The 144,179-nt window shown below is 33.5% G+C and overlaps 11 protein-coding genes, 2 long non-coding RNA genes and 1 pseudogene across 26 annotated transcripts in view; 10 read left to right on the forward strand and 4 right to left on the reverse strand.

Moving 5' to 3' along the window:
* Nucleotides 1-274: 274 nt before the first annotated feature.
* LOC137000940 (uncharacterized) lies at nt 275-4,020 on the reverse strand. Its single transcript, XR_010891082.1, has 3 exons — nt 3,883-4,020; nt 3,540-3,632; nt 275-2,746 (listed from the first exon to the last, which is right to left on the reverse strand). It is a non-coding gene; the product is annotated as an uncharacterized lncRNA (long non-coding RNA).
* A 425-nt stretch (nt 4,021-4,445) lies between these two features.
* On the forward strand, nt 4,446-8,110 carry Prdm13 (PR/SET domain 13). Of its 2 annotated transcripts, none has more exons than XM_067358514.1 (3): nt 4,446-4,688; nt 4,977-5,238; nt 6,028-8,110. In XM_067358514.1, the coding sequence occupies exons 1-3, from the start codon at nt 4,446-4,448 to the stop codon at nt 6,909-6,911; spliced, it is 1,389 nt and encodes a 462-aa protein (XP_067214615.1). In that variant the 3' UTR covers nt 6,912-8,110. The 2 variants fall into 2 exon arrangements, with proteins under 2 accessions (XP_067214615.1, XP_012230970.2); XM_012375547.2 differs by having other exon boundaries at nt 4,446-4,673.
* Nucleotides 8,111-16,621: 8,511 nt separating this feature from the next.
* Nucleotides 16,622-17,924, forward strand: LOC137001304 (histone-lysine N-methyltransferase SETMAR-like; annotated as a pseudogene).
* An 8,915-nt stretch (nt 17,925-26,839) lies between these two features.
* Nucleotides 26,840-32,860, forward strand: LOC137001302 (uncharacterized). The gene is made up of 2 exons (XM_067359959.1): nt 26,840-27,980; nt 30,735-32,860. Exon 2 carries the CDS (start codon nt 30,755-30,757, stop codon nt 32,858-32,860), a length of 2,106 nt encoding a protein of 701 aa, XP_067216060.1. The 5' UTR covers nt 26,840-27,980; nt 30,735-30,754.
* Nucleotides 32,861-32,944: 84 nt separating this feature from the next.
* On the forward strand, nt 32,945-36,580 carry LOC137001303 (uncharacterized). Of its 2 annotated transcripts, XM_067359960.1 has the most exons (9): nt 32,945-33,085; nt 33,255-33,522; nt 33,602-33,682; nt 33,928-34,011; nt 34,188-34,313; nt 34,625-34,714; nt 34,957-35,183; nt 35,398-35,557; nt 35,724-36,580. In XM_067359960.1, the coding sequence occupies exons 1-9, from the start codon at nt 33,074-33,076 to the stop codon at nt 35,837-35,839; spliced, it is 1,164 nt and encodes a 387-aa protein (XP_067216061.1). In that variant the 5' UTR covers nt 32,945-33,073; the 3' UTR covers nt 35,840-36,580. The 2 variants fall into 2 exon arrangements, with proteins under 2 accessions (XP_067216061.1, XP_067216062.1); XM_067359961.1 differs by lacking the exon at nt 35,398-35,557 and having other exon boundaries at nt 35,724-35,834.
* A 13,196-nt stretch (nt 36,581-49,776) lies between these two features.
* Nucleotides 49,777-52,947, forward strand: LOC137001254 (uncharacterized). Its single transcript, XR_010891335.1, has 3 exons — nt 49,777-52,336; nt 52,417-52,665; nt 52,773-52,947. It is a non-coding gene; the product is annotated as an uncharacterized lncRNA (long non-coding RNA).
* An 856-nt stretch (nt 52,948-53,803) lies between these two features.
* On the reverse strand, nt 53,804-55,874 carry LOC137001253 (putative nuclease HARBI1). The gene is made up of 4 exons (XM_067359808.1): nt 55,744-55,874; nt 55,505-55,651; nt 55,137-55,404; nt 53,804-54,905 (listed from the first exon to the last, which is right to left on the reverse strand). The coding sequence occupies exons 3-4, from the start codon at nt 55,272-55,274 to the stop codon at nt 54,375-54,377; spliced, it is 669 nt and encodes a 222-aa protein (XP_067215909.1). The 5' UTR covers nt 55,275-55,404; nt 55,505-55,651; nt 55,744-55,874; the 3' UTR covers nt 53,804-54,374.
* A 772-nt stretch (nt 55,875-56,646) lies between these two features.
* LOC137001063 (uncharacterized) lies at nt 56,647-60,366 on the forward strand. Its single transcript, XM_067359048.1, has one exon. It carries the CDS (start codon nt 56,647-56,649, stop codon nt 60,364-60,366), a length of 3,720 nt encoding a protein of 1,239 aa, XP_067215149.1.
* Nucleotides 60,367-60,381: 15 nt separating this feature from the next.
* Nucleotides 60,382-61,806, forward strand: LOC137001064 (uncharacterized). Its single transcript, XM_067359049.1, has one exon. It carries the CDS (start codon nt 60,382-60,384, stop codon nt 61,804-61,806), a length of 1,425 nt encoding a protein of 474 aa, XP_067215150.1.
* Nucleotides 61,807-76,453: 14,647 nt separating this feature from the next.
* Nucleotides 76,454-78,875, reverse strand: LOC105674214 (uncharacterized). Its single transcript, XM_067359807.1, has 2 exons — nt 78,267-78,875; nt 76,454-78,183 (listed from the first exon to the last, which is right to left on the reverse strand). Exon 2 carries the CDS (start codon nt 77,753-77,755, stop codon nt 76,577-76,579), a length of 1,179 nt encoding a protein of 392 aa, XP_067215908.1. The 5' UTR covers nt 77,756-78,183; nt 78,267-78,875; the 3' UTR covers nt 76,454-76,576.
* An 8,115-nt stretch (nt 78,876-86,990) lies between these two features.
* ATPsyndelta (ATP synthase, delta subunit) lies at nt 86,991-88,118 on the forward strand. The gene is made up of 4 exons (XM_012370393.2): nt 86,991-87,140; nt 87,350-87,478; nt 87,568-87,765; nt 87,834-88,118. Exons 1-4 carry the CDS (start codon nt 87,036-87,038, stop codon nt 87,999-88,001), a joined length of 600 nt encoding a protein of 199 aa, XP_012225816.2. The 5' UTR covers nt 86,991-87,035; the 3' UTR covers nt 88,002-88,118.
* A 90-nt stretch (nt 88,119-88,208) lies between these two features.
* On the reverse strand, nt 88,209-94,643 carry LOC105674215 (Metal response element-binding Transcription Factor-1). Its single transcript, XM_012370392.2, has 5 exons — nt 94,021-94,643; nt 92,355-92,581; nt 91,398-91,680; nt 91,033-91,216; nt 88,209-90,920 (listed from the first exon to the last, which is right to left on the reverse strand). The coding sequence occupies exons 1-5, from the start codon at nt 94,248-94,250 to the stop codon at nt 89,355-89,357; spliced, it is 2,490 nt and encodes an 829-aa protein (XP_012225815.1). The 5' UTR covers nt 94,251-94,643; the 3' UTR covers nt 88,209-89,354.
* A 20,847-nt stretch (nt 94,644-115,490) lies between these two features.
* LOC105674212 (uncharacterized) lies at nt 115,491-122,071 on the forward strand. Its single transcript, XM_012370390.2, has 5 exons — nt 115,491-116,886; nt 117,686-117,834; nt 119,912-120,198; nt 120,278-120,346; nt 121,233-122,071. The coding sequence occupies exons 1-5, from the start codon at nt 116,453-116,455 to the stop codon at nt 121,371-121,373; spliced, it is 1,080 nt and encodes a 359-aa protein (XP_012225813.2). The 5' UTR covers nt 115,491-116,452; the 3' UTR covers nt 121,374-122,071.
* A 9,083-nt stretch (nt 122,072-131,154) lies between these two features.
* LOC105674217 (RYamide receptor-like) overlaps nt 131,155-144,179 on the forward strand; it is a 59,832-nt gene continuing 46,807 nt past the window's right edge. Inside the window, exons 1-5 of one of the 12 annotated variants that reach the window (XM_012370396.2) lie at nt 131,155-131,365; nt 131,459-131,566; nt 133,411-134,048; nt 141,032-141,174; nt 143,821-143,993. In XM_012370396.2, coding sequence (XP_012225819.1) covers nt 133,771-134,048; nt 141,032-141,174; nt 143,821-143,993 — 594 coding nt within the window. In that variant the 5' untranslated portion in view covers nt 131,155-131,365; nt 131,459-131,566; nt 133,411-133,770. Of the gene's footprint in view, nt 134,049-141,031; nt 141,175-143,820; nt 143,994-144,179 lie in introns of all 12 variants that reach the window. The other 11 variants (XM_067359828.1, XM_067359831.1, XM_067359833.1 and 8 more) reach the window with 11 other exon arrangements.

Below are 144,179 nucleotides of genomic sequence, written 5' to 3' on the forward strand. Positions count from 1 at the left end.
ACTCACCCCGACGATGAGGGAGCGGGGTGAGAGAAGGGAACATATTGTATTGGATTAAATTAAGCAGGGGGCTACGTTCTCATACCGAGGATTATATGCACAAAACTTGTGTGCCAAGTGAATCGTGTTTTTTGAGAAGGGAGGGGGTAATCTACCGCACGGAGGGGGCCGAGGAAGTAAAAGATGTCCAATGCACCAGGACCGGTATGCTGCGAGGGATTTGACATTATTTTGTCATGCGAGCCGTGTCACCTGCATCTCTGCGTGATTTTTTTCTCGCTGCGAATATGACACGTGCAACTTTTAGAACTTTCTCTGCAAAAATATCAAATCAAATCGATGTTCTTTCAAATAAAATATACTTTTTTTCTCTTAATCTAATTTTATGACTTTTAAATAAATATTTGCATGATTGTTGCATAATTTTATATTTCACAGAGAATAAATACATATGTTGTATGCTAATAAAAATGTTATATGCTAGAAAAAAATTTGTGCTTTTTTGTGACTTAAATGAAAATAAGAGAATATTATATTTTATTATTTACCCGCAGACAGTTGTGGATTGAATTGACTCTTAAAATCAAGTAAACATTTCCTAATGGTTAAATACTGCATTAAACGTGGGGTTTGTGATCGGGGATGAAGAATATCTATAAAGCGTTCGGCGGTCACGTGTCGTGTTACATAGCACTCATTTCTGTGGGACACGGACAATATGTCAATGTGGCACGTGAACTGCGGAAGTGCATTTTGACTTCTCTGACATGACTTGCAAAGTAGAGATATTTGCAATTTTTTAGAATTACATTGCAACTACATTAGCATACAAAGTAAGTTCAATTAATGAATAAAATCGTAATACAAGTTTTTGTCTAAACAATTCCTGTATTAAAAATTATACAAAATTAATTATTATTAATAAATATTATATATTCTATATATATATAAAAGAATAATAATAATATTATAAGTATTGTTCCAATATTTTTTATGTAGTAAATATGAGTATAAGCTCAAAAAAAAGAAAATAATAAATAATAATACAAAATCGTATAAAAAAAATCCTAAAAAATAATTGTTGGTAAAATTGTTAGATCAACAATAAATTGCCAGTCAATTGGCAGATGGGAGCAATTTGCAAACGAATATTAATAATACATAAGCCACCGTCTCGTCGAGGCAACATTAAGCTTTTGACACTTGCAGAACCGAGACGAATTACTTTTATGGCCACCTCCCCGCAAATGCGACCTAACTCAGAATTTTGATAAAGGGGCGCATAAATTGGTTATGTTTTTCCGCGATAAAAAGGTCCAAGTCCATGCCATCTACGACTACCAATGCCAAACTCGATATACATATACCGTGACTATGCACTTTTAACAAAAAGTATGCAAAATACTCTTCTCGATTAACTTATTAATGATATTATTATTTAATTAATTATTAATAACGATATAATCTAGAAAGTAGTGAGGGGAAAAAGTGTACGATTATATCGATTAAACACCTACATTAAGCAGTAAATAACATTCCCAGCAAACACTAATCAACAGAAATATAACATCAATGTTATAATTTCTCACTCAACAAAATAATAGTTACGTACAAAACACGTTATATTGCAGTAACGTTGTTGAGTGAAAAATTATAACATTGATGTTATGTTATTGTTTAGTGTTTACTACATTCTTTAAAATATCTTTGTATATTTAAATATTTATCAAGAAAAACATATACAAAAATATATACATATTACTGATTGTGAGTAATCTTTATATAAAATTTAATATTTTATTGATAACATTAATTAATAGTAATATATACTATAAAGAATTTAGATTGCATAAAATTTAATTATATTTATGGTAACTAATGATTACAACGTAACAAGAATAATATTTGAAGATGGAAAAGAATTTGCCAATTAGGTTTAGTGCGCATTTTGCGATGCGAGATCGAGATGCACTTGCGCCACTTGGTATATCGTCACACCCGATGCTTGGTGTACGGCTTGATACGTGAATACAAGATCGCGGAGGGTGCTTCCGCGTAGGCTTATTTTGAGCATCCTATCCATGAGGGTGCGGCAATAATACGTAGATGATAATCGCGATATTAATATCGCATTGGGAAGTGCACACATGCGTGCAAGGGGTCCATTGGTCACGGCGGAACACTTGCTCGCTTGCTGGCTCCGCGGTTGTCTGAATTGCGCGCTGATTTTAGAAAGAGACGACCGGAGGGTGCAATCCCCTCCGACGCGATGCGGACCACAGGCGAAATTTATTATCAAACGTGCAAGAAAGGCAGGTAGAAAAACAGCAGGCAGATATATAACATCGCTAACATTCTATTAAGAAAAGAAATTGCTCATCAAATTAATTATAATTATTGTATAATCTTTAAATTATTATCGTTAAAATACTGATCTTAATAAATTGATAAATATCATATCAATATTGGAAAATTTAATAAATTTTCTTTTTTCACGTTTTACTGTTTGTGAAAAGATTCCCGAATCTTCCTTCTGTTTATTACTCATGAACCGTGCAAGGGGCTGGAACACTTGCCGCGTACATTTTGGAATACGATAGAACGGCGAAACACTTGTGCTTGAGTTTCCAGCGACCAGAGAGGGGTTGGTGCAAAGAATGGTGCGGGTTGTGAACACTCGTGTCATTCCCTGCTTCGACATCATACACACGGATGAATCACGTCACCCATGGACGAAGTCTGCGGCCTGAAAAGATCATACCCTCTTTTGGTTTCTGGATCAGCAAACTACATCTTTGAAAGCTTAACAGTTTACGCAAACATAATTTACAAAATATTTTAATAAAATTAATATTATAAATAAATATAAATTTATTTTTGTTTTCTCTCTCTCTCTCTCTCTCTAACAAAACTCATAAATTTTTTAATTCAATCATAAAATTCGAAGTATATGCAATTCGAATATATTCATATATTCGATCGTTTAACTGCGATATATATGTAAAAAAAAAGAGAAGATACGCATTGACAGGATAAACGCTTGATTGTACGCCGAGTGCATCGAGATCGACGGACAATTAAGTAAATCCGAACGATATCGCACCTATGTGATCAATGCACGGACCGCAGAGAAGAATAAGCCACTTAATTTTCTAAACAACCGTTGATTCAGATGCACCTTTCGGCCAGCCCCTCGCACTCGTAGTGCAAAGACGCGTAGTGGATCGCAGCTGAGCCAAACAATGTCCTTTCACATGAGGCTTTTATAGCCCCATCGAATGTACTAAAGATCCGCTCTTGTCAGTGCGCGAATTACCCTCGCATCTTCATCAAAATCGCAGAAACTACGCCTTGCGTGCCAGATGCAGTATACATTCCATTGAAATGAATTACAATATTGTAGGAACAAAATGTTGTAATATATATACATAATTATTGCTTGTAAGTCGGACGGTTGGATCGAGCGAGACTTCGGCGTATTCAAAACATTAACTCTCAGGTCAGTTTGACACGAAGATATGCTAAATGATCGTACTTACAGTCCGAGACAATTGTAAAGCAAATATTATTCCCAGAGAGAACGCAAGAGACACGGAGAGAATTCTCGTTCGTCAGTCGGCGGGCCATTAACTCTGAAAATTGTTATTAAATTTTATTAAGTAACAAAAGATATTTATATAATTTTCTACGAAACCCCAAAAGTGCTATCACTCAAGTATTCTAACAATATTAATAACAGACTTAAAGTGTTTACTGCTGGTTTTTCGTAGTAATGTATAGTGTGTTCAAAATTGCTAATAAATTATAAATTTATCATTTATCAGCAATGTACAGTACCAACAATCCGATAAAGCATATTGCAATGCAACGAGAAAGTGGTACCTGTTGTAAAAAGTGAAAAATCCCCAGCTGCTAAACTACGACTAACTAACTCCTCCTACTCCGCACGGATGCACCAACGACATGACTCACAACATCCGAAGGGTCCTGTCGGCTCTTAAATACAATCATGTACGTGTGGACATATACATGTCTAATGTAGAAAAGAGTAGGGCGGAGACCTCATAGTGGCTACAGACTAAAATGAAGCTCCACCTCCAGTAGATTTATGAAGCATGTACGAAATACGCGACGAAGTTAGTTGATATTTTAGCTTCATCCTGTAACTATCCTGATGACTAACGTTCATTAATGTTGTCTACTAATAAGATTTTTTGCTTATAACGTAATACTTTTCAAACCTTGTAAAAGTATGCAGTGTAACTTTGGTACTATCAATGATAAAAAAAAAATATTATTAACTATCTTAACTAACGATCTACTTAAAGTTTTTAAGTGACCGAAAAGAAATCAGAGATTGTGAAAGAGATTTTAAAGTGAATCACGCAGAAAAATTACTTCATACATAAATTTTCGATGTGAATGCACAAGTGACCATTCCAATAATGTATTCTGCAGTGCTAGCAACTCAAGCTTCGAATGATAGACTCGACAGGATAAGTCCATTGCAAGGATGCTCAGTCCAAGAACATAATAATTTATCCACAACAGAAAGGCCCAACTTTACCATGAGCATACCTCTTGTTCGAGCTGCTGGGTATCTTCGTGTAAACTCTATAACGGACGTTATTGATGTTAATAAGTTGTTGCAAAGAAACACATTCACTCAATCCGTATGTAATCAAGAGGTATTTTTCTGTATAAAAAAATTGTTTTGCATAAATCAATTGTTAATAAATATTTTTCATAAATCAATTCAAGATTAAATTTTAATTTCTATGTATTTTACTTATCAAAATTGTATTTCAAAGGATAAAATTTTTGTTTGAATTTTTGCTTTCGTAAACTCTTAATTCTAATATTTACGCGTTTAAAATATTTGTAATAAAATAGTTTCAACAAGCATTTAAAAATGTGCACTATTTTCTAATAATTTATTTTTCTACTTTTAACTAAAAACTTAATTAATCGTCTAGAGTGCTATTGATGTTGTTGAGACTGCTGGTCGACTTTATTGCGCCAACGAACCGGAAAATACATTCTATTGGCTGAAAATCATCACTTTGGCGAGAGACAGTCAAAGTTACAATGTTCTACTTACGATTAGTAATGGCGGAGTCATGTTAAGGACGACAAGAAACATAGTACCAGGGGAACCATTATTGATGTGGTTTTCGGATTGCATTCTCCACGGATTAAACATACCTTTTATTACACCGCTGAATTGCAACTTTCAAGGTAAGAATCTGATTTATTAAACTTTTCTCGAAAAGTTTTTCTCATGATCGCAACGATAAAAACTTATCACTTATAATTTTTTACATATTTTTTGCAGTTAGCAAATATTAGTTTATGTTATTTTTTAACAATTTTATAACTACTAATAATTTTTTATTATTCAAAACTGTGTTCGGTCTTTTGTTCGATCTTTGTATATAAACGTAAATCCTTTATTTAGAAATTTGAATAACAAGCGATTCGATGATTCAAGAAAAATTTGATAGAAAAGGAACGAACAAGTGATTTCTAAAGCGGATAATTGGACCGCATAATCGAATTGAAAAATTATCATGTATTTTTTATAATTTAATAATAAGCCCATTTCCTACAATGGCGTGTCTTAAATACGTATAAGAATATAAATACATCTTATTAAAAATAAATATATATTTTATTTTTAAATAATGCATTTATTACTTTATAATATTATAATTATTATGTTATAATTATTATATTAGTATCAGAGCTTATTTGGTTACAAATATTTTAATTAAGTAATGATTACCAATAGACTTCACATCTTAATTAAAAAACATTTTCAACAAATGTAAATCAATACGTAATAATACGTACGTATAATTTTAATAAACTCTAATTTTAGTACACGCATAATTATAAATTTCATTAAGTAATGTGCATTATGATAAAGTAAAAGTTGTATTATGATAAAGTAAAATAATAAATGCATTATTAAAGAATTAAATATTTATCAATAGCCTAAAACCAAATTTTTTATATTGATTATAGGATCGGTCTATACTTGTCACATTTGCAATAGTCGCTTCGAGTATCCAAATCCTTTGAAGCTGCATTTAGCCTTAGACTGCAGCCGAATAGACAACAGTTGTATTTGGACGCTGTTGGCGAGTAAGATCGTCATTCTTCCGAGTGAAGAAATGAACCTGTCTTTTGGTCACTACCTGGAAAGAAACTTGGAGTTTAACTTGAATCCTCTATCTATTTCTAGACGCATAACATTCCCAATCGGTATTACTCCGTCTTATCTATCACATAATCTAGACACTAATCGGATATTGAGGAATGATTCGTCATCTTCAAATCAAGTATCCTCTCGATCCTTGAATAATTTCTCCTCAATCTCGTCGCATTCTTTACCAAGAATCTTATCGAGTTCGTCGGCTTGTGACCCGCCAGTCGAAAATCATTTAATAAACCGTTCGATGTCAAGAATCTACAAGAGCCACAGGAATCACATGATGCCCAACGATATGCATCCGAAGCGAAACTTGGAAATAGACTCGGAGGAAATGAATCTCGCGCAACTAGAGAGAATCGCCAGCGATATAGGCAAATGTAGTGCGGGTTACAAATGCATTTTTTGTAACAAGATCTATTCGAGAAAGTATGGTCTGCGCATTCACATTAGAACTCACAACGGATACAAGCCTCTGTATTGCAAAATTTGCGGACGCAGATTTGGGGATCCCAGCAATCTTAACAAGCATTCTAGATTACACGCAACAGATAATAGCCCTTACAAGTGCGATGTATGCAACAAAGTTTTAGTGAGGAGAAGAGATTTAGAGAGACACATAAGTTCCTGGCATTCGGAAAAAGGCGAGAATAACATTCTTGGCCCATCAAGCAGCGAGTCGGATGACACGGATTAGAATAACCAGTTTCACAAACTATCTGTCACAATCTCTAGTCAGTGATAATATACAAAAAAAACAGTTACGTAATTAATATAATTTTTATAAACATTTTTAAAAACATTATTTTTTTTTAGAAAAAATTGTTATATGTTATATAAAAATCTATTTCCTACAAAAAATATGATATCAGAAAATGGCGCCAAGTAAGAATAAATATTAATATTAACTATAGTAAAGCACAATACAGTTATTTATTATCATACTTATTTATATATTAAACGTACAATACTATCTCTAATAAAGTGCAACATAATTGTGCATTTTATTGCTATATAGGGTGTTCCACGAAATTGATCCGGGTTTTAGCACTTTGTAAGATAGAAAAAAATGGTAGAGGCAAAAGTTAAACTGCATAACATGAAAAATTCATCTATTGATCTCATTTTTTTAGTAAGTGCAATGATATACTAAAAAAGTGCAGTTGCTTTTTTTTTAATGGAATTATATATTTTTTGCATAAATGGATTTTTCTGAATAATCTATATTATAAAAGTATTAGGGTAAAGTGCTTGAAAAATAAATATTTTATGAGATATTTGACATTGTTGAGTGAAGTATATGCTTTATTCTAGATTCTAGATGATTATTTAAATATTTCACTGTGATGACATAACAAACATTTTGTGACGTTTCTTTATACTCTTTATCACAGCAGCAAGATGTTCGTTATTTACGTTTAAACAATTTAATCTAAGCTGATTTTTTAAGTGATTAATGGAAAGGAACGGATGCGAATCAAGCGACCTAATAGCATTGCGACACTACACTCAAGTACACTAAAAAAAAAAATTAGTTAAAACAACTCGAATCGAATTACATGAGCTCAATTTTGCATATAAATATGAAAGATTTGAATATGTAATGTCAAGAGCTTTCTAATAGTTGGTCACATCAGACTCTTTTCTATTATCAGGCCATAGTTTCAATGTATTTCGCTAACTAAGGAAAACGCCACTATCTGTTTCCGTCAAGATTTTACAAAAGTAAACACTTCTTTCTCATTTTGGACGATGTGATTTACCATTAGCAAGCTCTTGACATGCACTTTTCGAATCTTTTTTTCATAATTTAATTATCTCAATTAGTGCCGAAGCTATACTGCATTTTATGAAACTCAAAATTTGACAAAACCCTCTATAAATAAAAAATTCGAGGAAATTTGAACAAAATGACAAAAGTAAAAAAAGTCTTATTTTTTGCGTAGAATTTGAATCCTAAGTTAAAACACCCTTTATCCTTTCTATTTGAAAATACTGTGATAGGAGTAGCACCCCCCCCCCCCCAAATAAAACCTTCCCTAAAAAAAGGACAATTTTTGGAGGTTGAAAATAGTTTTATCTACATAGTAGTTTTATCTAAATAGTAATCTACAGTATCGATGTAGTATAATTTTTTGTCTCGAAGCAAAATAATGCGTCTTTCCCAAAATATTCAATGAGTACGCTTATGCGATTCATCCTGTGTATTAATAAAAAACCCATTTTGAAAGAAAATTCCGGATAAATTACTTAGGTAGTTTTCGAGCAAGGAACACAAACGACACAAAGTCACACTGTGTTCGATACAACCCACACGGAACAAAAACCTCTAATGGATATCCACTAGATGTCCATCATGGAGATTCGAAACCTCTATTAGATGTCTATGTAATCTCCTATAGATGTCTACTAGACATCCACAGTTCCGCATTACATACTTCCATTCGACATCCATTAAATATATTCATAGATATCATATGGAGCAATCATAGATGTTCCATAGATATTTTATAGAGCTTTGATGGATTGTAGTTTCAATTCGTCATTAATAAAATTATTTGGAAGTAAAGTTACAAATATGATTGCGAGATAGTCTTGTTTATGTAGGTGTTAACAGAATGTCACGACTGTGAGACAGTCGAGAACTGTGAGACAGTCGAGAACATGCCTACATAGCACAAAATATCCTACATATCCTTAGGACATCTTGGGGAGATCTCGATATCCTCAGAACATCCTTGGGACACCGAAATATCCTCGATGTCCTGAGGATATCCTGAGGATGTTTTGTGCTGTATGGGTGGTGACATTCTGTTAACACCTACATAAACAAGACTATCTCGCAATCACATTTGTGACTTTACTTCCAAATAATTTTATTAATGACAAATTGAAATTACAATCTTTCTACTAAACAGATTTGTAATGTTAGCACTGAAGATGGCTAAATGATCAGCCGAAACGTTTGACATCGACGATGCACTAACGATATTCGTTACTATGGATACTGATACTTCTATCAAACATCGATAACAGATGTCTAATAGACATTTATGATGGATTTATATCGTCATTTATCATAGAAATAATATGGATTTCTAATAGAAACCTATCTAATATCCATTGTAGAGATAGATGTAGTATGGAGTTATGGAGATTATATGGACGTCCATTGGATATTATGTTCCGTGTGGGAATGCTTTCTTACAACGACACAATTTGACACAAGTATACACAGCTAAAAAAATGAGTCAACAGATTTGTGTTCGATTCACGGCTGTCAATTATTTGACAAACATGGGGAAATTTCAAGTTGTAAAAGTTAAAACACTGCATGTATGTAGATAAAGACAACAAGATATATGTAATTCAAATTGTACACAGCATTATTTGACGCAATTATGCATGGGTTTTTGGTAGATATTTCGATGCAAAAGAAATGAGATTTTTTCTGCAATTGCGAAAAACATTCAACGAATACTTGCTTGAATCTTCTTTATCGCATTAAGCTCCTCGTACAAGTCCGAGAGACAAGGGCGCGCCAAGGATATTCGCTGCCCGGGTGCAAACTCTATACTGCTGCCACCTCTCAAAAAAATTCACATTAAATGTTAAAAATATAAATTACCTTATTTATTGTGCGTCACATCAGAATTACCGAATAAAAACAAACACAAGACTTTTCACTATATATTTGTCATATTAATCGATGTCAAATTAATAAGTGAATACAATGTAATTTGTGAAAGTTATAGGTAAATCATATATAAAACAAGAGAAAAAAAATTCGAAATATAAATGTTATGGTAATATTTTCATTTATCTAGATAAGTATTAAAATAACTTCTAGATTTTCTTATAATTCTTACAGATTGCACAGAATTCTATCATAAAGCTATATGTATATGCAGAGCCGCGTCAACCCGAGAATGCAAGGGGTAACACTCGAGTGGTACAATAAAGGGGGCGGTAAATTTATAAATAAAGAAATAAATTGCCAAATTAAAAACAAATTAAATCAATATAATTTAGTTTATTTTATTTATGAATCCTAGATTGAAAATGCTTACAATCGTGATATTCTTGTCTATTGCCGACTATCGGCATAAATATGTATAGTACCCACATCAATAGAAATCATCGCTGTTACTGGCGCCATGCCGCCATGCGCTCAACTTCTTAGATACAGCAATAAGCAAAATATGAGCGTTTTGAACTTTGGAATGACTTTAGAATGAGATAATAATACTTTTCAGTTTTTGAAAGATATTTGTCAATTAAAATCAATGAGTAAAGAGAAATTAAAATATTTTACAGACTTTCAGATTAAATTATCAGATAATTCACGAAAAGAAGCCGATATACATAGATCTTAAATACGGCAATAAGTAATATTAATAATATTAATCTAAGATTCTTAGATACGGCAAAAAGCAAAATAAATGAGCGTTTTGAACTTTTAATGACCTTTTAGTTAACATATAGTCTATATAAACTTAACTTTACGTGCTTTTTTGTTGCAAATTTATTTACTATCCCAGATAATACGTATGTCTTAAAGACATTTTCTATGAAATAATTTCGGGAGACATTTAACCTATAATTTTATTCGGTTAACTGTGTGTTTGAATGTGCAATTGAAAGTATAGTTGAATAAAATATAAAACAAAGGGCTTCAAGAGATCCAAGTTGATGAGACAATGGACTGTCGGGTAATAATGATAATAAGGTAATTTGAAACTATAATTTATATTCTGTAATAGTAATAATTTTCTACTACGTTTCGAGCTTTATCAATGCAGGCTTCACATAAAGATTTATTTTTCATAGATGATCACCGGTGAGTCTTTTATTGAGTTACTTTGCAATGTAACATATATGCGTATATATATTACAAGCGCTTTTACAATATTGAAAATAAATTATTTTTACTTTTTTCAGCCACAACTGGAATTTTAATCACAACATCCAATTTGACATCCGTTGCGAGATGATCAACCATAACCAGCTGTGAGTTTTTTATATATAATTTTTGTACATTTATAATTATATGTATGATTATTATTTTTTAATGTAATTTTTTCAGTCTTATGAAGATCATGCATAACATATGACAAAGTATGCTGAACGTTGCATCACATATTTCACCACCAGTTGAGCCATTTTAATCCATAATACCTGTGAAGATGATTGAATCTGAGAAACCTAAAACATCTATTTTCCAGCAGCATGTATATTTAAAACCGAAATTAAATAAATGAAAAAATCTGTACTATAAAAAACCCGGGAAGTACTTGATTCTTAATACATATCTGTGGCTTGGTGCAAGAAGTGTCAATGCCAATATTCATTAACTTGAAATATGTACAGTTAAAAATTTTGTTAAAAATTTGTGATAAAATAACTTTTGATACATAAGTATAAGTGGAAGCCGTTACTTTCTATTTAGATTTTGACATTACCATTTCTTAGGCCCTGCGCACAACAGAGAAAATATTAGGAATAAGAATAAATATTAAATATTAGAAAGAGTAATTTGGAATTATTTTATTTCAAACAAGGGAACGGAATGGATTAATTATTTTTAATTCTTATTTCCTACTTCATGATACGTTAATCCATTTCATTTTCTTGTTTTGAAATAAAATAACATCAATTTCCTACTTCTAATATTTAATATTTATTCTTATTCCTAATATTTTCTCTATTGTGCGCAAGGCTTTACACACAATATACAAGTTTTTAAACACATTTCTAGTCTTGGCTCATTTAAGCAAAAATTTGACATTTGCTCTTCTTGCATCATACCACAGATATGTATTATACACGTAATAATATTAATAGTATTAAATACTGTACATCTATTTAATAAATGACATTTATATTTTTATTATTTTTCCAGCAAATCAAAAGGAAGACATGTCAAAGAAAGAAGTACTACAAGCACTCAAAAAAATAATCTTGCAATAATAGCTAAAATTTTCTAGGTGTAAAAAATTAACTAAAACAGATAAATGATTAGCAACTGTTGTGATATTGCATATGTAATTACTTAATCAGTTTAGATGACAGAAACAGAATATATATCTGTATTGTTTGTGAACTTTAAAAAGAAAGTTTCTCTAAAGCGCCTATCTATATAAGATCAATCACGTGTTAGATCATGCAATGAATAACATTTAGCAATGGTACCTAAATTTTTCAGAAGCTATTGCTAGAACATTACTGCTATAAATTCTATATGTGACAAACAATGTTTTCACAGATACGAAAAATAGCGATACATTCTTGTTGCGATATCTAGAAATCTAACTACATCAGCGAAATATTTTTTTGAGTGAGAAGCTCTGCTGCAATATCAGGATCAGATTTTAGTCAAACAGATACTTGGGATTAAAATTTTATTTGTAAGTTGCTCTTCAATTAAACGTATATTTTGCAAGATTTATACATTAAATACTTTGTTTGCTAATTAATGAAATTTCACAATTTCAAAAAAAATTCTGCGAAAAAAACAAAATAAATATCTGAAACATTTAATGTCATAAATTTTTAATGTCATAAAATATATCAATAATTTGTCATAACAACATATTAAATAGCTGAAAAGATGGAAAATGAGACTACTTATGTCTCTATCTTGAAAAAAAGAAAGTTGGAAATGCTTAATCAGCTACCCAGTCAGCAAAGTCTGTTCGAACAGATATTGCCAAACGTCTACACATTTTTGTCAGCAGAAAGACTGCAGATTGTATACAAAACCTGTTACATCGGATGATGATAGCAGAATGTCAGCAGAAATGTTACAAGATCTGCTGACATAATTTGACAGCAGATCAGTAGCAAAAACCGAGCAGGATTGCTCGGAATTATTACAGCAGATTGGCGGCAAAAACCGAGCAGGACCATCAAACGCAACGCAGTTTGATGTCAGATTAGCGGCAGAAATTGAGCAAAATCTGCGCAGTGCAATTTGATGTTATTTGCGGCTATGCGGCGTATTTCTTCATATATAAACTCGTACTAAAGATTCATCTACAGTGCATATAAAGGTGGCCAGTGGCTTAATTAAGCTTATCAGTTTAATACAATAATCTGATACAATCCTCATAGGAGATTCAGAATATTAAATTAAGGCACTATAAACGTGAATATTCTCACGTCTGCGCCATTTTTGCTCCATTTCCCCACTCCTTGCCCTCTCGCCCTTTTAGCTTCTTAGCTCGCCCTCGCTGAGCTAAGAAGTTTATGGTGATTAGGCGAGAGGGCAAGGAGTGGGGGAATGGAGCGAAAATGGCGCAGACGTGAGAATACCTACATCTTTAGTGCTCTAATTAAACTGATTTTAGAAATTGAAAATCCGCCGCGAGTTGACCCGATATTGCAGTGATTTCGGGATTTGGCCTAATAAATTTATTAAAACATAAGTATTTTTTTGTCCCAATAAAGCAAATATATATTACATACTTTGCATACCTCATTTACTACTTTTAATAAGCAAAACGAGAAATGTAAAATTGTAATGAAGCATTTAAATGCCGCTATTCCATTTAAATTATGACGGCAGGTTCTGCTTGATTTTTGCCGACAATCTGATATCAAATTACACTGCACAGATCCTGCTTGTTTTTTGTCGCCAATCTGCTGTTAACCTATGTTAACAGGTTCTGCCGGCAGAACACGAGCACAGATGGCACCGTATCTACTGCCAAGTTCTGAGCGAATCTGCTCGCAAACTGTCGGCAGGCTGTTAACATTTTGTTGACCTACTATAGTAGGAAGCTTGCGAAAAAGAACTATAGAAAGACCTCTTTTTCATGATAAATTGAACGATTTTAGCGATAATAGTAATTTATATTTTTTATTACTTTTATTTCTTTAGTGTAAGTTTATAAAAATGATACATAAGTGCAACGATATGAATGTAATTTAAGGCAGGCTGTAAAATGGATACGCGCCGCTAGTGTACGGCCTAAAAAAAGTGTCGTACAAAAAACGACAACGTGGCCCCTCTCAGGGTGATGTCCCATGGCATGTATTTTTCGCGGAACGCGTATCGCGTAACCAATCAGAAGCTTCGTATAAGCATAATGAAACATCATTTCATTTATACTACGCTATTGCTTGGTTACGTGATACGCGTTCCGCGAAAAATACATGCCATGGGACGTCACCCTCAGGCTTCTCTCTGGTATGTACATACATATAACACATTAGAACAGAAATTTTATAACAGAAGACAGAAGTTATATAACTAACTTTATTTTAATGAATTTTAAAACGTAAAGAATTGTTTACACTCATTTATTGATTTATCAACATTATATCTAATAAAATCAGAAAAATCTTAGAAAACACAAACTATTCTATTCTGAACAAATGATAAAATGTAATAAATATTCAAACTTGTGTTTCTAATATTATAATAAATTATCAAAATTATGTTATAATAAACTGTAAATTATTTAATTATCTTTCTTGGGCGGTGTAAAGTATTGCATTTCATAACAGAATTGCTCGATTTCTGTTTCAGTGACAGTTTTTGTAGTTTCAGGTATTATCAATTGATCATTTTTCTGCACCTTTGAAGTTACATGAAACAGTAATTAATTTGTGTTGCTTCTGAAAATAAAACACCAATTTAACGGACAAATTTACAATTGAGGGTGCGGATCAAAGAACTCGCTCTGCGCACGAAATCGTGTAAAAGCATTGTCCAAACGTCTCAGAGCATCAAAATTTTGAAAGTCGCAAAATTAATTTTTTTTTAAATATAGGCTTGTAGAGAATGACGAGACGGAACTTTTTTCTATTTGTAGTTTTTTTGTTTGATGCTTATTTTTAATAATAAAAATAAAAAACTGAAAAATTTTTATTCCCAAATTTAATAAGATTTTAAGATATAAATCATCGTAATTTGGCCAAAATTTTTTTGAAATTAAATTGTTTGAAATTTGGTATACGCATGCAGTATAATCTAGCGATGCCTACAAACAATAAAGAAGCTGAAAATCACCTATTGTTTAATAATAATTAATTGCAAATTGAGGCCAATCGGTAACCACGTTTTTTTAGTTTTGCCGACAAAAAGTATCGAGGAAAATAAAAATTTGAAACAACTTCCAGTGAGACATTTGTTCCTCACTACTGCAGGAAGATTTCTGGAAATTTTCAGATCGATTCATTGAAAATTTGCGGAAATATGCATTTTATAAGAAAACATGCGACGCCGTCAATGATAGCTCTGTGAGCGCTGAGCACTATCAGGCGGCGTACTCGTCGTTCGGTTTTCCAGGACTCGATTTTATAATGATTTTTTAACACGTACATTTGAACAATCGCTCACTCCCCACGAAATATCGAAATGACGAACTATTATTTATACGATTCCTTAATTAAATACTTTTATTATTATTATTTCGAAATATTTTACATACATTCAGAGAGGCGGTCTCTAGGACGATAGTAATTTAACAAATAACAATAGTTAAAGTTAAAAAATCATTATAAAATCGAGTCCTGGAAAGCCGAACGGCGAGTACGCTGCCTGATGGTGCTCAGCGCTCACGGAGTTATCATTGGCGGCAACGCATGTTTTCTTATAAAATGCATATTTCCGCAAATTTTCCATGAATCGATCTGAAAATTTCCAGAAATTTTCCTTCAATAGTGAGGAACAAATGTCTCACTGGAAGTTGTTTCAAATTTCAAGTTTCCTTGATACTTTTTGTCGACAAAACTAAAAAAACGTGGTTACCGACTGGCCTCAATTTGCAATTAATTATTATTAAACAATAGGTGATTTTCAGCTTCTTTATTGTTTTGTAGGCATCGCTAGACTATACTACATGCGTATACCAAATTTCAAACAATTTCAAGAAAATTTGGCCAAATTACGACGATTTATATCTTAAAATCTTATTGAATTTGGGGATAAAAATTTTTCAGTTTTTTATTTTTATTATTAAAAATAAGCATCAAACAGAAAAAAAACTGCAAATAGAAAAAAGTTCCGTCTCGTCATTTTCTACAAGCCTATATTTAAAAAAAAATAAATTTTGCGATTTTCAAAATTTTCATGCTCTGAGACGTTTGGACAATACTTTTACACGATTTCGAGCGCAGAGCGAGTTCTTTGATCCGCGTCCTCAATTACTATTTATTGTAATATATTTCAAATAATATCTTAAATGTGAGGCATACCTTAAACTTTTATTATTCGATGCAAAAGTTGAAGTAATCTGTGGAATACTTGCTCTCACTGAATAATTGTGATTGCTAACAGGAGTTATAATTACAGATTGCGGTAAATTTTGTGGAATTACAGACATAGTTTTGTTGTCATCCACAGATTTTTTAAACCGTATTATTAGATTCTGATCTTTGTCGGTAAATGCACTTTTCTTTTTCTTTGATAATCTGCTTTGCAAATTTCTTATGCTACAATTTTCTTTGTTTTATTTATTTGCAACAAAAGATTAAATTAAATATAAAATACAATAATTATACATATGCAGATCATTTATGAATTAGTTTTACATGTTATAATTCTTATCAATTATTTTTTTCATATTTGAGATAAACTGTTTATCGTTATCTACTGTGTCCTTCACAAAAAAAACATTAGGCCTCTTGTTTTGTATTAAATTGTTTTGATGTATGTAATCTGAACTAATTTCTCCTACAAAAAGTTGATATTAATAATATGAATATAAAGTATTCCTATATATATACGAGGGTAGTTCGAAAAGTTCTCGACCTGACACAGAAATGACGTTAGAAGTATCAAACCGCTGTAATTTTTTGTAAGTTTTATCCTGCAGAGGGCTACTGTCAAAATTTCAGACAGATGCGTTCATTAGTTTCTTTATTTTGGTGTAAAGTAATCAACTTTTGGTTTTTTTTTTTAAATAAAGTCGAATGTCACGCAGTGATAAAATACTTTGTTTTAAAAAGTTTAACGCCCACAGAAATAAATAACGAGTTTGATTCAACTTTGGGAGAATCTTCACCATCGTTTTCAACTGTTAAGAAATGGGCTGCTGAATTTAAACGTGATCGTACGTCTATAAATGATGATAAACGTTCAGGTCGCTCAAAAACCGTTACGACTGACAAAATCATACAAAAAATCTATAATGCCGAGTTGAATGATCGACGAGCAAAAGTGCGTGAGCTTGCTAACATTGCAAATATCTCAAATGATCGCGTTTACAACATCTTACATGAGTATTTGCATATGAAAAAGCTTTCAGCGCGATGGGTGCCGCGTTTGCTAACAATCGATCAAAAGCGCATTCGAATGAACGTTTCTAAGGAGTGTTTGGACATGTTTAAATGCAATCCAACCGATTTTTTGCGGCGCTTTATCACTGTTGATGAAACATGGATTCACCATTACAGGCCAGAAACTAAACAATAGTCAAAGCAATGGGTAGAAGCGGGTGGAAGTGCTTCAAAGAAGGTGAAAACAGTTCCATCAGCTGGAAAGGTGATGGCAACTATTTTCTAAGATTTCCATAGTATTGTGCTCATTGACTACCTAGAAAAAGAAAAAATCATCAAAGGAGAATATTATGCAGCATTATTAGATCAATTGAACGATGCTATTAAGGCCAAACGTTCTCATTTAGCAAAAAAAAGTGCTTTTCCGTCATGATAATGCACCCGCTCACACTTTTTCAATTGCAGTCGCAAAATTGTATGAATTGCGCTTCGAATTGGTTCCGCACACGCCGTACCCTAATAGCACATGATATCGTACGAATATTCTATCCTGTAAGCTTTCTGGCCACCCGATACATCGTGCGGCTCCAGCTGAGAGCGCTACCTGCGCCGTCAGCGCCGTCGGAGCAACGCGTATCCGGAGCGACGCGCGCTCGCGGAAATAGATGTCTCGCGTTTAAGATGTAATGAAGAAGAGGAAATAAATGCGTACTCGCGAGACGACACTTGGTGTTCGGCTACCGAAAGTAATAGAGACCTTTCTCTGATCGCTCTTCGCGATTCGGTCCGATTACCGGTCATCTGTTTAGACACGCGGTTTTCGTGCGTTTGTCCGCTGTGCGGTATCCGATATTACTCGATAAACGCCGCGTGCCTTTTTGTACTAAAGAGATATTAAAGACTCTCATTTAATAATCACTGCTCTTAGACTATTCGCCCTGTGATCCCTCCTGACCACGTAAGCAACAAAGCACAGAAAGCTTACAGTTAAATATCAGAAGTGGGATTAGTGAATAAACAGAGAAGCTGAGAAAAGTTTCGTATGGTTATAGCCGCGTTAGTTATTATTTTTCTCCGTCTTTCTCTACCACGTGCCGTCTAGGAGTAGTTTCGGAGTTCTCGTCCGTTTGTGCCGTGTTGCAATAGACACAGTAGTTTGTGCCCGGTTCACTTACGCCGGAGTGATTTGTTAAAAACAATACCAAGCCGAATTTGTTTATTAAAGTGGTATTTGTCTCGTACGTGGGTTGCAGACATGGACAAAGCTACGTTAGAAGAACTGACTCTCATTCAACTAAAGGAACATGCCAGAAGGTATGAATTACCGGCCGTGAATGACCGGAGGAAGCTTATAGCCTCACTGCTCACGTACTTTGAGAATAATTCTCAGTCGCCGGAATTAACGGGCCAGGAGCCGACCGGAGGAGCCTCGCTAGACCTCCCGGCGGAACGATATTTTTCTCTAGAAACTATTGCTGATACCATGCACCAATGTATGCGACAGCAACAACAAATGAAGCAGATGAGTGAACCAACCGCGGTCGTTAATGAACGAGAAACTCGGCATGGACGTAGTGAAGATGAGCCGTCCACGGATTTTCCACCGCGTCGTGAAATTTTAAGAAACCTAAACAGTCCGATGAACCATCCAGCTGCATTATTAAGTGCATTTCCACCGGCGAATGCCGTCTCGCTTTTGGCCAGACAAATACCTGAGTTTGGAGGGCAGGAGGAAGAAAATGTAGCACTATGGGTACAGCGCGTAGAAAAAATAGCGCAAGTTCATGGTGTATTGGACGACGTCATTCTCCTCGCCGCTTCCAGCAAGCTAGTTAATGCTGCTCGTCGGTGGTACGATATTCAAACAGGTCTCGTCTTGGAATCGTGGGACGGGCTGAAACGGGAAATTACGAAAATGTTTGCCCGAAAGGTGCCGTTCTACATAGCTATGCAGCGTGTAGAGGCCAGAAAATGGAATTGTATGAAGGAATCGTTCGACGAATATGCGATAGATAAACTCGCCTTGGCTCATCATTTGAATCTACCTCCAGAGGATGTTATCAATCTCTTTGTCGGAGGAATAATGAAAAGTTCGCTTCGTGCCACGGCATTGACTCTTAGTGAAGTTTCAGTGGATCAATTCTTAGAGAAAATGCGCCAAATTACGCAAGGAATTGGTGATCTTGAAAAAAGAAACGCGTTTCCGCGCAAATCTGAAAAACCTTCCAACAACGTGCACAAATTTAACAATAGAAAAGGACACACAGCATGTGACAATAAAAACAGTGACCAGTTGTGCTTCTACTGCAAAAACGAGAGTCATCGCATAGCGGAGTGCCCAAAATTAAAGAAGAAAAAGGAGCTCTCCTCATTGCCGTCTTCTACGCCGCCGTCGGACCGAGCCTCCTCATCGAAGCAGTCCACCGTCGCTGCTGTCATGGAGCCACATCAGAATCTGTTACATTTGCGTGAGCCTTTAATTCAAATAATCTCTGTCGAGGGAAATAGATGCGATATTAAAGCTCTCATTGATACAGGGAGTCCTATTTCATTTATCTCGTTAAACAATTATTATCGTTTTATTAGTAGTTCTCTTTTGTCGTTACAATCGGAAACGAGAAAATTCAATGGTTTGTCTGATTTCCCCATTAATATTTTGGGAAAACGCAAAGTTTCTATTGGTTTAAATAATTTTTCAGGTCGAATTTTCAATATCACGCTAAATGTTGTAGCAAAGGAATTCAATGATATAGAGATAATCATCGGTCGCGATTTCATTGATGATGAACGAATTACATTGATTTATAATCCAAATTCAGGGGATACAGACAACCAAATGCATCTACTTCTGCCAACAGACGTTTGTTATACGGCCAGCTGCGTAGAATCAGCGATAGATGATTGCGAAATAGATTTCGACGCATCGGTTAAAAAGCGTTTAAAAGAGATAATTTTGAAATGCGAAAATGCTGACCTCACGGTTAATGATGATGACTACGCTGTTAAAGTTTTTCTGAAAGATGAGTCGACGTTCGCTTTCGCGCCTAGGAAATTCGCTTTTCAGGAACGCAAACAAATTAAAGAAATTACCGACGATTTGCTCGCACGCGAAATTATTAAACCTAGCGTATCGTCGTATTGCGCTAGAATTGTCCCGGTCCGAAAGAAAAATGGTAATATGCGTCTGTGCGTCGATCTTCGCCCGCTCAACGCTCGTGTTCAAAAACAAAAATATCCGTTCCCGTTAATCGAAGATTGCTTGGCTAGGTTGGGCGGCAAGAGCGTTTTTACGTTACTCGACTTAAAAGATGGTTTTCACCAAATTAAAGTCCATAAAGACTCCACGAAATATTTCTCGTTTGCAACCCCCGAAGGCCAGTTTGAATATACACGCCTCCCATTTGGTTATTCGGAATCTCCAGCAGAATTCCAGAAGCGTATCGTGCAAATTTTGCAACCATTCATTAAAGAAGATCAATTATTAGTCTACATTGATGACATACTGATTCCTACGGTTTCCGTCGAAACTAATTTACAAATTCTCGAACGCGTTCTGTACACTTTGAAAAGTTATGGCTTCGAACTGAATTATCATAAATGTAACTTTCTCCAGAGGAAAATTGAGTATTTAGGATATATTATAGGTAACAACGAGATTTCGTTAAGTCAACGGCATACACAGGCGATTCGTGATTTTCCGCCTCCGAAATCTGTCCACCAACTTCAGCAATTTTTAGGACTTGCAAATTATTTCCGCAAATTTATCAGAGATTATTCCATCAAAGCAAAGCCTCTTTATAACCTCTTGAAAAAAGTAGCAGAATTCGTTTTTGACACGCAATGTATCCAAGCTTTTGACTTGCTTAGAAAAGAGCTTTCATCTTATCCAGTTCTGAGATTTTACAATCCCAGGGAGAAACACAAGATCGGATATACGTCTATTAGATGTCGGAGCCATCTAGTCTAAAATAATGTCTAGAAATATCTAAATTAGATGCCATGTAATTTTGTGTCATTTATTTCCTTATACAAAATTAAAACTTAATATTTACACAATAGCGATGTATTGTTTATCAAACACTGTTTAGATTACAAATTATCTTTCGGCATCTAATAGATGTCTAATAGACTTCTAACAATAAGTAAATATATTAATGCAATATAGTCTCATCAGGATAAAAACACAAAAATTTTGTGGTTAAAAAAATAATCTCATAAAATGTATTTTCTAATATTAATATTTACTTTGTATTTGCGCGAATCAATTTCTGTCTGTCATGATTTTGGAGATTATAAAATTAATAATGATGTCTACATATATGGTCGATAGCTATACCTGCAAAGAGATAGAAAGAGATAGCATTATGTCTGTCCTCTTTTACCCGAGGCTGTCAGCAGCATATACAATTAAATAACCCCCTCTGTCCTGGTCAACTTTTATCTAAACCATTTTTTTGTAGATACCGTAATTTGGAAGATATTTGGATCCATAGATTAAAATGACTCACCCTGTATAATTATAATCGATTATAAATTGTTCTTTAATATTATATTATATTAATATTATATATATATATAATATTTTTACGGAAAAATTGTTTTAGTAATTTTGATTTTTGCGGGTGCTATATTGACCAATCAATATCGATCATTTATATGATTGGTTACGTTGCCTTTCATACCGCTCAGGCTCAACAAGTATTGCCGCGCGAATGCCGTAACCTATTCACGTGTTCACGTGCTGTGCTGTCTTGTGTCTCGTGTGTGCTGCTATAAAACAGTGAAAAATGAATAATGAAAAGAAACCGGTAAGTGCACGATTTTTTTCCCAAGGAAAAATTGATTGTGCTTTATCTTGTGATTTAATATCTTTGTGTACTTTAAAGTAAAATATTACGCTTTTAGGTTAGTTCGCATTTGCAAAAGTTCGCGTTGCATCGCATTGTACACTCTTTAGTTCTTTTTTCTCTCCAACGCCTGAATATAACGTTCTTCTCATTTTAAGTGCGAATTGTATACAAGTGTACAAAATAGCAACGCAACAATAACGAACCTTTTGTTTGTTTTACTTCTAATAATGTATAAACTCAATTTTTAGATTATACTTCTTTAAAGATTTTGTCAACTTTGTCTTATTAAAATTTTAGATCTAGAAAATATTAGATTATTTTTTATCTTAGAGTATTAGTAAAATTGAACTTAACAAATTTTATAATAAATATAATTAAATATTGTGTATGTATTCGCAAAGAAATTTGAATAATGTAGAAATGTATCGTATAATATATTCTACTGTAGTAATATAAGTACCTACTTTAGAAATCTTATAAATATTATTATATTATATATATTACAATTATGTACTGTGTTAAATGTATATTATGCAGTATTGTTTTAAGGCTCAGTGAAACATATACTAAGAAAAAATACAGCATTGTAGTGTATGCGTCAAATGATATTAAAGATATAAATGCGCAAGCATTCTACAATGCTGTATTTTTTCTCAGTATATGTTTCAGTGATCCTTAAAACAATATTGCATATTATAATAAAACAATGTACTTATGTACTACATATAAATAAATCTGACATTACATTACACGAGGCTATAATTTTGACAGTTCATTATTATATATTAACAATCCGTTGGGTTAAGCCCATATCAGACTACGTATTAAAGATTGAAGATTGGAATTTAATTAATCAGGACAGAAGACTAAAATTTCTTTGTTCTGTTTAGTCAAATTTCAATTTTAATTGTTAATGCATGGTTTGATACAAGCTTTATATAAGCTTTATATAAGGCGTCTAATCAACATTTATAAGACATCTACAAGACGTCTAATAGATGTGTCTAATAGAAACCATTTCGACGTCTACCGAGATGCAAAAATCAACTTATTTTAGATCTATCGAATAGACGTCAACTAGACATCTATTCGACTTTACGTTTCTCCCTGGGATCCCAAAGCAAATACTGAGCTCCATACAGACGCCAGCATTCATGGCTTAGGAGCGATCCTTTTGCAAAGACAAGGCAACAATGATTTAGCGCCAATCGCTTATTTTAGCCAAACGCTTAATAAATCGGAAATAAACTATCATAGCTTTGAACTAGAGATGCTCGCTATCGTTCGCGCGGTAGAACGTTTTCATATTTATTTATACGGGTTGGAATTTACAATAGTCATTGACTGTAATGCGTTAGTTTACGCAGTAAATAAAGCAAATCTAAATCCAAGAATTGCAAGATGGACACTCTTGTTACAAAATTACACCTTTAAAATTATTCACCGCCCAGGTAAAAACATGTCGCACGTCGACGCCTTAAGCAGACAGATTTTCTTTTTAGAGTCTCTTCCCCTTGAACGAGAGCTCGAATTTCGTCAGTTGCAAGACACTCGATTAAAAGACATCGCGCATAATTTAGAATTTCGTGAAAACGAGAAGTTCGAACTAATTGATGGATTAGTTTATAAAAAGGGATCCGATCGTGCCCGCTTCGCCGTGCCCGATGCTATGGTTAATACAATAATCAAAACCTACCACGACGAATTAGCGCATTGTGGTTTTGATAAGGTTCTTCAAGGTATACAGGAAGCCTACTGGTTTCTCTCCATGCGCAAGCGCATCCGAGATTATATTGAAAATTGCGTAACATGTCTTGTCGCAAATTCTTCGAATAATCGATTTGAGGGAGAATCGCAACTCGCAAATGCGTCATCTACCCCGTTTGAAATTCTTCATATCGACCATTTTGGTCCATTACAAAAAACTGATGATGGCTCTCAATATATTCTTGTAGTGGTTGATTCTTTTTCTCGGTATACATGGCTTTTCCCGGCCAGAACCACCAGTACCAAAGAGGTATGTCATAGTTTGCAACTGTTATTCAATATTATCGGTCTTCCCACCGAAATTGTATCCAATCGCGGAACAGCTTTCGCCTCCGCGGAGTTCGCTTCCTTTTTAAACAATTTAGAAGTTAAGTTAAGAAAAATCGCCGTCGCGTCGCCATGGGCGAATGGAATAGTTGAAAGATCGAATAGATTTATTAAAAACTCACTAGCTAAATTGATTCAGTCCCCAGAAGATTGGAAAAACCATTTACAACCAGTTCAATATGTAATAAATAATACGGTTAATTCGTCCATTAAAGCATCACCTTCCAGAATTCTCTTCGGTATCGATCAACGAAAGCATTCCGATAGAGATTTGAAGTTGTTGATAGAAGAACTCGCAAAAACTCATAACACTTTAATTGAACAAAGGGATATAGTTCGTGATGTAGCTATTCAAGCCAATGACAAGCTGCGGCAATATAATAAATTGTATTATGATAAACATCATAAGAAACCTACAGTGTATCACGAAGGTGATTATGTCTTAGTTCGTGATGCTCAAAAGAAAGTCGGTCAGAATAATAAACTAAAGCCAAATTACAAAGGCCCCTATGTTATTGCCAAATGCCTTGACAAGAATCGTTATGTCGTGAAAGACATCCCCGGTTTCAATATTACACAGAGACCGTACAACACGATCTTGTCGCCCGACAAGCTTAAACCATGGATTAAACCGCCAAGCGATGAAAAATATACGGATACTAATAACTAGTCACACATCGTGAGTTCAATCGTTCGGTTTGTTTATAAGCGTTAACCATAAGAGTTAGAATTAAGTTTTGTAACCAAGTTAGTTATTAATAATGTCAAAAAAAAAAAAAAAAAAAAAAAAAAAATTTATTTTGGAATTAGGTATAGTTTATACTTGTTTGTTGATAAGGCTTGTAAGATAAGTTCAAGCTGCGCTCATGCACCTGTCCCTGTTCCGCAAAGGGAAAAGTTATATTATAAGCAATGCGTTTATTTTCAGCTAGATATAAGATCGATTTATGGACTCAGAATTATACTTAAACAGTTACAATAAACATTGTTATTTTGTGTGATTAGGATCGGAATCTTTCCGATCATAACCATAATCGATAATACTGTATTAATTTTCAGTGTCCATTCGAGGACGAATGGAAAGTCAGTATGGCCGAGCTGTAAGCTTTCTGGCCACCCGATACATCGTGCGGCTCCAGCTGAGAGCGCTACCTGCGCCGTCAGCGCCGTCGGAGCAATGCGTATCCGGAGCGACGCGCGCTCGCGGAAATAGATGTCTCGCGTTTAAGATGTAATGAAGAAGAGGAAATAAATGCGTACTCGCGAGACCATGGTGGAAAGAAACAAGGTGAGTTATTCTCGTGGTTGCGCAGTAGTCTAAAGGTAGTGGGGAGCGGACAGCCAATCATAGGGGGCCCATTTCATGAAAATTCAGTATGGCTGATGGCTGATGACATGCTTTATTAACGTATATAAAGTGTATACAGTGTTCCTCTTAAAAAAATATATAGTGTTCTTGCAGAGAGTTTTCTTAAATTTGGAAAAGACCGATGTGACCGTCGTGTAAGTAATAAATGAATATATAATATGAAGATTTGTTTAGAGTTTGGTGTAATATGTAATATTATGTGACTTTATCTTTGTAGACAGTATGCCGACCTGTTGCATTAAAAATTGTAATAGTCGCAGTATTTATTTATTTACAATACTGTTTTGATTTTTTAATCAGCTGTGAACGTTTGAATTTTGCGCGCATAAAATGGGTCCCCTGTGATTGGTTGACAAGCAAGTCCCCCAACTCTTTGCCGCCATTATGCGCAATAACTCACCTTGTTTCTTTCCACCATGCGCGAGACGACACTTGGTGTTCGGCTACCGAAAGTAATAGAGACCTTTCTCTGATCGCTCTTCGCGATTCGGTCCGATTACCGGTCATCTGTTTAGACACGCGGTTTTCGTGCGTTTGTCCGCTGTGCGGTATCCGATATTGCTCGATAAACGCCGCGTGCCTTTTTGTACTAAAGAGATATTAAAGACTCTCATTTAATAATCACTGCTCTTAGACTATTCGCCCTGTGATCCCTCCTGACCACGTAAGCAACAAAGCACAGAAAGCTTACAATCCTCATATTGAATGTACTGTGATCATACCAAATATACTAAGAACATTCATATAACATTTCAGTAGAATATCATTTGTCGTATCTTCTCAAGATATACCTCGAATATAGCAACTAAACTACGGTACTTATACTAAATGTACAGAGATTATATCTAATATACTCAGAATGTCTTTAGAATATCCTTGCGGTAGATTTTATCGTACGTACATTCTTAGAACATACTCAGAATATATACTCAGAACATAGAAACCATAAGTTATATCAGCGCCATCTCTATACATGATTTCCGGCCACCATTTCTTTCCTATTGCTGCCTTTCAGAACATGCATCGTTCTATGCGCATATTACGGATTCAAGGTATTTTTTTTTTTTTTTTATTTAATAATACATTTCCTGTGATATACATGTATGGGAAATATTCCTATAAATAAATTTTATAATATTTTAATATATTTCTAATAATTTATCATTAAATTATATTATCTATAATTTTGAGGTTACGACCGCACCAGCCGAATCGTCACGCGACTTTAAGATTTTATTTTCTTTTTTTTTCTTTGATTAATTCATCGCAGAGTCATAATATCGTAACAATCGTATTGTTAGATGCTGCTTTACAACTCTATCGAACGATGATTTTAAAGTCGCGTATGTCGATCCGGCCGGAGAGGCCGTAACCTTAAAGTTGTAAATCCAGGTATCTGTCGATTCGCAGATACTTCGACTTATGAATTTTCGGATTTACAAACAACATATTATTGACTAAAAATTTATTAATAGATTATAATAGAGCTACCCAGATAGCACACATGTCCGAAATACATCTAAAGGATATCCAGAGGACGTCTTGTAGTCCCAAAAACATCCTCTGGACGGTTTTTGGATATGTTGTGCTGTCTGGGAAATTAATCACTCGTAAATTAGTGATCCAAATTAAATATTAATTTTATAATACTAAATATTATATTAAGAACTTATTTAAAATTAAAAAAAATTTTTGCTAACAAAAGTCTTTTTGCTTTCTATTTACTTATCAATTTTTCTCGAAACATCTTGTTATTCTAAAAAAAAACAGTTGCCAAAAATGAGTCTAAAGTCCGGTTGCATTAATGTAACTTAACTTTAAAATTGATTTAACTTATATGTTATCTTTTTCTAATTTTTAGATCTAGAAAAGGATAGAAAGTACGATAAACCAAGTTTAAAGTTAAGCTTACGTTGGTACAACCGGGTCTAAGAGATATTTTATACTTTCATGTTAAAAAGTATCAGAATGAAATAAAAATATCTTGTCAACTTTCATTCATTCGAACATAAAGTTTCTTCTGTTTCAAATTAATTTCATTTTCTTCTTTCTTCTAACAAAAATATTTTTGCGTTCTTATACAATTGAAAATTCTGGAGTATTATTTTTTATTGTACCATTGTTTGGTCCCCGGAGACATACACTTGCGACGAATTCTTCCATCATCATCATTCTGCTCTTGCAATCTAGTATTACTGGCTGGACGTTAGAAACAACTTTATAACAGGTACGCTTTACACAACTTATTCTGATTTCTATTTACTTAGTGAATTCCGTTTATCTATTGACGGTAATAAATAAATCAATTATAGACTCCTCTATATACATATGTGATTTGAAAAAATAATTACAAAGTGGTCAATTTTAATCATAAAGCAAAAGATGATGAAGTCTGAGTCACAATTGCATTATTTAGATTTTCTCATGATAACCGAGTGTTACTTGCGTTAAATTTCACACATATTCACATATTAAATTAAAACACATATTAAAACAAACTAAAACATATATTAAATTAATATTAATTGAAATACATAGTAATCAAATCCTGTTTTAAACATATATTTTAAACATATTTAAACAAAATTTTAAACACTACCTTTTAAATCTTATATCTTTTAATTTTAAACACTAATCTTAATTACATCTGATGTGTAACAATATGTGTTATATAAAAGTTCCATTTTATATGACACATTAATATTTCTCGAAAACTGAGGCTTTTAATAACAAATATTTCGTATAAAAGTTGTACAGACTAAAAAGGAACAAATAATAATAAAATTACTTTTGGAAAAAATTGATTTGTCAAGGTTATTTAGAAGTAATCACAATTTTTAAACAGAATTATGATTTCTGTACATGATATGATTTCTCTAGTTATTCTACATATTACAGTATTCAAATAGAGTTGTCAAAAAATCAATAACTTACAAGAAATGTTATACTTTATTTTGGTACATTAGCACATTATAAAGTCTAAATCTCGTATTTTTAGCAACTGTATCTTAATACTTTCAAACTAATAAATGAGGCAAGTAAATTAGTGTAAAAAAGGCATATAATTGCTTTAACAACATAATTATACTACCAGCAATAATGAGTTGTGTAATGTAATTCTTTTAAACTAAATTAAATTAAAATTAATGTGTGTGACCTATTATATCAATGCTATTGTAAAAGTTGCACAAACAAAAACTTATATATTTTTGAAAAAATCTGTCTTTTCTTTACATTTATTGATTCTTCTTATTTAATGTATTAAGATAAAATACTAAAGATACTATTATGATAAAATAGAAATTATGAAGACATTTTATATTTTGTGTCAAAATATGCCATTAAAATATTAAAGTACAAAGAAGTATAAAATATCAGATAAATTATATGATGTGACCGTAATACTTTTATAATACAGAATAACTAAAGGAATCATGTGAAAATAAATAACTTTATTCCATTTCTTTTTTAATTATGAAGACTACTTGAATTAATTTACTAATAAATTAATTTTTATTGAATTTATGAAAAACTGATTTTAAGGTGCAAATTCATGGGACGCTCGTTTCAGCGTTGCCCATAGTCACGTGACTTCGAGTTGACGCTAGCGTCAAGAAAAAAAAGCTGGATTTTTTTAGCTTTAGCGTCAAGTCGTGCGATCTGTGCGATGATCTGTCTGTGCGTGCTATTCGCTATTGGATTTGCATATGTCTCATGTGGTCTTTCAACCTTGTCAATAAAAATGGATGTTATTTAAGTAATAAAAAGTAATAATTGAATTTATTATCCAATACTACATATATATAAAGAAAATAAAAAGAATAAATAAGTAATGAATTAAAAATGATACTTTTTGAGGTTTGGAAGAATCAGCAGTATTGTATTTATTTGCAAAATATATTTTTATAATTATCTTTATATTATATATGTTTAATTATGTAAATTTAATATCAATGTTATGTAAATTTAATTCAATAAAAAGTTATTTTATTATAAATAAAAGCTTGAAATATAATATATACAAATATGCTGTGCATTTTTATTCTATACAATTAATTTTCTAACTTTGAAAAATGTTATTTTTAAGTATTACATTAGAAATTTTCTAATACTGAACAACTATTCTAATATCGTTTTTCCTACTCTACTTATCAAAGTTTGCAATAATATGAAACTTTGTTTAATTGAAAAGATATACATTTTGTATACTTATCAAAATAAATAATATGATATGAAGTAAATATTTTATGTTTGTAAACATATAATAAAAAATATTACATATGATAAAAAAATTATTAATAAACATTTTTTTAGCATTTTTGATAAAATAAGTAGAACTGGTAACCAAAGGTTTTTATCTTATTCCTACTTAATTACACTTTTTTTAATATTTAAAACAATAATTATTAATAAAGCGAGTGAAAAAATTAACTGAACAAAATCAGTGACAAAAACTTTTAGCAGTTTTGATATATACGAATATTGATAAATACCGACGCAGACCCTGACTGACGCTAAATTTTACGAGAAACTCTTTTCATGCATTTCTTACATCCAGCGTCAACTTTGTTCACGTGACATATTTGGACGCTAAAAATGAGCGTCGAGCGTCAGCGTGAAAAGGCACCTTTACTGTTACTTGTTTTCCATTGTATATCTGTGTGTTAAACATTCTATCCTAACATTATCCTAATATGAAATATTTTATCTTAATATTACAAAATTACACTTCATATTACAAAAATTTACAAATTTTAGATTACAAATAATCTAATGCTATTATCTAATGCTTAGTTTACACCGATCGTTTGGTACGTGTACCAAGTAATAAATCTGCTTCTTCAATTGGTTTAAATTGTTTAAGGTGAAATCTACACCAAACAAGGAATCATATTTAGTATTTGGTACGCGTACCAAATGATCGGTGTAAACGTAGTCATTTAGATTTTATATAATCGCAAAAATTATTATTACTGTGCAGATATAACACTGAAATTGAAAATGGATCGGAAACGTCAAAGAAAAGATATGTTATATATATCTAAACGACAATTTAGAAGATTAATTGCACAAGAGACAAACATTATTTGTAATAGTCTCTTATATGGAACATCGCATGATAATATGAATAATAAATGTGCAACAATCATTGATAATTGTCCAGTGAATTCTAAAATAATACATATCGAACATAATACGGAACATAATGAACATAACGACAAATATTTTCAAAATAAAAATGATACGGTCAGACAATCTGAAAACAAGTCGGATTCGCAAAAATGTCCTGCTACCACATCTTCTAATGAATCCAGTGATCTGGAATTTGAAAATAAAAATATAACAGACTTTGATTTTCAAGATGATCTAGTTCTGTGGGCTGTACAGCACCAAATCACACATAATGCTTTAACGGCACTGCTACACAGATTAAAGAAACATTCTTGTTTTTCAACATTACCATTGGATGCACGTTCGCTTTTAAAAACACCAAAACAACAAGAATTTCGTACGGTAGTACCGGGATCTTATTATCATTTCGGATTAATAGACCCTGTAAAGAAAATATTAATGTCCATAAAGGATAATGTTAATTGCATTCAAATAGCTGTAAATATAGATGGACTGCCATTATCTAAATCATCTCAGCAACAATTTTGGCCTATATTAGGCTCGGTTCTTCCGTATAATAACGTTTCGTATGATTCTGTTTTTATTATTGGAATTTATCACGGCAATGAAAAACCAGCAGATGCCAATAATTTTGTACGAGATTTTGTAAACGAGGCAAAAGAAATGTGCGCAAAGGGAATCGACGTCAATGGTCGAAACATTCAATGTAGAATTGGAGCATTAATTTGCGATACACCGGCCAAAGCATTTGTCTTATGTGTTAAAGGGCATTCCGGATATTCAAGCTGTACTAAATGTACAATAGAAGGAGAATATATTGCAAATCGAATTTGTTTTCCGCAGATAGATGCACCGCTTAGATCTGATGAAGATTTTGTACAACGGAAAGATGATGATTATCATAGGTCAGGTACAATATGCAGCTTGTTGAGTATATCTCATTTTAAACCTGTTACAAATGTTCCATTGGATTACATGCATGTGGTTTGTCTGGGAATTGTGCGAAAAAAATTGTACCTATTGCTTAATGGCGAGCTGCATTATCGGCTATCACACAGAGTAGTCGATGAAATTTCAACACGTCTAACCTATTTGAGGTGTTACATTCCTGTAGAATTTGCCAGAAAACCACGGAAATTAGATTGTGTCAAATTATGGAAGGCTACGGAATATAGATTATTATTACTGTACACCGGTCCCTTGACTTTTAAGTCTATATTGGAAAGAAATGTATACGTGAATTTCATTACATTACACGTAATTATAAGGATCTTGTCTTCAAAAGACCTACATGACTATTTAGCGTATGCACAAAAACTGACTTATTTCTATATTAAAACATTTATAAAACTGTATGGAATGGGACATGTATCACACAACATTCACAGTCTTATTCATCTTGTGAATGATGTCAAAAGATTTGGACCTCTCGACAACTTCAGTGCATTTAAGTTTGAAAACTACATGCAAACATTGAAGAAATATATAAGAAAAGCTGATAAACCTTTACAACAGGTTGTGCGAAGATACAGGGAACAAGAAACAAACCTATACTGTACATCAACGGTATCACATTCTATAGTGAAAGATCCAAAGTTGACGTCATTGCATTGGAATGGTCCACTTATAGTGAATTGTCACAATCCACAATATAACATTATTCAATACAATGGACTTACATTTAAAGCTGGAACACTTGCAGATAGTTGCTGCGGCTTAAGTTGTGGTGCAATTGTTAGCATTAAAAATATCGCGTTCCGTTCAAATAGTCCCGTCATTATTGGTCATGAGTTTTTGGAAAAAGAGGAACTGTATAATGTTCCTTGTCCGTCCTCATTGCTTGGGATTTACGTTGTACATTCATACTCAGATTTGAAAGTTTGGTCACTGAAAAACATTACTAGGAAATATGTACAATTGCCATATCGAAATGATAAATACGCTATTTTTCCTTTGATACATGGCAAAATATAAATGTTTGATCATTTTCACACAGAATGGTCCATCAACGATATATTATAGTCTTATTTGAAGATGGCCTTCAAGTAATTCCTAAAAATTGGATTAACCAAGAATCTAACACAGCCAAGTGGCCAAATTTTACAACTAACAAGCGATATGATCAAGCCGTAAGATTAATGGAAGAACCACAGCCTACGTGGACGGACCACTCTATTTTAAAAATATATGGGAGATATGGTAAGAATTGTATAATAAAGTATGATATTTCATTATTTATATTCCATTCTTATGTTACATTTTTTTGTGATATTTTTTGTGTTATTTCTTTTGCATTATTAATTTTCTACATGTAGCATATGTATTGCAAAGGAAAAGTAATAACTTTTTTTACAATGTTATTTTTCAGACAATTATGCAAGAAGCAAGAAAAAAGCTAAAAAAAGCTGAAGAATTATCAGAACTAGAATCTTGTCCTGAACAAGAAGAATTTTTGAAAAAATCTAGAAAACTTAGAACTGCTAAAATAATCAATAGTTCCAGCAGTAACGATAAAAATGAAGAGACAGAAATGGCAATATCTGTGGACCTTCCAAAAGTTCCAAATATTTTAAATCCTCCGTTTAAGAGTTGCAATACTGATTTATTAAAAACGAAATCATCTCAAGCACAAAAAGGTAAAAATACAAAAAATAATAATAAATATAGACAATAAAAAAGATAAAATACTTTAATAATAAAAAATATTAATTACAGATTTCAAATATGTTAGAAGTAAAGAAAAAAGGACCACGACAGACACACAAATTGGCCCCATTGCATATCAACAAAAAAAAGGTAATTTTTAGACTGAGTATAATTTTTATTAAATTACATTTATACAAAAACAATGCATGTATTTATAAAGTATTTTCTGTGCACTATACGCGCGTTTATATGTTTCGAAAAATGTGATACATTTAGTTTTTCAATTGTTTATAATTTAAAATTTTATTATTTATCATATTTATATATATTGATATATGTATATTTGTTAACATTATATTGGAATAATAATGATAACATTGCTTTATTACTTTCAGATATGCAAAACACTAAAGATTTCTTTAATGAATTACTCCAAAATAATAACATTTATGAGACTGTTGTGCCTGGAAATTGTGAAAGTTAGTATGCAAGTAAATTCTATTTTTCTATTGTTTTTATTGTTTATTATCTTTGAATTATGCGTAAATAGTTATCATTTTTGCCTAGTAACATGCAAAATAAATTGTGCAATTCTTTTGTTACTTATAAATGCTATATTAAAATAATAACAATAAAATTTATTTATTACTTTCAGATTTACAATCCACTGAAAATATTATCGCCGAACTTCTCATCGATGCGAATAATGAGAGCGTTACAGTTCCAATAACCGAAACACCAATAAAAGAAAACACGAATCGAACTTTGATGCTTGAACAAGGTCAGTATGCACGTAAATTGAATTATTTTTCATTACTTATATATTTTACAATTAATCATTTGTTCAAAAACAATTTTAATTTTCTTCTTTCTATATTTTTAATGTCATAAATTTTTCAAAATATATCTTATTTTAGTCTGGTTATATTTAGTTTTATCTTAGTCTGGTATAGATTACAAAATTTATATTGTACATTTTGAATTAAGTAACAATTATTTGAAATATCTTACAAAACATATTACAATATATATGTATAAATTTGACAATTTTATAGAAATAGTAATAATGTAACATTGTTCTCTTACTTTTAGATGCACCACGCGCCTTAGAGCATGACCCCGAAATGAGACAGAAGGGCGACCCTTCACAAATATTCAATGAAAATTATAATTTCATACAAGGTTAGTTGTAAATAATGTTTATTTTTATTAATTATTAATGATATTTATATGCAAAACTTTTATGTACAATATTTTATTCAGAATCTATTCTTAAACAATTTTGTTCGACAATTTTAATAATTTTTGTAACATTTTTTAGACATTAATATTTATAATATTTGTAAATATTTGTAAATATTTGTAAAAATTTAATATTTTTTGTATGTGTGTAATTATATAAATATTTTGATTATCTTTTTTAGATTCTAAAGAATTTCAAAGATTCGTTATTCGAAAACTTTTAAAAATTGAAATTAAAACGAATTGCATTGAGAGATGCATAAAACTTATTGCTAACACGCCAAACAATATGGCACAACCAGAACAGAATGTTATGGATGTATTTGAAGATCTTCCATTAAAGACTAAAAATGATCTTGATATAATGGAAGACAGATTGGGCAGAAATGCTATTTATCGCAGTGAAATGGTAAGTCCAATATTTATTAATATTACCAAGCATTTTTAAAAAAAGGGTTACATTTTGGAATGAAATAGAGAACTTATGTTTGGGGCGGGGGGGGGGGGGGGACAGAGAGAGAATTGCAATAAATTGTTTGTAAAAGATTTTTACGTTTTACTTTAAATAATAAATTTGAATGATAAATATTTGGAATATAATTAATATTTTAAAATAATTGTAGGTTAAACAATTAACTCGTTTAACTTGCAAAGATTTGAGATCTTCATGCTTGAGTGTTATCAAACAAACATTATCAAATGAAGTGGCAAATCATTATAGCTGGTACGGTGCTAAAAAGAAAGAAAATTTTTCCAAATTGCATCTATGTAAAGTAATTATGTGTAAGTAAAATATTGAAAAATTATCCTTTTTTATATTTTGATTACACATTACAATTGTTTACATATTTTATTTATTACACATTACGTATTCGTTAATAAATATTTCTCCTGATTTATAAGAAATAAATTAAAATGAAGTAATATAGGAAAAATGCTTTTTTTGCAGCTGTAATTCGAAAATCGTATCCCAATGCAACAGATGCAGAAATTTCTGCTCCATTGAAGGTATGGTTTGCCCACGCAAAGGAACGCCTAACAAGAGAAACAGAAAATAACGATTAAATATCACATCTATATTTTTTTTTTTTTGTAAAAATCCTGAAGCAAAGTGGAAATCGCCGATTAATTTTTTTTTTTATTTTATGATGCTGAAACAAAAAGGAATAATATTTTTTGTTTGATTTCATTTGATTCTCTCTTATTATCTGAAAGGATTATCTCTTTAATTATCTGAAGGATTTTAGAGCATGCAATTTACATATTGTAACCCTGACAGCACAGCATATCCAAAAGACGTCCAGAGGATATCTCGAAGACGTTTTTAGGACGACAGGACGTCCTCTGGGCATCCTTTGGATGTATTTTGGACATGTGTGCTGTCTGGGAAAGTAATCTCCTTAGAAATAATCTCCTTAAAAAGTTCTTATCGCGATCCTGGCATCCGAGATAAAGAATTATATATGTAACATATAAAAGCTTATATATGTAATATATAAAATTAAAATAAAATAAAAATTTATAAAATTTAAACAGCATAAGTTAACTTAACCTAACCTAACCTAACCTAAACCTAAATCTAAACCTAATCCTAATTAGTAAAATATACTACAGACATACTGTACATACATTGGAGGCATGCTATACATATACTATACATATAGTACAGATTTTCTTAGATATACTGTAGACATTCTGTGAATATACTGGGTAGTTACAAATAGTATGCCGTAGATGATTTCGGTATATTACTAGAAGCTTCCAGCGAAGCTCTATGGGATTTGATAACGCGGACATAGGAGCATTCTGAGTATATACTCAGTACATCTCCGACGTATCTCAAATATTCTAAGAATATACGCAATATACTTGTGCGATATCCTACAAATATTCTCAGAATCTACATGTGCTATTAGGGTATTCGCCAGATTTAGCCCCCAGTGACTTTTTTCTCTTTCCAAACATGAAGAAATGGCTCGCTGGAAAAAGATTTGGCTCACACAAATATCGAAGTAATCGATGAAACTAACGCTTATTTTGAAGGTTTAGAGAAATCATATTATGCAGACGGTATAAAAAAGTTAGAATATCGTTGGAATAAGTGTATTGAGTTGAAAGGGGTGTAAGAATCTCTTATGATAACACCGATGTCGGTAAACGATATCGAATCAATTAGTCCTCATATATATCATTGGGGGCACTAATCGACATTTCCAAAGATGTGCAAATCGCATCTGCGGCTCCGGAAACTAGAATATTCGAGAAAGCTCGAGAACAGTCGAAGACAGAAAGTATATAAACGAGTGCAAAGAGGTCACAAGGCTTTTTCGGCTCTTGTTAGTAGAGAGAAAAGTATTGAGATATAAGTGCGAGTGTTTCACAGCGTAAAGGACTTCGCTAAGGGAAAGCTCCGTTGATCTCAGAGGCAATAAAGGACTTTTGCCAATCAATTGTTAACTAATTGGTCAATTTTCCAAGAAGGACTTTGGAAAAGGGCTAGCCAGCTACGAGTTAAAAGAAATACATATATTTTTACAAAAGATAAGTTTAGTGGATAAGACATTTATCATATCTGTACGAAATTGGATTCATAACGGACATTCACATATTATTCATCATTAAATATATTAATTGTTAATTGTTAACTAATCATTTAATTGAATTTCCTGACAAACAATATAAGAACAATCTTACAGGGGACTATGTTAAAAAATTATAAAAAATTTTGCCGAAAATCATATGTTTTCTGTGTCAGGCCGAAAACTTTTCAAACTATCCTCGTATATATATATTAATAATAATTTACCTGTCATAGTGAGAAAAATATTTCTATAATTATAAAATATTATTATCATTATTCTTTGTTGCAACAGATTGAGGTATTTTGTAACCTGATTGATCATTCAATAGTTGTTCATTTATCTGCTGCCAAAAACATTGTTATCCATTGTTAGACAGAACTATCTACACAAAATTTAAATTATAATTAAAGTAATAATTTGTTCTTTGTTCGCATCCACTTCTTTTGTACCTAAAAAATTATTATTTTTCTATAATTATTTAAAGCTATAACAGGTAACGTTTTAAGAGTTTAACGTGAATATTGCAATTTTAGAGCTACCAATGTCATAAAAGTTGTGTGATTTATATCCGATATGTAGAGCGCAATGCATGCTCGTGCATTCTATTACAAGAAGGAAAGTTATATGAGAACCAATAATCACTCATCATACACATGCGTGCGCGCTACATTCTTGAATTCTTTCTGTTCAATGTCATAAAGCAAGCAGAAAATCGCTTCGATACCACTTGTTCATCTTGATAAAAATTAAACTTTTTATTTTTTTATTTTTTAGGAGATCGTGATAAATATTTGTATAATATAATTAAATATAAAACATAATAACAATTATTATCACATGCCATATGTATCTGTGTGAATATACAATCAACTTCAAATTAAATTTAAATAAATACATCAATTTTACATGTGTCATTTGCAAATATATGTGCAAACCTATGTGCGAAAATCTCAATTTATCACGCAAACAATAACATTAAATTCGTAACAAATTCGAGAAATTTTTAAAATAAGAGTAACATTAAAATAATAAAATAATACAATCTCCTACTCATAATATTTTAGATACAACATTAATTCCATAGTTGAGAAATTTGTAAATAAGAATAACATTAAAATGATAAAATGATACAATCTGCTACATGCTTGAATTATTTTAAAGATAACATTAAATTCGTAAACGAGAAATTTTTAAATAAGCTTAAAATTAAAATTACAAAATGATAAAATTTCTTACATGCATATAATACTTTAAGACAACATTATTCATGAGACCAAGGAATTTTTAAATATAATATAATATATATGATAAGTATAATATTAAAATAATAAAATGACACAATCTCCTACATGTTTGTAATACTTCAGAGTATTGATACATAATTGATACATTATTTACTAAAGATTCAAGTTTAAACAAAACATATGCACATATAATATATAATCTGTTAAAATAATTAACATATCTCCACGGTGGTATTCGTACTTTTCTCTTCTCTTCGTATTTAAAAATTTTTGTATGCTTTTTTCTACATGTTTACGAATATCAAAAAATTTAATGTAACAATATTTATTTTCACAAGACATACATTTGTTCAAATATTCGGTAATTTTATACAAAATTATCACAGTCGCTCTTTAGTTATGATCTTTAATAACATAGACATTACGTTTGTTTCTTGCGCATTTACCAATATATCCAAATTTTTATTTTTTACATGATTATTCAAAATCATTTCATTTTATAAAGTCATATAAAATGTAGACGTCCGAACTCTCCAAAAATTATTTACACAAGCATTGTAAAAAGGAACTAAAGGAATATACATTTCGTACATGGATTTGAAAATACTATCTTCTTATGCACAAAAAAGCAATACTTCTATGCCCAACTGCGAAATACGTAATCCTCCAATTCTTTCTTAATATGATCGTGTTAGTGATTTGCTAAGGATTTTGGTGTCTACCTTTTTCTTGAAAATACTGCACAAAAAAGTAATATTTTTGTCTAATTGCAAAATATACAATCAAACAGTTCCTTCTTCAAATATTGAGTGATGTAGACATTGTATCTGTTTTAAGCCACAGAATGCGATTCGATAAAATTTACATACACAATTGTAACAGATATTTAAAACAGGTATTGATTATCTAATTTTTATTATTCTTATTATATATGTACTAAATAATGTCAAAGATTCATTACTATAAAAAAAATTTGTTATATTCATGAAATCGATTTAGTTTGTATAAATGTACAAACACATACTTGATTTTAAGAAGCGTAATTTAAAGAATATTATGTTTCGAAATAATAACTATAATTTATAATTTTATAAATTTAAACTATTGTGTTAAATTATAAATTTATAAATATATATATATATTTACATTTACGAATTGTATACATTTGCATAATTGTATATATAAACACAAAACCGATATGCGACAAATAAATAAAAATACACTAATATTTTCATATATTTCAAATCATTTAGTTAAAGTCAAGATTGCCGTTATTGCTGAGTGATGAGACGCTGCTTAAAAATGTTGCCACCATCATTTCTAATTGTCAAATTCTATGTAAATAAATCTATATAAACATTTATAATATATCAGAAACAAATATTAAGTATTTGAATTTTGTTGTTTTTATCATGCAGTGAGTATTTACATCACTCAAAGAATAAACTGTAATGATAAATATAATATAATAACAATAATAATTAATAAAATATGATTAAAACTCACGTTTCTTTTTTAGCTTGCGTGGCTTGTCGACCGAGGGGGTAACCACTTAAGAGGATGCTGGAGTGACGGGCAAACTCCGACGCGAAAGCGCCATCATTTCGATGGTACTAAAAATGGAAATGACATTATCGGCGTAGCCAGTGATGCAAACTCGAGCCGGCCAGCACCAGGGCTCCGTGGTAGGGGAAGCATGCACACAAGCGAGAATCGTTACGTCACATGTACGTGTGCGCACGTCTTTAGCTCTCTCTTTTCTAAACTGTCAGCTGACGTTAGATCGCCTCTGACAATATTTATTAAAAATTGTTAGCTAACGTTAGATCGTCTCTGGCTTTTGTAATTCTAAATTGCCAGTCCATGAGAAAACCGCCTCTGGCTTGTCTTATTTTATATTGCCAGTCTACGAGAAAACCGCCTCTGGCTTGTCTTATTCTATATTGCCAGTCCACGAGAAAACCGCCTCTGGCTTGAAGAGAAGAATAAGAATTCTCTAATGCCAGTCCACGAGAAAACTGCCTCTGGCTTGTTTTATTTTATATTGCCAGTCCACGAGAAAACCGCCTCTGGCTTGTCTTATTCTGTATTGCCAGTTCACGAGAAAACCGCCTCTGGCTTGAAGAGAAAAATAAGAATTCTCTAATGTCAGTCTACGAGAAAACCGCCTCTGGCTTGTCTTATTCTTTATTGTAAGATATTTTTACGTCATATGCTTTATATATATATAATATATTGTTACGTTCCCGTAGAACGTAATGGATCGGCCGATCAATTTGAGAATAATGTTCACTCACTCGAAAGACTCACACACACGAAATAAAGAACACTTCTTAACGAATTGAGAACTTTAATAGAACTTATTTACAATCTTTGCAACCAAAACCGATAAATACAAGAGAACTGTCAATACGCGTCCGCACAATTTGACAGCTCCTCCGAAACTAAACTGACAAACGTTGTTTACAAACAAGCGTCTCCTTAGAAACGAATCTTCTACTCTTTCTATAAGACTGACAGACTAACGTTATTTACAAATAAGCGTCTCCCTGGAGACGAATCTTCTGCTCTCAATGAGACAAAATACAGGGACGCAACACTATCCCCCTCGTCTTCAGATTGTCGTCCCGACATTCTAATTCATTTTTTGGATCTTCAATTAAACTCCTAGCTCTCTTCTAGCTTGAGTTTAAATTTCTTGATCCATCGATGTCCAAGTCTTTAATAAGCTTCTCTGCCCTACCCTGAGCTGCTGCTACAGGTTACCAGGCAACTTATTTCCTCTGACTTAATCGATTTTTAAAATCTTTGTATGTTCTTCGTGAAGCTTTGGACAAGAGGGGGGTATTCACCGTGGTCCCATCGTCTTAAAAGACTCCTCAAGTCCCTGCCTCGGCATTTGCCCTGCGGCTCACGGGAAAACCACGGCTCAAAAACCGTGAGCGAGACAGTCTTCGTCAAATTCGTCGTCAACTTCTTATAGAATCACTTCAGTTTCCATTTTCATTTCATTCTTTCTAAAATAAATAAATAAGAACGATCAAAACAAGTAACTTATTCAATAAAAAGAAAACAATTACTATCAATACAGAATTTATCTTTTATAAAAAGGAGCTAATCTATCAGCATGGACAACTTTCTGTCTGTGTCTGTTAGATTTTTGAATTCTAAATACAACATCACTAAGTTTATTAATTACTTTATAAGGACCCTCCCAATGACTTTGTAATTTAGGTGTTTTTCCTTTAACTCTACGAGGATTATAAAACCACACATCTTGACCTTCTTCAAAATTAATTTGTCGAGCTTTCTGATCATAACGAGCTTTAGTACGAAGTGAACGAAAATTCAAACGTTGACGAGTTTCTCTATAAACTTCCTCTAATTTATCTTTTAATTTTTGAACATAATTTTCAACTAAAATCTCTTTTTCTTGAACTGGAAGACTTCCACGCAATAAATCTAATGGCAAACGTAAATCTTGAGCAAAATATAATTCAGAAGGAGAAAGACCAGTAGTTTCATGTTTTGAAGATCTATAAGCTAATAAATACATGGGAATCCACTTATCCCAATCTCTCTGATTTTCAGAAATAAATTTAGCTAAATAATTCAAGATAGTTTGATGATGACGTTCAACTTGACCATCAGATTGTGGATGTAAGGCAGTAGTCCTTGTTTTCTTAATTCCAAGTAATCGTGTCATTTCCTGAAAAATTTGCGATTCAAAACTTCTTCCTTGATCTGAATGTACTTCCAAAGGAACATCATGACGAGAAACAACCTCATTAACAAAAGTCTCTGCTATAGTTTTAGCTCTGATATTGCTTAATGGAAGAGCTTCAACCCATTTTGTAAAGCAATCAATAATAACCTGCGACGTGAACTAGCCTCGGAATCACGCCAGATCCGAGGGAGCACGCCCAATGGAAATCGGTACTCGAGGCATCGGCAATAACTGCTCGACTCGGTAACTTACGGTATCAGAAACAGATGCTTAATTCGGTAACTCGCGGTACTCCACGCTCGTCGGGAGCAAGGTAACTCGCGAAATCGGCAATAACTGCACGATTCGGTAACTCGCGGTACTCCACACAATTCGGGAGCAAGGTAACTCACGCGATAACGGTAACCGGAAATGGGCGCCAGGTGCGAATAATCGCACCGCGGTATCGGTAACTTTAATAGTTCTCAAAATTTGCTCGGCCGCTCCCCGCTCAGTATGGCAGAGGGGCGCAGTTCTTTTACTTAACGTAGATATCTGAAGTGAGAGGCGAACACAAGGACAACTCAATACTTAATAGTTAACAATAATGTATTTCCATAATTTGGCTTACAAGGGTAAAGATGTGCAGCGTTCGGCCTGAGCCGATACGGCGGAGACGGTTCAATGCGGTAGCAGGGCCATTCGCCCAATTACTCGATAACAAGAATAAAGTTAGACAAATACGCGAAATCACGGAGATGCGATCACGATAGTTCGCCGCTGATCCGACTCTATCCGGTAAACACGGGACTTATACTCTGATCATTCGATACGGCCGGTGAAGGCCAAATAAACAGACTTTAAGCGACGGGGGCCTAACGGCCAGGACTGAGATGTCGCGGAACGGCTATTTTTCGCGGGCTTTCCCGTTTCTCGCCGAGACGCGAACTTGGCGGTAACCGCAATCTCGCGGAGAACGTTCCCGGATCAAAATCCGCCCGCAGACATTCACGGTACTTCCGGTACGGTGATAACGCGGCAAACGGTAACGGAGCGGTATCGCAAGAAAACGGTAGCAATCGGTTTTTCTTTTCTTTTAAAAGACGGTAACGGCAGGACGGTACGGTAACTAAACGAACGGTAACGAAACGGCAACGAGAAAAGACTGTCGGCGCTGAATTCCCACAAGACAGAGAGACTGTTACGCGATATCCGGGGCCGGCTGGACATGCGGTAATTGAGCGTAATTGAGCGCTCACGATATCAAACACTACGGTTAATGTGAGAGACACTACATATTAAACGAACTCACGCTACCAGCCATCACCGGACGGAACTCTACGGCTACCCGAGAGGCGGCTTACAACGATTGGACGTCCTTGGCGTCTTCGGTGTCGTCGGGCTGAGTCCCTGATGTCGTCCTCGCGCACTTGTGTCACACCGAACAGTGACTCTTCTCGACTCTGCCTCTAGGTCCTTCCAGATTCGCGTCGCCTTCCTGCGCATCCTGCCGATTTTCCGAAAAGGGGGGCCCCTGAGAACCGCCCACAGTTCATCCAGGGCGCCCCCTTCCGCTCACTGTGGTTTCCTCAAGTCTTTCGGCTGATAACGTGTCGGTAAGTCGATGTTCCCGGAAGAGACTGGTTAGGCTGGCCGGGCCATACTCCGGTCCTTCCGGGTGCAGCATCTTCGGGGTCCTCGAAGCCGTCTGCAGCCGGGCGAGGTCCGCTGCTGCGTGTCTTTGTGTTGCTTTTGACTTTGTGGCTGAAACCAAAGCGGAGTTAGATAGGGCTTGGATGGCGGAGGCGACGGAATCGCGGTACCTGACCTTTTTCGTGGGGTCACTAACGCGTGGCCCCTGCGGATGATCCCCCGGTGTCCGGCTTCCCTGGCGATGCTGTCTTCGCCCTGAGGCACAAAACACGCAACGCCGCCCGCACGGGGTCTCGCCTTACAACTCAAAAACGGTATTACGGTACAAAAACAGGAATTACAATACAAACGACGCGCAAAAATTGTGGAGTCTCGCGGGTTGCTCTCTCCACGCGAGGAGCAACACCAGGGCTCCTTGCTCCCTCGGCCGGGCTATCGCCCTTGTGACGGCGCTCGAAAAGCGTCACGTCACAAACCAAAAGATATCTATTTCCTGACGTAGTAGAAGGAAGAGGACCAAGTATATCCATTTGAACCCTCTCAAAAGGAGAACTTGAATTATAAATTTGTAAAGGAGATCTCCCTTTTTCAGAAGGACCTTTTCTAGCCACACAAATCTTACAAGAACGACACCAATTTTCCACATCAGTTTTACAAGTAGCCCAATAAAAACGTTTCCGAATTCTCTCTAGAGTTTTGTTAACTCCAAAATGTCCACCATATTTAGAATCATGAGCCATTTCCAAAATTTGATTAACACTTTTTTTAGGAATTATAATTTGAAAAATGACAGATTTTGAATTTGGAGCTTCCCATTTTTTAAATAAAACTCCGTCTTTTAAAATTAAAGCATCCCAATAAGATAAATAAATTTTTGCTGAAACTTCTTGTAAAATTAATTCTTGACGAAAAGGACGTCTACCCAATTCTTTTCCTTGAATTAAACACGAAATAATTGAATCCTCTAACTGTTTCTTGCGCCAGTCTTCTAAATCATCTCCTAAAATTATTCGTGCAACAGAGTTTTCCTTTAACTCGACTTTTGTGCAATAAGTACATCCTGACTCGGCACAAGGTCGTCTTGATAAACCATCCGCATTTTGATGAAGCCTTCCTTTCCGATGAATAATTTCAAATTCATATTGTTGTAGTTTTTCTAACCAACGAGCAAGTTGTCCTTCTAATTCCTTAAAAGACATCAACCAACGTAGAGAAACATGATCTGTTCGATTCAAAAATTTTTTTCCATATAAATAATGACGAAAAGATTTTATTGAATCAACAATAGCTAATAACTCACGACGAGTTACACAATAATTCCTTTCCGTTTTACTTAATACTCGACTATAATAGGCTATAACTTTTTCACTTCCATCCTGAATTTGTGACAAAACAGCTCCTATTCCATGGTTTGAAGCATCAGTATCGAGAACAAATTGTCCTTTCTCCTTAGGAAAAGATAAAATAGGCGAAGCAATCATTTTTTCTTTCAATTCTTCAAAAGCTTTTTGACAAGAAAAAGTCCAGTCAAATCTAACTTGTTTTTCTGTAAGAAGAAATAAAGGTTTTGCTATTAAAGAAAATCCTTTAACAAACTTCCTATAATAAGAGCAAAACCCTAAGAAACTTCGCACTTGTTTCTTTGTTTGAGGAACAGGCCAATTCTTTACCGCAGAAATCTTTTCCGGATCTGTAGTGATTCCTTTTTTTGAAACTATATGCCCAAGATATTTAACTTGTCTGCCAAAAAGAACACACTTCTTTGGATTTATTTTAAGATTAGCCTCACGAAAACGAAGAAATACTATTCTTAAATTATTCAACATTTCCTCAAAAGTTCTACTAAATACAATGACATCATCTAAATACACTAAACAAATTTTGGATAAAATTTTTTTAAGAACCCTTTCCATCAAACGTTCAAAAGTTGCAGGAGCGTTACACAAACCAAATGGCATCACTGTAAATTGCCATAAACCCTTTCCTATAGAAAACGCAGTTTTCTCTTTATCTTGCGGGTTAATTTTTGTTTGCCAATATCCACTCTTTAAATCTAAAGTGGAAAACCAAGAATTTCCAGCTAACTGATCTAATATGTCTTCAATTCGTGGAAGAGGATAAGAATCTTTGATAGTTAAAGAATTCAATTTTCTATAATCAACACAAAATCTTAACGTTCCGTTTTTTTTTTTTTACTAAAACCACAGGAGAAATCCAAGGGCTTTGCGATTCTTCAATTACTCCTTGAGATTTCATTTCTTGAATTATTTTATCAACTTCTTGTCTAAGATGAATGGGAATTCGTCGAGGTGTTTGTTTAATAGATGTGTTTTCTTTTAAATTAATATTATGTTTTACAATATCACAATTTCCTGCAACTATCTCTTCAGAGAATAAATCTTCAAATTCTCCTAAAAATTCTGCAAAAACTTTTCTCTGGTTAAAATTTAAATTTTCGGAATTTTCCTCAAAAAGTTTCTCTAATTTTTCAGGTATCTTTCCAGAAGACTCAATTCGTGAACAAGAAAATTGTTCATTTTGAGAATCTTTCCCGAAAGCAAATTCAAAAATTCCTTCTAAATTAATTTTTTCAAGAAAATTAGCTCCTAAAATACAATCGTCTGAAATCTCAGCAACTAACATTGGAAAATTTAAAGAATATTTCCCTAATTCCACCTTTATGACAACTTTGGAATACACTTTCACTGTTTCCCCCGTCGGATATTTTAGAAAATAATTTTCTAAATTCATCTGCCGACAAATTTTTCCAACAAATCTTTTATTTACAATTGAAATATCAGAACCTGTATCTACCAAAAAATTACAAATTAATCCATTAATTTTCCCTTTATAATGGAAAAGATTTTTTTTAATTCTATTCATAGAAATTTTTTTAAAAATAATTTTCGAGGAATTCTTTCTTTCAGCCGAGTTTACCCCGTTTAACTCGACTATTCCTTGTTTCCCTCTTTAATTAAAGTAGGGCATTCTGATCGAAAATGCCCTTGTTCACCACATTGCCAGCATTCTCTCCTTGATTCGAAATCTTTCTTTTGAAATTTTTCACTAAATTAATTTTTTTTAACAAAATTACCTCTTCTATTTTCTATTTTCTTTTCAGAATTTTTATCATTTTCTACAAATTCAAATTTATCTTTTTCGAAATCCTTTTTCAAAAAATTATTTCTTTCATCTTTTCTTTTTGAGAAGCTATTTTCCTGAATAGCTTTAATAGCCATCGCTCTTTCCATAGCTATCTTTAACGATGTCACTCCTTCTAATTGAAGGGTACGTTTGATAAAACCGTCTGACAATGCGGTGATAAACTGAGCGCAAGCTATTTTATCCCTTATTTCTTTTGTACATTTGGGATAAGCCATACGCGATAATCGTTCTATATCCGCGCCTAATGTTGTTAAACTTTCAGAAAATTTTTGTTTACGATTAGTAAACTGAATATAAAAAGTTTGAGCCAAATGTCCTTCCCCGTAACATAATTCTAATTTTGATTTCAAGTCTTCGAATCGCAAATTTTCTAATTCAAAGACCCCATCCAAAATAGAACGCGCTTTGCCTCTTAAACTAGTCGCTAATGCAACCGTTTTAACTGACTCAGTCCAAGAATTTGCTTGAGCAATCAAATCAAATTGAATTAAAAATTCCTGCAAAGGAACACTTCCATCGTAATTGTCCGGTTTTAATTTATAACCTAAATCTGAATTTTCAATATTTAATCTATTTCGCGACGCGGAACTCTCTCTCTGATTCCTAATTTCGCTATTTCGTGACGCGGAACTCTCTCCCTGATTCCTAATTTCGCTATTTCGTGACACGGAACTCTCTCCTTGATTCCTAATTTCGCTATTATTAAAACGACTTAGCTGGACTATATCTTGTTCCAAACGATGCAGTTCTGTCCGTATCTGCTCCTGTTCAACTCGTCGTTCCTCTCGGAGTTGTCTCGGAGTGTCCTAGCTCCTCCAGGATTGTACGCAGCATTTCCGACTCAGCCGAAACCACTGCCGTTTCATTTGACACCGCCGCAGCTTGAGTACGCGTCCTCCTTGGTGAATGGACTGTGGACATGTCGTTCGCCGATCCCGGACGAGCCCCCAAAATGTTACGTTCCCGTAGAACGTAATGGATCGGCCGATCAATTTGAGAATAATGTTCACTCACTCGAAAGACTCACACACACGAAATAAAGAACACTTCTTAACGAATTGAGAACTTTAATAGAACTTATTTACAATCTTTGCAACCAAAACCGATAAATACAAGAGAACTGTCAATACGCGTCCGCACAATTTGACAGCTCCTCCGAAACTGAACTGACCAGTGATGCAAACTCGAGCCGGCCAGCACCAGGGCTCCGTGGTAGGGGAAGCATGCACACAAGCGAGAATCGCTTACGTCACACGTACGTGTGCGCACATATCATATCATATCTCGCTTGTGTGCATGCTTCCCCTACCACGGAGCCCTGGTGCTGGCCGGCTCGAGTTTGCATCACTGGAACTGACAAACGTTGTTTACAAACAAGCGTCTCCTTAGAAACGAATCTTCTACTCTTTCTATAAGACTGACAGACTAACGTTATTTACAAATAAGCGTCTCCCTGGAGACGAATCTTCTGCTCTCAATGAGACGAAATACAGGGACGCAACAATATATATATATATATATATATATATATATATAAATATATATATATATATATATATACATATATATATATATATACAGTATATATAACATAGTTATAACATTGGTTTAAAAAAAAAGTATGCAGTTGCATGTTGCAAATTACATATTTTTTCTTAAAAGCAACTATGTGTTTTCTTTATACCAATTGATTCGTCTCATTATTTTGTGCATAAAAGTATTAAGGTAAAATTTTTGAAAATTGAATGTTTTACAAGATATTTTGTATTTTATGTCAAAATGCTGTAACTTTCAAGCCTCATAACTCAAAAAGTACTTAATGAAAAATAACTTTATTATAGTGTTTTGAAAAGCTCTTGACACCAGCTATTAGATTTTGGAATCAAAAATAGAGGTTTCTATTTAAAAAATTTGATTTGACCTTGAAATGACCTTGAAGGTCACGGGCAAGGCCAAATCTAAGGTCACCATCGGATTGCTCGAGAAAAATCCTACAACTTTGTCGAGTTCATTTTCCTCTGTGATGCGTATTTTTCAAATTATTTAGCCGTCCCGGAACTTTTGACACACGCTGTATATATATAATGTATATTATGTGCTTTATATTATCTATATTCATATCAAAATATCTTTCTAAAAAATTGACATCATTTTATATATTTTTTTTACAATAAATGTATATGATATATGCCATATTTTTTATTTCTAAAGCATGAAATATAAAGATATTTTTAATTTCTTGTGTCTATCATTTGTAAAAAAATCTTGATAAAAGAAACAACATTAATTTTGCGACTTGCAATAATCTGTTTCAATATATGCTTCTTTTAAATACTTACAATTAGCCTTATTTTATGTGATTAACTTGATATTTAAAATACGTATTAAAATCGAAAATGTATTTTTATTACAGTAGAAAAGAAACATTCTTGTCTTACAACAGAGAGAAATGGCAAAATATAATATTGTCTAAAGTACAGTCCGATAAAAACTGTTAAAATTGAACATTTTATAAAACCACTGTGATTCATGAAAAATCAGAACTGTTATTTTAAAAATTTAGACATATTTCGACTGTGTGTTTTAAACTGCACTACACATTCAAAAATCACAGATTAATTTTATTTCTACAAAGTTGTGTATAATGTCAGTGGAAAAGTGATTTATTTTTTATTACATGATATTTAACCATTTCTCTCTAGTGTAAGACTACAATGTTTTTTTTTTTTACTGAATTAGAAATTAATTTTATATTTAATGTGTATTTTAGATACCAAGGTAAACGCATAAAATAAGGCTATTTGTAAGTATTTAAATAAAGTATATATTGAAACAGATTATTGCAAGTCACAAAATTAATGTTGTTTCTTTTATCAAGATTTTTTTACAAATAATACATATGTTACGTCCTAACCTGGAGGAAAAGGGGCGGAGTCAGGTATACGGACGGACGCAACAATAAAAGTATAAATTTGTGGTGTTTGCTCGCTGGTCGGTATGAGAGGAGGCGACCGCGCGAGCCGAACGATTTCCCTTGGCTGAGAACAGGTCAACGATTGTAAGGATCGATATTACGCTGTTAGAGGCCTTAACCATTCGTTCGTGGTTCCTTTTTCTGGTCGAAACTTAACTCCTTTTACCAAGGGCGGAACCTCGTGCGATTTTCAAAGGAGAAGAGGGAGGTCTATGACGGAGGTCCTACAACTATTAAGGATTTACACACTAGAATTAGGTTGTAACATGAGTTGACGTTACATTGACATATTTCCTAATTTGGTTTGATTTCTCAGTCGGGAGAAAGAGAGAGAGAGAGAGACAAGGAGTGACTATAAAATTTAGACTTACTACGTGGATGTCTTGAAATGTACTTAGATCTCCAATTCTAAAGTCCAGGTGTAGTCGGCCTTGAGGTGTACTTGATCCTCCTGGGGTCAGTTAGTAGTATCCGCACTGGGTCGATCGGAGACTGATTGCAGCTGAGGGGGATGAGAGTGAAGAGCTACGGCTGATGAGCGTTATATCCTTCGCGCCGGGAAAACTGATCGGAGGCGTTGCACAGATCCTCGTATTCGTAGTCAAAATAGTTTCTTTGAACACCGATGTATTCTGAATTGTCTTCCGTAACCGGTCTCGTGTACTGGAGAAGTAATTGGCGCGCACGGTATTTTACTCCCCCACGTTGCGTCTTAGATTTGGGCATGAAGGATAATGTTGTCAATCCGAAAATTTTATGCTAAAAGCGTGCGGTGGTCCGCACCACGATTAGCGGGGATACAGAAACCAAGTACAACGTGCGGTGGTCCGCACCGGAGCAAATAGTTCTGAGTGCTGATTCAGAGAGATAACTGGATGGTTGGGTGTTAGGTAGGGTGTAGGTTGTACACGAGAAAAGAGATCGAATAGTTTTAACAGACACTTTACTGTATCTATTTTGTTACAAACACTTACAGTCACTTAAAAATGTTGCGAATTATTTCTAAGTCCCAATATTCAAACTGTTCGGGTAATACTAAAAGTCTCTCTCTACTAACTGGCTGGCTCTCTAACTAAAACCTCCGCTGACTCTCTAACTAAAACTCCGCTGACTCTCGCTGGGTCCCTTCCTTTTATACTCAGATTTTTTGGTTTTGGAAGGGAGGTATTCCTTAAGATTTTGGATCCTTGAGAAAATCTTAGGGTAGAGGAAAGTAATAAAGATAGATTTCCAATAGGAAATCGAACTTAAAGATAGGCGGGAATAAGGCGAGGTGGTGGTATTTAGTGTAGACGCTATAAAATTTTATCGGTGCGGACGTGATCATCGCCGGAAACTCAAAGAACAATTTATCTTATCGGAAATTTCGATATGTGTCTGAAATAATCTTAGTGAGTTTTATGGTTTTATTTTTATTTGTAAAGGCCAAATTTTCATTAGGGATCTCTTTGAGTTTTACCGACTGATCGTGAGAAAGTTGCGCAAAGAAGAACCGTGTAGGATGTAGGATGTAACACATACAAGAAACTAAAAATATCTTTATATTTCATGCTTTATAAATAAGTTATATGACATATGTCATACGTCATATAACTAATATATAATATAAATTATATGACATATACATTTATTATAAAAATATATACAATATACAAAATGATATTAACTTTTTACATAGATACTTTGATGTGAATATGTATAATATGGAGCACATAATATACATAATATATATACATAATATACAGGGTTGGGAAGTAACTCGTTACTTGTAACGAAGTTACAGTTACAGTTATTTTTTTTCGGTAACTATAACTTAACTTCGTTCCTTTTTCTTCATCTATAACTGTAACTTAACTTAGTTACACATTTATGATAACTAGTAACTAATTTAACAGTTAATTTAATATTCTGGCTGCGTTCCATAAAGCATATATGCGCGCAGGATATCGTTTACGTATCGTACATATGCACGCATATGTGCATTTATATGCTTCACGGAACGCAGTCTGTGAACAAAAATGCGCGCATAACTGCTTCAAGTCTGGGTCAAGAGCAGCTAATGCGTACATTGGTGTACACTGGCATCCTCGCTAACAAAAGTAAGACTTTTCTTTTGTGACATTTTGGATAAAATAATTTTGGATAAAATGGATTTAGTGGATTTTGATGTATTTATAAATGAAGATTTAACAATAACGATACAAATCGATCGGAAATCGGCCGAAAGAGCTTTTACAGGTTAGTTTATATATATATACATATATCATATATATATTATTTATTTATTGCACAAATTTTTTTACATTTTTATTTTTTAGATAGTGCCTATTTACAAGAAATAACTAATCAAGAATTGAATAAATTAAATATAAAAACAGTAAATAGAATAATAGATTTGCCACAAAGTAAATCAAAGGACAAAAATAAAAATAAAAATTATTCTGTTCAACAAAATAAAAATAATTCTATTAAACAAAATAAAAATAATTCTGTAGAACAAAATGAAAAAAATTCTGTTGAACAAAATGAAAATGATTCTGTTGAACAATCACAATGTGCAAATGAAGGTATCGTAATATTTAAAATATTTATAAAAAAGATCTCTCTATTATTACCGCTTATAACTCTAAATTAACGCGCTTTACATTTTATAAAAAACTTTTTTATTTTTTAGAAAGAAGTATTTCGTTATGGGCGCAGAACGACACACATCTTATTACATTATACAAAGAAAAGGAAGATGATTTAAAAAATGGACGATTAAGACAAGGGAAATTTTGGGAAATTATTGCCAAAGAAATAAGCAGAATCAACCCCAAGATTAAATAAACTGCGATTCAGTGCAGTAATAAAATGTCTTGTTTAAAACGTACTTATAAGAACATCAAAGACCACAATAATAAATCTGGAAACGATAGAAAAACTTGGTCATTTTACGAGGTATTTAAAAAAAATTTATTTGTTTTATTTGTAAGCCGAAAATAATATTATACTTAAAAGTTTTATGAGAAAATTTTTTTTAATAGGAGATGGATGAAATTTTTGGTAATCGAGCATGGGTCAACCCAAAAAGTCTGGCTTCAGAAGCTGGTCCAAGCCGACTTTCATCATCTAGTTCAACATCATCATCACCAACTTTTACAAAATCATGTAAGAGAAAAAGGGAGAATTTTTTAGAAGAATTAATAAACCAAAGTAAAATACAGCAAAAAGAAAAAAATACACGAGAAGAGAAAAAACTTGAAATGTTTGATAAATTTAGAGAAGAAAGACTTAAGATGCACAAAGAAAAAATAAGCATGCAACAAAAGTTATTGGACGTAATGACAAAATTATGTTCAGCAAATAAAAACAATTAATTTTAAGTTATTTTAAGTATTCATCAGTTTTATTATATATATATATATTTTTTTTTTTTTCTCAGATTTACAATATATATTTTCTTTGAAAAAATTTGATTTAATTTTTAGATTTCATTAAAAAACAATATTGATTTATTTTTAATTAAAGCAATGTAATTGCATTTATTTTCAATATTATGTTGTGTTAATATCTGAAAGTATCTACTTATCAATATAATTGAAAGATAAAAAAAATCTTTTTGTTTAAGTAGTCTGAGATTAGACTGAGTTTAAACTGCAAGACTGTGATTAATGTGATGATGTGCAAAATATTTTTAATTTGTTATTTTAACTTTGCAGTTTATTATTTGTTAAAACTATAATTAACTATAATGCTATAAAATAAATATGTACGCCAAAACTGTATAGCAATTTCATGAAAATGCATAATCTGCTTAAAATATTTTTATATTAAAAATTATAAAAAATTTTAAAATATTTCTATGTAAGTTGCAAAAAATAAGTTATTCTAATAAAATGACATATACAAAATTTATTTATTTATTTTAATTAATGCTACAATATTGATATTATAATATTATAATTTATTTAATATAATTTATATTTTTAAATATATAAAAAAAATTTCAAATTTTTTTTTACGCAAAATGTAAGTACAAATGTCAATACAAAATTCTTAATGATAAAGATATTTTATTAAATATTTTTTAATATTACAGTAAAGTCGTTAAATAAAATTAAAAAATTTTAATCTTATATTGAATTTTTTATTACTTCGTTGTATAAAGATCCTAATATTGTCAGTTTCTTGTATCGATATAATTCGTGGCTTTTTTGAATTTTCAGAACTTTTACAGTTTTCCTAATCCATATTTTCACATTTACCAGTATTAGTGAACTTACATGTAATTAAATTAAAATCGCATTTCTAAATTATTCATTATTGCGTTACGTTTTGCTTTAGCAGCCTCAATATTTGCATTTTGCACATTTTGTACTCGTGCAGGGCAAGGTTGATTATTTATATTTTCTATTTCATTCATTAAATCATTATGTAAAATGCAAATATTGTGCAATACACAAGTAGCAATTATATACTCAGGAATTCTTTTTACGTCTACCAGAGATAATCTATCAAATATTCTTCTCCATCTTGTTTTTAATACTCCAAACGCTCTTTCAATTGCTATGCGAGCTGCCGACTGACAATAATTAAAATGTACTTGTTTTCTTGTAAGATAACCATTGTTTTTAAATGGTACCATTAAATTTAAATGAATAGGATATGCAGCGTCTCCCACAAGATAACTTTCATTAGGAAAGTAGATATCTGGTTGTTCCATGTAATCACTTATTTGTGAATTACGCAATACCCTAGCATCATGTACACTCCCAGCATGGCCTACTAATACACTTGTAAATAATAATTTGTGAGTGCAAACTCCCTGCAAAATAAGTTAATTATTAAAAATTATACAATATATACAATATATATATATATATATATATATATATATATATATATATATATATATATATATATATATATATATATATATATAATTATCAATATGTAATACATAAATTTATATAAAGAAATGTATAAACTATGAAATTGTGGATGTGTGTGCATGTGTGCTGTGTGTGGATTTGTATGTAAAAAATAACTAATTTACCTGAAGATTAATAGCGGAATATCCTTTGCGGCATATGTAATCATCACCATTTTCTATGGGCTTATTGATTTCAATAAGGGTTTCGTCAATAGCTCCAATAACACCACGTAATCCACTTACATTATAAAATTCATCCATTACTTCAACAGCTTTTTGTCCTGTTGGCCATTTAATGAATTGATGTGCAATTGTGAAAAGAGCAGATATCACTCTCCTCAATGCTCGAAAACAAGTTGCTTTGCCAACCCCAAATCTATCACTCACTGATCTGAAAGCAAAAATGAATCTTTATATCCATTAAGCAATGTAAGTAACCAATTTTTATAGTTAATATAAATAAATGTCAATGAATTATTAAAGAAATGTACCAAAAACTTTCAGGTGTAGCCATAAACCATAGTGACATTAATAATTGTTTTTTGGCTGGAATACATTTGTTTCCCATATTACAGTTTTTTTGTTCCAGTATTGGGCCGATTAAAAATAAAATTCTTTCAAATGATGCTGGATATAATCTGTAAACAAAATTTCATTACATTTTTATATTTTTATTATTCAATCTTATATTTATATTTACAAATTATTTACAAATTTTTTAATTACATACCGAAAATGTCTTTTAAAATCTTCAGCATTTAGATGGTTGACTATATTTTCTACGTAGTTCTGAACTTTAGGAATTTTATTTAAATCAGATCTATCGTCTTTAGTTATTGCACTTAGCTTTAACACCAAATCTTGTTCATCATCACTTGAGTCAGAAAAGAAAAATTCCACAATTTCTGTCTAATATTATTTGAGATCCGTACGACTAGATGGCACTATCGACACGAATGGTGGTGGGAGTGAGTGTGTCGGTCGTAATGATACGCATAACAAGACGTATAATAAAGCAATCAGTTTAATTCAAAGGAAGGTTTCTTTTATTTGTATTGTTCAATCCGTAGTGAGCAAATTTCAGGCACCAGCTTGAAGCAGAAAGAGAAAAACGCAAAGAAATACGCACGGACGCATTTCTCATAAAACAGTGGTCCTTCGAGCCGGATCTCACGTGAGGTGAGGTTAGCACGTACCACGTTGCAAGGCTTTCGCGAATTTCTGTGGTGACTGAATTCGAAGGTTTAACGTGGATCGAGAAAAGAGGATATTTATTCGCATTACTGGACTTAAGAACTTTTATCAGTTAAGTTGCAATAAAGTAAGAAGGATCTCACGTAAGGTGAGAGAGACAGCTACAGCTAGCTACGCGGACTATACTAACGAGTGAAAGAGAAACAGGACAGACAAAGATCGGGGAGGCACGAGCTCAAGTGGACAATAACAACCACACTCACGGACACATTCTGAAAACAACAATCGCATATTATTCAAGGCATATATGTACATTCAGAGGACTTCTATGATCAAGGATTATTGACGCAACAAAGAGACACGGAATCTTAATATTTATTCCATAAGGGTGAGTTGTTTGTACCAGTACTGTAATCACATAGTATTCGCATCGTTTAACATGGCAGTATCTATGAAACAATTGACACAAGCACGCGGGCAAATTAAGGCTCATATCACGCGATTTAGAACATTTTTAGACGGTTTTAGTCCGGAACACAGCATTGTCGCATTAGAAACTCGTTTAGAAAAAATCGAGCCATTTTATGAGCGATATGATGAAGTACAGTCGCAAATAGAAACCGCGGCACAAACGGAGGAAGAAGTAGAGACAGCGCGAAATGAACGTGATCAATTCGAGACGTCGTATTTCAAACTAGTGACACGAGCGAAAACTATCTTGAGACCGGAAAGGGTTCCGGCCAGAAATGATCGGGCGATTATCCAAGACGAAGTAAATGTACATAATGTTCCGCAGATAGGCGTAAAATTGCCGGTTATCAAACTGCCAGTATTCGACGGTTCGCATGATCGTTGGATAAAATTTAGAGACACATTCCAGTTGATGATTGATGATAATCCAACATTAACAGACATTCAAAAGTTCCATTATTTAGACTCAGCAATTACAGGCGACGCAGAGCGCGCGATCGAAGCTCTAGGAATTTCAGCGGCAAATTATCAGACGGCATGGAAGACGTTGAAGGAGCGATTTGAAGACCATAAGGCGTTATCGCACTACCATGTGCGAGGTTTATTCGAACTTTCCGCAATGACAAGGGATTCGCTCACTTCATTGAGACAACTTATCGACCAAACAACCAATCATCTTCTAGCTCTAAAGAATTTGGGTGAAGCAGTCGACAGTTGGGATAGCATGATTGTATACTTACTTTCTACGAAGCTAGACGCTTACACTAAACGAGAATGGGACAAGAGGGCTTTACAGCTGAACGAGAAACCGACATTCAAAGAGATTATTGAATTCTTAAATTCGCATTGCAAGTATTTGGAACGTCAGGAGGTCAATAAACAAGACCCCACAATTAAAGGTAAAGGCAACCCTTCTGCGATAAAGACATCAAAGTTTAAAACGAACAATATATCATCGCATGTTACACAACGTGTTAGCTGTCCAATCTGTAAAAACGCTCATAATATATATCATTGCGAAGAATTTGTGAAACTTCCGATTCCATCAAGAATCAGTGAAGTGCAGAAGCATAAGTTATGTTTTAACTGTTTGAGATCGGATCATCAAAACAAGGATTGTACTTCCGGCCACTGTCGCAAATGTTCAAGGAAACATAACACGCTATTACATCGAGATGAAGCGTCCCAAGAGACCGATCCCAAAATCCAAGTAAATAAGAACACTGCTTCAGACAGTAAGGAAGATGTTAAAGGAGTTGCATGCCATCACACCCAACGAAGGGATATACCAGTAATGTTGGCTACTGCTATCATCAGTGTACAGGACTCACAAGGAAATCTCCAGGACTGCCGAGTTCTATTAGACGGAGGATCTCAATCGCATTTTATAACACAAAAATTTTGTGAACGATTAAACTTGAATTTGGTGCCAATTAATCAGCCAGTGTCCGGGCTTGGCAGCCAGCAAATTAACTTAAGTAAAAAAACAGAAATTATATTTAAATCAAAATATAATGCTTACGGTGCAAGGATAACTTGCCTAGTTATACAAAATATTACAGAAGACATGCCGAACGTATCTGTGGACGCATTCACATTGAAGATTCCGAAGAACTTAACTCTAGCAGATCCATTATTCCATCAATCACGTCCAATTGACTTGCTTATTGGAGCTGAACATTTCTGGGATCTTTTATGCATTGGTCAGATACCATTGGGACCTTTCCTACCTATTATGCAGAAGACAAAGTTTGGCTGGATAATAGGAGGTCCTATGGCCTCTTCACTAAAGAAGGATCGAGCAAGAAAATGTTGTCACGTCGTAACTACTCAACAACTGCATGATCAAATCGCAAGATTTTGGCAACTCGAAGAATGTAATCCTTCTATTAAAGGAAGTGTCGAAGATACTATCTGTGAAGATTATTTCTGTTCTACAACTACTCGCAATGAGGAAGGAAGATTTGTAGTCAGTATTCCATTCCGAGAGAATCTACAGGCTCTTGGTCAATCAAAGGAAAGAGCTTTTCGACGATTGCTTGCGATTGAGAGAAAATTAAAGGGAGATATTTCCTTGTCATTTGAATATCGAAGCTTTATGAGTGACTATGAAACATCGGGACATATGTCACAAGTTCCTATGATACAGTTCAATGAGAAGATTGCATACTATCTTCCCCATCATGCAGTGCGGAAAGAAGATAGCACAACCACTAAGGTTCGAGTCGTATTTGATGGTTCCGCAAAAACAACTTCGGGTTTGTCCATCAATGATGTACAATATGTGGGGCCTGTCGTGCAAGATGATCTATTCTCAATCTTGTTGAGATTTCGTAAGCACAAATTCGTAATATCAGCCGATATTAAACAAATGTACAGACAGGTACTAGTTCGATCAGATCAACGTAACTATCAGCAAATTCTTTGGAGAAAGGACGATTCAACAGAAGTCCAAGAATACCAGCTAAATACGATCACATATGGAATGGCATCCGCTCCGTTTCTGGCAACTAGATGCCTACAACAAATAGCCCAAGAGCATGCAAAGGATTATCCAATAGCTAGTAGAATAATTGCGCGAGATTTCTACATGGATGATCTGCTGTCAGGAGCCGAGTCTATACAAGAAGCACAAGAACTTAAACAAGTTTTATCCGAATTACTGATTGACTATGGATTCGAGCTGAGAAAATGGGCAAGCAATAATAAACATATCGTGCAATCGAAGCCAGAAGAATCTTTTTCGATTTTTCTTCATGAAGGGAAGATTCCTAAGATCCTTGGGTTATCGTGGAACTCAGAGAAGGACATATTGAATTTCTCATTAAATACTTCTAGACCAGATCGTATCACGAAACGAACGATTCTGTCAATCATTGCATGCATCTTTGATCCTCTGGGATTAATTGTTCCTATTGTCGTCACGGCAAAATTGATATTGCAGCAATTGTGGCAACTCCAGTTGGACTGGGACGAAGCCTTACCTCAAGATATGTACACGACTTGGGATCGTTTTCATCGACAATTGGAATTGTTACATCAGATCAAGGTACCTAGAAGAGTCTATCGGAAGGCAACAGATATGATACAACTTCACGGATTTTCAGATGCATCAGAGAAAGCCTATGGTGCCAGCATTTACGTACGAGTACCAAACACCGAAGGAAGCTTTGAAGTTTCATTGCTATGTGCAAAATCGCGTGTTGCTCCTCTTAAACCCATAACATTACCTCGACTAGAACTATGTGGCGCTTTACTACTAGCAAGACTTATGCAACGCGTCTCCGCTGCACTTAACATTGACAAGAAACATCATTACTTCTGGTGTGACTCAACGATTGTATTGTGCTACATTGCTGCGGAGCCCAAAAGATGGACAACCTTCGTAGCAAATAGAACTGCAGAGATTCAAGAAATAACTAATAAAAATTGGCGTCACGTGCCTACCACTCAAAATCCAGCTGATTTGACTTCCCGAGGCATGGACACCTCTGCCTTATCTACTTCCACTCTTTGGTGGCATGGACCATCTTGGTTGAGTAAGAGCGAGTCTGCTTGGCCTGATCCAGTTAAATTGGTCACTACCAATATACCGGATACAAGATCAAAATTAGTCATCAGTCTGGCACTCACCAATATTGCTGAAGAATTTGGTCATCGATTCTCTTCATTTTCTCATATGATCTGAGTACTTGCCTATGCAATGCGGTTTATAAAGAATACAAGTAAGGATAAGTCTCAACGCAAATATGGACACTTATCCATAAAGGAACTTCAAGAGAGTGAACTTCGATTGATAAAACTGGCACAACATCAGGACTTCGCACTGGAAATCAATCATCTACGAGAAACAAACAATCTACCCAAGAAAACTCCGATAAACAATCTTCATCCCTTTCTAGATGATAAAGATTGCCTCAGGGTGGGCGGTAGGATCCACAATGCGCCGATCCCATTCGAACAAAGGCATCCGCTGCTGATTTCACACAAAAACCTTATTGCTCAGCGAATAGTGGAGCAAGAGCATCTTCGACTGCTACATGCTGGTCCTCAACTGGTGCTAGCATCTTTACGAACAAAATATTGGATTACTTCTGGAAGGAGCTTCATCAAAGGGGTACTGCGAAAATGCGTGAAATGTTTTCGCGCAAACCCAAAGCCACAAACTTATCAGATGGGTGATCTCCCAGAATCTCGAATCACTCCTTCACGACCCTTTTATGTCACAGGTGTAGATTACGCCGGCCCATTTTTTATTCGAGAAAAAACTCGTAGCAAAACCATAATCAAATCCTATCTTTGCGTATTCGTCTGTTTTGCTACAAAGGCTGTACACTTTGAATTAGCCACTGATATGAGCACTAATGCTTTTTTAAATTGTTTACGTAGATTTATTGCCCGACGCGGAAGGTGTGGAGCTATCCACAGCGATAATGGAACAAATTTTATCGGTGCTGCAAACGAGTTGAACGAACTAGGGATCTTACTAAAGAGTAAGGTTCACAATAATAAGATACGCCAATTTTTAGATCAGGATCAGATCGAATGGTACAATATTCCGCCACACGCCCCAAATTTTGGAGGTCTGTGGGAAAGTGTCGTGAGATCTGCTAAATATCATTTAAAACGTATCTTATCCAATTTACCGTTAACTTATGAAGAATTATATACAGTACTGATACAAATCGAAGCTATCCTCAATTCCCGACCATTATCTCCTTTATCTGACGATCCTAAAGATCTCATTCCTTTGACACCAGCCCATTTTTTGATTGGGGACTCTTTAACTGCATTGCCACAAAGAAATTTTCAGGACATCAACTGCAACCGGCTAAATAAATATGAAAGACTCCAACAACTCGTTCAACATTTCTGGAAAAGATGGAACGTGGAGTACTTGCATCAACTACAGATGCGATATAAATGGAAAACGCAACCACGAACCAAAATTGAGCCTGGAATGATGGTCGTCCTAGTGGATGATCATACTGCACCTATGCATTGGCAACTTGGACGAATTGAAGCAGTTCATCCTGGCAAGGATCAAATCGTTCGGGTGGTCACTGTAAGAACCACTACTGGAAATTATCAAAGAGCGCTATCAAGGGTTTGCCTTCTACCAGTTTAGGGCTCCAACACTAGCGCCATCGACATCTAATTGATATTCAATATTATCTTCTTTATTTATATTCAGTCAATTTAGTATTAATGAGTCTATGTATTGGAAAACTAGCAATTATAATGTAATATTAGTTTAATTTAAGTTCTATTACGCCTGATCCGCGCGTTTATTTCATTATTTGTTTTATCTCACTATTTCTCCAAATTATGATTGTAAACTGACTAAAGGATGTAATTTTAGTTTCAAGCTATTTCAAATGTTAATAAGGATAAGTAGTATTTGAAAGCCCTCCAAGTTTTTCGAACTTTCAAGGTGGGCGGCCTGTCTAATATTATTTGAGATCCGTACGACTAGATGGCACTATCGACACGAATGGTGGTGGGAGTGAGTGTGTCGGTCGTAATGATACGCATAACAAGACGTATAATAAAGCAATCAGTTTAATTCAAAGGAAGGTTTCTTTTATTTGTATTGTTCAATCCGTAGTGAGCAAATTTCAGGCACCAGCTTGAAGCAGAAAGAGAAAAACGCAAAGAAATACGCACGGACGCATTTCTCATAAAACAATTTCACTATCATTGTCACTGTCGTTTTCAAAAATATTAAATATTAATTGATTCATTTAGATCGTGACGAAAATAAAAATACCACTATGTTGCTGCTTCATAAACTTCAAATAAATATTTTAACTGCTTCATGTTATAAATTATTATTATAGGTTAGTTGCGCATAATGCGTTTTACGGAACGTTCGCGCCACTGCTCGCAGGAATGATGCGCATGATGCAGATTGCGGAACGCAGCCTCTATATACAGTTGTATTAATTGTAAGAATTAGGGCCTATCCAGACAAACTTGCATAGTCGCATAAATATAATGCATAAGGAAAAGAACAAAATTGTCATAGAATTTGTCATATTAAGTGTAGATTCGATATTTGTTAAATAAATAGACGGATAAACGTATAAATATTAATTATGAAATTCAACAGAAATAAACAAATTCTCATTTAAAGAATGCACTGCCATCCAGTAATAAATTATCTTTAAGGATGATTATCATATAAGCATAAAGTTGAGACTTTAAGAAGAACTGAAACATTAGTCTACGATTTTTCGGAAAGTTACGACTGTTGTGTGAAATTTGTGAATTTTTAAACTGAAAAATTTTAATCCTATAATTTTTATTCTAAGTGTATAATAATTTATTTTAAATTATTAATTAATTTAATATTTTAAATGTATTTTTATTTTAAGTTTAAAACAATTGTGATTTATTACATATAAAATAATATAACACAAAATTAAGTATGTAGTATATAATAAGTTAATAAATCTTGAAATGTGTAAGATTCTTATATTTAAAATAGTAGTGCACATTTATTGCAAAAAAATAACTGAAAAGTAACGACTCGTTACTTTTTAAGTAACTATAACTGTAACGTGTTACTTTTTAGAGTCGGTAACTTGTAACTGTAACTAGTTGTTTTTTCAGTGAAAAAGATACTTTTACAAAATAACTTTCCCAACCTTGATAATATATACACATATATAGGAGTAAGATTTGAATCGCCCTCTAGCTACCGAAAAATCTTGCTCCCTACTTCTTGTCTCACCGTGAGAGACCGGCGATACCGAGAATTCGGACGATTCCAAGCAGTCGAAATCGAGACATTGTACGGATAAGAAATCGAAATAAAGAATTGATCGAAGCACGGTATAATTTCTTGACGCCTGTCCAAAAAGGGAAATAGAGAATTGATATATCGAAGAAGCCCCATCGTAATAGGCAACCTGACAGATCGTGAATCGGAATCGACTCGCGACAATTGAATATTAGTAGAAGACGCTCTACAGTTTTCCTTAGAAGTGGGATTCGAAGCTCGCGGAGTTGATAACGAACAATTGATTTTACATCGCGGTTGTGTTTCGCGTTATTGATTGGGACGCGTTGCGCGAATTGCGATTACGGCGTGCGGATCGTTACCTGCAATTGAAGGGCGGGATCGACGCTGTGTGTTTTGCATAAATTGACCGTTATCGAGATGTCGAAAGAGCCGTCGGATATATCGTTGTGCAACTACACCGTTGTGCAATTAAAAGAGAAGCTCAAATCGATGAAGCTTAGTACGACAGGCACTAAGGATGAACTAATATTACGATTATCAAAGGCCGATCCGAGAATATGGGAAAATATGACGACAATGGAGACAGAGGACGTGGAGAGTGATGAGGACACACCGGGCTCCCCATCGGAAGCTCGGAATATGCAAAATGCATCCGTCATTGAGGCAATCCCCGAGCATGTAAGGCGAGAGCTTGAATTACTCCGCCGAGAAAAAGCGGTGCTGGAAAGAGAGTTGCAGCTGGCGAATCGAAAGGCCGGTGAGGCGCGATCAAACTTGCGAACGTCTGTTGAGTCTGTTGACAGCGGGCAGAGTTCACGAACAAATATCAATATTAATAATATCGGCGGACTCATTGGCGAATTTCAAGGTTCCAACGACTCATTTCAAACGTGGGAAAAACAAATCGAGCTGCTTCGAAGAACATATGCCTTAAACGATGATATGACAAAAGTACTAATCGGCTCTAAATTGAGAGGAAAGGCGTTACGATGGTTTCATTCGAGGCCGGATCATTTAGAAATGACCGTAAATGAATTGTTAAGGGAGATGAGAGCGATCTTCGATCATAGACCGAGCAGGCAGATGCTACGCAAAAAATTTGAACAGCGGATCTGGCGGGGTAGTGAATCGTTTGCCGATTATTACCATGATAAAATTGTTTTAGCGAATCGCGTACCGATTGATGGGAGCGAAAAAATATTTTTTATTATTGTGAGGCCGCCACGGCCCCCTCTACCGCCACGGCCTCCTCTGCCGCCACGGCCTCCTCTGCTGCTACGGGCGCATCGTCCTCCGGTACCGCCACGGTCTCCTCTACTGCTGGCAAAGCCTCCTCACTGGCGGTACCAGCGGGCCCTAGAGCGGCCGGCTCCTCTTCTTTTTCTTTCTAAAAAATTAATAAAAGTATTTACAATTAGATTTACGATTGTATACTCGTATATTGATTAATAATTGTATTGTATGAAGTAAATAACTTACTAGTTTTATTTTTTGGTTGCTGCTGTTGCGGCTGTTCCTGTTGTTGCTGCAGCTGCTGCAGCTGATACAGCTGTTGCTGTGTTTCCAGCTGCCGTTGTTGTTGTGCTTGTTGCTGCTGCAGTATTTGCTGCAGCAGCTGATGCAAGGATGCACCTTTTTCTTGCGTAGTATGTTCTGTTAAAATAAAAAAGAAATATATATTTTATCAATTAGTAACATAAACATACAAAACAAATTATGACGTAGTTTTTTTTAAACATTTTTACGTCCGTTTTATAACAAAAATAAATAATAATAATTTTATTTATTACTTACGAGACAAATTGCCTTCCATTGTAAACGTTTTGCACTTTTGTCAGCAGGACACGGGTGCGGCTGACATGCAACAATAGTGAACCGTTGCGCGGGGCCGCGTCTGTTGTTCTATTGTTTGTTAAGGAGCACGGTTTATTTTTACTTCTATACTCTATATGTCGTTAATTTTTTTGACGTTTATTAGCCTGTGTAGTACTCTTGTTGGCTTATAATTGCGAGTAAACGTATTTCTTACACGTTTTATTAAATCGCAACGTTGATGAGAAAACTGAGACAGTCTCGACTGTAAGTTTTTCAATATATTTCCATATATTTCCTTGTTTTTTCTTTTTTTAATTTTCGTCTAATTTAATTCTTCGTCTTTGTTTCTTTTTTCTTCTATATTAAAATGTGCAATTCTGTACAAAAAAAATCTAAGCAAAGCTTTTTTGAAGCTTGGCTTAGCAATGATCGGTATAAATCTTGGATACGAAAAGTAAAGTTAAATGACAGTTTTTTTCATTGCACTATTTGTAATAAAGATTTTTCTTGTAACACGCACATTTCTAGATATGCGGATTCTATGTGTCACAAAAATAATATTAAAAAAAACACATCTGTTTTGTTAAATAATAATGATGTAAGTTTTGAAAAAAGTACTTCTAATATACTTAAATTTCAAAAAGAATGGTTAGAAATGGAGCATTTTCAATCATGGTTACGTGAAGCATCACATGACGAAAAATTATTTTTTTGCTCCTTTTGTGAAAAATACATGTCTGCTAAATTGTCGCATATTTATGATCATGCAGAATCCGTAGCACACACTACAATAGCTAAGAAAAAGAATTTAGAAAAAAAGAAAACAGACGAAGATGTTAATATGACAGAATCATTTTTATTATTTGATGAGCGAAAGAAAGCAGCAGAAATTCGATATGCTGCTTTCATCGCCGAAAAAAACATTTCGCATCAAACTGCAACAGACATTCTAACATTTTTCCAACAAATAGGAAAAGATTCTGACGTATTACAAAATATGAAAATAAGTCGGACTAAATGTCAAAAGATTATTTCGAACGTGTTGTGTCCGGTTGAAACGGATCGTGTAGTCGATAATATATTCAAAATACTAAATTTACTATTTTTATTGATGAAACGTCTGACATTTCTAATCAAAAATGGATGACGTTTCTTGTTCGGTATGTTGATCCTGCAACATTAGACATTCGCTCACAATTAGTAAAATTAATAGATATTGATGCAAAAAATAGCAGTGCAGATAAATTGTTTGATGCTTTTAAAAATGAAATGTATAGACATCAAATTCCATTTTTAAATATTATTGCTTTGTCAAGCGATAATGCGCCCGTCATAACGGGCAAATATTCATCATTTAAAAGAAAGCTTGAGGAAAAATGTAAAAACTTAATAACATTTCCATGCCCATGCCATTCCGCTGCACTTGTTGCACATACAGCATGTGGTAAAATTCCAGAGTATTGCGAAGAATTCGTAAAAAAATTAGCTAATTTTATTAACGGTAGTCCAAAACAATCTGCTATTTTTGAAGAATTTTGTGAATGTTTTCAGGAGACAATCGAAAAATTCTAAAGTTGTCCGACACACGATGGCTTTCTCGGCATTCATGTATTAAAAAACTTATAGAGTTTTATAGAGTTTTGGGATACTGTCGAGCATTTTTTAAGAGAAATGTTAATGAGTGAAAAGACAAAATCTGGAGAAAATTTATTATCTGTAATGCAAAAACCTGATGTAAAAGCATATTTATTATTTTTAAAACATATTTTGAATTTTTTTAACTCTTTTAATGCATTTTTCCAAGCTCTGGAAACAAGAATTTAATTATTGCAACCAAAATCATTTCAGTTCCTTACCATAATTTGTAAACATTTTTTAAAACCAGAGCTTTTACAAAATATAAATAATAATTTTGAGTTTTCAAAAAAAGAAAATCAAAAATCTTTAAGCGAAGTATATTTAGGAGATGAATGCGAAAAATATATTAACGAATTGATAATAGAAGGACACGCAGACGTAGTTGCAACAGTTCAAGAGAACTGTTTGCAATTCTACGTAACTGTTGCTTAAGAAATTTGTAAGAGATTACCAATAAATGACAAATTTTTATCAAAATTAAAAGTTTTTGAATCGGACACTGCTTTACGTGATATCAACAGAGAAACTTCATTCAATGATGTTTATTTTGTCGCTCAGACCATTGGCGGGTTTGACGAAAACGGTTTAAGAAAAGAATGGTTTGCTTTACATCAAAGTTTTACAGAAGCAGAAAAAGATAATTTGTCAATGTCGAATTTTGATGACATGTGGAAACAAATTTTAAAACATTCTCATCAATATCCCAATTTGAAGTCTCTTTTGAATGCTGTAAGATCGCTGCCAAATTCGAATGCTGATTCAGAAAGAATCTTTTCCTTGTTGCCGGACTTAAAAATGAAAAAACGAAATAAACTTTCGTCTGTTAGTGTCAATGCTACTTGCGTGCTTAAATCTGCATTGAAAGCGAGAAGGGAAACTGCTGTAGATATAGAAATTAATGAAAAGCATTTGTCTCTAATGTACACGGACAAATTGTATTCTGCATGTCCTAAGAAACAGAAAAGTCATCTAACATTATATGCTGCAAATATTCATAAAATTGCTAGTCCCTCCTCGTCTAATGATATGCAATAATAATGTTTAAAATAAAATTTATTATTGCATTGCTCATTTCTAATGCTTATGCTAATGCTTCAAATGTTTAGAATATCATTTCTGTTACAGACATGATATCATGTACATTTGAACATTATGTCTTACATTAATGTATGTAAGACATCACACTTATAAATAATAGATGTGTGTCAAAAATATCTTCCTAGATAGACATACGATCGCATCTTGAATACATAATCACAGTACTTATTAGCAGCATTAAATAGTGATTTGCAATTGATTATAATTGTATGTTATTATAATTATATAATAATATGCTAATTATTTAATTTAATTTCTGCATATTCTGTATTTCTATTTAATTTCAATTTCTACATATTTGTCTATCTAGGTTGTCTGCAAAAGATCACATCTGTGACCTACTGGTGGATAAAAATTACGTTGTCAGCAAAAAACCCGGTCATCACACCCTAGATTGCACATGTTCGCTTCATTTACATTTCCTAATCGTATCCAATGTTTTCATACAAACATGTGCTACTTGGGAACTGTGAACGATAGGTAAAACAGATAAATCTTGTCTGCAAAAAATATGAGACATATATATATATGTGTGTATATGTCTCTTTTTTGCAGACATGAGACATATACATATGTCACTTTTTTGCAGACACGAGACATATACATATGTCTCTCTTTTGCAGACACGAGACACACACATATATATTTGTGTGTGTGTGTGTGTGTATCTCTATTAAATATAAGTCCCTATATATTTATATATATACAGACACATATTCATATATATCTCCTTTTTGCAAACATAAAAAAATATTGAAATGTGGTATAATAGGGCTACAGGCGAAGGTCCACGTTGAAAAACCTAACGCGCTATAAGTGGCACCTCATGGATGGCGTGGAAGACCACTCAATAATTAATAATAAAACTATTTGAGATTTAAATTAGGCTTGTAATCGATCAAAGATTGCCAATGATATCGTGTAGAACCGGCGCGTTTAGGCCCGTAACTACACGTGTACCGATCTGTCAACTGTTATTGATTTTTACAAGTCAGGTGATATTGATTTTTACTGCACAGCTGATTTTCCACGGACGCAAAATGCATGTGGATTTTTGTCACTCGAAATATGGGAGTTGTGACTGTTAAATACTCCTTCACCAGTAAAACATGACTCGTCCGTAAATAAAATTTTAATGACCAAACCAGAATCTCTATTTTAATTCTCTAATAACAATGTATAAAATTAGATTCTTCTAGATGAAAATATTTTCGATAAAGATGCGTTACATTGTATTTATTGTAAGCGTTTTAATCTGATACAGAAAATACAATAAGTATATCGTAATGTTCATGTATAATCTCCCATCATTTTCAACATGATTATTGGAAAATGAAAATAAAGATTCTGGTTTTGTCCATAAAATTTTATTTACAGACGAGTCACGTTTTACTCGTGAAGGAGTAGTTAACAGCCACAACTCTCACATTTGGAGTAACGAAAATCCACATGCATTTCACGTCCGTGAAAAATCAGCTGTGCAGTAAAAATCAATATCACCTGACTTGTAAAAATCAATAGCAGTTGACAGATCGGTACGCGTGTACGTGTAATTGCAAATCTGAGCGTGCCAGTCCTACGCGACATCATTAGCATCTTTGATTGTTTATAACTTAAAAACTATTGTAGCCTTGATATTTTTGTATTAAGATTCTTTACTCTATTTTATCTTCAAAAAATACTATTAAAGTATTAAGCGGTAGTTATGAGACACCCTGTATAACATAATATTAAACTCTAAAGTATTAACTATCACAATTAACGCATATTAATAATTTATAAATATTTAATGTTCTGATATTTTATTAATATTAATATTATTCACTTTTTACAAGATCACATAAATCTCGAAAAAGCATTTCACGTTGTCATACGCAACAAGCGTGCAACGTCGCTTTGATAAAAAGGAGACGGAACACATATGTCCACTCGCTTCTACAAACTGAACGGCGGGGCGCACACGTACGTGTGACGTAACGATTCTCATTTGTGTGCGTGCTTCCCCTACCGCGGTGCTCGGATGCTGGCCGGCTCGAGTTTGCATCACTGATCCAGACGAGGTTTCTTGCCTGTCCATGCCTCGTACGGAGTAATCCCCTTGTTACTGACCGTGGGCATACGATTTAAAATGTAACAGGCTGTATTCACAGCCTCAGCCCACAATTTTACAGATAGATTTCTGGCATGCAGCATGGTTCTTGCGCATTCGACGATGTATCTATTATCCCTTTTTGCTCGCCCATTTTGCTCCGACGTGTAAGGTGCAGTAGTCTCCATGTTTATTCCTTTCTCACATAAATATTTAGTCATGGCTTTGTTGCAGTATTCTCTGCCGTTGTCCACGTGAAGAGTCTTTACACGTCTTTGATGATGGGTTTCAACCAGATTGACAAATTGCTTGAGTTTATCTAAAACATCTGATTTGTGTTTTATAAAATAAATAATACGAAAACCTGTGCTGTCGTCCTTAAAGTTCACATAGAAGTTTGAGCCTCCTAGCGATGGCTCTGACATCTTCCCTCCAACGTCACTGTAAATAACCTCTCCAGGCAGTGGTTTCTTATGTGCAATAGATTGAAAAGGAAGCCGATGTTGCTTCCCATATTGACAGGCTTCGCAGAATTTATCCTCAGGACCAGTGTCGCTGTCGGAGCAATCGATGAGTCCATCTTTGAGTGTCTGTTGGATGTATTTATGATTTACGTGACCGAGACGTTCATGTCATCGCTTCAGATCTACTTTGGAGTTTGAGATCACATTAGCATGATTGATTGTGACAACTCTGAACATCATACGGAAAAGATTGTTGTTTTGCTTGATGCCATGCGCTTTCAGCTCGTTATTCCTGAAAAAATCAACAGAATTTTTATTAAAGACAACTCGGAAGTTTTTGTTGATACAAGCTCCCACGGAGAAAAGATTTTTGTTCAAGCTTGGCACATAAAGCACATCCTCGACACGACTGACAATCCACTGATTTTCGACAAATCTCTCGATGTGTACGGTGCCTCGACCTAAAACCTTGCAAATAGTGCCATCTCCAAGAGAAACTTCCTCGTCACTACATGGTTGCAGCTCTGAGAGCCAGTCACGGCGATAGATCATATGCCTTGAGGCGCCACTGTCTAAGATCCATACATCCTTTGTAGCTGATCCTAGAATCTCATTTGTTGATACTTCTGCTGTGAATGCCTCATTAGTGGATGATCCCTGATTCTTCGATTTCTTATCGTCTCGATTTCCGGATTCCTTTTTTCTCTTAAAACAATTCTTTATAAAATGACCTTGTTTCTGACAGTAATGGCATGTCAAGTCCTTTTTAGAGCATTGTACCTTTTTCTTTGACGTCTTTTGTTCTTGATTGTTGCTTGATTTTGTATTCATCGCAGCAAGCGCGCTGGTTGTTTCGTCCACTATATTCATTCAGCTTTCCTCTTTGACGAGTCCAGTGATGCGATATTTCCCACAGCGGTCCCGGCTCCGCTGCCTCACACAACCTTACAGAAGCGCTACGTCACGTATCCGTGTGAGCTCGGCCGTTCAACCAATGGAAGAGAGCGAACGTCTCCCTTCCACCGAGCCGACACAACAGACGATAAATGCATGCTACTTGCATGTTAAAAACAAGCGTTTCTGATTCAGAAAAGAAATTCTGAGGCGAGTGGCTGGAATATTAGAGATCACCTGTTCGAGACCTGCTTCGTGCAACTTTTTTTTCTTTTTTCCACATTTGTTTCTAACATAGTAAATTATTAGATAATATTTTTTTGCTCAAAAAAATAATATTTTCTATTTATTATTAATATTCGCATATATTAAACTAACAATTTTAGAAATAATACAGATCTGCTATTGTTAATAGAAAAATGAAGTTATTTTACAATGTTGCAACAAAGTGCTAATTTAACATATGTGAATATTTTTAATAAAGATAAAATAATTTCTTTTAGCCAAAAACATTATCTAATAATTTACTTAAAATAAATATCGAAAAAGAAAAAAAAGTTACAAAATCACAGTTTTCAAACACGAGATTTTTAATATTCTTGCCATTCGCCTTACTCGTTTAGCCATGCTTGTTATTTTACATTTATCAACATGAGAGATTACACGCCTGCAAAGCTTTTAATTATTTATTTTAAACTACTGCATATTAGCAAGATTACAGTAACTACATATACATGTACTGTGGAGATTAGTGGAGGAACACAGTAGCATATTAAAAATGCAGTCAAATAGATATAGATTGGTAATTTTATTAGTACTATTAATAAGTAGTGGTCTTCCGCATCACCTTTGAAGTTTCACTTATGGCGCGTTTGATTTTTTTTTAAGTGGATCGTCGCCTGGAACCCTATTGTACCACTTTTTTTTACACCTGTTATTTACAGGTTAAAATAATTTACAGTAGTTGACACTTTATTTTTGTATCTATATACTTACTGTACTTTGTATACTCACTGTACTTGTACTTTTGCGCGTTGCGCGTATATTGGCGAGTTGGGAAAATTACTTTATAATTTTTTATAAATACAAAATATATTTTGTATTTATTATGCCTGCAATGCTATCAAGAGTAATGAGAAATACAAGGTGTCCCATTTTAAACAATCCACTCAAATATCTCAGAAACATTATGTCAACTATGTATTTTTTTACACCAATTGATTCCTCTCATTATTTTGTGCATAAAAGTGTTGATGTAAGATAACTGAAAAATAAATATTTAACGAGATATTTTATAGTTTATGTAAAATTATGTAAAATTAAAGTATAAAATATTTAGTAAACAATTCAATTTTTGGTCATCCTAGTTTTATAACTTTTTACGACAAATATTACGAGAAATCGATTTATATAAAAAAATTAAAGTGGTTCCATTTAAAAAAACAAAAATGACCTTCAAATCTCAGAAGCGCTTCCATCCAAGGTCAAACAAATATCCCTATATTTTTTCTCTCTCCAAATCTTACAACTTTTATTTAAAAAATTTTTTTATTTAACTCGGTGTTTCTGAGATATTTGAGTGGATTGTTTAAAATGGGACACCTTGTATTTCTCATTACTCTTGATAGCATTGCAGGCATAATAAATACAAAATATATTTTGTATTTATAAAAAATTATAAAGTAATTTTCTCAACTCGCCAATATACGCGCAACGCGCAAAAGTACAAGTACAGTGAGTATACAAAGTACAGTAAGTATATAGATACAAAAATAGAGTGTCAACTACTGTAAATTATTTTAACCTGTAAATAACAGGTGTAAAAAAAAGTGGTACAATAGGGTTCCAGGCGACGATCCACTTAAAAAAAATCAAACGCGCCATAAGTGAAACCTCAAAGGTGGTGCGGAAGACCACTACTTATTAATAGTACTAATAAAATTACCAATCTATATCTATTTGACTGCATTTTTAATATGCTACTGTGTTCCTCCACTAATCTCCACAGTACATGTATATGTAGTTACTGTAATCTTGCTAATATGCAGTAGTTTAAAATAAATAATTAAAAGCTTTGCAGGCGTGTAATCTCTCATGTTGATAAATGTAAAATAACAAGCATGGCTAAACGAGTAAGGCGAATGGCAAGAATATTAAAAATCTCGTGTTTGAAAACTGTGATTTTGTAACTTTTTTTTCTTTTTCGATATTTATTTTAAGTAAATTATTAGATAATGTTTTTGGCTAAAAGAAATTATTTTATCTTTATTAAAAATATTCACATATGTTAAATTAGCACTTTGTTGCAACATTGTAAAATAACTTCATTTTTCTATTAACAATAGCAGATCTGTATTATTTCTAAAATTGTTAGTTTAATATATGCGAATATTAATAATAAATAGAAAATATTATTTTTTTGGGCAAAAAAATATTATCTAATAATTTACTATGTTAGAAACAAATGTGGAAAAAAGAAAAAAAAGTTGCACGAAGCAGGTCTCGAACAGGTGATCTCTAATATTCCAGCCACTCGCCTCAGAATTTCTTTTCTGAATCAGAAACGCTTGTTTTTAACATGCAAGTAGCATGCATTTATCGTCTGTTGTGTCGGCTCGGTGGAAGGGAGACGTTCGCTCTCTTCCATTGGTTGAACGGCCGAGCTCACACGGATACGTGACGTAGCGCTTCTGTAAGGTTGTGTGAGGCAGCGGAGCCGGGACCGCTGTGGGAAATATCGCATCACTGGACGAGTCTCTCACGTAAGCGATCAAGTGTTTGATTTTCACTATCTACACTGTCCCATGCGGTTACAAAAACACTAAACTTCGCGGGTAAACTGTTTAGAATTTTGGCCATAATTGTAATATCTGAGACATTTTCACCGAGGTCTTTCAATTGACGCGCCATGTTTTCTATTTTTGCGAAGTGTTGAGCAGCCGTGTCACTCGATGCCATCTTGTGGTCATGAAAGCGAGACATCAGATATAATTTGTTTGTCTCACTTTTCTGTTCGTGAAGTGCACTTAGCTTTGTCCACATTTCATGGGCCGTTTCGCATGTTAGCAAAAAATCAAGTTGCGAGGCTTGTATGGTTGATGAGAGAATTACCATCGCTTTTGCGTTTTTCTTATCCCAGGCTATTATCTGTGTTGCCGATGCCTCTGGACCGCTTGGTCTTGCTTGCGTTCCGTAAACGATGTCCGTGAGCTCGTTAGCAACCAGGATGGCTTTCAACTGGAATTTCCATGCTTGAAAGTTAGATCCTTCAAATTTCGTAATGTTTCTTAAGGTAGTACGTCTGCCAAGTCATTTTCTTAAGAAGTTTTTTAAACTTTAACTGTATATTAATGGAAATACTACCTATATATCTGTGAAATTAGAGAAAGATTGACCGTATCAAAGCTGAGATATTCAATGTTAAAATTAACACTTTTTATACGTATCGCATACGCTAAACCGGTATCGATGTTATGTTTTTAATTCTAACAATTAAACTACTCTTACCGTTTGAATAAAAAATAAATAAATAAAAGAAGAATGTTGTAAAAATATTATAAAAAAATTTGAATACTGTTGACCGTTTAGATTTAGAGAAAAAGATATGAAAAGTACACAATTTTTTCAGCATTCGTGTTATACAGAAACTAACCTGTGAAAATCCGACAACGCTGTATGCGCGGATAGTCAATGCGCATCTAATTATTTTATATGGAAATAAATAGAGCTTACGCCGATTTATATAATGTTCTGATTTTAAAACGAATTTTAATATTTATTTTTTTAATAAAATAATAATTATATAAATTTGTATAAAATGTAAAAAAATTATTAAAAAATTGTCTTTTTTTCTAAATTTGAAATAATATATATAAGTTAAAGTAAAATGCTAGAATCTTATGAAATTATAACTAACAATAAGTTATATAAATTTAAAAATGCGAATTATATAATGAATACTTATAATTGATGCAAAATAATGAACACTTATATAATTTTTCTCTTTTTTATTTTTTAGTTATCTTTAAATATTTACATAAAATTAACACATAATAAACAATATTAATCATATCGTATAACACAAATACAAAAAACACTTATTATAATGACTTAGCAGTTTAACGAATAAAACACTACACTACTAGATTAATTATATATAAAGTTAAATATTGTTTTGTGAAAAAAATGTTTGGATCTTTTCCAATACTTTTTTATTTTTAGTAACACGTGGTTTTCCATTATCAAGTCTTTCAGATAGTAATAGCGTAATGCCTTTTTTTCCGTTTTCGATATACGATTCTTTTAACTTATTATAATCTATTTTGCTATTGGCTATTTTTTTATCATTCCTTCCGATATAGTGCCTTTGAGGAATTGCAGAGATGTAATAAAAGTAGCTGTTATTTGCGATTGCATTTCGTTTATTATCGCTTCTGAATACAATTTATGACTTATAAAAAAATTATTTTTTGGAATAATGAGATTTGCAATTTTTTGTAAAACATTAGTATCAAATTGTGCATCATGAAAATTTGTTGTTGTGTCAATCTCTAGTAAATCCTGGGCTAACTTAGACAATTTAAACATTGCTGGACCTCGTCGATGAGGAAGGAATTTTTTAAAAAGTGGTAGACTATCTGAAAATCCTATAATAATATTTTTAAATAGCTCCGTCATAGAATTATTAATTACAGCGCGAAGAAAGAAAGAAGTGTCAAATGTCGCATTATGTGCAACTAATATACTTGGTTTTGATAGTGAATGTAAATATTCATAAAATGCTTGTAATGCAGCTTTTATGTTAATGGAGTTAACTTTTTTTCCATATAAGAATAATTCACCGGTGATATTTTCTAATCCTGTTATTTTTGACGCCTTGGACGCAATGGATTGTGTAGGATTTACATAAGTACAAAATATGCTTTCCTCACATTTTGCTGCAATTTGCAAAATATCTGCAGTTTTTTGAAATCCCGATGTTTCTAAATCAAAGAAGACTATTTTGTATTCATGTGATTCATCGTTTATAAAATGAGAAGAATTGATTATTGGAAGGACTGTATTGTTTAGATAATTTTCATTTTGATCAATACCACAATTAGTAAGATACGTTGTCCCTTCAATTCGTTCTGATCGTTTACGCAGTGCTTCTTTATTTCTGCGTAGCACATTTTTTGCTTTGCTTTTTAGTAACTGGTAGTCTTGCTATTACCGCTCGTTTTGCTCTGATCTCGTCTTTCTTTGCTACAAAAGATTTTGTGTATCTTCCAGGAGAGAGACACAATTTTTCTTTAATGTTTATTATATGACTATCGCCCTCATTTTTGTTACACACAGCACTTGCAAAACGATAATCTGAAGATGCACTCCGACTATAGCATTTATTTTTTGGAGCTTTGTGAGCCATAATATTGTTAAGACTCTCATTTGCCTGACTCGACGCAGCAATCGAAAATTTACTAGCATTCGCGGCATATTTAAAAAATATTTCTCGTAATTTATTATAAAGCTTTGGATCTGTCAGTAGTACTTCCTGTGGTTTGTTATTTCTAGTATTTCGATAATTTCCACACCAATTTCCACAATTTTCATGGCGTCCAAATACATGTTCGGGAATACTGCGCAAAATGTTTGCTAATTCTGAAGATTTCCCTCTATTTTGAGCAACTGCGTAACTAAAACATTTCTTTAAATAAGGTATAGTATCTTTTTTAGCCATTTCTTTAAATTGTTTTTTTAATTGATACAAATTACTGAGAAAATTTTTCTTTAGATGGTTACTATCACATAATTTGAAAATCGATTGTAAACTTTCGCGACGTACAGCAGCAATTGTCGAACTATCTTCATCGCCGATTAAAACGCGAGCATTTAGTCCTATTTCTTTCAATACGGTACTTTGAGTCATTAATTCTACACCTACACTAGGCTCCATAGCTTTTGCACTGCCTTCAAAATTTTTTCGACAATCATGATTTTCTTTATTATTTCCATAGTCGCAGAATGCACATTTTCTATTACGAGTAGCAAAATCAATTATTTTTCCACTGAGAAAACCAATTACGGCATCATAACCGTTTAAACTATCGTAACTTCTACCGTTTCCACGTGTACTCCATCCCATATCGTAAGATACAATAATATTGATGATATTTCCAACGGCAGCATCAAACTCATTGGATATGTTCATATCAGATTGTATCATATGATTTGTATCAGTTGATTGAGAATTAACATTTTTAGAAGTGACAGAATGAAGAGTGTTAATTTCGGGATAAATTTCTTTTGATATTTCGGCAGGCCTAATGGAAAGAATAAAAAAGAAAAACATGTCACTAAGAGAAATTTATTTATCAATAATGATTTTATTGTTTTTCAAGTATGATTAAATGTTGTGTTACAGAAGAAGGTGAAATACATAAGTGAAGAAGCTTTTGGTATGATGTTATAATAAAATAGTAATAAAACTAATTTTTAAAGTAACAAAGTATATTTATATAGTACATCACCTCCTTTTTTAATAAATAAAATAAAATGAGAATATTTCTTACAGTTCTTTGCATAACTTCTCAATATTTTTTATTACTAATTGACGTTCTTCTTCCGCTGCTCTCTTGCAACTCTCTTTTGCTACTTTTTCGATTGCTGGACCAACTTGTCTCTCGTATCTTTTAAATGAATTTGAGGATATGGATGGAATATTTAAAGATGCAAATAATTTATTTAAGGAAGTATGTCCAATTCCAGAATGAATGCAACCTATGATTAAAATTAGGTTAAGTTACGTAAGTGAAGGTTATGTCAAAGATATACTCATGTATTTAAAATTAGGAATACCATACCAAGAGCAGTCTTCATATTTATATCCGAATAATATGTTAATTTATCTCGCCGACAGCGTATTTTTCCGGTATAAACGTTTGTTGCAATGTAACATTTGTCACATATAACTTTCAAAAGAGAATTTAAACCGATACGGATCTCTTCTATAATATTTTCTAAGGAAAGAATGCACTTGCAATTGCAACATTTAAAATTTTTTCCCAATTTTTTTAATTCTACGATACGTCTTCTTTCACAGACATCGCTATAACAGAGATTCACAGACGGAGATTGGTTATGTCTTTTGGCTTTAGCCATAGCTGAGACGGCTTTTAAACGTTTGTTTAAAACACTTTCTTTTATAAATTTCCCTTTTTTTCTTAGTTGATTAGGCATTTTTCATTAATTTTGCATACAACACTTTATTAACATATTTAATTCTGACTAGATTGACATATAACAGCCATATTGAAAAAATGCGATGTTGCCACGATCATTTCCATAGTACCGTACATTAGTGTACGTCTATCGGTACACATAATGCATGTACATATACATGCATAATATGGACAATGGCAACAAAAAGTATTATATGTAAAGAACAATAAGTGGTTGCTTTTTATATGCATTTTGAAACATCATGTAAATTTTATTGATAATCTTTTGCAATAATATTACATTCACATATTATATATCATATATATAAATATTTAACATAAAATTATCGAACTTTTTCATATTTTGTTAAGTTTAACTTTTTAATAGTACTGTCGCGGACGTACTACCTTAAGTCTATTGACTCTGCCATTTTCCAAGAGAAAAAATATTCTCACACAAGAAAGAAAACGTAAACGAAACTTGGGTCTCACGTTAACGAATGTCCTTTTCTATATCTCACACACTAGGCGTTGCCTGGGCCCATAACCTCTTGAAGATGATGGTGAGAAAAGAATTTTATTGAAAAAAGAATACAAAGAACGCAATATTACGCAACGCACAGAACGCGACGATACTCGATGCACACCATATAACTAGGATATATCATGCACAGAACAGAAAAAAAGAAGGAAGAACGGAAGTCGCTATCGTGTGTTGGCGACGCACAGCGGGTTGCAAGAATATAAACAAAAAGCGCAAAAAACAAAAATGCACTAGAAAATAAAATAAAGAACATGCATGCGAGACTAGAAAAGAAATAAAAGTTTGATAAAACTCAACACCGTCGAAAAGAAAGGTGGTAACGAATGCCGGTATAACCTTGCGGCGATTGTAAATTCGGGCTCACCGGTTAGCTTGATAAAAAGCACTTACGTGCCCGAGTGCATGCAGTCTGACGTCGAACCGAGTAGTTGCGAGTTTCGCGGTATTAACGGAACGAAATTAATAGTCTTGGGCGTATTTGCGCAGGAAGTGCGTGTAGAATCGATTCCGGTGACAATATCGTTTTTAATTGTACCCGACCACACGATGGTCCATGCCGCATTGCTCGATAGAGATTTTATATCGTGTCCGTCTCTAACTATTACGTTAGGAGAAAAGATCCGAGTGACTTGTGCCAATGGCGAGCGTGAGAACGAACAAGGTAATTGCCTGCACGAAATTATAAATATTGACACAACGAGTGCGTTTGAAAAACTGTCCGAACATTTGGATGTAAATCCTGCGATGAGCTACGAAATCGCACAGCAAGTACAAGATACGTATGATAGAATTTCGGAGATGCATATCGAGCCTGGATTTCCTCCGTGGATTTCGAAATGAGCATTTGCTTGAAAAACGAGCATCCTATCGCTTTCCGACCGAGGCGGTTAGCCTTTTCCGATCGAGAGAAATTACGTGTTATTCTGGAGAATTTGTGGAGCGAGGGTATCATTCGACCTAGCGAGTCCGAATACGCAAGCCCGATTGTTTTAGTTCGGAAAAAAAACAGCGAACTGCGGCTTTGTGTAGATTATCGCGGAATAAATGAAATCACCATCCGAGACAATTTTCCTACCCCGTTGATTCAAGATCATTTGGATCAATTACGGGATAAGCGGTATTTTAGTAAGCTCGATCTTAAAAACGGTTTCCATCATGTGAAGGTTGCCGAATCGTGTATTAAATACACCTCGTTTGTAACTCCGTTAGGGCAGTTTGAATATTTACGGATGCCATTCGGATTGACTAATGCCCCTCGAGCTTTTCAGCGTTTTACTTATAAAATTTTTAAACTGCTCATCGAAAACAATGAAATTTTGTTATATCTTGACGATATCCTAATAGCAACGGAAAACATCGACGATCATCTTCGTATTCTGTATGAGGTATTTCTCCTTGCCCGCCGGCACGGACTAGTTTTCCGTCTAGACAAATGTACATTTTTATATGCCGAGATAACCTATTTGGGATATACAATTAGCCACGAAGGTGTACACCTGAGTAATGAACATATAGCGTCCATAGCGGAATACTGCATTCCCCGTACCGTTAAACAAGTACAAAGATTTATAGGATTAACTAGTTACTTTCGTAGATTCATTCTTAGGCCGGTTCTACAATAAGTTGCAAATACTCCGTCGCCAGTCGCGAATGCTCCGTCTTACTAAAAATAACTAGAAATAGCGCTTTCCAATTAGTAGTTGCCATCCTTCGCGACCGGTGACGGGGCATTTGCAACTTATTGTAGAACCAGCTTTAATTTCTCGCGTCTAGCAAAACCGTTGTATGACCTTATCAGGAGCAACAAATTTAATTTCGGGTCAGCCGAATATGAGGCTTTTAATGCACTGAAGCGGGGCCTAGCGTCACCGCCAATACTTGCAATCTATTCTCCGCAACTTGAAACTGAATTACATTGTGATGCAAGTTCGAGTGGATTTGGCGCAATACTGCTGCAGAAACAAGTCGACGTAAAAATGCAGCCCATGTTCTATTTTAGCCGGCGAACTTCTTTACCTGAATCGAAGTATCACAGCTTCGAGCTCGAGTGCCTTGCGGTTGTCTACGCTATCCAACGATTTTATATTTATTTGTCCGGTAGACCTTTTAAAATTGTAACCGATTGCGATAGCTTTTGACTTACTCTCCGCAAGCAGAATATAAACCCACGAATATCGCGGTGGGCTATGTATTTGCAAGGATATGATTTTCAAATCGAGCACCGGCCGAGAACACGTATGCAACATGTCAATGCGCTCAGTCGATGTAATAGCGTTTTGATTTTAGAAGGAAATACTTTTGAGCAAACATTATTTATTAGACAGAACCAAGACGAGGAAATACGGAGAATTAGAAACGATTTGGAAGTGCGTGAAAGTAAACACTTCGAGCTGCAAGACGGCTTGGTATATAAGAAAGCAGTCAAAAACAAGTTGTTATTCTATGTACCGGTATCGATGGAAACAAATGTAATCAGAACGGGACACGATGAGTTAGGACACGTTGGCCTCGAAAAGGTAATCGAAAATTTGACGAAGTTATATTGGTTTCCGAATATGCGGAAAAAAATTAAGGCTCATATTCTCAATTGTTTAAAATGCATTGAGTACTCTCCAGTTAGTGGAAAGACTGAAGGTTTCTTGCAAAGCGTTCCTAAGGGCGATAGGCCATTTTTTACAATTCATGCCGATCACTATGGTCTGTTAGAAAAAAGTAAGAAAGGCAACAAATTTATATTGGCAATTGTCGATGGATTCACCAAGTATATTCGACTATGCGCTTGCAAATCCACAAAAACAGAGGAAGTCGTGAAACATTTGCAAGATTATTTTCGATTGTATAGCAAACCTCGACGATTGATAACCGATCCCGGAACCGCATTCACATCTAGCGTTTTCAAGGCTTTTCTAGAGAATCGATAAATCATGTGCTCGTTTCCGTCGGGACACCGCGCGCGAATGGGCAGATCGAAAGATTTGATCGATTGCTTACTCCAATGTTAGCGAAGCTCTGCGACTCCCCATGTGATTGGGATAAAATTATTAATAAGGTAGAATTTGCTATCAATAATACGACGTGTCGATCTACCGGCGAACCGCCTAGTAAATTATTGTTTGGTATTTGTCAATTGAGAGAAGTAAACGATAATATTAAATTATTTCTGGACGACTATTCGGATAACGAAAGAGATTTTGATGAGCTGCGGAAGGCTGCGGCGGAAAATATTACAAATAATCAGCGAATAAACGAGCGATATTATAATGCTAAGCATAAAGCAGCGACGATATATAAAGCGGGTGATTATGTGATGATCCGAAACGTAGATACCACTCCTGGCACCAATAAAAAGTTAATTCTAAAGTTCAAAGGGCCGTATGTCATAAAGGAGATTTTGGACCATAATCGATACATCGTAAAGGACATCGATGGGTTCCAGCTAACGCAGCGATCGTTCGAAGGAACCGTAGGTCCTGACCAGATGAAGCCCTGGATTCGTAGAAATTGACTCAATTAATCGTTTATCTACAGTTGAATGTATTTTTATTTTATTTGTAGAAAATTATAAAAGCGAATTATCTCGAGCGTGACCAAGGACGGTCAAATGTCAAATGGTCAGAATGGCCGACTGTAGGAGTAAGATTTGAATCGCCCTCTAGCTACCGAAAAATCTTGCTCCCTACTCCTTGTCTCACCGTGAGAGACCGGCGATACCGAGAATTCGGACGACGATTCCGAGCAGTCGAAATCGAGACATTGTACGGATAAGAAATCGAAATAAAGAATTGATCGAAGCACAGTATAATTTCTTGACGCCTGTCCGAAAAGAGAAATAGAGAATTGATATATCGAAGAAGCCCCATCGTAATAGGCAACCTGACAGATCGTGAATCGGAATCGACTCGCGAGTTGAATATTAGTAGAAGACGCCCTACACATAAATAAAAGTATTTTACAGAAATTAGAATATGAATGTATGTAACTAAATAATGTGAATGTTTGCAAAAATGTTACAAAATTTATGTATAATATATACACTTTTTTATCCTTCAGAGTGCCTTCAACCCATTTTTTTCAGCCGGGTTTAGTAGCACATAATACAAACACACATTTACACATAATTAACACACATAACTAACCTAAAAGATTCTGTATATGACAGATAGCACTGAGAACTGTATAGCGCCTCTATCCCAAAATCCAGGAAATCTATTGCCCTTTTTTACCTCACTATCGTCTATATTGCACGCATGTCTGGCATAAATTCTAAATGCAATGGTTTTTTAAGACTACATCTCTGAACTTATTTTTAATGGTTTCCTAGCAATCTTTGATGTACTCTTCTTCGGCCGTAATGATAGTTTTGCATCTGCAAACTGTATAATTTTCGTATAAAACTAATATTTGTATACACCGACAACTTGTCGGTAAAATTTCCAAATTTTTTTCCTTTTCTTGTTTAAAATCTTATACTGGCCAATGTATTAGCATATGTACTTTAATCACATAAAAGGATTTGTGATTCTGTTGAAGCAATAAAAAAATCCATTGCATTTACAAAATTGAAAAAAACGGTCGGTAATATAGGACTCCAGCATCCTCTTAATATGCGAGTATTTTTTTATCTATTATAGTTTACGTTTACGTGTAAACCCAACCCTGGCTTTTAATATTCAAAATAAGTTATTGGTCATTACTGTATGAAATATCCATAAAATATCCATAAAAGTTTATCATTTTTTTAAATATTAACAAAAATGCAATACTTTATTTACACACATGCACGCACGCACACACACACACACACACACACACACACACACACACAAAATTAGAAGTAATTTATTAAAATAATTTAAATGTACATTTTCAAATTACACAGGTTATTGAAAATAACTGATCTTTTGCTAAATAAACTGTAAATGCAAAAATAAATGCTATAATACATGTATTTATAATACGTGTGTATTTATATTTCAAATCTGATTGATATACATAATCATGTTTTACAAGTATGCATTACGGACACTTTGTAGATATAGCACACATCGGAACCAAAAAGTCATGGATGTAGCACGGAAGAGACCTAAAAGATCGTAGACATTATTTACGGAATTCGTGGACATTAGCTACGTAGTTCAATGTGCACGTTTTGTGCACATAGAGGCGCTAGCGAACAGAAACACATAAAATGCGGGCATGTCCACTCTCAGTCTTCTCTCTGCTTAAACCACGGACTAAGGAATAGAGGGACTGAGTCTAAAGTCCTAGTTTAGGCGAGAGGGGATGGTAATTGAAGCGTGCGGGGGGGACTGCTTTCCGCCATATTGATGTAGCGATTCTCACACAGAGATTCTGTGTCTGTGACATGGTTACACTCGTGTAGTGGTGTCACTAAACATAACGAGTGACAAGCGTAAAGAAATTAGGCGGTTTTATTATTGTTGTACTATAAATTTTATAAAATACTTTAACTTTTATTACTCTGAGGCTCTGCATACAGTAGACAAAATATTAGAAATAGCAATAATCATTTAATATTAAAAAGAGAAATTATTTTACATTTAACAAGAGAATAAAATATATATTAATTAGTTCCATTTCTTAATTCATGCATTAATTTTTTCTATTCTTTTTATTTTTAAAATAAATAATTCCAATTTTTTATTTCTAATATTTAATAATTATTCCTATTTCTATTTCCTATTTTGTTTATTGTGCGCAGGATCTGACTTTCATTTCTCACACATACGCAAATAGTGAGTTCTATGTGTGGTGATTACTAAACGAATATGGCGGCCCCCCCCCCCCCCCGCCGCAAACGTGCTCCCACGGTACAGCTTGTGCTCCGTCCCTCTATTCCTTAGTCCGTGGCTTAAACCAAGATCTATAGAGAGAAGGTTACCTCAGTAAAACCATTGAGTTCTATAACATACTGGAGTGAGCCTTCCTATCCCGAACAATGAAAACTGCGTCCGCGATTTAGAAAAGGACACATATAGCAATGTGAGGATTTCTGTCTCTTTTTACGTTCTATTGCTTATGCTGAAAACATACGCTGACAAGGAAGACTAGCCTCACGTAATTTATCTGTCTTTTTCGACCGATGGAGACATCCCCACTCCTGAAAGGCTCGCTCTAGTATGTTATAAAACTCAATGAGTAAAACCGGTTGTGGGCGAGGGACGATGAAGTAAGGGGGGAGCTAGAAACAGCTTGATGGCGAGGGGCGACGAAGGAAGGGGGGAGCATGATGATCTCATCGACAAACAGTAGCTGTCTCTCTCTTTCAAAGTTCTTCCTTTTCTAACTGTTTCTAACTCTGTCACTCGCTCTCATTATTGACTTTCATGTGTCAGTTTAAGAGGTTATACCGGGTGTTTCAGACCACCCGTCCCACCCTTTTAAAAGTAGTACTTAATAAAAAATAACTTCATTATAGTGTTTTGAAAAGCTCTTGACACCAGCTATTAGATTTTGGAATCAAAAATAGGGATTTCCATTTAAAGAAATAACTCTGACCTTCAAATAACCTTGAAAATCAACTGCGAGGTCAAAGTCAATGTCACCATCAGATAGATCCCTCAAAATCATGCAAATTTCGTCTGAGCCATTTTTTTGTACAAGCACATCCCTACGTTTTAAAAGGGTGGGACGGGTGGTCTGAAACACCCGATATAGTAAAAATCGAAGGTACATATATTAATTATTTTGTTTGTTATTTCCCCTAACATATTCAAATGAACAAAACCGAAGAAATAATTTAACCCACATAACCTAAACAATATTTCTTTTATCTAAATACATACAATTTTTATATTTCATTAGCAAATATTTGAAAATTGTTAACACTTTGTAAATTTTATCATATAAATATTCACATTTGCAATGTTGAAACATATATTACAATTTCATTATTTAAGTTTGTATCATAATAAATTTGTGTATGATGCTTTTTATATTACCCTAGAATTGTATTTACATTTATGAATTTCAGTTACAATTTTTTGATAATTTTTGAGGTTTTTACAATTAAATATAAAAAATAAATTTCTTTATAGTATTTCTTTTGTAAATAATGCATATAAACAGTAAATATTATTTTAAAAATAATTTTTAAATATGTACTATTTTTTCTTTTATTTTACTACTTTACAAATAATGTTTTTTGTGTATATCCCCAAATTATATTTTATTTTCATTGATATTACAGTCTAAATACGAGTACAAAGCAATTTGTATTACAAATGCATCTGTTGCAGCGATATTTAACATTATAAACGTTAAATATCTAGCGCTATAATTTGCAATATATGTAATTTATAGCGCCTTTCTAATTTACTTTTCAATTTTTATTACGCAATTTCCAGTGCTATCAATATTTTACAAAATAAAAGTATTTTTTCGATAAAAACTCAAAGCATTTCTATATTAAAGGAGCGAGAGAGAAAACACTAAAGCGTGCGAGAGAGACAGCTACTGTTTGACGATGAGATCATCATGCTCTCCCCTTCCTTCGTCGCCCCTCGCCTACAAGCTGTTTCTAGCTCCCCCCTTACTTCGTCGCGTCTCGCCTACAAGCTGTTCTAGCTTCCCCCTTACTTCATCGTCCCTCGCCAACAACCGGTTTGTTTGAGGTAACCTTCTCTCTATAGATCTTGGGTTAAAACGGCCTATAATTGAATTTACGGGAAAGTTTTCACTTTTCATGTTTCCGCTCCTAAGAAAAACTTATATGATCGATGTCCTGATATTCATATATCCATGGGCATAACGCACAAGGGAATCAACCAATTGGAGTTCTTTATTTCCATCCCCACTTCTCATTCTGCGGATTTCTGATTGGTTGATTCCCTTATGCGTTATGCCTTATGCTTTATGTAAAAATCTGTGCTCCGGCCTTTACTCGCACTCGGCATACATTTATAATACTTGTAGTATCTAAACGTGAATATCGACAAGCACGGAATTGTGCGGTAAGCATAATAGTTTTGTCATAGATGTATTGAAGAATGTAAAAACTCAGCGTGCAAAATCATGCCCGCGTTCGAGACTGTTATTTAATATATTGCAAGTTGAAGAATAAGGTTATAGGGGTATCTCATACTTATGATGTAACAGTCTCGCCAATGTCATTGTAACGTGAAGAAAAAGGACCTGTTTTTGAAAAAAATAATCTTTACAGCGTGTAGAGATGGCCAGTTTTACTCGCAAATTGCGCCCTTACTTGAAACGTGTCCACAATCAATGGAGAACCTACGCAGATGCGCCAGCCAGTGATCAAATGAAGTTTACATTTGCTGGTGCCAATCAGGTATAGTGGATTAAACATTAATTAGCTTGATAAAGTATTATAACATCTTTACATAAGCATTAGATATCTTTATTTTGTATGTATGTTAGGTGTTCTATGATCAAACTGCAATTCGTCAAGTTGATGTACCTTCTTTCTCGGGTGCTTTTGGCATTCTACCTAAACATGTACCCACATTGGCGGTGTTAAAGCCTGGAGTAGTTACAGTGTATGAAGAAGGTGGCTCAACTAAGAAGGTTTTTGTCTCATCCGGCACAGTTACCATAAATGAAGATAATAGTGTACAAGTATGTTAATTTTTTTAATGAGCTCAAAGTGACAAATATGGATTCTAAAGTATGTCATTTGTTTATAGATTTTAGCAGAGGAAGCTCATCCAATAGAAAACTTTGATAGTTCAGCAGCAAGAGACATCCTTAGCAAAGCACAACAACAGCTTTCCTCGGCATCATCAGACAAAGATAAAGCAGAAGCAGCTATTGCAGTTGAAGTCGCTGAGGCTCTTGTGCAAGCTACCCAATAAATATAAGTAATATAGAATAATGTATGCTTCATCCAGATTATCGACTTTAGAAATGTGTTCAGCACTTATATCATATTGCTGTATAACAATGAAATAATAAAAATATGTTAAATGATATATATTTTTGATTAAAACAAATTGCTGTCAAATTTTATTATTTTATTTAATTATTTATGATGAAGTTGGATACAAGAAGTATAGAAGAGATAATTGTTATAAATTTTTTATTGTTAGTTTTGATTTTTATTTGTTCATTAACAATATAATAAATATGCTATTGTTTACAAGCTATTTAGGTACATTAATTTTATTGCAAGTACTTATAACAGCCATAAAAATATTCACACTAAAGTTATTGTTATTGTTAAAAATTTGCACTTTATCTACTCTTCATTATGATGCAGCATAAAACACTGAACTAGTTAAAATTTAAAATCTTTAAAATCTATCATTATTTTTGTAATCATACGAATACTTTGGATGTTTATAAGTATTTGATACTTTCTGATTAACTGAGAAATATCAATAACTTTTCTTTTAATAATATGCTCTAATAAGAAAAGATTGTATCTCGTGCTATCATAGCAAGTAGCATATCCCAATGTTGTAATTTAAAAAACATATACATTTAATAAATAAATAAAATTCTTAAACATAATGCATCTATACGATATCATTTTTGGTATTTACATATTACAATTAAAAATTATAATATGCTGTACATATTTTTAACTCTTAAATTTATGATAAGTTTTCCAACAATATTAACCGTGTGCATAATAAAAACAACAACGTATATAATTATGATTCAGATATCAAAAAATTACTATCTATTTTTTGCTATATAAGAATGAAATTTCATATATTTATAAAACACTATTTGTTAACACTTTGTTTGTGTCAAAATATCTCATGTGTATAAAAGTAATATATAATACCGTGCATTTTTTTCTTACATTTTTGTGTAAGAATCGTTAACTATTAATTTTCATTTTATATCTATAAACAATATTCCGAAATTGTGGATACTCTGTTTATCACAAATTATGCAACAGTAATTTTGTACACTTTTATAAACACTTTTAGTAAAAAAGTCTATAAATATTTGGCACAAGATATATAACATATATTTATCCATTGTTGGACTTTAATATGGTATATATATCTGTACAGTCATATATTCTCTTCAATTTCTTAGATAAAAATTTGTCTCTTAAATAAAACGTTTGGAAAGCAAAAGTTGCTCACAAAGTAAATTTAAAGCTATCAGGTGTAAAATCACAAATTTTTACAAAAGTTAACATGAGGAGCGTTATTTGTTTTGCATGACTAGTTAATAAAAAAATTTGTGATTTATTGATTCCTGGCTAGTTGATACTTCATCAAAGAAGGTAGTAATTTTTCTCTACAACATGATGGGTGTGTATCTGTAGCATTGCTAGTATTTTTACAACAATTGCTAAATACTTTTTGTATTTGTTGCAGTGTTTTCAGACAAATTACGACACAACAAGAATCACAACCACCAGATTCGGCGTTGCAGGAACATCCACTTTGCAAGGAAGACACGAAGTCGTCCACAATTCTTATCGTATCTTTTTTCGTGACTTGGACAACAGAACTATTTGTACAGTTTTGACAATTTTGCAAGTTGTCACAATTACAATCGATACATTTACATATATCAGCATCCGCTGTGATCTCCTGTAGAACATTTCTGTCTTTCTTATTTTTTATATTTGTCTTATGCTCATAATTAATAACTTTTTGGCATTGTATAGCCTCATTGTTTGTCGGAGTATGTTCCGTATTTACTGTATCAATATTTTTTAAATTTTCTGTAGATGGTAATTGAGACTCTATTTCTAATGGATAAGGCTCCGGACCAACTAAATCCACCAGAGAATGAACTGCTGTGGGAAAGGCATTAAATTCCGACCAAGATTGTGTTCTCAATGCGGGTGCAGTTGCCAAAGCAGTCACGTCTATCCAAGGTGAAGGTAATTCTTCTTCGGTCGCTATCGCCAGTTCAATGGCTTCGGATTGCGCATTCGTAACATCTGCACATAAATCGTGATTCGAAATCGTGTTGAGAGACTCTTGTTGCAAAGTTGCATCATTGGTAAATGTGAGAGTTTCCATTCCACCCTGGAAGAGGTGAGTTTCGTTTGAGGAACTTATAATATCGGAAATTGTATGACTAGTAATACAATTGGCACTATACAACGCATTGTTGTCATCGACTATTCTTTCTGCATTTGATTGGTTCACAAATACATCATCAGGAGTGGTGATAGATAGGTTTTTGTACTGTTTCATATCACTCGTGAAATGTGTCCCATCAGAAATATGTGCTATTGCGTTCTGCAAACCGTCCTGCATAATTTTCTGCTCTAAATTTATTAGGACAGATCGATCCTGTCTATTTGTAGTGTTGCTATGTACTTCCGATAACGAAATTGTCTCATGCGAATGATCATGATGTCCAGTTATATCTGTTAAATTATCATGTTGCATATTTGATTCCGTAATTTGATTGAATACTTTAAATTCATTGTAGTCCTCGTTATTATTAAAAGCGTCAATTGTGTGCTCATCATAATTATCTAAATTAACATCCGTTGCAAGAAGTGCAGTTTCGGCGGTTTTATTCGAATTTTCTACGTCTTTGGTATGAATATAACAGAGTTTCGTATCCAGCTTATGATGGTTCATAATGTTTGCTGTTACACTGGTGGAAACTGCTTGTCCTACTGTATTCTTTGGGGATACATATGGCATATTTCCATTATTTTGTGCAAAATTTGAAGATATTGGTATAACAGCATACGATGGTATAGTGGTGTTATTAACTTTTACAAGTTTTAATTCTAATTGAGTTAACTTTCTTAGCTCCTCAGTCATATCGTTTTTACGCTTCTATAACAAAATGAGAAAAATTTGATATAAACTTAACAAACACTTCATAACTTCATCAAACTTAATAAAAAAAAAATTAATGTAATATTTCTTCTGTTGTATTAATACTTACATTTTCATTATTTATAATTTTGTAATGTGTCTTTATATGGCTTTTTAAACTGTGAGGAGTAGTAAAACATCGTTTGCAATTTTGGAAGGTACAAATATATGGTCGTTCGCCTGTATGTGTTCTTTTGTGCGTTTTTAAATGATGTGAAGCCGTAAAGGCCTTTCCGCAACCTTTCTCTCTGCATCTTGAAATATACAAAAAGTAATAATTCTGAATAATTTTAAAATATATATATATATAGAATATTCAATGTTAGCTGTTCTTCAGTGGAAGTTAATCAAGTTTTATAATGTGTATCTTTCCATTTAATGTGTTTATGATATAGATGATTTGTAATATCATTTTTCGATATTATAGGAACGTACTTGTATGGTCTTTCTTGAGTATGAGTACGTATATGTTTCTTGAGATCACTTAAAGTAGTAAAGAATTTAAGGCATCCAGTCTCTTCACAGTTGAATGTATTGCCACTGTGGAGTCTTTGGTGAGCTCTCAGTCTGTAAAGGGTATTGAATGCTTTCTCGCAACCTTTGTGATTGCATTCAAACGGTTTTACTTTTGTGTGTACCCTAATGTGGATCTTTAGGCTGTAGGACGTGAGAAAGGCCTTGCCACAACTCGGCTCTGCACATTTAAATCGATACTCGCCTGAAAGTTTCGAGAATTCCCTCCACGTAAAAAGTTTGCAGGACTACTTATCTCTTGCGGTATCTGAAAGCCATGCAGGTTGAAGCGTTTCTTTTATGCCAGCATTGGTGATTTAATATCAAATTGCAACAATAATATGTAAATATGTTTTCGTTGCTAGCATAGACACACATGATATAATTCTTTACTTACTTGAGTCCTTCTATATCCAATGAGTACGCAAAAACAAAAGCACATGTTAGTACCGGCATATAAAGCAAATTCCATATTGGACAAGAACAACGTGCAAAGCAAATGATGATTTTCTTAACAACAAATCAAACAATTATGGATAAGCCAGCCAATAAAAATAATGAAATAATGACAATTTCTTGCTAAATTTCTTGCTAATAATGAACTGAACAAAATAAAAGATCTTAAAAATATTAGACATTAAACTGTATAAAATTAATTACATATTAATAAATTATTTTTTACTCTATTAAGTAACATTTTTTAACATAAATTATATTTATGATTATTAATAGAAAAAGTTTTCTATTCTATTTATCATATTCATTATTAAACAATAAAAAAAAAAAAAAATATATATATATATATATATATATATATATATATATATATATATATACATATATACATACATGTATAAAGTAACAATTCTAGAATCTCACCTTTATGTGTTTTCATGTGGGTACGCAAGTTTCCAATAGTACTGTATGTTCTGCTGCAGCCTTCATATTGGCAATTATATCGATTGATATGTTTCTGATTAGTATCTGGATCTATATTTTCAATTGCGACAGTCTCATGAGAAGTTGCACAATCTTCAGATAATGCGTCTTGTCCCTCATGAATCCGCATATAAATTTCATCCGCATTAATTGTATGGTAGTTATGTCTATAAGTACACATATATTCTAATACATATTAGTGCAAAGAATTTGGTTTACATATTCTTTTTTAAATTATACTATTATATAATTATATTATATTATATATTATATAATGATTAATCAGAAAAATTGTGGAAATGTGCATATTACTTAATCTTGGTAAAGTTAGCATATATCTATACATTATTCACTATGCTATTATTCTATGTATTATTTTACTATTATTACTATATATTATGTATGGATAAAATTACAAAATTTTAAGATTGGTAAAGCAAATATAAGTTTTTATTTTAAACTTTATATTAGGTAAACTAAAAAAAATTATTTATTTAAATAATTCTATAAATTCTGTGAAACTCATATAAAAAAATATATAATATAATTTTAATATATTATATAATGATATATATTATATAATGATTTTATATTATATTATTATATAATATTATATATTATATATATTATAATTATATTAAATTATATTAAAATTATATTATATATTCCTTTATATGAGTTTCACAGAATTTATAGAATTATTTAAATAAATAATTTTTTTTAGTTTACCCAATATAAAGTTTAAAATAAAAACTTATATTTGCTTTACCAATCTTATAATTGGGAAATTTAGCCATACATAATATATAGTAATAATAGTAAAATAATACATAGAATAATAGTATAGTGAAATAATGTATAGATATATGCTAACTTAACCAAGATTAAGTAATATGCATATTTCCACAATTTCTCTGAATTGTAAACCAGCAAAAGTAAATTTTGTAGTGCACCTGTTTCACTTGTAACAACATGAAGCCAAAAATATAAGATTGCCAATAATGATATCAAATAATACCAATGCACAAGCATAATTCTTTACAACAATAATAGTAATAAGTCGCACAAAAAATCAAATCAAATACAATTGAAAAATAATTTATATTTTATTGTTTTATTATTATTATTCTGAATATAAATTTGCAACAAATAAAACAAAACACAAAGTGTTGCTATAATAAAACATTTATATAGATATACATACAATATATAATATATATATAAAATATAATTTATCTTTAGAATATTAGCCAAAATGTGAAATTTTCCAGGTATGCATAACAACAAATTTCCAGATATGCATAACAACAAAATATTTAAGCGACGTAAATATCAAAACACATCCACGTATGTTATTCACAATTATAATTTTTTCTCAGATAATTTATGAATTAAGGGCTCTTGCTTCGAAACTTGTTATAACCATATATGGAGGGGAAGGAGAAATACTGACGCGAGCGTGCGGATGAAATATCGACGATATATTTATCCGATATATTTATTCATAAAATTAACCCAGTAACGTCACAACTGATATAATCAGGGGTTGAAAATGCCAAATTTGATTATTAACCGAGAAATATTTTTAAAAACTAGCAGAACTCACCCGGTCGTATTGTCATCGGCGGGTAGTTTCTCGCTGATAGCAACATCATCATCGGAGTACCTCTCATAATCGAACACCGCGCTTTGTGCGTAAACCTTCTCAAAGCTCGACAGGTCTAGGGTATCGTCCAAGCAATCCTGCAGATCATGCGTCACAAGGATATTGTCGAAGTTGCTCTCAATACCATCGACATTCTCTTCTTGAAACTTGTCGCTCTCCCACGTCGCCATACTTTTTTGGGCCTGCGCGACAAACAAATTGTGCGACGAGCTCGCTATCTACGTCAGGGGTGGGACACTCTTATGAGCGATTATAAAGTAGTTACTTTGTAGACTATAGTTTTCAGATGGCGTTACTATTCACATGTACAACATGGGTGCGTTCAGAAGACACAACGGTTGTGTGAGCGCTCATCGCCATCGGAGTATTCTATCAGATCTTTTAGAGCCAACAAATCAACGTCAAGTGTTGACAAGACATACACAGTTGTGCAACTGTTTTCTGAACGCACTCAATAGACATAAGGCCGGTTCTACAATAAGTTGCAAATACTCCGTCGCCAGTCGCGAATGCTCCGTCTTACTAAAAATAACTAGAAATAGCGCTTTCCAATTAGTAGTTGCCATCCTTCGCGACCGGTGACGGGGCATTTGCAACTTATTGTAGAACCAGCTTAAGAGGTCTGTTTTTTATAGCTGAACTGGCTGCACTAGTTCAGAGTTTATCTTTCTCCTTTCAATGTGGAGGGAAAAAGATAAACTCTGAACTAGTACAGCCAGTTCAGCTATAAAGAACAGACCTATAGTGTAAGCGCCTAAGTGATATTGCGCTTATTTAGGTTAAGTCGCGCCTAGATGACAGCTAGTCTAAGAGTGCTAGTGTTTTTCTCGTCGCTCGCGATTGGCCGATTCCTCGTGGCTAGCAGCCGCTCTCGGATTGGTCCGTGAGGATACGTGACTTCGTCTACGCGCGAGAGCGTCTAGGCGAAGAGCGAAGACAGTGAGGGTGCCGTCACATGAAGCGTAACTTGCGTAAGCGTATCTTGTGTTAGCCAATCAAATCGTTCAGATACTATACGTAAAATTTTGCATATGATAGCTGAATGATTTGATTGACTGACATAAATTACGCTTACGCAAGTTACGCCTCATGTGAAAGCAGTCTGAGTCTTTTGTAACAATAGCTGACGCAAGGATCAGTGGCCGGCATAGCCGGTGAATAAAGTCTTTCATTTTATAGTGAACGTATCCTATTGCTCTCCCAATCTGCTTATTCCTGACAAATCACAGTCACTCAGTGACAAACCAGCTCTTTACAAAGTTAGCAAGAGCTTTACAGCAGTAAGTATAAACTGCTCATGACGTTCGCAGAGTGTCGAGAATTTAGAAAGAATAAAAAAATTTTGAATAGAATACTTTTCTCTATCACACATACTCCCAGTATTCATAAGGTTTGTTCTTTATTGCTGCAGTGAGTTCACACTGCACTGAACTGAATTGAAATAGTGCAAGCGGAGACAAGTTAGTGTAAGTAAGTATAAAGAACGTTTTAGTGCAGTGATCAACATGACGCACCGCGTAATATTAAATGAATTATTAGATTCTTTGGATGAAGAAAATATAAATCTAATGCCATCATTTATACCTCTTTTAGATGATGATGACGGTGGTAAGATATGTATTTTATGTGCAATGTATTATTATTTATTGTTATATATTAATAAAATTCAAATTTTTTGGAAATTTAATCTAATCTAACCTAATAACTATTTTTTTTGTTTTAATTTTGAAGAGTTACAATTATTACATCCAATTTTTGGAATGATACAAAGGATTGAACGTGTCAAAATAAATAATTAAATAGAAAATATTGTTCATAATTATGACAAATTGGATTTTATCATGCATTTTCGAGTATCAAGGATAGTAACATATGAACTGATAGATCGATTTAGAGTGTTGGAAATATTTATTTCTTTACAAAGTATATATTGTTGCGCCCAGGCTTTTTCGTCGCTGATGCTGCGTGCAGTCAGCTGAGAGACCAATCGATATTATCGATCGGTCATTCAACGGTTTGAAAAGCTGTTTCTTAGCAACTTTGAAATGTTATAAATAATGTCTCCATGGTAATATTGTTTAGACGTCTCTATGACAGTCTGTAAATAAACTGTAAGACGTCAGATTTTCGGGAGCTGTCTGCTCGGGCGGACGTGTGCGACGGCTCTGATCTTTTAATTGTATTCCCGGTTACTCGTATTCATTCAAATTATTGTTCTTATTAAAGTGTGTTCTTTTACATAAATAAAGTGTTCTTTGATTTCTGCGAGTTCCGTTGACGTGTGCGATACTTCGTTCCGCGAACGCAACATTTTAGGGACTCGTCCGGAATCGGAGCGATTATTCAGTGCAGTGCAGTGCGGAGCAGTGGTTTCATCATGTCCACTCGCCAAGAAAAACACGTTCCCAGACTCCATCAACGTCGGCTGAGTCGGAGACGCTGCGCGCAATTCTGTAGGAGCTCGGACAGCTTCGGGAGGAGCGGAGACAGGAGCAGGAGCGAGTTCAAACAGAATTGAGGCAGCGGGACAAGGCGCTGGGCAGATTGGAGCAGCAGATTAATCAGCTAAGTCGTTCCAATATTATTACTGGGAATGGCGATCTGGGTGAGAGTTCTGCGACGGGAAATGTTTCGTGCGCGCCCGTAAATTCGGTGTCAGTAAATTTGGGTTATAAATTGAAACCAGATATGTATAACGGGACGGGATCGTTAAGGGCTTTTCTCAATTTAATTTGATTGCGAGTGCAAATAATTGGACAGAGAATGCAAAAACTATTGCGTTAGCATCCTGTCTTAGGGGAAAGGTAAGAACGGTATTAGATTGTGTTTCGGAAATCGAAAATTTAAGTTTCGCAAAATTAAAATCAAAATTAGAGTTACGATTTGGTGAGGGTCATCTCTCCGGGACGTATTACACGCAATTTACAAATAGACGACAAAAATTTGGTGAGGAAATATCGAATTTAGGCGCTGATATAGAAAGGTTGTCAAGGTTAGCCTATTCAGAATGTTCGGCAGAAGTCCGAGAAAAGATAGCGTGTGCGCAATTTGTTAATGCGCTGAATGATCAATTCATAAAACGGACTCTTCAATTAGAGGGAGTTTCCTCATTAAAATTAGCAATTGAGAGAGCGAAAACTGTAAAAGAAATTAACGAAAATAATTTTTCGTTAATTTCTTTTACAGTTTTCGCTCTCTCAATTGCTAATTTTAATATAATAATTTTAATATAAAATAAAAAGAAAAAAATTTGAAAAATTTGAAAAAGATAAAAGAGAGAAAAATTATAATTTTTCTGAAAAATTGGAATCAGAAAAAGAGATAAAGAACAAGAAAAATAAGAATTTTAATAGAAATAATTTTAATAAAAATAAAAACAGTTTTCAGAAAAATGATAAAGAAAAAAATGATAAAAAATGATAAAGAATGTTGGCAATATGGAAAGTCAGAACACTTCCGAGCAGAATGTCCGGCTTTAATAAAAGAAAAGTCAACAAATTAGGTTTTGTCGAATTGTTCGGGGTAGATTCGACAAAGAGCAAAGAGGCCCCGAAAAGAGAATTAAGATTAAGTCGGATTCAGAAAGAAAAGTTTTGTTTTAAAGGGTTAATCAATGAAAGACCGTGTTTATTTAGAGTTGATACGGATGCGAATGTTTCAATTTTAAGTAATAGAATGGTAGAAACGTCAAAGGTTTATAATAATTCGGGAAATGAAAGATTAATTTATCCCATGGGAAAGGAAATTTTGATTTGTTTTCGGACAAATGCAAAGGTGAAATTAGGGAAGTATTCATTGGACTTGTCTCTTTTAGTTGCGGAAATTAGCGACGATTGTATTCTAGGAATAGATTTCTTGTCAGCAACAAATGCGAAAGAAAGTCTTCGGTCTGCATTAGGATTGACTGGCAAAGAGTTTGCTTGTGCACGGTTAAATTTTCAAAAAGATAAAATTTTTTTTGCTTTAAGGGAATTATTTGAACGAGATTCGGAAAATTTAGATTTTTCTCAAAAAGAAATGTAAAAATGCAAAAATTTTGCGAGATTATCAAGATGTTTTCTCGGAAGAAGTTATCGCTGGAAATTGTGATTAAATAAAACATGAAATAGACGTAGGAAATTCGCATCCTATTAAACAAACACCTCGTCGGATCCCTCTTCATTTGAGAGCTGAGGTAGAGAAAATAATAAAGGAAATGGAGAAACAAGGTGTAATAGAAAAATCACAAAGTCCATGGTTATCTCCTGCAGTTATGGTAAGGAAGAAAGATGGATCACTTCGTTTTTCTGTTGATTTCCGAAAAATCAATACTGTGACAATAAAAGATTCTTATCCTCTACCACGAATAGACGATACGATTGATCAGCTTTTTGGAAATTCTTGGTTTTCTACTCTTGACCTTAAGAGTGGATATTGGCAAATTAAAATTCACCCTGAAGATAAAGAGAAAACAGCATTTTCGTTAGGAAACGGTTTATGGCAATTCACTGTAATGCCTTTTGGGTTGTGCAATGCTCCGACAACATTTGAACGATTGATGGAGCAAGTTTTGTGTAATTTAATATCGAAAATTTGTTTAGTATACCTAGATGATGTAATAATTTTTGGGAAAACTTTTGAGAAAATGTTGCAGCGGTTAGAAATTGTCTTTTTACGATTTAGATCTGCTCATCTTAAACTTAATCCAAAGAAATGTTCTTTTCTTAGGAATTCTGTAAAATTTTTAGGACATATTATCTCCAGAGAAGGAGTGACCACTGATCCAGAAAAAATAATCGCTGTAAAAGATTGGCCGGTTCCTCAAAACAAAAAGCAATTGCGTAGCTTTTTAGGATTTTGTTCATATTACAGGAAATTCGTGAAAAAATTTTTTTTTCTCAATAAGATTTTATACACTTTGACGGAGAATCAAATAAAATTTGAATGGACATCTCAATGTCAGTTAGCATTTGAGAAACTTAAGCAAGCTTTAATTTCTTCTCCAATTTTATCTTTTCCTAAGGAGGAAGGAGAATTTATTTTGGACACAGATGCTTCCAATCATAGCATAGGTGCAGTATTATCGCAAAAACAAAATGGAAAAGAGAAAGTTATTGCTTATTTCAGTCGAGTTTTAACAAAGGCTGAAAGGAATTATTGTGTAACCCGTCGAGAACTATTGGCGATTGTTAATTCAATAAAGAATTTTCATCATTATTTATTTGGAAGGAAGTTTCTTGTCCGAACTGATCATGTTTCCTTACGATGGTTAATATCCTTTAAAGAGTTGGAAGGACAATTGGCACGTTGGTTGGAAAGAGTCCAACAATATGACTTTGAAATTTTGTATCGAAAAAGAAAATCTCATGGCAATGTTGACGAAATTTCAAGACGACCTTGTTTAAAGGATCTTTGTAATTATTGTGTAAAAGTAGAATCTAAAGAAAAAGAAAATAGAGAAGAAAAAGTTTGCCGAATTATTTTAGAAGGAAATGATGTTATAAATTGGAGAAGGGGGCAACTTGAAGATCCTATAGTATCTTTATTCTTGAAAGGAAAGGAGGCCGATGTACGTCCTTCATGGCAAAAAGTGATTGAGAAGGGATCTTCAGCTAAGGTTTATTGGAATAATTGGGATGCCTTAATTCTTCAAAAAGAGATATTATTAAAAAAATGGGAGTCACCAACTTTGAAAAATCAAGTTCTTTAGATTGTTGTTCCTTAAAAAAAGTTTGATTTAATTTTGAAAGAAGCTTACGATTCTTCTTCAGGTGGGCATTTTGGAGTGAATAAAACTTTAGCAAAAATTCGTCAAGGATTTTATTGGGCTTCATGCAAAAAAAATGTGGAGGATTGGTGTCGTTCCTGCGAGGAATATGTAGCTAAGGTTGGTTTTTCAGAAAAGGGAAAATCTCCTTTGCAAATTTATAATGTGGGAAATCCTTTCGATAGAGTTCAAATGGATATTTTAGGTCCATTTCCAATAACCTATTCTGGAAATAAATATTTGCTTGTAGTTACTGATTGTTTTTCAAAATAGGTAGAGGCAATTCCTTTGAAAAATATAAAAGCTGTAATAGTCGCTGAAACTTTTGTTGAACAGATTGTTTCTAGGCATGGTGTTCCGTTGGATGTACATACGGATCAAGGGAAATGTTTTGAGTCACGTCTCTTTCAAGAAATTTCAAACTTATTGGGAATAAGGAAAACAAGAACAACCGCTTTACATCCTCAGTCAGATGGACAAGTGGAGAGACAACAGCGGACAATTTTGAATTATTTAATTAAATTTATTTCTTCTAATCAGAAAGATCGGGATCGATGAATTCCGATGTTTTTGTTGGCTTATCGTTCTTCGAAGCATGAAACAACAAAACTTACTCCTTTAGAAGTTTATTTTGCTCGAAATTTGCGAATTCCTTTGGATTTGTTACGTGGTGTTCCTCCAGGGGAAGAAAATCATCAATTAACGCAGAATTATATTCTGAATTTAAGAAGAAAACTAAATATAATACATGAGGATGTGCGACGTTCTCTTGAAATAAAGTCGGAAAAGATTAAATTTATTTATGATCGAAAGGCTAGGGATGTAAAATTTTCTGTAGGACAAAAGGTTTGGTTCTTCAATCCCCAACGAATCATGGGAAAAGCTCCGAAGTTGCAAAATCAATGGGGAGGTCCATATAAAATTGTTAAAAGAATAAGTGATGTAGTTTATTGCATTCAGAAATCATCCAAGCATAAGAGAAAAATTGTTCATGCGGATAGATTAGCTTTATTTTATGAAAGGTAAAAAGAAGTTGAAACATCCGTTAACCTGTATTAATAAAAAAAAAAAAAATGGAAAAATAATTTCTTTATGTGTTTAGAAATTAATTTTGTTTATTTGATTCTGCTTATTTTCTTTCTGTTTAGAGTTTCCTGAAAAGAAAAGAGTTTGAAGGTTTAAAGAAAGAAAGTAGAGTTTGAAGAAAAGAAGTGGAAAGGATATTTGAGGAAAGGAAGTGGAGAAAGAATATTTGAAAAAAGGAAGGAAAGAAAATTTTGGAAGAAGGAATAAGGACAAAGTTAAAAAGAAAAATGGAAAAGAGAAAAAAATTTTAAAGCTTTTATAGGAGACTGCTTCGCTCACGGTTTTTGAGCCGTGGTTTTCCCGTGAGTCGAAGGGCGAATGCCGAAGCAGAGGGCTTGAAAGTCCTTTTTAGGGCGAAGGGTCCACGGTGAATACCCCTTTTTTGTCCAAATTAGAAAGCAGAAGCCAGAAAAATTTGAAAAAAAAAATCGATTGGATACTGGAAGATGGAGCTCGGTGACCTGCAGCAAAAGTAGCCCAGAGCAAGAGACCATATAGGTATCCTGGAATCAACGCTGAAGGGTTCGACGACAAAATCTTTCATGATACTGAAGGTGTTTGATTGGGAATTTCGACTCTCGGTAACCTGTAGCAGCAGCTCAGGGTAGAGCAGGAAGTTGTAATATCACCCTGGAGTCAACACTTGAAGACATGAAGACTACAGTCAACCCATTAAGCCAAGACAATTGTCGGGACGACAATTTTGAAGAAGAGGGGCAGTGTTGCGCCCAAGCTTTTTCGTCGCTGATGCTGCGTGCAGTCAGCTGAGAGACCGATCGATATTATCGATCGGTCATTCAACGGTTTGATAAGCTGTTTCTTAGCAACTTTGAAATGTTATAAATAATGTCTCCATGGTAATATTGTTTAGACGTCTCTATGGCAGTTTGTAAATAAACTGTGAGACGTCAGATTTTCGGGAGCTGTCTGCTCGGGCGGACGTGTGCGACGGCTCTGATCTTTTAATTGTATTCTCGGTTACTCGTTGTATTCATTCAAGTTATTGTTCTTATTAAAGTGTGTTTTTTACATAAATAAAATGTTCCTTGATTTCCGCGAGTTCCGTTGACGTGTGCGATACTTCGTTCCGCGAGCGCAACAATATTATTTTTAGATAGAAACAAAGCTTTAAAGATAATATTTAATTAAATCTTTCATATATATATATATATATATATATACATATTTTTCAGCTGTTCTATAAATTTGCAATTATTATTAACAATAAGTATAAATTTATGTTACAGCATAAAAAACTTTTATATACATGTAGCTTCTCTAAAAAGATAAAACTTTTCACATTTAATAAAAGTTAGTACTATCACAGCTTGATTTTCTGAAATACAGATTATTAGTACAATTTCAGTGCTTATAATTTAATTTTAAGAGAATTATTAATTACTTTAATATTAAATAGGTTACTTTAATATTTATAATAGATTATGTGTACTTTTTAAATTTCCCATTATTAACTTATCCGATTTTCGCACTGCCCTGCACTGCTTGTTCTTGCTTAAGATCCAGTGCAACGAGTACCATGAACTGTTGCACCGAGTTCTGTTGCACTGCAATGAAGAACGAATTGGTGCACGTTGCACTGCAATAGAGAACGCTTTAGTGTCACTAGTGTACACTAGTGCAGAAAGTTCGGCAATAAAGAACAAACCTATAGTCTATTCTTATATTTAAGATTGTTTTAGGGCCTATCCAGACAAACTTGTATAATCGCATAAACATATGCATAAAGAAATTGATTGGTCCATTTCCTTATGCATTTGCTTATGGACCAATCAATTTCTTTATGCATATGTTTATGCGACTATACAAGTTTGTCTGGATAGGCCCTTAGCAAAAAAAAAATGTAACGTCGTTACCGTTACCGCTACAGACAACGAAAAGTAACGCCGTTACCAATTCATTACTGAGAAAAGTAACTGTAACAGTAACGACGTTACAAGTAACGTGTTACTTTCCAACTTTGATAATAATATACAAACTATTTAATTTATTGTTGTTCAAAGTTATTTATATATAATGGAATTAGTGATATAAACTTTTATACAATATTGGAATAAAAAATAAAAAAAGCAGGTGCTGTAATAATTTTTTATGTATTAATTAATTCATTTATGTTGTAATATGTAGAATATTTAAAATTATTATAAATACATATATGTGTTTATATATATGCGTGTTTATTATTATGTTTCTTTCTAAAATAATATCCCAGATAGCACAGAGATGAATGGAAGTTTATAGAGAATTTATTTTAAAGAATACATACAGAATTAGAAAAATGAATATCTGAAGAATTCTAAAAGAATTAACTATAATCAGTTTATCTTGAAGTATTCCCCAAAAATTCATTATAATGAATACTTTGCGACTCAGTATTTTATAGAATACTTCGAGAATTCATGAAGAATTAAAAGTATTTCATTTGTCTTAATTCTAACCAGAGCTGCTAGATTCGTTTACTGCGGCATCCGCGCACACAAGCGAGAACCCAAGCGTACACTTGTGATGCACAAAGCGCTCTGCGCATCTTCCGACTCATCTCGTGTAGTGTCACGCTGTGTGCTACCAGTATTAAGTGCAATATTTTTTTCTACATAAACAAACGATATATATATATATATTATAAAAGACGAAAAGGCGATATTATAAAAATCCATGGACAATTTATTGAATGGTAAGTACGGTTGAATTGGATTCATTTATTATATATTTTTAATAATTGTTACTAATATATCTACTAAACATATCGACTAACAATGACATTACATCAATATTATAATTCGCCACTCAACAATGTAATTGTTATATATAACATGTTATAGTGCACTTTGTAACAGCACGCGCTGTTACTAAGCGTCACGCGGGCTCCACGTGAGCACCCCCATTTAGGGCCGCATTCCGATCCCCCAACTCGAGGGTAAAAGCTCGAGAAGGGGTAGCTGCCGGGTAGGGTACCCCAAGTGGGAGTAGCGCGACCGGTATAAAAGCCGGCTCGCTGAACAGATCGAGACCATTCCCCCGAGTACGACTTGGACAAGCCTCAGGACGCACTCTGAAGCTCCGGTCGTACTCGCTCTCATCCCGATAGTCGTTCTAGGAGCAGGGCGTTCTCTGCTTCGGTCGGGTGTTCCCGGCGTTCGACTTCCTATATCTCGTCGTTCTAGGGGCAGGGCGTTCTCTGCCTCGGTCGGGTGTTCCCGGCGTTCGACTTCCGACTCTCCGTCGTTCTAGGGGCAGGGCGTTCTCTGCCTCGGTCGGGTGTTCCCGGCGTTCGACTTCCGACTCTCCGTCGTTCTAGGGGTAGGGCGTTCTCTGCCTCGGTCGGGTGTTCCCGGCGTTCGACTTCCGACTTCCCGTCGTTCTAGGGGCAGGGCGTTCTCTGCCTCGGTCGGGTGTTCCCGGCGTTCGACTTCCGACTTCCCGTCGTTCTAGGGGCAGGGCGTTCTCTGCCTCGGTCGGGTGTTCCCGGCGTTCGACTTCCGACTTCCCGTCGTTCTAGGGGCAGGGCGTTCTCTGCCTCGGTCGGGTGTTCCCGGCGTTCGACTTCCGATATCCCTTGCACGAGAGAAGTCTCTCACTGTCTTCGGACACAGCGCACCGGCAACCGTCGACGACTCAGCAGGGCTCGGATATACGCGGTATCGCTTATTTTTTTATTACTTTGACTCCGTACCGTACGAACCGACCGATTTAGAATTAAATAGGATCAATCATGTTCATAATGATTTTAATTGCGGCCAAACGCACGACACGTTAAATAAACTACGCAGTCTACTCAGTATTAAAATATTTATTTCCGATAGTTGTATTCGATTATACCGTTAACATATTAGACCGTTGCAGAAATGCTCATGTACTCGTTGTTACTATTTTCTTTTATAATTATATTATTAATCCAAATGCTCTATTGAATAAATATTTATTTTTCTTTAAATTATTTTTGTTAATTTGGAGTCTCCCGAAAAACCACACGAACGAATTCTGGCAAACCGACGAGTTATTCCGCGTCGTAAGAATCCGCTTTGCTAACTACGCACCGTCGTAATTCCGCATCGTAAAAATCCGCTTTACTACCTACGCACCGTCGAAATTCCGCATCGTTACGCACCGCTCGTGAGGCGTAAAAATACGCACCGTTACAACTTACATTGTTGAGTGATGTTGAGTGAAATGATAATATTGGTGTAATATGTTACAGTTAGTTACGTGTGTGAAGTTAGCTCAGCACTTTTCAAATTTTATATTTTTCTTAATTGTGCCGAATTGTGCTATGTTTGTGCCGGTTTGTGCCATAAACGAAAATCGACTACGACCTATGGTTCTCTTTGAAAACAGAGAAATTTTTTTTTATGCACAAGCAAATTGGATCCAGTACAATTGAAAAACTGATTTTATCAATTATTTTCGTTGGGAAAAGTTGTTATACTGGCCTAGCACAACAACTTTTCGTAATGACAAAGTGGTCTAAATAGTTTTTTGCAGAATCGGTGGATAATTGTTTATACAGCCATTTTTGAAATTTATTATTTTGACAAATCCAATGTTTGTGCTGAATTGTGTTAGGCTATCATAACAATTTTTTATTATGAAAAAATGTCGTCAGATCATTGAATTTCGCGGTGGAGCTTAAATTAGGAACGTGAAATTAGGAATTTTAAATTTTAAATCCATGTAACTTTCGAATTGTAGCAGATAGCCGAATTCTGCGACTTATGCTGAATTGTGCTAATTGAAGCGAACAAAAAACTAGCAAGGAAAGTATTGATAACCTTAGGGTTTGATTAAATATTATGGAACAGGTATAAGGGTGGAATTGAAATTTGACTTTTTTGAATTTTTACGAGTTGTGCCAGATTGTGCTAATCGAGTGCAACAACTTTTCCTAATGGCAAAATGTCGTCAGATCATTGGACGTTGCACTGCAGGAAAAATTAAAAATGTAAGTTTTGCTAACCGGACTTCACAGTTATGATCATTTATAATGCACATTTTATTTTATTTCTCTTATTTAATAAAATCCACTCTTTGCGTTACCCAGAACCAACGACGTGGACGTGGCGGCATTTTGGTACCTTTCGTTGTATTTATAATTTGTATTATTATTTTTATTATAATTTTTGAGGAAATTTAGCAAATTTAGCAACCCCGAAAGTGAGAGGCAAGGGGACTCACGTAAATCAAGCACCTCGATGGAATCAGATTTTCGTCACGTCCACGCCGTTGATTCCGGGTAACTCTAAGAACGTTTATGAAATGTTTATGAACATGTACAAATTGATGCATGATTCTCTTTACGAAAAACAAACATTTTTTCTTTAATTGCTAAATTTAAATAAATTTGCTCAAAAATTATGGATTTTCATGAAAAACGTGTCAGACAATTTTAATGCAGAATTTTATGTTCTTTCAGAATATGCAATAAAAAATACTACATTTTATTTAAAAAAACAAAGTTGACCTTTATATGACCTTCATCAAAAACTCAAGCCCATCATCTTGTGTCCCCCTCCAAACCCTACAACTTTTGTCTGAAACATTTTTCTCTAAACTCAACAGCGTTTGAAATATTCACCTGGCTAGATTAAAATGAAACACACTGTATATAATACGTCCAATAATCTGACGACATTTTGCCATTAGGAAAAGTTGTTGCGCTCGATTAGCACAATCTCCCAATAAACACAGAACATTGCAGCAACATTGTGGCAATGTTTGCAATATTGCTGTAATGTTGCTACAATGTTGCAACATTGCCGCAATATTGTTGCAATGTTCTGTGTTCACTGGGCTGGCACAACTCGTGAAAATTCGAAAAAGTCAAATTTCAATTCAACCCTCATGTCTCTTCTATAGTATTTAATCAAACCCTAAGGTTATCGATACTTTCCTTGCTAGTTTTTTGTTCGCTTTAATTAGCACAACTCAGCACAAGTCGCAGAATTCGGCTATCTGCTACAATTCGAAAGTTACATGGATTTGAAATTTAAAATTCCTAATTCCACGTTCCTAATTTCGACTCTACCGCGAAATTCAATGATCTGACATTTTTTCTTAATAAAAAGTTGTTGTGCTAGCCTAGCACAATTCAGCACAAGCATTGGAATTGTCGAAATAATAAATTTCAAAAATGGCTGTGTTACGTCCTAACCTAGAGAGAAAGGGACGGAGTCAGGCATACGGACGGACGCAACAATATAAGTATGAATTTGTGGTGTTTGCTCGCTGGTTGGTATGAGAGGAGGCGACCGCGCGAGCCAAACAATTTTCTTCGCCTGAGAACAGGTCAACGATCGTAAGGATCGATATTACGCTGTTAGAGGCCTCAACCATTCGTTCGTGGTTCCTTTTTCTGGTCGAGACTTAACTCCTTTTACCAAGGGCGGAACCTCGTGCGATTTTCAAAGGAGAAGAGGGAGGTCTATGACGGAGGTCCTACAACTATTAAGGATTTACACACTAGAATTAGGTTGTAACATGAGTTGACGTTACATAGACATATTTCCTAATTTGGTTTGATTTCTCAGTCGGGAGAAAGAGAGAGAGAGAGAGATAAGGAGTGACTATAAAATTTAGATTTACTACTTGGATGTCTTGAAATGTAGTTAGATCTCCTTGGATCGCTTAACGGAATCCTCGCTGGATCAATCGGACAAGCAGTGCAGCTTAACGGGATGAGAGTGAAGGGCCACGGGCGATGAGGGTTGAATCCTTCACGTCGAGAGAACTGGTCGGAGTCGTTGCACAAACTTTCGTACTTGGAGTCGTAATATTTTTCCACGCCGATATATTGAGAGTGTTCCGCAGTAGCTGGTTTAGTGTATTGGAGGAGTAATTGGTGCGCACGATATTTCACTCCTCCACGGCGCATTTTGGATTTAGGCATGAAAAGGAGATTGTGTTAATTCGAAAATTTCAGGTGTAAAGCGGTGGGCCACACCACGATTCGCGGGGATACAGAAATTAATACAACGTGCGGTGGTCCGCACCGGAGTTATTAACTCTGAGTGCTGATTCGTAGTAACAACTAGGATCAACGTTGAGATAGGTTGAAGACGCAAGAAATAGTTGAGCCGAGATGTTAGTTTAACAAACACTTTATTATAAATACTAAAGTACAAAATTTGTTTACTAAATATTTCTAAGTTTGATACAGAGTTTATGTTCGAAAGAGTCGGATTTAGGGTGCCGTCACATACAGCCCGTAATCCGTAATCCGCACCGAAAGTCCGCAAAAGTTACTAGGTATTTCGTCCGTAACGTTACGTGTGTTTTTATCTCCTTGTGTCCCATGGAGCCGTAAATACAGTCGTAACGGTAGTACTATTTTTTATCTAACAAGTTATAATTATTTATTTGTATTTTATTCATAAGAAAACTACAGAATATATTATAATTTTAACAAAAATTTTAATTAAATCGTCAAATTTAGTTAAATAAATAAAATTAAAAAAAGCATTACTAGTAATAATTAGTAACTTGTAGTAACTTTTACGGAAATTTCATGAAATTACGGCTCCATGCTTTGACTATAGAAATATGGACTGCTAGTAGTGAAATAAGAGTGTAATGAACAACGCCACCATGGCCCTTACCCAAGAACTAAAATATCATGACGTCACATGCGTCACACAATACAAAGCATGATCGAAAACGATCAACAGCCGGAGTCCTCATCAGTTTATTTATTTTATACAATTAAAAAATGGGTCGTTATTGTTTTGTGGAAAGGTGCAATAGTTCAAAATATAAACGTCAACATGACGATAATGATACCAGTTTGCGATTTTTTGAGTGTATTATAGTTTGTGTGATTCTAATCTGTATAATACTAGAATACTTTCTAAAATGTGTAGTTTACGAAGTAAAAATATTTATCTGCTTAAATCAATGAAGAAATCAGTATCTATCTCACTGAAATTTTAACTTTTAATGTCAAAGTATTAATAATTTAAGTTATTATTATTCATTTACATACTATTTTAGTGTTTTTATTTTGTCTTGTCGCATATTATAATAAACATATTAAATATCTTAATAAAATAACGTGATGTTTATATAATTTGAGAGAATAATTACATACATATGAATAATAGATTTCCGAGCAATCCAAGTCTTAAGGAGAAGTGGATCGAAGTATTAGTAACTTTAAATAAACAAGAAAGTGCACGAAATGTACCGAAAAGTAGTCGCATCTACATTTTACACTTTACATCAGAGTGTATAGAACGTTTCGGTTATAAAAAATTTCGATTAAAATCAAATTCTATTCCATCTATTTTTCCACGTGCCCAAGAACAAACGTAATACAATTAATATAATTACAATTACAGTGAACATTTATAACATCTATTATTTAGTAAATCTATTAGTATAATTATTGTAAATTACAGAATAGAAATATTACCAGCAACGCCAGAAATTCCATTGCTAAGTACAGATGTGATCAATGATGATCAATGGGCGCGTTCAGCAGAACAAATCGCTTGGTAGCAATCGAACATGATTGGCTCTTACTTTTATAACCAACAAATCAACAGTCGAGATTCAACGGAAAGTCTACAACTGTTGAGTCTGCTGAACGCAGTCAATGCCTAATTGAATCGGAATATATCGAAGCTAGAGAAATAACGACAGAAATGTCTCCAAGTAGTCAAGATCTTGATTCAAAAAGAATGAACAAATCTAAAAATAACTTAACACCAACAAGGTAAACACATCTTTATTATTTTATTATTTTATATTATAACGTTACGATGCATTTACGTTCATTTTATTTTTATAATAACGTTATAACATTATTTCTTTCTTTATAATAAAATTATTAAGTCTGTAATAATAATGATATTGTTTTTATATTTAACCTTTACTTATTCTCAGATATTTTACATTTGAATTTTCCGCTTTTTGGGCAAAAGGCGGAGTTAATATCGTTAGAGATGTCCATTACATCTGTTTAACATTGCTTCAATGGGAAAAGGGGGGGAACACTAGCAGTCCATGTTTCTATAGTCAAAGGCTCCATGGGACACAAGGAGATAAAAACACACGTAACGTTACGGACGAAATACCTAGTAACTTTTGTGGACTTTCGGTGCGAATTACGGATTACGGGCTGTATGTGGCGGCACCCTCAGAGATGTTGCTCGGGTCTTAGGGTGTCGTCACATACAGCCCGTAATCCGTAATCCGCACCGGAAGTCCGCAAGAGTTACTAGGTATTTCGTCCGTAACGTTACGTGTGTTTTTATCTCCTTGTGTCCCATGGAGCCGTAAATACAGACGTAACGATAGTACTATTTTTTATTTAACAAATTATAATTGTTTATTTGTATTTTATTCATAAGAAAACTACAGAATATATTATAATTTTAACAAAAGTTTTAATTAAATCGTCAAATTTAGTTAAATAAATAAAATTAGAAAAAGCATTACTAGTAATAACTAGTAACTTGTAGTAACTTTTACGGAAATTTCATAGAATTACGGCTCCATGGGACACAAGGAGATAAAAACACACGTAACGTTACGGACGAAATACCTAGTAACTTTTGCGGACTTCCGGTGCAGATTACGGATTACGGGCTGTATGGCCGGCGTCACATAGAACCCGTAATCCGTAATCCGCACCGGAAGTCCGCAAAAGTTACTAGGGATTGCGTCCGTAACGTTACGTGTGTTTTTTCTCCTTGTGTCCCATGGAGCCGTAAATACACACGTAACGGTATTACTATTTTTTATTTAACAGATTATAATTGTTTATTTGTATTTTATTCATAAGAAAACTACAGAATATATTATAATTTTAACAAAAATTTTAATTAAATCGTCAAATTTAGTTAAATAAATAAAATTAAAAAAAGCATTACTAGTAATAACTAGTAACTTTTAGTAACTTTTACGGAAATTTCATGGAATTACGGCTCCATGGGACACAAGGAGATAAAACACACGTAACGTTACGGACGCAATCCCTAGTAACTTTTGCGGACTTTCGGTGCGGATTACGGATTACGGGTTCTATGTGACGCCGGCCTATGTGACGGCACCCTTAGGCCGGCGTCACATAGAACCCGTAATCCGTAATCCGCACCGGAAGTCCGCAAAAGTTACTAGGGATTGCGTCCGTAACGTTACGTGTGTTTTTTCTCCTTGTGTCCCATGGAGCCGTAAATACACACGTAACGGTATTACTATTTTTTATTTAACAGATTATAATTGTTTATTTGTATTTTATTCATAAGAAAACTACAGAATATATTATAATTTTAACAAAAATTTTAATTAAATCGTCAAATTTAGTTAAATAAATAAAATTAAAAAAAGCATTACTAGTAATAACTAGTAACTTTTAGTAACTTTTACGGAAATTTCATGGAATTATGGCTCCATGGGACACAAGGAGATAAAACACACGTAACGTTACGGACGCAATCCCTAGTAACTTTTGCGGACTTTCGGTGCGGATTACGGATTACGGGTTCTATGTGACGCCGGCCTTAGTCGGAGTAGAACTGTTCGGAAAATACTGACTCTCTCTCTCTCTACTACTGGTGGTACTGCTGCTGGTGGGTGTTTTCCTTTTATACCTGGATTTTTTGGTTTTGGAAGGGAAGTATTCCTTCTGAGAGGAACAATTAAGATTTTGGATCCTTGAGGAAATCTTAGGGTGGAGGAAAGTAATAAAGGTAGATTTCCAATAGGAAATCGAACTTAAGGATTAATGTCGGGATAGGCGGGAATTAGGCAAGGTACCTGGTGGTGGTATTTAGTGTAGACGCTATAAAATTTTATTGGTGCGAACGTGATCGTCGCCGGAAACTCAAAGGACAATTTATCTTATCGGAAATCTCGATACGTGAAGGAATGTATGATGAACCCGAAATAATCTTAGCGAGTTTTATGGTTTTATTTTTATTTGTCCGGAGAGTTTGTCCGTTAGATTTTGTTAATGGGAAATTTTCCGTTTTTGAGGAATTTATTAAGGTAACATTTGTAAAGGCTAAATTTCCATTAAGATATATATTTTTTTTCTCGATAAGGTATGTAATAGACAAATTTCCATTAAGATATATATATATTTTTCCTCGATAAGATATGTAACGGACAAATTTTCATTGGAGATCTCTTTGAGTTTTACTGATCGTGAGAAAGTTGCGCAAAGAAGAACCGTGTAGAATGTAAGACGTAACAGCTGTATAAACAATTATTTACCGATTCTGCAAAAAACTATTTAGATCACTTTGCTATTAGGAAAAGTTGTTATGCTAGGCCAGTACAACAACTTTTCCCAACGAGAATAATTGATAAAATCAGTTTTTTAATCGTACTGGATCCAATTTGCTTGTGCATAAAAAAACTTTTCTCCGTTTTCAAAGAGAACCATAGGTCGTAGTCGATTTTTGTTTACGGCACAAACCGGCACAAACATAGCACAATTCGGCACAATTAAGAAAAATATAAAATTCGAAAAGTGCTGGGCTAACTTTACACACGTCTGTTAGTTGGTTAGTTGGTTTACTAAGTATTTTGTAATCCTTTATTTATTCTAAAATTATTCTTCTCGAATTCATAAAGAATATATATCTGTTGGAGAATACTATGTGAACATAGAATACTATGTGAATATTCCAAGAAATTTTCAGGAATTCCAATTATGGTGCATGTAACTTCTTGAATCATTCTTATAGTATTCTTCTATGAATTCCTAAAGAATTACAATTCAAGAAAGAAGAAAACTTGAAGGAACTTTGCGAATTCACTGTGCTATCTGAGATAGGAGCATGGAACAAATTGCATACTCATTTTTCTGGCTAGTGGGTAAAAATAGATTAGTTTTGTGTCTGCCACAGGAGTGCCCATCAGTGTTAAGTGGTTACTGAAAATGGTGCTTTCGGTGAAATAGCGAATTTTCATTATTAAATCATATGCAAAGCACAATTCATGAAAAATTTATATGCTTCAAACTAATCTGTTCTCACCCACTAGCCAGAAAAATGAGTGTGCAATCTGTTCCAAATTCCTACAGCATTCAGATAATAAACATTATGAAAACATAAGATCTGATATCAATTTTGCCAACAATTCCGCCGGATCGCTTTTAAAGTAGTCATCCTGTATATTCACCAAGATCATTGCGAGAACATGAAAAATGAGGTCGCTTAAATTTAACAGATAGATTTGTCTATTAGCATTTTAATGTGTGCATATATAAACTACACATAGAATTTTAATAGTTTACTTTGAAAGACCTAGTTTGCCAATCATTAATAAGCGAGATAGCATCGGTTTTTTCCCTTGCAGAAAGTAGCAGTGTATCACGCTACACATTCAACTACTTCTATCCCAGACAACACACATGCTTTAAAAACATCTAAAAGACATCTGAAAAAATGCCGTCTTTTGAACATCTGTCGGATGTCTTTAAGACATGCGTGTTGTATGGAATCTTTATGATCCTTTCTTTCTCTAAGGTCTACATATACATATACATACAGGGTTTGCCAAAAGTGTAGAAATCCTAAAATATCTTGAAAACGATCCACTATAGCGAAAAATATGTAAGAGGCAAAGTTGTAGAGTTAAATAAAATGTACCTAATGGTGATAAGAATTTGACTTTGGGTGGAGTACGCAAGATTACATGAAGGTCAAGTTGAATTTTTTAATTGGAATTTCCCATTTTTATTGCACATTCTTGTAGCTTATTTCAAGAGCTTTTCAAAATACTATAATAAAGTTATTTTTTATTAAGAACTTTTCGTGTTATGAGACTTAAAGAAGCGCGTTGAGCGCGTTGCCTCATTCTCTTTCTTTTACTCTACCGTAACTTTCAAGCCTCATAACTCGAAAAATTCTTAATAAAAAATAACTTCATTATAGTGTTTTGAAAAGCTCTTGAAATAAGCTACAAGAATATGCAATAAAAATAGGGGGTTCCATTTCTAAAATTCAACTTGACCTTCATGTGGCCTTGCGTACTCCATCCAAAGTCAAATTCTTATCACCATTAGGTACATTTTATTTAGCCCTACAACTTTGCTTCTTACATATTTTTCGCTATAGTTGATCGTTTTCGAAATATTTTAGGGTTTTCATACTTTTGGTAAACCCTGTATACATACATACACAGACATCTTTCATGATGTTATACATAAGCCAAATATTTTCATTGACACTAATGATCTGCGCTACGTCATTTCGTATCCAGGTGCTTATCTATACCATATATCATATAGATGGAGAAATTAACTGACATTTCTGTTTACACGATGTATCACCATGACCTATTGAGAGAGACCTTACATTTCACACGCTTCGATACTAATTGTAAGTTACAATTGACGTGCACATCTTTTATATACAGAAACTTTCCCTTTCAAATTATTACGTGTCAAGTTTTATCAATGACTGAATTTTTTTATTCACGACGCTCACACACACATGCGATATAGAAAGAGATAAAAGATTAAAATTTATAACTATAAAAAGAATTTTTAATTAGGCTCAGTTTTTCAATTAAAACTTTAAAATGATGATACACGCTTATTTATTGAGCCTTAGCTTGTTCTAGGTGCTATTTATTAATATATTTTACATGTGTTTGTCGTATATCTTACATCTAATTGTCGAACGTTTCGGCACCTTTTTTTGGGCCTTCTTCAGCGAATCTAATTTATGTTGCGTCTCTTAGTCAAAATTTAAACTGGTTGTTTTTTGGTGTAGGTCCCTTTGTCCATTTTTACGAACTTTTTGTCCACCCCTTGCTTTTTTCTCGTGTGTCAGACATGGCAACTGTTGATTTTTATTTATTGGTTTTATGTTCTTAGTTTGACTTAATTCTTCTGACTGGCTGGATTGATTTTTATTGTGACTTGTTACTTTTTGTGTTGTTCGTTTCATACTGGACAAAAAATGGACAAAAGAGACCTACACTAAAAAACAACCAGTTTAAATTTTGATTAAGAGACGCAACATGAATTAGATTCGCTGAAGAAGGCCCAAAAAAAGGTGCCGAAACGTTCGACAATTAGATGTAAGATATACGACAAACACATGTAAAATATATTAATAAATAGCACCTAAAACAAGCTAAGGCTCAATAAATAAGCGTGTATCATCATTTTTAATTAAAATTTATGTTTCTTCTTAAAATTTAATTTCTTTTTGAAACTGATTTCTATTTCAATTTTATATCTTATTTGCCGGGAAAAGATTACTATACTTGATTACAACTAATCTATAATTCAAGATATCAGCATTATTTCGTCGCTATCCTCTTATCTCTCTCTTTGTGATAGATATAAATGGGCGTAATTTGTTTCATTGTGACTCGTTAATCTCAAAACATTTAGCATCTAATCGCGATTATCATAATGTCGGGGAGCCGAATGCGACTCTCGTCGCAAATCGGCTCGTACTCTCTAATTCTTCACGATTGTGTCGATTAGTTTTTTTCCATAGATAAGCAATAGTCGTTCACGAGGAATCATCATCGTGACAGACACAAGGCAGTCAACGATGACAACCGAAATGTCAGTCTGTCACAATGTCAAATTTTTGAATACGTTCCCGCATCGGTGTTAATTGCTTGAAAGTCGCGTTAATATTTGCAGTATTCGTCGCAGATTGATATCATGAAGTGTGAAGCACCGGAAGAGCCATGCGCCAGGCACATTTTCCATTTATCTTATGGCGACATTGCCATTAGTGCGGTTAAGTGGAAGAGCTTAGTTTGCGGACCGACAGTAGTATGTACGATCGCTTCGACGGTGAACGTTGTCACTTCAGAATAGTTTTACGATAGTTTTCTCCGACTAGCAATTATTCGGCAATTCGGGCCATTTCTATCTGACGAATCGAATGTCGCTTAGATCGAATCTAACATCGAAACGCTGTAATTTAGAATCGGTCACTCGCAATGGCTGCTAGCAAAAAACGACACGAGTGTTATCGGTATAAGAACTACTTTCCAATCAAATGTTCAGTTGATTCACATTGTCGTGCGTATATGAGGCAGAAATATGAGACACTTGTTATATTTAACTGGAAGTTTAATTAAACGAACTACGTTCATTATGTTTTTTAAAATTCATACGCGTTCTAATTCCGTAAACACAAGTTGTACGGATCATTACGCATTGGAAATTTTTATACTTTTCTGGAAAGATCACGAGTTAAATTTCCATAACTTAAAAATTTCCATTTTATCTCGCATCTCCATCTTTCTTTTTATTGCTTCGTGCAACATTAAAGTACAATAGATATCTTTCAGACTATGTATTACTACAGAAATCCTTGTCATATCGACGTGATTTTTGTGAATCGACTTTGTAATCTTTGCGTTTCTCCTACGCACATCTCAAGAATCTTATTAAGAGGGAAATAAGAACACGCTGGGTAACTAAGAAGCATTTAAGTAAGAATATCAACAGACATAGTGCCGTGAGTTTTGCAAATTTTGCGGCATTTTCGCGCAAAGAGAAGTGTTCACTTTTTCTTTAGTTGCCAAGTTCTCGATGGCACAATGGTGTCTTTGAGCGATATACAACCGTTATTGCATACTGCTAGATTGTTCGGATGTGGATATTACATCGTCAGCGAGGACGATATTGTAACGATGAAACACGGTGCATTTTACTCGGTTTTATCCGCGTTTCTGTACGCGAGTCTCTGCGTGGCAAATTTTTATATGCTCCGAATGGATGATATACTGAGCCCGAGACTACTGATACTTACCGTAGTGAGAACGGGCCTGTCATATGCTTGCGTCTTCAGCGATATCGCCATGACGTTGCGGTACAATTGGAAGATACGAGCCGCGCTCTCGCACTTACGTATTTTTGACCGAGCGACTAAATATAAGGAGCTGAAAAACTCTCACAGAATGCGTTACTTCTGTTGGGCTTTATCCTTCGTTATTTTATTGTTTTGGTCAATAGTCGGGTACATAACATTTTGGTGAGTATTTATTATTTTTATATAAGTTGGTAATATAGATATCGCGAAAGAAAAAAGACGATAATTATAACGGTACGTTATTTTGCAATTGCAGATTTTACAATTTTAATTAGGATATTCTCTTTTAAGAAACAACATGCATGATAACCATCAGAATATGAGGCACTATTATACTTAAAACATATTCTCAAAGTTTTTCTAAAGTCAATAATTTCACTCTTAGCTTGAAATAGTACAGCTTGTTTTTATTTATCGAGACGTCACATTTGCATGTAACTGCATGAGTTGCGAAACTTTGAATCGAGACTATGAAGAATATTAAAAATGTAACAAGATCGTCTTTCATGATTTCTCGTCAAAAGAAAAATTTCCATTTTAAATATCTCTTGTGTGTCAACGATCATAAGATAAACGAATTTTATCACATAAATTTGCATTGTAGAATTTATTTCATTACAAGCGCATTACATACAAAATAATCTAGCGTCTATGATGCATATATGTATATAATGTGCAGTGGAAAAGAAATAAACTCCAATTATTGATTTCGATATTGAATATTAAACAGGATTGTATAAAATCGATCTATCAATATATTCGTGTTCACTGACATAATTAATTTACAAAAGATTGATAGCAAGTAAGAAAATAAGTAAATTGAAATATATAAAAGAAAGTCGAATTAAGTTGGAATCATATCGACATTTTGATATCATATTAATTTACGATAATCAGATAATTTTGTATTTTAATCATTTCTCTAACCGCTCAATGTCATTCACTATTTTGTCTTATCCAGCGTCGAGCCCAAAGATTCTGTGTTCAATGGTGTAACTTATGCCATTGTTAATGCGACGCTGTCGATGCAACTGATGACATTCGTCGGCTTGTCATCCCTTCTATATGGGAGATTTCGCAGTCTTTGTGAAATATTACTGATGCCTGAAGGTAGGTTAATTGTAGAGAATAATGCGTCTCTCGTGTTTTACAGTAATTTGACGCCAATAATTTATCTCGTCAAACTGTAACGCTAGTGCACTCTCAACAAGTTATAAATCACGCATTCTACAAAAATATAAGAGAAAAAAATTCATTTAAAATTAAATTTAAAAAAATTTTTGATTTTACTATCTTTTCTGAAAAATTTGACACAACATGTCCTAACAATAATCTTGCAGTCTTCAATTATTTTACTTTTACTAGCTTTTCTTTGTTTTGTTCGTTTTGCGAGCATTTATTGTCCACCTGTTATCATCGACGTTTAATGTCTGCGTACTAACAGCCGTACTTTCTCACGCGGTTTATTTGATAAAGACAGAATAGCCTCGAGGGTTGAAGTCCCGGCAAATTAATGTATTGATTTGTCAGTCGTTTTAAGAGCAAATAAATAAATTTCTCGGTAAAATAACGAAAGTAAATTTAATTCGATGTTAAAAAAATATTAGGAAAATGTCATATTTATTTAGAATAGTATTATTTAGTAGAAATAATTTTACTAAATTATTTCTACTATAAATAATATCATTCTAAATAAATATGACATTTTCCTAATATTTTTTTAATTTTACTATCTTTTCTGAAAAATTTGACACAACATGTGCTAACAATAATCTTGCAGTCTTCAATTATTTCAAGCAACCAATATATGTAAGTAAAGTATAAATACGAAGTAAAAATACTTATTAAGAAAGGAAACATATACATCAATGATTCAAAAAACTACAAGTTATGTATATGAAAAATATTACTATCATCTAGAAAATTTAATTTACTAAACTTTAAAAAATAAAATAAAATATTATTTTTATACAATTGTTTAAAAAATGTTATGTTAAAAGTAAATTACTTACAAAATAGTGTAAAAAAATTACGTAATATGTAATACTTTAGAAAACATGATTAAAAAGAATTATTTATTCATAAACCCAGTGATCGCATTTGAAAAAGGAATAATGGCTATTAAATTAGAAGTAAATTACAGTCAAATAACATATACAAAAAAAAAAAAATATAAAGCTGCGAGATATTTCTTGTTATAATTTTTTTATGCTGAATATAACGCCAGTTTTAAAAATGCTCCATCACAATTTTGAGAAATTTAAGGTCAAAGTTATGAAAAGGATTAATTTGACGTATTTTATCATTATAATTATGATATACGACGTGTAGAAAAGTTTCTTTTTTTTTTAAATAAATTCTTTGAATATACAAGTTTACAAAATGTAAATAAGTAATCACACGCAAAATACTACGCATACATATACGCGCGCACGCTTATACACACACAACACATACACAACTTTAAATTGGAGAGTGGTTTGTAGTCACTACTAAATACCACAAAATTGACAAGTTGTGAGATTCACTTTTTCCATTTAAAACTTCTTTATTTTCATGTACTGAAAGAAATCAAAGTATTCACATTTGTAAGCACATATCATAACCAATATATATATTTTGGTCTATTTCAAATTTGTCAATTTTGACATCAAATTCATATTCAGCAACTTCAAAAATTCTTAAATACGAATTTTCACAAAAATTACAATCGTTTATCATTTTAACATCTATTATGTTGAATTTGTTATTTTGAGTTTGTCAATTTTGACTTATTTGCAGTTCTTAGTGCTATTTATAATCTACCTGTTGTGCAACAAACACAATATTTAATCGTCAAAATTTTGTTAACCATAATGTACATAAAAAATTTCTTTTGAGAGAATTAAAAGTCCTAGTAATGTACTTTATTAAAAAAAAAACTTTTCTAACATATCGCATACCATAGTTATAATATGCTAAAGTACATTAAAATAATCCTTTTTTATAACTTTGACTTTGAATTTCTCGGAATTGTGACGTGATGAAGCATTTTCAAAACCGGCATTGTATTTAGCACATCAAAAAAACTATAAAACAAGATACTTCACATTCTTGTGTTTAAAAAAAGTTATTTTTTGTAGAATTATGTAATTTTCAACACTTAAGGATAATCACATTGCTCATGCGATATTGCGTGTTCAAACAGATGGCAAAATCATGGTGGTGAATCGATCGAGCAGACAGTTTCGCCTGCAAGAGGTGTGGTGGTTGCACTCGTGTCTCGCCAACGCGACCGAGATGATAAACTCTGTGTATGCGCTGCAGCTTCTGCTATGGATTTCCAGTATGTCCTTCAACACCCTGACGCGCATCTACACGATCAATGAGAGCGAGGCGATACCTCTGCTAATGATGAGAGAGGTGTTGCTGGTGTCTGCTTGCGTGACAAACTTACTTATCATCACTATTATCTGCCATGCGACCGCGACTCAGGTAGATCGGTCCACGCGCTCGGAGTAAGAAATCTTCCACGCAACGTGCTTAACTGATATTACTTTTTCCTGCTTAACAGGCTAATCGCGTCGGCAAGATCACCTTCACGCCATCATCGGCTATCCTCACGAAGCGAAATTTTATGCAGGTAAAATAAAAAGTTTTAGCATTCTCTAATCATGCTAATTTATAGTCTATTTTAATTTCTTAGTCAATATCTTCACTAATTAGTATTAATACGCTGAGAAAAATGTTCTATTTGATTCAATAAACCGTCTATTCAATTTTGGACGAAACAGACAGATTCTGATTGAATCTACCAAAATTTCTATTAATGTAACAAGATTCTGCAAGAGAATCCTAATTCCTATTAATGCAACAAAATCTTGTTGAATAGTTTGTAAAATCGAACAGATGGTTTGTTGAATCAAACAGAACATTTTCTCAGTGTATGGAACATTTTCTCAGTGTATGGATTTAATGCAAATTTTTATTAATTAAAATATGGTGCAGTAGCATTTCTTCAGTTAAAGGTTTAATTATAAATTGTACAATTTAAAATAAATAATTACATTGAATCATTAACAATTATCATTTTTATTACAATTTTGATTATTCTGATTAATTAAAAAAAAAGCATCTAATCAACCATAAACTGATTTTTAAACGTAATTAATTGCACAACTTGTAGTAATATTATTGTACCATTTCTGATGTTGTCTTTATCTCATTATCTTGTAATGAAGTTATACTTCCGCTTAAAAGCTAATTGCATCGAGCAAACTTTTTTTCGATCATACGATTTTAATATCTATGAAAAATGACAGAAGGTTTTCTGTCATACTTTGATTAAAATTTTGTAAATTTTATAATTTTTATTATTTATATTAAATTAAATTTTTTATAAATAATTATTAAAATAAGAAAATCTAAAATAATAAAAATCAATAAAACAAAAATTGTATAATACTTTATCGGTTTCAATTCTTTCTAAAATTATATTAATTAATATATAAATAATTAAATGATTATAGGATTGCAGTGTGGAAGCTGTAACGTACTTTCAGTTACATCAAGTGCACTTCTTCGCCTTTTTCGGAATTATACGCATCGATCTTCCGTTGCTTCTTTCGGTAAGTCCCGAGATAAATGTCGCAAATCGATTTTTCTGTTAAAATATCGAAAACATTTGCATATAGTACTGTATAAAGTTAATAATATAAAATATTATAATTATAGTAGAAAATATTGCAACTCTCTAAAAATTATCTCTATTATTTATTCTTGAAAAGAGGAGTTTTGCAGCATTATTTTAAATGAATTGAGAATTAATTATTCAGTTAAGCGTCTTTGCTGCGATATATTGATGCTTTTCATTTATACTAAAATAATTATCTAATGTACAATCGTTATATACATATGGAATACTAGTGCACGGAAATTGCAGACGGTTTGAATTGGATTTTGCGATTGAACGTCAAATAATTTAGACTAAAAAAATTTGAAATTTGATTGAATATTAAAAAAGCCTTCATCTATACCGGTTTAATATTTTGATATTGTGCTCAAATATTATTTATAGTAATGTATGAAATTTTTGAAAAACAATTTATATATTTGAAAAATAATTATTACGTGCTTTGAAGCTTTCATTCATTTTTTGCATAAATAGTTATTTAAAAAATTACACAATTTTTAAAAAGAATTTTTCACATACATAAACTTTATAAAATATAACATTTTATTAATAAAAATTTAATTCTTATACAAATATTTATGAATCTTAAATTACATGTAAAAAATACTTAATGTTTACAAATTAAATATTAATAGTATGAATATTTTACTGAATATTTTAAACATTTTTAAACAATCTATTTTGTATACATTATATAATATTACATAATAAATGCAGAGATAATTAATACCTGACAGGTAAAAAAAAAATAAATAAATGATAAATCAGTTATTTTAAACTTGTTTTATCGAAACTCCTAAGTTTCTTTCTTCTCTCAGCAGTTCTGCTGGTTGCTCCTTTATTTGTAAAAATACAATTAATTATAATCACATAATAATCAAAATATGACAATAGTGCGGATTTTCTGGCATTATGAAAAGAGAGTGATTTGGAAAAGTACGATCGCACGATCTGTTCATTATTCGCGATGCAGAAAGCGCCGGCGACGACGAAGGAAAATCGAAAATTGCGTAGCAAACTTTTCTCGCGTCAGCCGTCGCAGCTATTCTGTTGTATATACATCTGAACTACTTTTGTATGCTTTCTGTGTTTTCCGCATATGTAAGATAGTGTACATTTGAATATTGGCAAGTAAAGGACCTCGCATCAATCTTGTTGGGAGGAAACCACAACCAATATATTTATCTAATAAAATATTATATTCTTTCGGAACACTCTAATAAGAGATCCGAAAGATAAAAACGCTGACAATTCAGTGCATTTCCGGCACGTACGAGTTACTGGAGAATCGTGCAACGTAGACACGGACAAAAGTCCGGTCAAAAAGACATTCAAAATTGCAAATGATTGCAATTTTGGAGAACCCGGGGCTGTTGCTAAGATATCCCCTCTATCTAAATTCTAACAAGTATAAAAACGCCGTCGCGAGACCACGACAGCTGGTCGTAATAAATCTTTGAAAGAGTACAGACGTACGTTACTTTGAATTCCAAAATAAGAATTTACAAGGAAAGTGTCCCCCTCCGATTTTGATGAGCTTTGAATATGTTGTAAAGTAGCTCAAAATAATAGACCTGTTTTTTTGTGCGTGTTTTTTTTCTGCGTTCTCGCATGTTTAGGGGTTGAAACAATCCCTACAAGCTAAAGCGATTTATTTGATTTTGATCAAATATCATTAAAACTGTAAGAAATATAAAAAAATGTTTCCAATAAAAGTTATATGATCTTCTATAGGCTTTATAACCGCGCAGTTGAATTTTAAAAAAATGTTATATTTTTTAATTAACCCCTACCCTTTGTTCTTATTTTCACAAATTTCCAAATTTTTGTAATGACAAAAGTTGTAGCATTTTTTACGCTGAATTCAATTGTATATGACTTTATTATGTTTCGAAATCGCATCTTTCAGAAATAAGCCGTCAATATCGCACTATATGCGTCGCACTGCATGACGTATCGTTTATGCTGCGCTTGTGTTGTGCAATAGTATTTTTTATATAATATATATATACAGAGTGTCCCACCAAAAGTGGCCACCACCTTTTATCTTTTAAATTAAAAGAGATAGACTATAACAAATATATATCAAATTAAATGGTTCAAATTGAACTCTATTGCGAGCATAATATTATAGTTGCTTACAAAAGCTATTTGTGTTAACGAACGGAGAGGTATGCATAATTTTTTTATAATAATGTGGATATTTTGATGTAAGAAAAATTGTAGCGCTGTTTGAAAAGAATACAACAATGTATGATTTAATATAAATATTTTACATATTATACGAGTTTTATCGGCTTGAAATATCACGGGCGATGTCTACCTTTTTACTTTCGGCTCTGCGATATGGCAAACTTCAATAATTAATTAATAATTAACAGCGTTACAACTTCAATTGACATATGTCAATTTCTAACGCACGAGTCAGAAGTTAGCTATATCGCAGGGTCGAAAGTGAAAAGGTAGACATCGCCCGATATATATATATATAGCATTTTAGTATGTTTTATTGTATGTTTGCATAAATATAATTTTCAAAAGAATTAGTAGAAGTATATAAAGAAATATTTTTATATTATATATATTAGTATATTATATTTTATTTATATTATATATATTTATATTACATATATTAGTATACATATATATTAATATATTATATTATATATATTATTCATATTATACAGGGTGTCAATTAAGTCCCGGGACGGCTGAATATTTTTTCATGTAAGGTATTTTTGAAAAAGGTCAAGGTCATTTCTGAAGTAATTTTCAACGAGAAATTCAACGGTGACCTTCAATTTGACCTTGAGCTTGACCTTCAAGGTCATTTCAAGGCTAGGTTAGGTTTTTTAAATAAAAACCCCTATTTTTGATTCCAAAATCTAATAGCTGGTGTCAAGAGCTTTTCAAAACACTATAATGAAGTTATTTTTCATTAAGTACTTTTCGAATTATGAGGCTTGTAAATTACAGTATTTTGACATAAAATACAAAATATCTTGTAAAACATTCAATTTTTGGGAATCTTACCTTAATACTTTTATGCATAAAATAATAAGACGAATCAATTGGTATAAAGAAAACACATAGTTGCTTTCAAGAAAAAGTATGCAGTTGCATGTTGCAAACTACATATTTTTTCTTGAAAGTAACTATGTGTTTTCTTTATACCAATTGATTCGTCTCATTATTTTATGCATAAAAGTATTAAGGTAAGATTCCCAAAAATTGAATGTTTTACAAGATATTTTGTATTTTATGTCAAAATACTGTAATTTACAAGCCTCATAATTCGAAAAGTACTTAATGAAAAATAACTTCATTATAGTGTTTTGAAAAGCTCTTGACACCAGCTATTAGATTTTGGAATCAAAAATAGGGGTTTTTATTTAAAAAACCTAACCTAACCTTGAAATGACCTTGAAGGTCAAGCTCAAGGTCAAATTGAAGGTCACCGTTGAATTCCTCGTTGAAAATTACTTCAGAAATAACCTTGACCTTTTTCAAAAATACCTTACATGAGAAAATATTCAGCCGTCCCGGGACTTAATTGACACCCTGTATATATTTAGTTTAGTGACATCCGTTATAAATATTACAATAGTAATATTCTATAAAAAAATGTTTTAAACATAAAGATTTCCCACGCCAAGAACATCGTATTATAGCTATATCATTGCAACCTTCAATGTCACATATGCTTGATATTTCTTCAAAACTAAATTTTACTGGATTTTAACATATACATAACAACGCGCTACGCATAAAATGCAGCGATTATTTATAAGGGTGTAATGTGGAGGGAATGTTTTAGCAACAATTTTAGTTAACTTTTTTTCCTCAAATGATAACAATGATATGCCATTTTTATTCTTACTTATTGACTATTGCGCAATACAAGCGCGGCATAAACGATACGTAATGCAGTGCGACGCATATAGTGCGACATTGATAACTCATTTCTGAAAGATGCGATTTCAAAACATAATAAAATCATATATGGTTAAATTCAGCGTAAAAAATGCTACAACTTTTGTCATTACAAAAATTTTGAAATTTGTAAAAATAATAACAAAAAGTGGGGATAAATTAAAAAAAAAAAATTTTTTTTCTTAAATCCAGTTGTGCGGTTATAAAGCCCATAAAAGGCTATACAACTTTTATTGGAAACATTTTTTTATATTTCTTACAGTTTTAATGATATTCAATCAAAACCGAATAGATCGCTTTAGCTTGTAGGGGTTATTTCAACCCTTAAACGTGCGAGAACGCAGAAAAAAAATACGTGTCCCTTATTTTGAGCTACTTTACAACATATTGAAAGTTCATCAAAATCGGAGGGGGACACTTGCGTCACTTTCTTTGTTAGTTAATGTATGTCAAATTTCAAATTTTTTTATTGAAAAATATTAAAACTATACGCTAATGACTGAAAAAAAAGGTATTCGCCGCACTGTGCGGTGAGGAAGCCAAAGTGATCTTGGTGTGACCTTAACATCAAGGTCAAACAAAGAGTAATTTTTTATGGTCCCCTTTGGACAAAACAAATTTTATTTGAAACATTTTCCACGAAAATCCGTCATTTACAAGATATTTGAGATAGGCAATTAAAATGGGACACCCTGTATATAAAGTTATTATCCAATTATGCTCAAATTTTGCACGTAGTTTAATATATATGAGTCGAACGCAGTTCACGCATCTATTGTCTTTAGATTTCTTTTATAGGGAACGATAAAAAGAATATTATTTTCATAAGAGAGCCGATTACTAGAGAAGACATGATTGAGTGAATCATTAATGTTTGCAGACTGATTTCTAGGGACGTCTTATTAGCTATTTATCACGAGTTTGAAAAACGATTGCATCATTGTTTTGAGGTAGAAGGGAATGTTTTCGAACATTTGAGAAATGTTCGAAACGCATGTCCGCACGCACGCAGAAGAAGTATAAATCCGATCGAGCAACCTCCGCATGGTACACCTTGGGTAATGCTAATGCCGACGGTACTTAAACTTTGATGATTCATAACTTAGGAAGTTCTCATCTAAAAAGTTTTCATTAAAGGAAGCCAAAGTGATCTTGGTGTGACCTTAACATCAAGGTCAAACAAAGAGTAATTTTTTATGGTCCCCTTTGGACAAAACAAATTTTATTTGAAACATTTTCCACGAAAATCCGTCATTTACAAGATATTTGAGATAGGCAATTAAAATGGGACACCCTGTATATAAAGTTATTATCCAATTATGCTCAAATTTTGCACGTAGTTTAATATATATGAGAGGCGACTTTTCTCCAAGTTCCAAAACAAACTTTTAAAATTTACTTTTTTTTGTTTTACCCTAGTGCGCAGACAAAAGTATAGACTGTGACATCGTGACAAAAAAATTAATAAATCGCGCGGTATTACCTCGTAATACACAAAATATTTTAAATGCTTTAAATGTTTCGATACTGGTTCACGGCACATTGTTTGTTTCATTTTTTTTTTTGTTACCTATGTCATGACATTTGCGCTATCACTTGCTATTATTCGCACGAGGAAACTCGAGCAGATGCGACGTTATCTATTTCCTACGCTGCGAGTGTTGAATGAATTGAACGCAGTCCATGTGATCGTACTTCTCCGAGTTTATTTTTTTGCCATAATGCCAGTACGATCGTGCGATTGTTATAACTTGCTCGAGCGATTACAATTAATTGTATTTTCGTAACTAACAAGGAAACGTTCACAAGTGTCCCCCCCTCCCCGATTTGATTCTTCTTGAAATATGTTGTAAAACATACAATTTGAGGAGACACGTATTTTTTTATAGCGGCCCTAAATCAAATTTAAGGGGTGAAACACCCCTTTGAAAAAAACGGGTCTTTTGTGTGTAAATATCGCCAAAACCGTAGGAGATATAAAAAAATGTTTCAAATAGAAGTTGTATGGCTTGTAATGGGCTTTATAACTGTGTAGTTGGATTTTCAAAAAATGTAATTTTTTTAAATTTACCTTTCCCTTGTTATTATTTTTTCGAATTTCAAAATTTTTGTAATGACAAAAGTGGTAGCATTTTTTACGCTGAATTCAACCAGATATGACTTTATTATGTTCCAAAATTGCATCTTTCAAAAATGAGTCATTAGTATCACACTATATGCGTCGCGTTGCATGACGCATCGTTTATATCGCACTTGTGTTGCGCAATAGTCGTTAAATAAATATAAAAATGACATGTTATCACATATTTAAGAAAGAAAAGTTAACTAAAATTGTTGCTAAAGCATTCCTTCCACATTACACTCTTATAGAAAATCGCTGCATTTCGTGCGCAGCGCGTTGTCATATGCAAGTTAGCTATCAGCGTATATTACACTTTGAAGTTTTGCTTGTAGTAACTACGGGAAAATAATTTATGAAACGAAAACAGTGAATGAATCAATCTATTCAACATATATCCACCCTGAATGTCAAAATACTGTAATTTACAAGCCTCATAACTCGAAAAGTACTTAATAAAAAATAATTTCATTATAGTGTTTTAAAAAGCTCTTGACACCAGCTATTAGATTTTAAATAAAAAATAGGGTGTTTTATTTAAAAAAACAAAGTTGACCTCCATATGACCTTGGCATGTACACCCTAGGTTAAACCAATGTCATCATCGGATGTCCTCCTCCAAACCCAACAACTTTTGTCTAAGTCATTTTTCTTGAAAATGTCTCTCTGAAAAGTTATTCACGTGGGGTTTTTAAAATTGGACACCCTGTATATTATAATTATATTTATGATATACATTTATATACCTTATAGTTTAAAAGTATGGTAGTAATTTAGTGGAGTGTAATAGTATGTAGAATGTATCGCAGTATATTAAAATTATTGAAAAAGAGTAAACTGTACAGAATTTTATATTTCAATTCATTGTCAGTCAAGTCGGGCCAAGAGGATAGATTCAGGGTGTATATATGTTGAATAGATTGATTGATTCACTGTTTTCGTTTCATAAATTATTTTCCCGTAGTTACTACAAGCAAAACTTCAAAGTGTAATATGCGCTGATAGCTAACTTGCATATGACAACGCGCTGCGCACGAAATGCAGCGATTTTCTATAAGAGTGTAATGTAGAAGGGATGCTTTAGCAACAATTTTAGTTAACTTTTCTTTCTCAAACATGTAATAACATGTCATTTTTATATTTATTTTGCGACTATGCACAACACAAGTGCGGTATAAGCGATGCGTCATGCAGCGCGACGCATATAGTGTGATACTGATGATTCATTTTTGAAAGATGCGATTTCGGAACATAATAAAATCATGTGTGGTTGAATTCAGCGTAAAAAATGCTACAACTTTTGTCATTACAAAAATTTTAAAATTTAAAAAAATAACAAGGGGTGGGGGTAAATAAAAAAAAAATACATTTTTTGAAAATCCAACTACACAGTTATAAAGCCCATTACAAGCCATACAACTTCTATTTGAAACATTTTTTTATATCTCCTACGGTTTTGGCGATAGTTACACACAAAGAAAAAAACCGTTTTTTTCAAAGGGGTGTTTCACCCCTTAAATTTGAGTTAGGGCGGCTATAAAAAAATACGTGTCTCCTCAAATTGTATGTTTTACAACATATTTCAAGGAGAATCAAATCGGGAGGGGACACTTGTGAACGTTTCCTTGTGAGAGAAAAAAGTAAGCCCAGGGGACATCAAACAATTTTAAGGTAAGTAATTTATCATTTATTTATTATTTGTAGCAATATGAATAATGTTGACAATCGTATAAAATGAGGTAAAAACAAGAAACTATTTTTTTTCTTTCTAAACTCTAATAAGTATATAATTTTATATGTATATAACTTTAACTTTGTTAACTTACCACAAAATATGTTTAAATAACGTCATTTTTTTAATTTTATCAATTGCTAAAAATTATATTGAACTTCAAGTTCAAAACTTTCATGATTTTAAACTTTCAGTAACGTTTCAATCAGCAAACCGCAAAATCAATTTGCGCTTAAGGCGATTATTTAATACTTTAATCCGCTATTGTGTAAAATCGTTTCAGCATACATATTTGCATAATTTCCTTCCGTTACTTTCGCAGATAGCTTCTGGTATAACTACATATCTGGTAATTCTTCATAGCGCTAACACCTAGCGTAATCTCCGGCGCTATATCCGTGTAATCGGTTCTCATTGATTCATCGTCCCGCTAATATCATCTCCATCTTTCCCACCGCTTTATGGATCGATGGTAGATAACGGATTGAATAGAAGGATGCAGAGTTCCGTCGATACAAAAAGTAAAGAAATATAGGTAAAGGTATAGGAAGAAGTAACATCTCTGTCGTTTTGATTAATCTTTGACATCAAACGCTATACAGATAACTACGGAGGAACGAGTGTCCGTCTGTAACAGAATACGTATGAAATTTGGTCGGTTCTTTTGTGCTGAAGAGAGCGTTATCGTAAACGGCAATACGAGCCGCGAGCAGCACATTGTTGTTCATCGATCGGCAGCAACGGTAGTACAGCCAGTGAGTAATAGTAGTGGATGCTGAAAAAGCGATATTGTTTCTCTTGTGTACAGTGGTAGTACGTTTGCACTATGAAAAGCAACGACAACTCGGAGAATTCCTATTTGCGTAGTGCTGGATTATTACGATATGAATGATTTTTTTACTTGGAAAACTTTTATAAACTGTAAACTCGGAAACCTTACGGAATACTCTTGCGTCATAATACGATACGTGCTCGGTACGATGGGACAAAGATTTGAATCAACTTTTGCTTTTCATGATCACGATGACGTTTCCAATGGCATAAGCTTAGAGTAGGAAAGACTGAAGAAAACGTTGGGATTTATTTCGAGAACGGATCGCATCTTCCATGATCAATCACACTGACAGCTGAAAAGTATAACTATTTGTTGAATAGTGAAGTCTGGATAGAAAGTTCCAACAGAGCTGTGTTGAATTTGTAACAAATTCTGCGGATTTTGTGATGTGTGGACAAACAAAATCGAATATTTGAATTTATTTTAGAAACTAAAGCATCTCGAAAATTATTTGCCATAGATCCGACTCACTCAGAAAAATAAACTCAATAAAATATAAAATATAAAATAACGCTAACAATTTCGATTTTGCGATTAAAATAGATAGATCAAAAGCAAAGAACTTTAGTATCTACTCAGCAATTTATATTTATTACGCTTAATAAAATTATTGTTGTTATTGTAGCCTTCTCAAATTCTTTAATTTCTGCAGTTCGAATGTAGTAACATTTAATTGAAAACTAATCAAGCTAGCTGCCAAATTTTTTTAAATTAAGAAATTTATAAAGTCAATAGTAAAAATTTACAAGTGTCGATATAAAATTAAAATAAAAAAAGTTTATCGTATTTCAAATTTTAGTCAACGAATCGGGATTGATCAATTATTTTCTAGTATCGAAACTTTTATTGACAAAGCAAATTTTTTCTATAAACATACAAATAGCAAATTGTAATTGAAAATTGGTTTTTACAAAGCACTATTTTTACTATTTTAGTCAAATAGTATTATTAATTCAATTTTCTCATTATTTCAACTTAATCTCGCAATTAAATTTGTTATTTTATCATAAATGTTTTGATAAAAGTTTTTAAAGCGTTTACGATGCAATGATGGTTTTGGGCACGTCCATGAAACTGGACGCGCGAACTTTTATTCGGAGCGCAGCGTGTACATAAGCGAATGAATGAAAGGATGCAGGACGCAAGCGCGCGCGGCGATCCGTTGACGTGCGCCTTTAAGAGCGGTAGCGGGAGCTGCGATTCTTCCCGATCAGTTCGCCGTAGACCACCATTCGTACCTATTCGTCCGCCGATGGTCCGATTTTGCGATAAATTTATTTTTTGAGCTCCCTTTCGTGATCTGATTCGAAAAGTTGGCGACAATAGATGCAAACGTTACGAATCCTATCGGTAGTTGATCCCTCAGATTACAACAGTTCATCTCGATTCCCGGCGATGTAGTGATTCCGTGATGTGTGTTTTACATTTAAAGATTTTTTTCAGAGATTAATGTGGAATTGGATAGACTCGCATCTGACAGCAAAATTTTATTTTTTTATTTATTGATTTTGCTCTCATGTCTGTTTAAGGCTTGAAAACGGAATAATTTCGGTAAGTTCAAGTTTTGAGTTCAAATGTTGTGATGATGATTTTTATAATTATTCAAGATGATAAAATCGCAAAAATTGATTTAAAGTTTAATATAGAAAAATGCACTTGTCGACATTAAACCAGTATCAATATACGGATCCGCATTAATGGACGCAATACCGAGTTTCTCAAAATGTAGTTGTCGTGCCAAAGCATCGATTAATGAACAGTGATAAATGAAATTTTTAATCGTTTTTATGTTCAGAAGTATTAACCTCTGGTTTTTTATCCAGAATGTTATTATTCGTTATTCTACAAATCCGAGATAAAAATCGATATTTACACAGTACTGAAATTCATTAAATTGCAGTGCACTTTTTATAATTTTAAAAATAATACGTGAATTGAAGCGCGGATGTAAAATTCACGTCGATACACACTTGTGATTTCTTTGATACAAAATTAATCATTTATCTTTCCACTTTTTTATCAATATGTTGTGACTCTTTTGCAGAAAAAATTTTAATAAATATCAGAAAATATCGCAAAATGACTAATTAAATATAAAAATATTTCAAAATAAGCGATAAAAATAATTTTTTTTTAAATTAGTGAAGCATTACGCATATGCGCGCAGTTTAATTAATTAATTTCGGTTTAACTAATTATCTTAAATTTATGCCAATATTTATTATATTAATTGAAGCCGATAGTCAGTTAATTGAACCTTGAATCTCTATTACATGCAACGTGTACTTTTATAACTAGCACACGAATGAGAAATAAATCGATTTCACAATTATATATTCTTTCGGTTATTAATCTATAATTTGGGCAATAAAAAAAAGCATATTTAAATTTTAAATAGTAAGACAGAAGAAATTTTATCTCTCTTTCTCTCTCTTTCTCTCGATGTATATACATATTTATCGATAAAAAAGAAACACAATTACTTCGTATCTTGTATACGTGGCCGATCTTCACGATCCTATTAACGCCTTCCCGGCAAATGATTTGACGCAAGTAAACTCTGTCGTGCCAGTAACTTATTTATATATACTTATAGATACGAGATTTTAATCTCAATCATATTCGTGGCATTGTACTACGTTGCTGACGACGCGTCGGTTTACAATAGCATAGCGGGGTCAATCTCGCTGCGCACATCTGTTTGCGATTTGTGTCGAAAGGAAGATTTCATTCCAAGATTTATCCCGAGGTCGACAGACACCGATCGTTCAGTTGCCTTGATGTACGATTGCTCTTGATAGAGGCAAATGAAAAAGCTTATTTCACCGGTAATCCGATTTTGATTGCGCGAAAAGATTTATCTCACCCTATCGCTTATTATCGTCGCTTCGCACCACGAAGTAAAGCAGAGCTCGCGATTGTTGTGCTGTATATGGCCACATATTTCACATCGGTACTTGATGTACTTTGAAGACAAGCTGATATTTCTCATTATTTGAGAGCAATATCAGGTTCAATTTAATTGGATCACAACGAACACATTTTGTTGCTTTTGCAACGACAAGATGAAACATGCTTATTACCATTAATTATAGCTTGCGGGAAATCTGTACGATAACTCTATATTCGCGTTTCTCTACGTACTTTCGCTTGCAACTGCTCTTCATTCGAGATAACGAATAACGAATAAATCACGAAAAAGCGAGCGACGAGTGAGCTTCAAAGAGATTTGAAAAAATGAAAAAACCTGGTATCATCTCGACGAGTTAGATGTTAACGCTGTAAACATTGATCGGATCTAAATCGAAATATTTCGCTCGCAACGCTTGATTGAGTGGAAGTAAGGTTTCTAGTACATGAAAAATTGAACTTGCTAAATTTACTCCGGTTTCAAGCATCGGTAAGAATCACTTAGATGCGCACACGCCCCCGCGTTTTCCGCGCAATTGAATTATATCGTGCAGAGGGAAATGAAATGAAGAGTAATAGAGCGACCAGCCGCTTCGCGAGTGATTTTGTCCGACGCCGTTTATGCGGAAAACGGTTGCCACCTTCGGACGACAATGATGACGGCTCCCACGCGGTTTTCGAGTCCTCGTCTCTTTTTTGTTGATTCAAGACGAGATATTTCGTATGCTCGTCGAAAGTCGCGATGCTCTTTTTCCATTCACGTAGCCATGCAGTGAATTACGGCGCGCAACCGGTGAATTTCTGGCCTGGGTAGTGTGCTTTGCTCTCGAGGAAGAACCACGTTGATGGAGGTGAACGCGACTGGTATCATGTTGACGACAATGGCGTCGACATTGGCCTGGCTGTCAAAAATGAACGTGACTCACAACGACGATACATCTTCATCGATCCGTAACAACAACAATATGACAAACTTGAGTGCGATATTGTGGGATTACTATGACAAGATCTATGGAGATACTGATTACTTTCTGATCGTCCTTTATGTTCCGGTAATGGCGATTGCAGTGATAGCCAATATTCTTGTGATCGCGGTAGTCTTCAAGTATCATTACATGAGAAGGTATGTATAATGTATTATAATTAAAATGTGTATGGATGTGTATGAAATTTGAATAATGTCACTACATACTTTCTGATTGATTAAATTTATAGTATAGTAATTAGTAATATAATATCTGATGTTTAATAACAATTAAGATTTTGCCTACAATTAAATCGCTTGGTTATACAATTATGCTATCAGGTCATCTCGGAGGAATATATTATACTTTGAATAATTTATGATATAAGCACATTAGATTAAAATGGTGCTATAAATAGACTATATTAAAGCGATAATATCATTCCCGAACGAAAAGTTAATCATATGCGATATTTGCGTGTATATTACGCATTATTGTGGCATCTCCGGAATATGGACGTGACATTACTGCGGTATTTTGAGTGTCACTTTATGAAACTGACTTCTCTATTGCGATCTGCGCGGGGTAATAATTCGAAACTCGTAGACGACTGGATATTCGTCGGTTGCCTGAATTTTGCTAAAATATTCCAGTAATGCAAGCTTGTGTTACTCAAGAGGGATGCCTAACTGTACGTTAAATACAGATAAGATATACAATATTTAGTCTGGGTTAAGTTTGTCGTAGCCAAAGATGGTGCAAGCAAGAAAATTTTTACTTCTATAACGTATCTTTTTTTTCTAATTTCATTGGTCAAATTATGCACTCATTGTCAGTGTGAATTTATAATACTGGATACAAATATATAATGGACAAAGAGATCAATAATAAGGTCATTATAATGCCCGAGACCAGTCGGGCAGAGTAATAAATAAATATATATATATATATTTATTTATATTTGTTCTTATTTATATTGCCCAAAGTGATAAATTAACAAATATTTATCACTCTGCTCGACTGGTCTCGGACATTATGTATAATGCCTCTTTTATCATTTTGTCCATAACATATACACTTCTTACATCATATATGTATATTTTGCACATATAATTTTTCACAGCATTTTCAAATTTAGAGATCTTTAAAAAGGAAGTGTTATAGTAATTTTGTCGTTGTTAACAAAACCATTATTCTGCTAAATTAAAAAATTATGAAACACTAACTAGGTGTAATAAGCACACCTTTGTTTGTACAGCAATACAGCACAAGAGAAAAATAACACGGGAGTAATCTTTTCTAAACAATGGAAAAGTATGCGAAAATATACAAACTTATTTGAAAAACATTGTAATTGTTGCTCGAAATTAAGATTGCTGGAGGCGGAAGAATTTCGTATGACGTGATAGATTCCTTGCAACATCTTAGCCTCTTCTCAACTATGTCTCAATGCATTTCTTTATATATGCATGTGAGTCTATAGAAAGAAAAGCAGTCACTACGCAAGAAAACTCTCTCTCTCTCCCTCTCCCCCCCTCTCTCTCTCTCTCCTCTCCTCTCCTCTCCTCTCCTCTCCTCTCCCCCTCCCCCTCCCTCCTCTCCCCCTCCCCCTCCCTCCTCTCACCCTATCTCTCCCCTTTTTCCTCCCCCTATCACCCTCCCTCCCCTCTCTCTCCAACCCTATCTTTACTCCCTCTCTTCTTCCTTTCTCCCTTTCTTTTTTTCTTTCTCCCTCCCTCTATCTCCTTCTCTCTTCCTCAATCCCCCCTGTCGTCAGTAGCAATATAGCGTAGCAATATTGTGTTGTATACGCTACATCCAGTGCTAGATATGATTCAGATTTGCCGTCATATATAAACTTTTATAGAACATGGTATTCAAATCAAAGTTTGCAACGAACAAACATTACTACTGAAGAATATGAGAAAATACAAAATAGTTTGCATTTATCTCTTGAAAGGAATGGACGGAATATTTGTCCCGGGAAATTAACTTTCTATGTAATTTTTGAAAATGGGAGAGCTGGTTTTATATATCAAGGATTAAAATTTATTTTTATTTTATTTTATTATTACTTTTTTAAATAAAAATTTTTACTAATCTTTTTACAATCCATTCATTTTTTAGTATGCAATAATACTGCTTCTCTTAATATGCGATTGACATTGCATGCAATGGTACAATAACGTAGTATTCAAATATATCAAACATATCAATCTTCTGACTTTGACATTGGTTCTCTCGCTAATATAATCCCCTATATATGCAACATCACTAATTTGTGCAAAATAGAAGGATCCTCCTAATGAACTACTAAGATATTGTGTAAATGTATACAGATATGTATTTAGAAGGATGGCAAAATTTATGATTTCTGGATTTGACATAATTTCGATATGAGATGATATCGATTAGTTTCTTTAATATTTAAAAAGTACTACAGTAAACACATTATATAAATATATATCATGCAGAAACTCGTCTAATATCTACAATCAACTATAGCTGAGCGAAAGCCATCATAAATTTATGACAATGTAGAGGAAAATATGTTTTGCTTACAAAGGATATTACATAACATGTCAAAATGCGTCACTTCCGGTTCTTTATGGCACTCTCTTGATATATTATATTTATTTATAATAATATATGAAATCATATATTTTGCAAAACGGCTAGCAGCCAGTATTGTAATTATCGTAATTATTCTCGGAATTATTTTGGCGATTTAATCATACAAAACTTGTACGTTTTTAATTTTGTATAGCGACTATTCTGAATTGAAAGAGAATTCCCATTTATATTTCCTTTATATAAATATACTAATTTAGTTCTTTGAAACTTTGTTTTTGTTTCATATTTAATTTTAGATAATTTTATTTAATATTTTATTTAATATCTTTTCTTTTTATTTGTTTATTTAATGAGAAAAGAAGCTTATCATTTTATGGAATTTTACGTAAATGTTTGACATGCTTGAACAAAACAAGAAGGATAAAATAAAAAATGATCCTTGTATTTAATTATATTGCAAAAATACATTTTTTAGCAAGTTCTAATGAGAAATGCTGTAAAATTATGTGATGCTTAGGTAATATATACATATGCATACGGGTATTCTGTTTATCCATGTGGAAATTATAGGAAAACAAGATTCTACATGACAAAAACACGTCTAGGCGAATACGTTTAGACGGAATTACTTTAATGGAGGTACGCATCAGATGGAATTTTTCGAATAAAGGGCGATGCGTAGGGTATTCGGGAGATGTTCAAGCATTTGTTCCACACACACACATACACACACGCGTGCGCGCGCACACATACACGCACAAATAAAATGTAAAAATTTTTATTTTTATTATTTTTTATTTTAAAAAATGCATTTACATACAAATACAAATACAAATACAATACAATTTTTTATTTACGTTTATTTATTTTTAATTTTTTGCTTTTATTTCATGCAATGCATAATTACTGCATGTAGATTGTTGTATGCAAAATTAAAAATTTAATAGTCATGAGTTAACTGAGTGAATGCAATTAGTCATTGTCGACTAATTTTACGTGTCAATCGCGACTCACTGTGGAACACTTGCGAATCGTATAATGTGAGATTTTCGTAAACGTACAATAGATTCGAGGGAAAGTAATGATCTTCGAATACGTGAACTTTGATTGGCCATGCGATCGCCCCACTTGCAGCATGGCTTACCGCAGGATATTGCCTACGGTACAGCGGAATTAAACGACCAGTAATTATTATCCTGGGTGTGAGCTGAGTGGTTAATAGACTAGACAAAGGTCAGACAAATTCAATACTAGAGAGATCGCGGTTAATGCATAACGGCACTTACTTTAATTATCGCCTTCCCATTTTTATGCGAGCAATTTATTACCCGGAATTAGTGATCGTGATATCCCAACTTTCAACCCAGTGTTGTTTACCAGTATAATTTAGCTGTTATAATCATGTTTACTCCGGAATATTCATGTTCACAACCTTGAAGCGCGCCTGTAATTATTCTTGTGCATATGATAACGCATCCTTGCAGATGACTACAGAATGCATTGCGGATAATTTGTTTATATACGGACCGATGATATGTATGTATGTCATAGTCTAATTACTCTGAATCATTATTAGTGATAACTATGCAAAATCTATGTAATTACAATCATAATTGAAACTATAGGTACATTGACACATTGCGTCATAAATATTTCACTAATCAAATACGTGGCATTCGTGCATCACGGCGTCAATAAGCGTGGCGCGCAGCGAATAACAATTCCTTTGAGAGTGAACAGAATTGACTGGCGCATAAATTTTCATAATCGCATATCTCCGCTCCTGATGGTACACGTGGGACTAAAAACTTGGATTTCTATAATCCCGATTTACATTGCGAGGCTGTATGGAAGCAATTCATATATATCATAGAATATTTGTAAAGGGATCTGGTTGCAAGATTCAAAATTTTTGAAAAATTGAAAATTACTTTTGATACCGTGGAGTTTGAGAAAAAAAATATTATAATATTTTATAATATATCTTGTATCGTTTTATTGATTTATGTACATACATATGTGAATGTAGCACATTATTAATTGATTGAAAATTTTTTTTTTAAGAGAGGAAGACGAACCGATGTATGATTAGAGATTTGTCCTAAAATTTTCACACTGGGAGTTTCCCATTTGGTGCGCTTTCCCAAATTCCATTTTGTAATATTCTAGAAAGAGTATCGCGCCCGGCAAAAGAAGGTCGTTTGAATATTTAATATAACACTCACTCAAAAAAATATTTCGCTGATGTAGTTAGATTTCTAGATATCGCAACAAGAATGTATCGCTATTTTTCGTATCTGTGAAAACATTGTTTGTCACATATAGAATTTATAGCAGTAATGTTCTAGCAATAGCTTCTGAAAAATTTAGGTACCATTGCTAAATGTTATTCATTGCATGATCTAACACGTGATTGATCTTATATAGATAGGCGCTTTAGAGAAACTTTCTTTTTAAAGTTCACAAACAATACAGATATATATTCTGTTTCTGTCATCTAAACTGATTAAGTAATTACATATGCAATATCACAACAGTTGCTAATCATTTATCTGTTTTAGTTAATTTTTTACACCTAGAAAATTTTAGCTATTATTGCAAGATCATTTTTTTGAGTGCTCGCGTTGTATTCGCGAGAAGCATTAATTTTTGCCGAAGTAGCTTGTCTAGTCTCGACTGTGGAGAAGATGCAGACTATTGCTCTAACGAAGAAGAATGTATCCCAGCTCGTAACTGCTCGTAACTATTTCGCAATGCTGTATACATATCTGTGGCCCGCTCGCGCTTTCGATCGTAGCGCAGCATCGCATCACGCAAATAAACCACCGCAAGGCGTTCATAATGGATAAGCGGGTGGGCGACGTTGCCGTGGCAACTCTGATTATTTTTCGTTCAGAAATTATCGCTCCCCACGCGAAGTGCACGTCGACGGAAATCACGTATCTACGTAATAAGAGCACAATGAGGCAATGGGAGAACCGTGCATTTTGCGACGTCTGCTCCTCCACTTTCCTGCTGGATATAGATTCAGCTGTCGCTCCGTTACTCCTTTCGTCAATGATGACATTTCCATCGCATTCTGTAATCTTTTCCATCATTTTCCACATGGTAGGCATTTTTAGATCAAATTAAATAAGAATGATTTAATGATACTTTCAAAGGATAAAAATTTACAAGAAAGAAGCTGTTGATTATCAGGTGATATACGATGTCCGTCTTGTAAAAATGCATTTGCAAAGTAAATGCGGATGAATCAGATCAGCGAGCAAAGTGAATTATTTTTAAATATTTTACAACATTTTTAAATATTGATGTAATTTAATCGCACTTATGTAATTTGTGTGTGTGTGTGCGTGCGTGCGTGCATGTGTGTGTGAATGAACCAATTTTTAGAAATATAAAATAGTTAAAAATAATCCGTTTTGTCCGGCGATTCAATCCATCCGCATTTATCTTAATGATAAACTGAAAAAAATTTTTTTATATTGCTCTGATTGTCATTATAATTAAATATTTTTGTTTCTGTGTCCTTTACGTTTCTTTATTTTATATCCCTCACAAAGTTACGATGATGTTGTTCTTGATGAATATTTTTTAGCTGTATAAATCGTCCACCAGTATGAACAATATAATTGATTCTTAACAAAATAAACCTGATATTTTCTCCACGAGCAAAGTGCACTTGTTAAGACCAAAGTTCATTAAAAGTAGCAAATGCCTTGTCAAGTTTCCTTTTCACCGCTGAAAGAAATCGAACGAGTTCTTCGCAACTGTGTCAGTGAATTGGCAGAGCGATTGAACGCGAGCAAGAAAAGGAGCAAAAGACGTGGGTGTGGTATTCAAAGATTGAGATTGCCAGAGACTTCGGTAACTGACAATGATGTTTGTTCCTCTGATGGATAAGTACTCAAGAATTGTAACAAGGAAGTACCCTCAGTCTTCAACTCGGTGATATCGGTATTGGTAACTGTAAACTTGATGCGCTTGATGCGCTCATTCTGTCTTTATTATGACCTTTACGCGTTAAATGCGTTTTAAGTATCTTTTTAAAGAGCGATAATACGATATTTGTTAAAAAATAAATCTAAACAAAAGCAGATAAATCGTTTTAAATTATTACATTTAATGGATAATAAAATAGATTATATCGCGCGATAATCTATTTTATTGTCCATTAATAAACACTTCTGTGTGTATTTACAAAAAAAGGAATGGAAAAACAAAGTTTATTTTTCTAGTAATGTAATAGCTTGTAGAGAAATTCTATCGCTGATTTATTGGTACCGCGTATCGTTGGCTGCCAGCCAAACGCTGTTATGTATCAGCAAAAAAAACAACAATATTGATTTTATTAAATTGAAAGATAAGATTTATATAAATATAATTCATACTTAATAACAAATTATTATATATGATACGCAATATTATTAAAATAAAACTGAAAATATTAATAAAAAATATAATCCAGATTTCCAGAATCCTTGATACATATGAATTTTAAAAGGTGCAAGTATGTCGCAAATCTTTTTTATCCATGTAAAAATAAAGAAAACAATTTTTTTTACAGTGTCACGAACTATTTTGTGGTGAATCTCTCCGTCGCTGATTTATTGGTTACTATGATATGCATGCCAGTGGCTATCAGCCACGCAATATCGATGGCTTGGAAATACAGTGAATTCATGTGCAAACTCGCTTCTTATCTACAGGGTAAGTATTGCATTTTCATGGTCGGAAAATCTTTAAAAGTCAATCTCCACTCTCATTCGGCTTGGGTGCGCTTTAAATCTCTCACAGTGTCATCGCTCCCTGTTGCATTTTGTTCCATTTTATTGTATATAAAATATGTATTGCATTTTAACAGTCTGTCTTCTTTTTTCTGACTCTTTTATTACTTTTCGTACTTGTACATATATTTTTGCCCGCATATTAAAATTTTTTAAAAAATATTTTATATGGAGGTGTAAATATGAAGCATACTTTTCTGTAATACATTATTTTACTATGTAATAAAAAAAATGTCGAATTGATCAAAATTTCATACATTTTATCGTTGATTCAATCGTTATCATGATTACCGCTACGGATATTTATCAGACAATTGGCGTATCTACGCAAGCAACTCGATTATGCATCGTTCTACAGCAGTAATGAGTTCTTGTTTTGCAGAATGTTCAATTTTAATACTGTTAACATTTTCAGCATCTAGAATAAAAAAAGCTCCCATTATATTTTTATCTAAAAAGTATCGCTATCTTATCCTTGTACTCTGGCAAAGCGCAAACAAGTTATGTATGCTTGCGATTTTTTGAAACATTGCTTGTATTTTTCTCCGCCTTAAAATATTGGTCAACATTTGCTTTTAATATAAACTAAACTTTCCCTTTTTTAAGAAAAGTGTAACAATTCCTGCTGCAATCATATAACAGCGAGATATTGCGAATATATGAGCCCCTTATTTCCCAAGTGGTGTAAGTCCAAAATTGAAGATTTTACACTAGAAATGTGTTCTAAGGATTGTCTGCATCTAATAAACAAGTGGTGTAAGTCTAACTTTATAAATAAGCCGCTGGGAGCAGTACAAAGTTGACGGAGTAAACGATAACAGATAGGTAGCCCAAACGTAAAATATTGATTTCCCAACAATTTGGGAAATTGGACTTACACCACTTGGAAAATAAGGGCTCATATTTCTCTTACGTCATCTATGGATAGAACGTCAACGCATTTACATTCATATGTAATTTCAGATATCACAAATGTACCAACTTCTTTGACAGTTTTATTTTTATTTTAGCGCATACAATTCAATTCACGTTCACGCGTTTTAGCTCGGCGTGTGCATTATTATTATTTTAACTAGACAAGCTACTTTTCTTTATGCACACACAGACACATACATACATTTGCAAAAAAGAGAACTGAATAGTAAGTGAAAGAAATTAGGAAGCACTCCAAAAAAGCAACATTATTAATACACTAAACTTACGGAGATTATAATTCAAAGAAATATGTATTATACACAAAAAAATCACTGTGCAGTATTATGTAAAGTATTAACATAATTGCTTAAACTCGATGTTGCTATTTTGACTTATTTTTACAATGTGTATGCAGACTGAAATAGTTACAATTTATTTCGGTAATTGAAATAATTATCCACTTCAATAATTTCTTATTTAGGTATTTTTATGTACGAAAAAATCTGCAATACTAATAATGGAAAGATCGCAAATTTGGAATTATCTACTTTTTGAATTTGTAATTGCAAAGCGCACGCACAAAAAAAATAAAATTAATAAATATGCCAATCTGAAGCTTTATTTAGCACGTACTTATTTTTTCTGTATGTTACCTTCGTACAGTGATTTTAAAGCGCACGGTTCATCTACGAACTTCTTAAGGCATCCGTGCTTTTTTCTCCTTCTGTTTCCCTCCCAAATCCTCTCCGCCATCCTCCCCCCCCCCCCCTCTCACTCACTAACACATTCTTATTCTCCTTCTTCCACCCTCCTTCCCTTCTTTCCTCTACTTCTTACTTTCTCCCCCTCCCTCTCCTTCTTTGTCTTTTCCTCTCTTTCTCCCAAATTATTTTCATTATACATGTATAATATCGTATGAGAGAATATTTGATAGAATTCTGCAAGAGGAGATAATTAGAATCTCGAATAATTTTTTTAACAAAATCGTAAAATAATGTAATATATGCTCAGCTTCTTCACAGCAAGCTCTTTAAAATATGTTATTGAAAATTATAGTATATATAAATGTCCGCGTTATGAACGGACAAAGGTTAAAGACACACAATGTTTTTAATAATTTACATATAAAACATCACACCATTATTTTATTACTTGTTACATGTAACGAAATCACGCGTGAAATAGTTTGCAATTTTTAACAAGCAAACATACGGCGGAAATAATATACGATGCTGTTTCTCTATATTTCTCGTGGCACACTCGTTGCGTCAAATATTTCATAAATATTTTATGATATACATTGATAAATCGTGAAGTTCTAATTTAAAATATATAACATTACGATAGCGTAAAAAATGTATTAAGATAAAATACAACGGATTAAAGTATTAGTGGATTATAACTTTTGTTGTAAAAAGAAAAGCAATCAAAATTGCGAGCTCTGAGAAGAGACCTTAAATAAAATTAAATCAAATTGAGGAGTGTATGTATCGATCTCTTTTAACGATAATTGACAATAACTGGCTATGATACTTTGCTTTGCGCACTCGCAAAATTGGATCAAGAAGCATGGGCGTGACCGATCGAAGAAATGCGACATAAGAGATCGGTGGTATTCGAAATTTCCTGACCAAATAATTAGCCGTGTTTACAGGCGTTGCCGTTGCTGCCTCAGTGTTCACCATCACGGCTATGAGCATCGACAGATATCTGGCAATAAGGAGCCCGATAACGTTTCGCCGTATATTCAACCGCAAGAGCACCCTGCTCGTTATTCTCGTTCTTTGGTTGGTAGCCCTGGCTATCTTTGCGCCCGTCTTTGCAGCGGTAAGTAAATCTCGATTATGAATTGCTATTGAGCCTGTATGTACGTTAATTGAACATATAGACACAAAGAGAATCTAGAGTATTCTATGAGCCCATGTGTTTCGCACACACGTAACATCTCTTGAAAATAAAATGAGGATCGAATTTCTATGCATATTGTATTTTCCATTCACTATTTGTGGAATT

This window comes from Linepithema humile, chromosome 7 (assembly GCF_040581485.1).
Source record: "Linepithema humile isolate Giens D197 chromosome 7, Lhum_UNIL_v1.0, whole genome shotgun sequence".
In the NCBI taxonomy this organism is placed as follows: Eukaryota; Metazoa; Arthropoda; class Insecta; order Hymenoptera; family Formicidae; genus Linepithema; species Linepithema humile.

Coding starts and splice junctions, on each gene's coding strand:
- ATPsyndelta (XM_012370393.2), top strand. CDS start 87,036: ATGCTTTATGTAAAAATCTGTGCTCCGGCCTTTACTCGCACTCGGCAT. Junction 87,141..87,349: donor GACAAGCACGGAATTGTGCG/GTAAGCATAATA, acceptor TAATCTTTACAG/CGTGTAGAGATGGCCAGTTT. Junction 87,479..87,567: donor CATTTGCTGGTGCCAATCAG/GTATAGTGGATT, acceptor TATGTATGTTAG/GTGTTCTATGATCAAACTGC.
- LOC137001064 (XM_067359049.1), top strand. CDS start 60,382: ATGCGGTTTATAAAGAATACAAGTAAGGATAAGTCTCAACGCAAATAT.
- LOC137001302 (XM_067359959.1), top strand. CDS start 30,755: ATGGATCGGAAACGTCAAAGAAAAGATATGTTATATATATCTAAACGA.
- LOC105674215 (XM_012370392.2), bottom strand. CDS start 94,250: ATGGCGACGTGGGAGAGCGACAAGTTTCAAGAAGAGAATGTCGATGGT. Junction 91,681..92,354: donor CCACATGAAAACACATAAAG/GTGAGATTCTAG, acceptor CGAAACTTTCAG/GCGAGTATCGATTTAAATGT. Junction 90,921..91,032: donor AAATTATAAATAATGAAAAT/GTAAGTATTAAT, acceptor ATTTTGTTATAG/AAGCGTAAAAACGATATGAC.
- LOC105674214 (XM_067359807.1), bottom strand. CDS start 77,755: ATGTTTTTCTTTTTTATTCTTTCCATTAGGCCTGCCGAAATATCAAAA.
- LOC137001303 (XM_067359960.1), top strand. Junction 33,683..33,927: donor TGCATATCAACAAAAAAAAG/GTAATTTTTAGA, acceptor TATTACTTTCAG/ATATGCAAAACACTAAAGAT. Junction 35,184..35,397: donor CTATTTATCGCAGTGAAATG/GTAAGTCCAATA, acceptor AAATAATTGTAG/GTTAAACAATTAACTCGTTT.
- Prdm13 (XM_067358514.1), top strand. CDS start 4,446: ATGTATTCTGCAGTGCTAGCAACTCAAGCTTCGAATGATAGACTCGAC. Junction 4,689..4,976: donor AATCCGTATGTAATCAAGAG/GTATTTTTCTGT, acceptor TTAATCGTCTAG/AGTGCTATTGATGTTGTTGA. Junction 5,239..6,027: donor GCTGAATTGCAACTTTCAAG/GTAAGAATCTGA, acceptor TATTGATTATAG/GATCGGTCTATACTTGTCAC.
- LOC137001253 (XM_067359808.1), bottom strand. CDS start 55,274: ATGGATGAATTTTATAATGTAAGTGGATTACGTGGTGTTATTGGAGCT. Junction 54,906..55,136: donor ATTCCGCTATTAATCTTCAG/GTAAATTAGTTA, acceptor CTTATTTTGCAG/GGAGTTTGCACTCACAAATT.
- LOC137001063 (XM_067359048.1), top strand. CDS start 56,647: ATGGCAGTATCTATGAAACAATTGACACAAGCACGCGGGCAAATTAAG.
- LOC105674212 (XM_012370390.2), top strand. CDS start 116,453: ATGGTGTCTTTGAGCGATATACAACCGTTATTGCATACTGCTAGATTG. Junction 117,835..119,911: donor AATATTACTGATGCCTGAAG/GTAGGTTAATTG, acceptor GTGTTCAAACAG/ATGGCAAAATCATGGTGGTG. Junction 120,199..120,277: donor GCCATGCGACCGCGACTCAG/GTAGATCGGTCC, acceptor CCTGCTTAACAG/GCTAATCGCGTCGGCAAGAT.